Source organism: Cavia porcellus, unplaced genomic scaffold (genome assembly GCF_034190915.1).
Source record: "Cavia porcellus strain 051 isolate PalLab524CR breed Dunkin Hartley unplaced genomic scaffold, mCavPor4.1 scaffold_21, whole genome shotgun sequence".
In the NCBI taxonomy this organism is placed as follows: Eukaryota; Metazoa; Chordata; class Mammalia; order Rodentia; family Caviidae; genus Cavia; species Cavia porcellus.
The window spans coordinates 22,653,379-22,797,557 of NW_026947504.1; the positions used below are offsets into that span (position 1 = coordinate 22,653,379).

At 37.7% G+C, this 144,179-nt stretch overlaps 1 pseudogene; it reads right to left on the reverse strand.

The window, feature by feature from the left end:
- Positions 1-19,106: 19,106 nt before the first annotated feature.
- Positions 19,107-79,647, reverse strand: LOC100716015 (transcriptional regulator QRICH1-like; annotated as a pseudogene).
- Positions 79,648-144,179: the final 64,532 nt, after the last annotated feature.

Consider the following 144,179-nt stretch of genomic DNA (forward strand, 5'->3'; position numbering starts at 1 on the left):
ATGTTGATATTTATTTTATTGCCTGAGAGAATATTTTTGATCTGATTTCCTCTAAAGCCCCATGATTGGTTTCTCTACTTCTATTGCTATCATTTCATAAATTTCAGGTGTGTGTCTTCAATTTTACTCTATGTCATTGTCTCCTGGACTTGTTCTGGGTAGGCTGTAGGTCTAAGGTTGCATTTTGCTTCTGTGTCTTGTCATTTTCTATTTCAAAAGTTTTTACTTTGTTTTCTGTATTTATTCTAGTAAGTTTTCATAGTAAGTAGCTTTACCACTAGCATAAAGGCCACTCTAGGCAAGGTTCATTCTTCAGGGAAATCTTCTGTACATAGGGGGTTCTTGGTTTTGTCTATTCAAAGACCCTACCCTCCCAATTAAGAGTGAGATGTTAATATCTGTTGGGCTCAGTCACCTGTCCTTTGGTGCTGGTGTGTGGTGGGGTTATTACACCAGAACTTTGAAGTATTGTTACAGAAGTGAGAACAACTGTTTAAAATATGATATGACATTCTAAAAGGTATAATTACTATTAACAATAACATCAAGCACAGTTTAGAAGCTGATAAACTGCAGTAACTATTAAACACAGAAGCTAAATCTACAGCTATGTAACAGTATTGATCATAACTTTGGAGCTTGTATGCAAAGTGTTTCCCCTTGGTAGAGTGGTTTTATCCTGTGGTGAGGAAATTTAAGAAGGATAGTGGCTAGAATAGCAATAACTGAAAAGAAAGTGGAATCTAGAATGGAGAACAAAGGATGATCATGCAAGTTTGGGAAACTAGAGAAGAGGGCAGAAGAGAAAGAATAAAGGATTAAGCAAGGGATTATTGAAGCTGGTCAGAGATGTTAGAGACTATTCACTCATACGAAAATGTGATTGAGTCCAGAGAGGTAAATTGAAGAAAGAGAGAAAGAAGACAAATGAATTAGAACAATATATAGGTAAAAGATAAAAACAAAACAAAACAAAAAACAGGAAAAAGAATAAAAATAAACCAGAAAATAAAGAAGAAAAATGAAATAAAAAATTTTTCTCTGGGGTCCACTGAGAGTCCCAAACTATTGGATAACACTGCCAAACCTGCAGGAGAGTTTGTGCTGGATTTGAGGCTGATCTTAGCCTGCAGATATTGGGGACTGGGACCAGAGTCTTCAACCAGCACTTGGTGTATGTCCCGTAGTAGCTTCCCACTCATTATCCTGTTTCTCTTGGTGGTGTCTCTCTCCCAATTGCTGTGCTATTTTCAGACTGAGACAGGGAGTTGTTTCTAGTCCTGTGCACGGTTGTCTCCTCCCAGTCCTGGCTCAGCCTTCTGTGTTCCTCTTCCATTGGCCAGGTCCTGTCCTCTAAGGTTGCTTGTTGCAGGGTGTGGTGGGATGCTGTGATATGGTCTGGTCTTCTGCTTCTGCTGTTGCAGTCCAAGGCTGCTCATTTCCAAGGTTAGGGTTAGTGTTATGGTTAGGGTTACTCCTCTCCTGAGGTAGGGTGCTAACTGTCCATTCACTGCTTTACTGACACTCTTCTGCCTTTGCTGTTAATGTGTGACTTTCTCTGGTGACATGAATGGGGTGCTGTAAGGTGTCTCTCTGTTCCTGCTCTAGTGGGGTAGAGACAGCCTGGGGCTGCATAGTCCCCAGGTGCAAGGCTGATGAATTCCCTCTCTAACCAGAGGTCATGGGGGAGGGCTTGGTTGTTCTGTTACTGTGCTCCCTTGTGTTGTTTAGTCTTGCTTCTGGTGGTTTCAGTTAGTGCTCTGGTATACAAAAGAAAAGAGAAGAAAAGAAAAAGAGCAAGAAAAAAAATAAATAAAAGGAAAACCAGTTGATTGTCAGGGAAGAAGCAGTTTGTGTTGGCAGAATTTACTGCTGGACTGTAGCATTTTCTGTTTGGAGGAAGGCAGAAGGCCGGGGTCCTTATATCGTAGGTGTATACTGAATGGCTTGGTTTAGCCACATTATTTGAGTATATCCTTTTAAGATTCCAAAAATGATGGATAATCATCCTGATCCAGTAACTCACTGGCAGCTGGGTGGGCTGGCTGGCCATTTTTAATGTCTTGTATTTCTGTTTGGCTTTATCTATTCGTCTCTTTGTCAGACTGATTTTAGGTTCTGGGGTTATGTCCCTCCCCTTTCTTCCAGTGACCTGTGTCTTAGCTGAACTTTTCTGAGTAGCTCTGAATGAGGCGTCTCCGGTATTTGGCCATGTTGTCTCCAGTCCTTTCTCTACCGACAGAATTGAGGTCACTTAGAGTTTCCTAGTGCCAAGAAGAGAAGTCATCAGCAAAACAGGAAAAATTGTAATGGGGTGTTAGATAGGATATTTACTTTTCTTTTATAACTTTGGTCTAAACACCCAACATTGAGGGCAGTTAGCATAAAGCAGCCCTGTGTTCCACAGAGTGGTAAGGATGGGCCAGACCTCAACCTCTTCCAGTGCCTATTAAGAAAGAGCTTTAATTGATTCTCAGCTTGGCTTTGGAAGTGAAATCCAAATTCCTTTGAAAGAGTCTATTTGCATCATAACCTGACTCAGTGGAGAATGTGTGGTCTTTCTTTTCATCCCTATCCATCCAAGCTGATCATCTATGTAATGGGAGTAGAGAGAGAATGGTTGCATATTAATGGATGAGCCTTTCCATTTTTTATATTTGTTTATTTACTTATTTATTGGTCTTTTTGAGACAGGGTCTTAACTATGTAGTTCAGGCTGGCCTTGAATGACTCTGTAGCCCAAGCTGGTCTCAAAGTCGCAACCATTTTTCTGCCTCAGCCTCCTGAGTGTGGAGACTGCAGGCATGTGCCACCGTGCCTGGCATTCTCCCCATTTTTGAAAAGTCATGTCAGGCAGAATTAGAGCAGTTATTAGGGAAAGAAACCTATGGAGGTTCTTGTATCTGATCTGGCCTATTGGGGTGACCATTTGCATTCTCAACACTATACTTCTACTGCCTCTATTAAATGACATCCAAAGATAGAGCCATTGCCTTGTAATCCCCAAAGTAATCATAATATTACTTCCTTTAGATGTTCATGTAAGTAACAAAACTTGTCCTGGGGAACTAACAGCACATGTCTGAACTTATTTAATGCTTATAAAGAACTTCGTAGTTGGGTATTAATCTTTCAGTCAAATAAATAGTGACCATGAAGAATATTCAGCTGGTGGGCCACTTACTGAAGCAGGCTGGGGTCTCAGCTCCAATCCCCAGCACCATTCGACCTCTCATTCTAATAAAAACATTCTGATCACCGTGGTTACACACTTTGCTGCAGGAAGTGTAGCATCCAGCTGCTCCATAACCTAAGCTTGGAATCCAGTGACAAGGTCAAAATGGCGGCTCCCTTTGGCTTCTGAAGCCATGACTTCATCTTAGCCCTGGGCTTGGTTCCAAATGACCTCATTCCTATTCATTATTGCTATGACACTGAGGTTTGTTCAGATTCACTCATGTGGGATTCTCCTTTGGACACCGCAACAGCACCATTTGGAAGTCACCAGGAAAGCCTGATTTATTCTTCTAGGAAGAAACACCACTGACAATTTTTATTTGGGGAGTAGGTATGATGAGTTTGGAAAAACAAGCACTTTTAATGACTAAATTAGGAAAAACAGGATCATTAATTTCTTCTATGTGACTACCTTTTCATTTGTTAGTCATGGAGAATGCCAGCTTTTATACAAAAACGGCCCTGAGTCACTTAAAAAGCTATTGGTGGAAATGCTTCCAGGGTAGGACTAGAATTTAGATTACTTACTATTATTTAGACAGCTATCTGGAGACTTAATGCAAAATAGTGCCCAGTGCTGGAGGCAATGTGAGAGACTGCTGCTATCATTAAAGATCAGGTAGGCAACTGTTTCGCCCTTTAACTTCTCCATGTTCTCTTCTTAAATATTTCGAGATGAACTATGGATTTCCATTAATACAATAAAATTGTTCATACTATTGTTAACATGGGATTTGAGACAGTTTTAATTCTAGAAAGATATCCAATATGTTCTATTAATATTTAGCAACTAATTTACCCAATTTTAGATTTATTTCTAAATCCATGCTTAAAAAAATCAGCAGCAGCTATTTGCGGCTAGGCACACAGGACTGGAATATATTTTCACTGTCTTGCCTCAGGGGTGTGTAAATTTTCCTGCTCTCTGCCACGTTGTTGATAAAGGGATTTTAAATCACATGGAAGCCTGAAGGCTTTGCTTTCACCTAGTACAGAGATAATGTTTTAATTAGGAGGGAGGAGGAAGCTGTGTTCTATGCTCTCTCATTTATCGAGTTTGACTTTTAGCCAAGTGACTGAGGAAGAGAAGGACCCTGTGCACAATACAACTCTGGAGCCTCCTTAGAAATACCCATCAGGACCACCCTCCCTGACACAGGCCTCTGTTTCACAACTACACACTTCAGTATCTTTTACAAAGGGAGTTTTACTGTTAGTGAACTTGGAAAAGGGGGAACAAATGAGCTTCTCATCTCCCTTCTTAGACAGAATTGTGCTCCATCCCAAAAGTGGCAATGTAAGAGTTCAATACCATGTAGACGGTAATGCATTCCCGATTTGAAACTCTCTTGTTCCGTGTTCTCTTGATAAATCCAGAAAGCATCTGTTGTGTGCTAGGGGTGCTTTGGTAGGATGAAGGATGAGAGAGTCAGTTGCCACAGTCTTGGAAATGACCACCAGGAAGGGACAGAAGCTGAGAAGGCAGGATGGATTGGTGTATGACATAGCAGAAAAGTGGCCTTTGTACGATCTGATGTAGAGGTGGATGAGACATAACTCCTAGAAATACAGTGTCTGGAAGGGACAAGTGAGGAGGCTGTAGGTGACATGCAGTATGCACACCAGCCTTCTGACCTAACTTTAAGGGAAGAGATGACCCTGAATCGCTGGGGGAATTGAAATGAGCCAAGTGACTAAGGTAACTAAGTGGGTTTGGATTTCAAAAGGGAATTTAGACATTTCCTGAGGCAGTTTCCCATAGGTAGAAATGAAGGCCAAGAGAAATTCAAATTAGTGTTCTAAAGAGACAGGTTAGAGCCTGTAGGTAGAAATGCTCTCTCATTAACACTGGTCTAGTGTATTTCTAGGTAACACCATGTCCATATTATTTTTAATGTCTTTTAAGGTACTGTTGTTAGAAAAAAGTCACTTCTATCATTTTTATTATTGCTAATTGACTGTCTTGGACATGGAATAATTGCTCTGTGTATAACAAAAACATCACTATCACAACTGTCTGGTTGTTACACAAGAGAGCATCTAGTCTTGACTGCCTGAGGTCACCTTTCTATCCCTATCCCCAACTACTGGGAGGATATCAACTGTTTTTAGGCTGCCTGGCCCTCTGTATCCTCTTCTGAAAAATGTGTAAATTATGTAAAATAACAAAAATACAAGGCAAAATAACTTTCATGTGTTAACCAATGTCATTCCATATTATTTATTTTACTTTGGTGAGTAGTACATTAACGTGAACCAAAAGACAAAAGAAACGAATATACATAGAATGGAAAGTCTCCTCACTTTGTCTCCCAGCCTTTCAGTTTTGATTCCCACTGGAGTATTTTCTTCAGTAGCTTTATGTGCAGTTGGCCTCCCAGCTCCTTGGGTTCTGCCTCTGCTGACTTAACTAGCCATAGAGAGAAAACATGTTGTATGCAAATGTGATATTATCTTATTTAAGGCACTGGAGCATCCTCAGGTTTTGGAATCCTTTGAGGTCCTCAAACCCATCCTTTGCAGATATTGAGGGACAAGTCTCTATTTACACAAATGTGTATCCTGTCCTTTTAAATCCAAACTAAAACATACTGTATGCAATATTCTGTGCTTGCTTTTTAAAATCTGTATATTCTCAATTCACTTTAATAAACATACCACACAATATGGGTTTATCATAATTTATTTTACTTGGTTCCTGTTAAAGGACATTTAGGTTGATACCAAATTTTTGTCACTGTTTACTAGACTGTAACCAATAATCCCAGATGTAAGTTATTTGCATACATTTCTAGGATAAACTTCTAAAAGTAGAATTATGCAGTCAAAAGTATAAGTACATTCATCTCAAGGAGTCTTAAAATGTTAGAGTATAAGAAGAAAATGTATATCTTTTTCCACTTATACTTACTTTTAAGGTCTCCGTTAAAATAAAAATAGCTGAGCGTGGTGACACACACCTGCAACCCCAGCACATGGATGACTGAGGCAGGAGGATCCCTGTGAGTTCAAGGCCAGCCTCAGTTACATAGTGTGTTCAAGCATACCCTGGAAGATGAAGCAAGACCCTGTGTAAAAAAGTAACATTTTGTAACATTTATTATATTTTTTTTTTCTTGCTGTTACTTGTTTTATTTATTTATTTTTTTTTTTGCAGAAAAAAAATGAACAGTAGGAAATTACTAGTTAATGGATTACATATTGTCATCTTAGAAATAATTGTTCAAGTCACAAAATTAAAGCTTGTAAAGTGGACATTCCATCAATGATATTGCAAACAGTTCTGTTCAATGATCCAATAAAACTCTATGATATCATATTCTATCTTATACACTTAAATATACATGCAGTTATATAGTTTAGAGCACTTTCTTTTCCTCTCTTTTGTACAAAGACTATTACACATTTTGGGTTTCATTGCTCTCACGGTTCTTATTACTTTTTTGGAAGAGGGTAAAACCAAATGTGACATAACAGAACAGAATCGGTCAAGTCAAAAGGGTGGGCATAATAGATAATGTGAAAACATAATACAAGGTGATCAACAATGGTTACCATAATGCCTCCCGCTATCTCTAATAGAATTGCCTATACCATTAGTTATCATACAATTGAACAAAACAGTAAAGAACAAAACCGACAAAACCAAACCATTGGAGACATTGTAGGTCTTCAAAAGTAGATAAAAGTCAACGAGAATGGGCGTTATAATGAATCTCATTGTCTTCACAGCTGATGCCTAAATTTTCAAACCTAATACTATCCAGCAAAACAGAATAGGGGAACATCAGTTAAAAACCAGATGGTGAGAGTAATACAGGGCTTTAAATCGAGGTAATGGAAAGTCAAAGTGGGTTACTATAATATATCCTGTTATTTTTTTCCCTTTAATTAAAAGGATAAAAATTTTAAAAAAGTATTAAAAAAGTAAATAATGGAGTGGAGATTGAGATAAAAGAGGGCATAACAACGAAACATCACAGATCAAAACATAACCATTTAAGCAGAATAGTGTTTCACCACCAGATAATCCTGACCTAAAAGTAGTTACCATATTGTCTCTTTCCTTGAAATCCTTGAGTACAACTTCGTATACTGTAGCATTAAGTATATCAAAACAGTGTAAAACCATTTAAGAAAATGACAGCATTACAGAGTATTTAGAATCGACTAACAGAAAATGAATAATGGTTTCTGTATAATCTCCTTGTCTTTAAAAGGTTTTTGCTTATACTATTGTACATAATAAAATCCAGTAAGATACAACCTATTTAGACCATTGGAGACAGAAGGACAAAAGCTAGATGAGACTTCAAAACAAGATGATACTAAATCAGTATTACCTATTAAGATGTCATTTTCTCCAAAATAGCTGTTCCTATCATCCAATCTTCTCTGCCTCATTTCTGTTGAGCTCTTATTCTGTCAGTAGCTGTCAGTTTGTCTTCTTCACTTTGTTCTCTGCTCCATTAGTTGTGGCCTCCACTATTTCTGGATTCTTTGTATTTTTCTTTTTTTAGAATATCCTGCAATACTCTCTGTAGAGTTGAATTGGTGGTTGCAAATTCCCCCAGTTCCTCTTTATCCTGGAAGCACCTTGTTTTTCCATCAATTTCCACGGACAATTGTGCAGGGTATCTCAATCTTGGCTGGAGATTATTATCTTTCAAAGCTTGAATTATTTCCCCCCACGCTCTTCGTGATTTGATGATTTGTGCAGAGAAATCTGCTGTAATTCTGATGGGTGCTCCCTTGTTAAGTGGTCTGTTTCTTGTCTCTGACAGCTTTTAATATTCTGTTCTTGTATTGAATTTCTGGAATTTTTATTATTATATGCCTGGGTGTTTCTCTGTTAGGGTTGTAGGTAGCTGGGGTCCTGTATGCCTCATACATCTGAGTATCTTTACCTTTTGCTAAATTAGGAAAATTCTCCTGGATTATTTCTGTGAGTAGCTTTTTTAGTTCATTTGTTTGTGTCCCTACTTCTTCTTTTATGTTCTTAATCCTTAAGTTATGGATCCTCTTATCATCTTCTTGTCTTTGTATTATTGCTGTTTGTTTCTTTGTTATTTTTAAGAAGTTTTTCATTTCATTCTCCCATATTACAATTCTGCCCTCCAGTTCATATAGTCTGTCCTTAGTTTCTTTCAAGCTGTTATGCCAGTCTTGGATAGATTTCTTAGTTTCTTGGTAGTCCCTTTGAACCTGCTTCACGTATTCTATGCTTTCCCTGTTTTCTCCATCAAACAATTCTCCCCTCTTTTTCTGTTCTTCCATTCCACCATCTGTTTTTTCTTGGATGGGGCTTAGCATTTCTCTAACTATTTTGCATACTTCTAGCTTCAGGTTGTTGATAACTTCATTCCTGAATTGGTCTATGAGGCTCTCTATATGGTGTTTTATGTGTATTGGTGCGGTGTCCGCTATTGCCTGTTTCTCAGAATTGGGGGCCGAGGAGCCTTTCTTGTTGCTGCCTCTTCCCATATTCTCTGTTCCTTATATATGCAAGCTTATATGAGAGGCCCAGCTTCTCTCCCTGTCAGCCACAGCCTGATCGAATTGCGCCGGTTAGGTGTTCCCACTCACCGCTGCGCACCAGGCAGCCTATGCGGGGGCCCGCCCCTCCTGGCCTCCGTCAGGCTCTGGGATCTGGTTTGGGCCAGCCTACTGGGTCCGCTGGCAGCGTCACGCAGGCCAGGCACTTTTCACCAGTCCCGCCCGAGAGGGGAATGTGTGGCTGGAGTCGCCACCGCGCCCTGCTCCCGCAGGACTGCTCGGGCCCAGAAAGTCCGCTGGAGTCAAACTGTGGTGGAGTGTCAGTTTCTCTCACTCACCTCGCCACAAGTCAGAACATGCCTCCCTGCCCGTCCTGTTTTCGACTCCATTCGCAGACTCCCGTTCTCAGAGTTTCCGCGTGTCTGTCTCCTTGCCGAGCCGATGTAGAGGCAGCCAGCCACTGCGCGGCGGGAAACCCAAATCGCGGCTTCCAATGGCGCAGGGTCCAGCCTCAGCAGCGAGACTTTTCTGTTCCTGTTTTAGCAGCAGGACTGCATTCCAAGTTGGTTTCTCTCAGCCGAGTTCGTTCCTGAGTCAGCAGAGCATAACTCCACCTGCTTATGTCTCTTTAGTCCGCACCATACCTGGCTTCTGAGCCTAGTTTTTCAGAGAGCCTCCGGTAGTTGCTGTTATCTGTCCGCCATGTTCTCCCGGAAGTTTAACATTTATTATATTAATAAAGCTCATGTGTGATTAAACATGCTATTACTACTAGTGTACGCTATGTGTGTTTTGGCTACAAAAATGTAAGGAAGTGATTGCTGTAACTCACTTAAAGTTACCCTTTATTAATAAACATTCATACTTTTCCTGTAATGATTTTGGAAATATGTCTACAAGTTCTTCATTTGTTCTTTAAAGAGGTAGAGACTAATTTCCTTTGAATGTGGGCCAGATTTAGTGATTTAAAGAATACAATGTGGTAGAAATGGCGGTGTGTGACTTGTGAGGTGATACAGTGAAAGGCATGGTTATGGTGGCATGGATCTTGATTTTCTGGATTCCTTTGGATGGAAGGAGCCAGGCACCATTTTGGAGGCATGTTCAGCCAGCACTGTAGAGAGGAACAGAAGTTTTTGTTAAAAGTCATCACCAATGTGCTCACCATGAGAGGAAGCCACCCTGGATGCAGATTCTTTGAGCCTCAGTGAAGCCTGTAAAATATGCCTTCAGATCTGGATGATACCTTGCTTGCAGTCTTCTGAAACATTTTGCTTCAAATTGTTATTAAAACTTCAGATGTTGAAATCACATAATATTGATTTATCTAATATCGTTGAATGGCTAATAACCAATATGTATCAAATCTTGCAGTTTCTTATAAGGGCATCGGAAAAATAAAAAATTTAGAGATGATGTCAATGAAGGAGCGCTTTCTGGCAGGTGCCATTTTTGTTGACTGAAAACTAAAGAACATTAATCAAGTAACAAGCTTGTTAGGATTTGAAAAGATAGAACAATGGTTGCACTGAATTAAGGGAAAAATACCAATCTTTATTGATTTATAACCAACATACACTAGGATTTTGAATCAGGTCATGGTGATGTTGTACCATTTAAAAAACAAAGAATGATAGAATTTCGTTCAGCCTGTGAATACCATTTTACAAGAGCGTATTATTTTATCACAAGTGTTACGTTTCATAATGAAACTCATGATGTGCTTGCTTGGGTACCTCAGTTATTTTCAATGTTTTTTTTTTCCTTCTGTGGGTAAAATGCTAAAATAAACAGCATGGTGCATTTACATTTTTCTTTGGGAGAAATTATTTTTTCTATATTCGGTCAGTGTGATAGTCTCAAATGAGTCATATATGAATTGAAAATATGGCTTAATCTTTGTAAGTGGTTTCTGTGTTTCTTGATGTGCCCTCAGAATCATATGTGCATATACCCACAAACCAAATTTACATCTGGGTGTACGCACAAACCAACATTTTTCCCATTTTTATTTTTTTAAAATGTTGTTTCTATGGAAAAAACGAGATTATCAAGCTTTTAAAATAGTTTTAATAATACCTCGTTAGACAACTAGGAGAGATAGAATCCTATTTATTATGAAAGGCAAGAAAAAATGAAAAAACACATTTTGTACTTCATTGTATCTTGCTCATTTTTGGGTAGCTATATTAATCCTAGGAAACTTTTTGGATCTTTTTGGAACCTGTGATATGTAATAACTCAGTTGTTATCTTTCTCTTTTCCAGAATCCTAAAGCCTATACTTTGAAAGCTGAGTAGGCAATTCCTGCAACATCATAGTTTTTTTCCCCTCTGAACCAGACATATTGAAAACTGACTTTTCTGTCCTCTACTAAACTTTTTGAATTAAATTTAATACTACAAGCCCAAATATCTGTGTTTTTCTACTTTCTGCAACCATAAAAATATTACTGCTGGAACTACTTTATAATGTGCCTTAGGCTCCAAATGTCATTATATTCTTCCAAGTTGGAGAGTTTTCATTTTCAGTTAGACAGAGGAGCAGACACAATACTGAGAAGAATTTATTCACAGGTAAAAATCTAGCTACACTTTTCTCTTTCAAGGTGTGGAAAACATTTTGCTGAGTTCTTGTCCTGACATTGCTTTACATGAGACATTGAAAATCCTTTTTGTTTTTTCTGGATTTTAAAAGTTAAAATGTATTCTATATTCTACAAGTCACTGAAATCTCTGTGTAGTATTATGGTGCCCAGCATATGAGAGCCTGGAGGTTGTCTTTCTCCCCCTCTGCAATTCAGGGTATTCACCTTATTCTCCTACATTCAAATCTGTTTTATGGAATAGAAAAAAAATGTTCCAATGAAGAATTTGTCACAAAGAGTGGGAATGCTCACAGTTTGTAAGAGCTTTGAATTCTTCTGTATGACAGTGCATAGGTGGGAACAGTAATTGCAATTTTTTGCAACTTATCTTTACCTACTCTAGACTTTAAACTGAGCTCTAGTAATTAAGATGGTAAGGATGTGAGAACAGTGGTGAAGGTAGGTTAAATAATACTAGGTTTATATTTTTAGTAGGAAAATTACAATCTTGACAGAAACTTGGTGCTGCTAATTGACAAAAGTTGGACGTTTCCATCTTCATTTGATGACTGTAATTTAATATATATATATCTAATATATAAATATATCTTTTTTCTCTTTTTTATTTGGAAGAGAATGAAATCAAATGAAATAAAACAGAGTCAATCAAGAAAAAAACAATGTACATGGTACATGATTTTAAAATAAAATACAAAGAAATCAGTAATGGCTACTAAATGTCTCTTGGGATTTTCAAAAGAAGTACTCATACCATCAGACATAATAAAATCAAACAAAATAATACAGAATGAAGCCAATAAAAACAAAAAATGGAAGCAGTACAAGACTTCAAAACAAGATAATAGTAAAACAACAGTGAATACCATAAGGCCTCTTGTTATCTTCAAAGTAGTTACCTATACCATCAAACATGGTACAATCGAACAAAACAAAATAGAATAAAATCAATCAAAACAAAACAATGAAAGCAATACAAGGCTTCAAAACAAGATAAAAGGAAATCAATAATGACTCCCAAAAGATATTTTGTTATTTTTGAAATAGCTGTCCATGTCATAAAATATAAAATTAGACAAACCAAAATAGAATAAAATCAATCTAAACAGAACAAGGAAAACAATATGGGCTTCAAATCACTATAATAGATTAACAATGGCGACTGGCTTCCTTTTTTAGACACTTCTCCCCTTTCACCTTCACAGTATGCATTATGCATTTTGGATCCCCCTAACTCTTATTTTTTTAAACTGTGGAGACAACATGATATTCATCCATGTGACTCTGAACCATTCCACTCATGAGCATGACTCAAGTTGTATCCATTTACCTACAAGAGCCTCAAGGTTATCTTTCTTTATAACTGAGTAGCTTTCCATTGTATAAAAGTGCCATGACTTTCTTATCCAGTCTGCAGCTGATGGGCAAGCTACCCCCACTTCTTTTTGGTTCCTTGTCACATAGAGCATTGTTCACTCTCCTTTGACTTTCAGTCTGTGAACCCCCTTTTGGGTTAAATGTGTTTCTTGTACAAAGCGTATTAGTGGATTCTGTCTCCTAATCCACTCTGCCTGGGTTTCTTTTTATTGGTGAATTGAAGGCATCTATATTAGTGAATATGATCAACATTCTCTGCCTCATTTCTGCCATGCTATTTTCCTGCTGTTGATTGCCTATTTTTTCCTTTCATCTGATTGGCTGCCCTACCTGCTGATCCCTCTTTGCCACTGTTCCTGCAACCATGATCTTGTTTTTTAATCTCTTTCTAGAATGTCCTTCAGTAATTTTTGTAGGGCTGATTTGGTGGTCACGAATTCCTTCAGTTGTTCTTTGTCATGGAGGTATCTTGTTTTTACATCAATTTTGCAAGATAGTTTTGCAGGGTATATCAATCTGGATGGAAGTTGTTTTCTTTCAGGACTTGAAATACTTTATTCCAGCTTCTTCATGATTTGATGGTTTGTGTTGAGAAGCCTGTCATGCTTCTGATGGATTTTCTTTTATAGGTGATCTGTTTCTTTGCTCTAACAGCTTTTAATATTCTGTTCTTGTGTTGAATTTCTGGCATCTTGATTATTATATCTCTGAGTCTGGATTTATTTTGGTCATGGCTAGCTGTGGTGCTATATGCCTCACTTATCTGAATGTCACTTCCTTTCCCCATGCTTGGGAAGTTTTCTAATATTATTTCTGTAAATAGACTTATGTGTTGACCCATGCTTTTTCATTCACATGTATTATTCTTAAGTTGCTTCTTTGGACTATCTTGCAGCCATTGAAATATTACTTCCTGGTCCCTTATTATTTTTAAGAGATCTTTCCTTTTGCAATTGCAAGCAGCAAACCTATATTCAAGGTTTGAAAACCTACCTTAAGTTTCTTTCAAGTGGCTTTGCCAGCTTTCAATGGAGTTTTTAATTTTCTAGATATCTCTTTGAATCTGTTTCATGTATTTTAAATCTTTTTTATATTGTTCATTCAAAGTTTCCCTCATTTTTCTATGCTCCTTTATTCTTCTATGTCATTTAGAAGTGCTTGGAAATTCTATTATTATGTTTTTCCATTTCTTCTTTTAACTGAGATAGTAATTCTGTTCTAAATTTTTTTTTGTACTAGGAATTGAACTCATGACTGTGTTCTTTTTTAAAATTTTATTTAAGGAGAAAAAGAAAAAAAAAGCAGAGAAAGGGTACAAGTTATACAGTTTTACAGAAAAAAATAGACAGTAGGAAATCACTAGTTAATGGATTACATATTGTCATCTTAGAAATAATTGTTCAAGTTACAAAATTAAAGCTTATAAAGTGGACATTCCAACAGTGAGACTGCAAACAGTTCTGTTCAATGATCCAACAAAACTCAGTAATATCATTATCTATCTTATACACTTAAATATACATGCAGTTATATTATTTAGAGCACTTTCTTTTCCTCTCTTTTGTACAATGACAATTACACATTTTGGGTTTTGTTGCTCCCACAGTTCTTATTACTTTTTTGGAAGAGAGTAGAACCAAATGTGACATAACAGAACAGAGTCAATCAAATCAAAAGGGTGGACATAATAGATAATGTAAAAGCATAATACAAGGTGATCAACAATGGTTACCATGATGCCTCCCGCTATCTCTAATAGAATTGCCTATATCATTAGTTATAATAAAATTGAACAAAACAGTAAAGAACAAAACCAACAAAACCAAAACATTGGAGACATTATAGGTCTTCAAAAGTAGATAATAGTCAACCAGAATAGGCGTCTTAATGAATCCCACTATCTTCACAGCTGTTGCCTAAACTTTCGAACCTGGTACTATCAAGCAAAACAGAATGGAACATCAGTCAAAACAAGATGGTGAAAGCAATACAGGGCTTTAAATCAAGATAATGGAAAGTAAAAGTGGGTTACTATAATATATCCTGCTATTTTAAATTTATTTTTCCCTTAATTAAAAGGATAAAAATAAAAAAGTAAATAATAAAATGGAGATTGAGATAAAAGAGGGCATAACAGCAAAACAGCACAGATCAAAACATTACCATTTAAGCAAAATAGTGTTTCACCACAAGATAATCCCGACATAAAAGTAGTTACCATATTGTCTCTTTCCTTGAAATCTTTGAGTATAACTTCATATACTGTAGCATCAAATATATCAAAACAATGTAAAACCATTTAAGAGAATGACAGTATTACAGGGTATTTTAAATCAACTAACAGAAAATGAACAATGGGTTCTGTATAATCTCCTTGTCTATAAAGGTTTTTGCTTATACTATCATGTATAATAAAATCCAGTAAGATACAACCTGTTTAGACCAATGGAGACAGAAGAACAAAAGCTTGATGGGACTTCAAAAGAAGATGATACTAGATCAGTATTACCTCTTAAGACATCATTTTCTCCAAAATAACTGTTCCTATCATCCAATCTTCTCTGCCTCATTTCTGTTGAGCTCTTTTTCTGTCATTAGTTGTCAGTTTGTCTTCTTCATTTTGTTTTCTGCTCCATTCATTGTGGTCTCTCTGCCGCTACTTCTGGATTTTTCATATTTTTCTTTTTTAGAATATCTTGCAGTATTCTCTGTAGAGTTGAATTGGTGGTTGCATATTCCCCTAGTTCCTCTTTATCCTGGAAACACCTTGTTTTTCCATCAATTTCCAGGGATAGTTGTGCAGGATATATCAATCTTGGCTGGAGATTATTATCTTTCAAAGCTTGAATTATTTCCCCCCACGCTCTTTGTGATTTGATGGTTTGTTCCGAGAAGTCTGCTGTAATTCTGATGGGTGTTCACTTGTAAGTGATCTGTTTCTTGTCTCTGACAGCTTTTAATATTCTGTTCTTGTATTGGATTTCTGGAATTTTAATTATTATATGCCTGGGTGTTGCTCTGTTTGGGTTGTAGGTGGCTGGGGTCCTGTATGCTTCATACAACTGAGTATCTTTACCTTTTGCTAAATTAGGAAAATTCTCCTGGATTATTTCTGTGAGTAGCTTTTGTAGTTCATTTGTTTGTGTCCCTACTTCTTCTTTTATGTTCTTAATCCTTAAGTTATGGCTCCTCTTATCATCTTCTTGTCTTTGTATTATTGCTGTTTATTTCTTTGTTATTTTTAAGAAGTTTTTCATTTCATGCTCCTATATTACAAATCTGCCCTCCAGTTCAGATAATCTGTCCTTAGTTTCTTTCAAGCTGTTATGCCAGTTTTCAATAGAGTTTTTAGTTTCCAGGTAATCTCTTTGAACCTGCTTCACATATTCTATGCTTTCTCTATTTTCTCAATTAAACAATTCTCCCCTCTTTTTCTGTTCTTCCATTCCACCATCTGTTTTTTCTTGGGTGGTGCTTAGCATTTCTCTAACTATTCTGCTTATGTCTAGCTTCAGGTCATTAATAACTTCATTCCTGAACTTGTCTATGAGGCTCTGGAGATAGCGCTTTATATCTATTGGTGCTGTGTCTGCTATTGCCTCTTTCTCAGGATTGGGGGCCGAGGAGCTTTTCTTGTTGCTGCCTTTTCCCATATTCTTTGTTCCTTATATATGCAAGCATATATAGGAGGCCCAGCTTCCTTCCCTGTCCGCCACAGTCTGACTGAATTGTGCTGGCTAGGTGTTTCCACCCACCACAAGGCACCAGGAAGTTGCAGACCAGGCAGCCTATGTGGGGCCCGCCCCTCCAGGTCAATCTACCTTCAGGCACTGGGATCTGGGTTGTGCTAGCCTACTGGGTCTCAGCCAGCAGCGTCACATAGGCTAGGCACTGCTCACCAATCCCGCTTGAGAGGGGGATACGTGACTGAAGTCACTGCAGCACCCTGTTCCCGCAAGTCTGCCCCATCCCAGAATGTCCTCTGTTGGAGCCTCCTGGACCATGAAGAGTCCCAGTTTCCCTCACTCACTGCAGGTCAATGCACAGCTCCCTGCCTGTCCTGCTTTCAACTCCGTTCACTGATTCCTGTTCTCAGAGCTTTTGCGCATTTCTCTTCCTGCCGAACCGATGTAGACGCAGCAGCAGCAGCAGCGGGAAACCCAAATGGCGGCTTCCAAAGGCACGGGCTCCAACTTCCACACTGAGGCTTTTCTGTTCCTGTTATAGCACCAGGATTGCATTCCCAGTTGGTTTCTCTCAGCACAGTTCGTTCTTTGGTCAGCGGGGCATATCTCCTCTTGCTTATGATTCCTTACTCTGCACCATTCCTGAATTCTAAGCTGGGTCTTTCAGAGAGCCTCCGTAACTGCTGCTATCTGTCCGCCATGTTCTCCCGGAAGTCCACGACTGTGTTCTTGCAAGGCAGGTACTTATGCCACTGAGCTAAATCCATGGCCTATCTAATTTCTTTTATAGCCTCATGGAGTTGTTTCTTTATTTCAGTTGCCATCACTTCAGAAATTTCAGGTGTGTGACTCCCGATCTCTTCCATGTTTATGTCTCCTGAACCAGCTCTGCTTGGATTGGAGGTCAGAGTCTGCCTTTCGCTTCTTGTCATATTCCTGGGTTCTTCTGCGCAAGAGGGTAATGGGGTCCCAGGCATTTTCTTCATTGGCTACAATTTCTCTGAAGTGAGGCTGTTTTGTTTTTCTAGCCAGTGCTGGCTATAGTTATCTGATGGTGGCCACTGGGTACACTGGTGCAGGGCTGTCTGCTGCTCTCCCATCCTGCACTGGCTCACTGATAGCTGGTGGAGTATGCACTAGGTTGGGACTGGCTGCTGCCTCCTAGCTGGTTACTGGTGGGGATCTTTGATGGTGTCTGCCCCAGTGAGTGTGGGGGTTGGGGCTAGCCAATTCCTCCCTACCCAGCTGGTTACTGACAGGGAGTCCCCACCACAGCTGTTGGAATGTGTGCGGGGGTGGGGCTCAGTCTGAGCAATTTCCACTAGCAGCTGGGAGCTGCTGGGGGAAGCTGGCCACAGTTCTGGTTCTGGGCTTATCTGGCCTGACTCCAAAATGACTCCTGGCCAATTGCTCTCTCCTGTGGGAGGACTGAGTCTTCTGCCCTCACTGCCAGCCAGTGCCGTCCTCTGCATCTGCTGCTCCTGTCCTCTGCAGAGGCCTCTGGGGTCACCAGACACCACTCTCACAGTGACGGTGTGTCCCCAAGTTCCAACAGCTCCTCTTGCACAGTGGGCCTGGCTCCAGGTGAAGGCACTGCCGGCCGCCGCCTTCTTCTTTGTTGAAGTTTTTCTTTTTACTCTCTGTGGGCTTCAGTTCTCTCTTTAGCTTCTTCCTGGTCCAGGGGACCCACTTCCTTCTTTCTTGTCTTCCCCACGATGATATGTTTCTCTCTGAGAGGCTGTTTACTCTGCTGCTTTACTGTTCTGCCATCTTCCTGGAAGCCTAGCTGTATGTGTTTTAAAAGGAGCTTTACCAAAACCAGGTTTGACTCATGATACTAAACAAGAATGTGCTTTAAATTGGCAAGAGAAAGAGAAGAATTGTGCTTTTCAGGTACTTTAGAAAGAGTATTTAACTATATTGCAGCAAACAAACAAATGAAAAAGTCAAGAACATTTTGCTACCAGCTAGGGATATACCTACGGTAACCTGGTATTCTTTACTATGAATATTAATAAATTACATTTCATTAAAATTATATAAAACTTTTCCATATACTCAAAATAAAAAGTTAGTATGTAGGTTAAATATAATATTTAAACAATTTAGAACTGCCTGTGAATCACAACTATGAAGTTACTCATAAGCAAGAGCCATACAGAGTCCATGTAGAAGACCCCACATGGATTGTCCAAAATGTTTTATCTTTTGTTTTGCTAGAATTCATGTCAATTTTTTATATAAAAACACTGATCTTCTATTATTATTATTTTGAATTCTAATTAGTCCATTGTTACTGTTCCCCTTCTGCCTTAAATTCTAAAATTATTAAGTAGCTCCACTCCCTGCAGAACAAAGTGTGAAGTTTGAGATGCTGCCCAGGCCGCTGGCACTATGTGACTGTAGTGTAAATCTTAAGTTGTACTGTAGACAATATGCAACTTTCTTGCTGTTATTAATCAATACAATTGCAGTTTTCCAATATGTTTTATCAATTTCTTGGTCACTTAATTCCCACTTCTGCTTCTAAAAATTCTTCTTTTTTGTGATAATAGCACTTTCTAATGAGGATTTATAGATAGTAAATTTTTGAATTAAATGCAAAATGTGCTACTTATGTGTTCACTTAAAAACGACAATTGGGAGCTAGAGGTGCCCTGTAGGTTGGGAAGAGAACCAGGAAGTCAGCCCACCCTTCCCATGAGTCAACCAGCACATGGGCTGGGAGATAAGAAGAGGCCATCCACCCCTGTGTAGGCAACCGGCTGATTCAGAGGAACATAGGCTGTGGTGATAGCAACTGAGGTACAAAATCCACTTCCTGCTTGTATTGATTGATTGACTTTGCTGGACCAGGGCCAGTAGTCTGAGCATCTGTTTAGAGGATAACAATATGCAACATGGCAACTGTGGGGGATTTTCTTCTAGTTTTTGAAATTCAATATTGTCTCACTGTTTTGTTTCATTATATTGTTTTGTTTTATTCCTTTCAAAACAAAAAAATGACAATTAGTTCACAATTATTTTCTTGTACAATTCTGAAAATGTGTCATTAAATTATTTTTTAAAATGATATTATAAAATATCAATTGTCAACCTTTTGTCATTCTTTGATTGATAATGGCTTTTTTCTTTGGAAGATTTTAGAAATTTCAGATTATTATTATTATTTTGCTTTATTCTTTATTTGCTTATCTATGGATTTTTAAGATTTATTCTATTAGCATTTAGTAGAATTTTCCTCCTGGTATCTCATATCTTTCTTAGTTTTGTATAGTTCTCTGCAATTATCATATTGAATATTATTTTTCTATCATTTTCTTATCAGATATTTTTAGATATATTTTGGGACTTCTTTATGTCTCGTTCATTTAAAAAATCTTTTTATCTCCTTATGCAATGCCTTGAGAGACTGCCTCAATTTTATCTTTCATTTTAGCATTTTTTTTCTGGTTGTGGCCATTACATCATTATTAAATGCCTAAATTTAAGTGATTAAAATTATTGTTAATAGGATTCTGTTATTGATTTACAACTCTTGTTGTTTTATGAACCACAGTCCAGCTTTTATACTTTAAACATTATTTTAAACTTTTAGTTCTTCTCCAACTATTAAGATTTTCCATTAATAGGCAAGCATTTTCTTTTGCCAAGAGTTTTGTCCATTTGCTGAACAATATAAATGAAAAGATGGGTCATTTCAGACTGTCTTTAAATTTTGGTAGAGAGAATTTAACTCTCCTAATTCTCCTCATATATTTTTCTTGTGGGAAGGAAGTGGATGTATCCATTTGTTGTAGTTCTTTTTTATAAATACTGACCTTGCGAGGACTTATGCATACTTTATTGGTAATACCAAATTTAAATAGTACAATAGGCAAATATAGGAGATCAGTTTCTGTACTAAAATTCTCAAAAGTGGCCCCACCTTCTATTTAATTTTGATACTAAAGGGCCCATCGACACGCTCAGGAATGTGCCTCACATATAGTCATGTTTACCACCAAACTGTCACTACCCACACGTCTGCCTTGGGTGTAGTGGAAAATGAGAACGCTGCCCTGAATTAAAGCTATCTTGACCGTGGCCAATATTTCCTTTGTTCATTCACTGTAAATATGGACAGGGTATATGAGTCCTTTTCTAAAACAAAATATGTCTCACAAACAGAAGGCTAGCCTGTAGGCGATACCTGAGAACAATTCCGATACTGCCCAATGATAAAGGACAACTGAACTACTTTTGGATTAGTTTTTTTTTTGGTTGCCTTGTGTTCTGAAACTCTTGCTACATCTTTTAAAAAATTACTATTTTAATAGAATTAAAAATCTCTATGGGTCAATGAACAGAACCACCTGGATATCTGTGAGTTCCCAAGCCCCTGTATTCCAGTCACAGATGGATCTTCTTTTTGTCTCTTAATGTAGAATCTTGCTTTGTGTTCCTGTTTGTGATTGTGGGTTCTGCGCTTGATGTGGGACAGGTCTGGGGTCTAAACCTTAGTACCCCACGGCCAGAACCAAATTCCCTGGAGCCATGAAACCAAAGTCTCTAAACGCTACTTAGCTCCTTTCTATTTTGCCTCTCTGATTTTGGTTTATTTCACTTACTATGATGATCTCTGGCTGCATCCATTTCTCTGCAGATAACTTGGTTTCATTCTTCTGGATTGCTCTATGGTGTATATACATAATATTTTCTTAATCCTTTCATCTATTGATGGGCACCTAGGCTGATTTCTTGTCTTTGTTATTGTGAATCGTGCCACAATAAACATGCATATGTAGGTATCCCTGAAGTGTGCTGCTTCAGTTCCTCTGCGGGGTGGCAGAGCTGGATCATATATGTTTAATTTGTAAGGAGCTCCATATTGATTTCCACAGGGACTGTATTAACTTATCTTTACATCAACAGTGTTTATAGATTTTTTTGAAGGAAAGATTTTTTTTTGTTGAAAAGACGTACTTGTCATTCTTAATAAACAACTAGAGTAGGAATACATAAGAGAAACAGAGTGGTATCTTTATATGATACACATGTGTATGTTTCAAGAATTCCATGAGGCATGGGAGCCTAAGGTTTAAGGCCTCAATGTTAGGCCAAAAAAAGAAAAAAAGTATAGTAAGTTTTTTACTTTACCATCTAAAATGTCACTATCATAAAGGAGGTTGTAAGAGAAATAGTCTTTAATAAATCATAATTGGATTTCCCCTCACTTTTCTTCCATTAGACAGTAGGTTTATGTCTGAACATGAAGAAAAACATGGTTCCTCTGTGGTCAGTGATGTGTACCAGTCCAGAGTGGAAGCCAGCTAGGGAGACTCCCTGGAGGTTGGTCCATCATTAGTCTCATCTTGAAGAAGGGAAGGGGCCAAATTTCTTGTACCGGTCCAAGCCAGTTCCTCAGGCTCGGGATAAAAAAAGTCAGCCAGTAACTTTCTAGGTATCTGGCTTTCAGGAAACCTCAAGCCCCCACGGGCCAAGGAGTTTGTTTAAGTTCTGTGAAATGCAAAGGGGGCAAACATTTCTTTTACATTTGAAACAAAAGTAGCCTGAAAGGCTTCATAACTACATCAATATAAAAAAAAGGAGAAGAAAGAAAGAAAGAAAAAAGAAAGAAAGAAAGAAAGAAAGAAAGAAAGAAAGAAAGAAAGGAAAGAAAGAAAGAAAAAAAGAGGCCTCTTTTTAGTGTGAAACTTTTGTCTGGTTCTTCCTGGCTGCTTTCTCTTGTACCATGGCTGCGGCATCTCAATGCATGTGCTTGCGCTGGCCACTGCAATGGCCTCCTGAATTTCTCGTATCTCCAGGATTCGGGTCAGCATTTGTCCCATCTGCTCTCGGGTGATAGGCTGGACTGAGTACCAGATTGGGCTGCTGGGGGCCACTACTGGCTCAGGTGTCAGGTAAAAGGTGTCATTCTGGCCTTTCACACTCTGGGGACATTTGAAGAGGTAGAAATCATAGAGCTTGATGGGACACCTCAATGGATTCTCTGGATTTTCTGTCTGCTCCGCATACATGTCATCTGAAACTTTCTGGCCAGTCTGATGTATTCTAAGGGCCTTCAGGTACCAGATACTCGTGTTTTTATCCTTGGGATTAGAGGGGTTCTTCTTTGTCTGTCGTAAGGCCTTAGAGAAGGCCAGTTTCATGTGCTGGCCACTGTCTTCAACAGGAAGTACTTGGGATTAAAGAACATGAGGGTGGTCAGTAGGGTTGAGGGGAAGTGTGCCCCAAGTTGCTTGCACTCCCACAGCATCTCCTCAGTCACCTGGCTGGGCAAGACATAGCCAAGTGGAGTGACCTGGGGTTAAACATCCTTCAGAATTTCATGTAGCCACTCCGTGAATCAAACACAGTAAAGATCAGAGAAAATGTCATCCACCCTTCCGTTTTCAAAAAGATACTTTTGAATACACAGGAAAATATAGTACAGCACATCAGGATCATAGGGTTCACAGTCTCCATTTCAAGCTTCCCATGTCATTAGACACAGCCCATAATTCAACTCAACCACAGCAGAGGAGATAAGATCTTGGAATCGAAGCAGTTGGTGCCTCCCAATGGGAGCCAATCTGTTCTGAGCATCCTTCTCCAGTTCACCATTCTTGGTCTAGGCCCAGTTTTTCCATACTTCAAGCCCTTCTTCTGGTTTCAAAGAATTTGGAAGCAGAAGTTCTGGGGAAGGCTGTGGCTGTGACTTTGGTTCAACTTTAGCAACTTGGACAGTCTGAGCTGGACAAATAACCAGGAGCTGCTGCTGCTGCTGCTGTGGTGGTGATGGTGTCTGTTCTTGGGGGGGGTCTGTTGTTGTGGCTGCTGCTGGGTGCCCCGTATATGGACAGTCGGAGCTGTATTCTGGTATGTGCCTGCCACAGCCTGCACAGCTACTGGAATGTGGATGTTGCCATTCATAAACTGTGCTGGAAAGAGAGAGTATGCAAGGGTCTGCACTACAGACGTGGTGCCCACCATCTTCTCCTTGTCATCCTCCAGCTTTACAGCTGCCAGGGCTGTGGGTGAGCCACTGATGTGAACTGCATTGTAGGCTTCCTGGGGAATGGCAATGTGGGTAATGCTCTGCTGCTGAGGGTCCCCCCGGGGCTGGGCAGAATAAACAGGGATGGTCCAAGTTTCTCTTGTAGGGCTAGTAACGGTCCCAGTGGCACTGTACAGTTGGGCACTGTCTACTGTCAGCAAGTCTGGCCTCAAAGACACATAACTCTGTTGCTGGCCCTGTGGAATGGCCAACACGGTGGCCACCGGCTGCCCTGAGGTGGCATAGGACACAGTGATGGGCATGTCCACTGCACTTCTTCAATTGGCTAGAGGTCACTGGCTGTGCCAACCTGGCGTTCCCCTTCCCAGGGTGAGCCCTGCTGGGATGGTGGTGGGGAAAGGGCATCCACAGTTTGGATTTGGAGCTGCTAACCCCCAGCAAGAAACTGTCTAGCAACCAGCTGAGCCTGGATTTGCTGATGTGGTATGTGCTCCTCCGGAATTTCGGCTGCCTGAATCTGCTGGGCCACCTGTACATGCTGCACCTGGATTTGGGCTGCTTGCAGCTGAGGGGTTGGGGCTCTGCAGAGACAGAGTCTGGATGGAAGAGGCTGCTCACTGTGGTGTCTGGCCCTGGATCTGCACCTGGATGTGGATGGGCTGCTCAGCAGGCTGATGAACCGTGAGCTGTGGGGAGAGCTGCTGAGCCGAGACCTGCTGCAGAGACTGCCATTACCTGTACCTGTACCTGAACGTGCTGTGGCTGCTGAACCTGGATCTGTTGCTCTTGCTGGGTCTGTGGCTGAACCCTGGCAGTGACTGGACAAGCAAGTTCAAGCAAAGACCCAGCCACTTCAGTGCTGTCTGTGGAGATGCAGTTCCCACCCTGCTGGTACGCCATGGCAGTGGTGGCCGTCTGCTGGAATTCCTGAAGGGCTTCTGGATCCTTAGAGGCCAGTGAGTCCAGAAACTCCTTCCTTCCGTGTTGTGGGACAGACTGTGCCTTCACTTGGATATGTTCTTCAAAGGAAATGGTGTTCTCCAGAGAATTATTCGTATTGTAGAGTCCTTAGGGTTCCAGTCACCATGTTGAAGCACCATATTTCTGCTGCTTGTGGTGAGTTCTTAAGAGTTCTAACATTCCGGCGGTGTCACTGCCACAGCCTCCGTTCAACCCACTGGCTCCGCTGAACTGCCAGGGGACCTGGTTCCGCTGTCACAGACCCAAGACCGACAGGATTTTCTCCTCACAGCTCCCTGAGAGCCATCTTACATTCAACCCTCGAAGGAAAGACTTTTAATGTGCTTTCAATTTGTTATCTTGATCTTGATACTCTTTTAATACCGACAAAATGTGTTTTTATCAACATTAGGTTGACAAAGATTAGTAAACTCTTAGGAGATCTAGATTTAAAATTCAGGTGTTAAAATAAATCCCTTTTATTTGTGGGCTGTCCTGCACCATATGTCCTTCTACAGTTGATGTTTAACTAGGTCATAACTGCTCTTTGCATATGATTGTCAGCTGGTGATGTCCAGATTGGGTGCAAGAAACTGTAGTGGCCCTGAATCTGGCCAGCGCAGTGTTCACCACAAAATATTCGATGGAAAGTAGTGAGCGCTAGGCCAGAGTATTTATGTTTTTCATTAGAGGGAACTAATCCACTGGGAGTGAAACTGACTTACATTTTACCCATTATGTAAAGAGTTTCATGTGGAAACACGAATTAATTGGCACCACATTTCTGATGTCTTCCAGCCGTGTTAAGGGTCCTTTATAGATTGGATCTCTAGCAGCTGCCCTGTGACCCATCTTTTAAATTCGGCTCTACTTTCTTCTAGTTTTAAGTCATTTTTCTATGAACTCTACAGTTAAATGAAAGGAAAATATTATCAGTAACTTTTGCCAAAATGGGATGTGAAGGGTCTTTGAACTGCCGCGCTGTCCTTGTAGATTTTTTTTCTGGGTAGCAGTTGGTGCAATGCAGTTTTTTCCTTCTATTAATAAAATGTTATGCATGGCCACATCCCTGGCTAATTAGACTTACAGTTTTCAATTAACAGCATTTTTGATGATACATTATTATCCTTATTAGTGAGGTCATGGACTATATTATAACAAAGACTAGAGACTCTATTGTCAGCATAATCTTGAAAGAACCATTTAACTTTATGAAAGTATCTCATGAAGGAAATTCGTACTTTGTTTGATGTATAATTTGACCCTCATAAAGAAGCAAAATGATTCTCTTCTCCTTCCCTTTCTCAGACCAAAATGTCCAGCACTTCAGAATGTGTATTTCCGTGGTTAAAATGAATAACCCACTGTAACAAAATGAAATCTGGATTTTTAAAAATTGAGAAGATGAGCAGCCGGATATTCTTATTCAGCAATTTGCCCTGTCTTTAAATGAAATTTATAGTTCTATGTGAAACTGATTAACTCCATTATATTTTAATTATTGTTCCAAAAGCAATACTCTTGTGTGCTTCACAGAATTCCATTCACTCATCTGAATAAAGAGGTGGATTTAGGCTGAACATATTTTCTGGTTGACATTAAAAACACTGCTTGGTTCAGATGATTTAGTTCACTTAAAAATTTGAAATATATTAGATATCACACAAGATTTGTGACAGGTCATTGTCTAAACTTTGATGTACCCATTTTTCATCTTTCCAACTCCAGAAGCTTTGAACGATCTGATGTTCTCAGAATGGCCAGTGGTGACTGTGGCCTCTGGGACCTGTGTGTGTATGTGTGACTGTGTGTGAAAGAGAAGCCAGGTGTGGGTGCTGTTCTGTGGTTCCATTTGTTTCATCCTCACTTTAAATGCTACAGTCATTTATCGTGGCGATCAAGTGTCCCATTGTTCTTTCCCAATATTAGGTTTCTCTGAATGTAATGGCCATTCTGACTTTTGTCACTATGAAATAATTTTGAGCTTTATAAAGCATGAGTCATGAACAGGCATTTGTTTTGTGTGACTTCTTCCCCTTAGTATTATGTCTGTAGTATTCATCTTACAGTGTAGAAAGCAGCTGCAATATTGATAGTGGTAGTAGGAGCTCAGTTTTTCATTGTTGTACTACAAATCTTCTCTGCAAAGATGCAGAGGGTAAATATTTTTGCTTTATTAATATACTTGGCCTCTGTGGTAACTACTGAAATCCACCATTGCAGCATCAATGCAGGCACGGGCAATACCGTGATTGGGCATACCTGGCTTTGAGGCACAACCTTTTATTTGCTGACCCTGATAAATAGTTTGTATTGAAGGACAGTAGTAGCTTGTTCATTCTTCCTGCCAAGATGGATGTTTGGGTAACTTTTAGTTTTGGAAAATTATGCTTAAGTCTGTGGTGAACATCCCGATGGTTTTTTTTTTTTTTTGAACATTTGTATACTTTTATGTTGTTTTTAAACCTAAAGACAGAACTACTAAAGTATGGCAATGAATATGATCTGTTTTGGCAAGTATTGGCAGAATGTTTTTCAAATTGGTTGTACTAATTTATACTCCTATCAGTAGTGTTCCTGATGATTAAAATTGTTACTAACATTGGTTTGGATATTAAAAATCATTTTTCCCTCTAAACTTTGGCCATTCTAGTGATTGATGCTGGACTCTATTCATGTACTTATTAGGCAATCTGATATCATCCTTTTTCCCAAAATGCCTGTTAAGGAATTTTTGTTCAATTTTTCAAAATAAGGTTGTCTATATTTTCTTGTTTTGTAAGACTTATTTATCCTGGGAATTAATTCATGCTGGAAACATATATTGTAAGTGTTTTTCCTACTCTGCGATTGTATTTTTCACTCATAATAAGATCTTTTGATGTAAAGACTTTTTAACTGTAAAGAAGTCTGATTTATCAGTTTATTTTATGGTTAACTTTTTGTGTGTAATAGAAGAACTCTTTACTTATGCTAAGATTATGAATATATTCTCCTGAGTTAGTTTCTAGAAGTCTTATTTAACATTTATATTCAGATTTATGGTCCAACCAGCGCTTGTTTTGGAATAAAGCACAAATCAGCAGTAACTTTTTTCTATAGAGATAGCTAATGATCAAACATCTTTTTTTTTTTTAAAAAAAAAAACCATTCAAACATCATTGCATCGCAATTGTACTTTTGTGACCATATGTGTATGCATTCATCCTCGCGTCAGTAATGCAGTTATTACAATATTTTATTTATTTCTTTTTATTACTTATATTTTGGTACATGTTTGCAGTACATAATGATTACATTCCTCTTGCGGAGTTGGTGCATGTGCATAACACATTTTAATTCTGCTTTCATGCTCTTTCTTTCTCCTCTGCCCCCTGCCATCTCTTGGTCTTCTTCCCTTTTGCAAAAGGTCTTTTATTTATTTTATAATATAGGTCCTTCAACATAGTTCTTCTCTAAAGTCATCTTTGATATTTTTTGTTGTTTGCTTTTCTATACACTTTAGAACATCTTATTATATTTCTAAAATCCAGATTCCTGGAATGTTGCTTATGATTGAAATGATCAATCTGGGGAAAAACAGTATCTTTACTATAGTCTTGCATGCATGCATGTCATGTTGCTTTTAACATGTTATCTTTTGAAGTATGATCTGTAGTAGCATCTCCCACTTCATTTCTCACACTGGTAGTTTGTGCGTTCAAATATTGCTTGTGTCCCACCCTTTCCCCCATCTTTCTGATAATCTCTCTTATGTGCCTCAGTCTTTTATGAATTTTCTAAAGTTTTCTCTGATTTTTCTCATGAGTCAAACTTAACATTTTTTGCAGCCTTATTTACTTTACCAGTCTTTTCCTTTTAACCTAATATTAGTTTCTCCTATGGAATCCTTAAATTCACTAATCAGTCACTCAGTCATCACATTGAGAGACTCTGCAACTTCCCAGCTACTGCCTCCAGTGACTAAGGGAATTAGAGAACCCAGTAAGGAGAGCTCATGGGTGCAGACCTCAACACTCTCCTTGTGCTCATACATGTCTTGTTTCCTCTCTGAGATTCAGACCTTCAAGTCCTGGCTAATTTATTTCATTTCTACTGACTCTGCATAGCCCATTATGTATGCTTTAGCTTCCTTTCGTAAATATTTTCAGTTGGAAGCTTACTCTTAGGCAAATTATTTCAACATGTAATCTACAGCTTTAAACTAAAAGGTTCTGCTTCAATTTGTTTTTGAATTTGGGGAATTCCATAGGTAGAATATAAACCAAATCTCAAATATTACGTACCCCTCCCCACTCTGTAATATAGGCATATATTAAAGGAACAATTTCAGTTGGATCAGATTTTTTGTCTTCAGTTTTCAGCTATGTAATTTGTAAATGAGAAGATGTTTGTTTTGAAGGTGTTCAATTCTTTGTTTGTTGTATACAGTTTTTATGATCTGGAAGTCCATACTTGGGACTAATCATATATAAACCACATTAAAAAACATGATTTCATGTAGGCCACTACCAATATAAGTGTGCAGTTGAGAAAATTCAGGCTTAGATAGGTTCAGGCTTTACTCCAAATCATGTTACTTATCCATTTAAAGGTTAAAATCCTTGCCTTCCATTGCTTACTTTCCCCTTCTATTTTACCCTAATGATTACCTAGCAATTGGCTAGGAAACAAAGCTAAAAATATAAGTAAAACAGTTTTTACATCCAAGAACCTTAAAGTTTAATGTGTTATATCACATTACTTTCTGGACAATAATGTTATTTTTCTAAAATACCAAATGTAGGGGGCTGGGGATTTAGCTCAGCGGCATAAATGCCTGCCTTGCAAGCAGGCAGCCGTGAGTTCGATCCCTGGTACCGATAAAAACGAAAAAGACCCCCCCCCAAAAAAAAATCAAATATAAAATACCTTCACACTTTAGCAAAATCTTAAAAATAGAAGAATAGTAGAAACAATATTAGTCAAATTTGAGGAGTTTTGGGAAGACAGAACCACAGTTTGCTCTGCTTATATTTTTTAATTTATGGAATTATAATTTTATGGAATTCCAGGTTGGTTTCAGAGCAAATGGGACTAAGTATGCATGTGTTACATGGGAATTCTTTCTGCACATTTGGTAACTTAAAGAAACTTGTGTCTTGCAATGTTTTTAAGGCTTATGTATCTTTATAGTTGATGTCTGAACCTTGGGGAAATTTGTATTTAACTTATAACTAGAGTTTCACCACTTTCACTTAGACGTAATGTATGCTAGAATTATAGATTAAGTTAGAAAAAGAATTTGACTGCAAGAGACTTTGTCTTGTGCACTGCAACAGAATGGCACGGATGTAGTCTGCTCTCTGTTTCCCCAAATGTGTTTAAAAAGGTATAGGCACCCTTTCAGTTGCTGTAGTAACCAAGATGGGAGTCACCACTGACACTGAGGTCTCAAGTCCTTGAAGAGGAGGACCTCATGTGCCATATTAAAGAGTTTCTTATTTTACTCTGTCAGCAGTGATGAGTAATTATGAGCTGAATTCATTGTTGGGAAAAGATGAATCTGGTGGTGCTACAGTGCGACTTTCAGAGGCTAAAGCTAGAGGCACCGGATAAAAAACATTTACAATAACTGACACCAGCAGAAATGAAGTGTTGTTTAGGGTTTGGCAGTGAAGAAGGATGGCTGGCTGCATTTCCTTCAAAGCCATTTCACAGTGTGCTATGATTTGAAGGTCCCCTTACACAACTCATGTTGAAATTAATTGCCATTATAATGGTGCAAAGAGTTGAGATCTTAAAGAGGCAAATGGATCGAGGGGGTGCCGTGTCATAAATGGATTGAGGCTGTTGCACAGGAGTAGATTAGTTAGTGTGGGAGTGGAGGAGTCATAATAAAGGAGTTTGGCTGCTCCTTTCCTCTTTATCTCATGCTGTCCCACCAGATAAAGCCTTCCACTGTGTTATGACATAGCACAAAGGCTCTTATCAGATGGGCTGTACACTCTGAACCATGAATCAGATGTATTTCTATTCATAATACATTACCTGAATGTTATAGCAATAGAAACTAGATTAAACCACAACACTGGTAAGGAGAAAGAAAGAAAGAATATGTGTTCCGTATTCTGGGGCATGAAAGAGGGAGGCATGAGGCACTGGAACAAAGGAGAATCTTAACCGACAACAGGCCTGGTACAAAAGACAGCGTCCTCCAACTCCAGCTCGTCTAGCACTCATTAAGCTGCTGGTTGGCCAAACGCGGAAATATTCTATTCTTTAATCAGTGCTTAAAATGAATCCAAATGTTATTCAAATAACTCCTTTCTCCAGTCCAAAGGAGATCAAATGTTGGTCCCCAGTGAAAGAGGAAAATGTACTAGTGTCTTCTCCGCAGGCAGAAGCATTACAGAGCTACCCAGAGAGGATGAAAGAAAAATGCAGAACATCTTGGGAACACATTTGGAGTTCAAATATTTGAGGCTGAAATATAAACTAACACTTCTTTCTCCACATGTATAACGTGTCTTTGAATTCTCACAATTCAGTTAACAGCACATGGGATGGAATAATTTGGAAACTTTATTTCTTTTCTAAGGGATTTGATGGATCAGCAAATAATTCAGCTCAGATTGAAGAGCAAGTCCAGTAATATTTTCCAAGTGGGATTTCTTCTAGACAGTAATACCCTTCAGAAAGGGGCATCTTACTTGTTCTTTTTTATTCTCTAGTATTGATCTTTGTGCTGTGCTTATAGTAATAATAAAATAAATATTTATTGATAGAATTAATGAAGCTTAGCTATAGTTTCAAGAAGTGATAGTCTTCACTATGGAATACCTTGTATACTAATATTTATGAACTGATATTTCCAATCAGTCATCAAAATATCTTATCAACATAAAATGATCTCATTTAACCTGGCATTTGTTTTGCATAGTTTTGTTTTGTTTTGACAGATATGCTTTAGCAGGGTACAGACTTGAAAAATTTGAATTAGTATCATTTTCAATTCTGCAGCGGAGAAATGGTCATTGTTTTGACAAAGACTAGAGCTTGATAGTATTTGAGTCTTAGAGATGTATGATCTTTACAGATGCCTTGCTTGTATTCCAAGAGTATGGGTAGAACTAGGACCTTAGTCACATGTACCAGATGTCCTTTGTTGGGATGCTGATTGATCTATAATTATGGTGCTCTCCGCTAGCTTAGCGTTAATGTGCGTAGGTACAGGTCCTAACTATGTTTTCAGTGTTCATGGTAGAAATTCCTACTACAAACTGAGCTTCATTGTATTACAAAAAACATCAAGCAGGCTGTGAGTTTTCCTTTTTTGTGGTTAAAGTTGAAATCTTGAGAAGCTACTATTCGTGGCATAAACAACCAGGATGCAGTTGTTGGGTGCAGAGTACTCAGGTCTTACCCTAGGCTCAGTATCACAAAAGGTCAATGCATTTTGCTTTCATCTTTGATTTTGGTTCCAAGGATGTGGTCTTACTGTCGTAGTTCCCATTTCAACAGTGTTACTAAGGTTGCATCCTAGTCGTACATAGGTTAGACCCACACAATTGAAGATCACTGTCCATTCAGTTTCTGGGAAATATAGGACTGGGCAAGTTAAGTGACCTCATTAAGCACCAATTTCTTTTCTTATATGTGAGAGGTTAATAACAGGTTAGTAATGATGGTTCCTCATCAAGGTGCCTGGAATGTTAAAGAATAGATTAAAACACTTAGGTAGCACTTAGCTTAGGATCTGGCACTACAAATTGCTCAACAGATGCTAGCTGCTATTATTACTCTTATGTCTAGTGAGTCCAAGAGTTCTTCTGTCATTTATTCCAATAAAAAAGGGTATCAGATACTTTCACAGTATTTCCGAGACATAAAACTACAAACTGGAGCAAAGAAAGCTTGTGACAGAGGACACTTTGAGTATACGATACTACATTTCTCAATTAGAACTTGAACTCATCTAATGTGAGCAAAAAAGTAACCCATATGTTGATGAAGTGACACTGATTCAGCACAGATATGTGAACAGTTATTAAATGTAATCAGATCTCATGCAAATGAGACCCCTGAGAAGCATTTCAATGAAAACTCTACTAATAGTGATGCTCACTTCAAGTTCTAACTTACTTGCCTTAAACAAGCCCAAGATTTTTTGTACTGTTTTGTTTTATTTTGCCTGGCCTAAAGGGAAAACTGTTATAGGAACTCTCAGTCATGTTTCTTACCCCTATTTCTATGATTTGATTGTAGATGAAATAAATACACACACACTGCTAAGCAACCAGAGAGGCTTTTGGTTTCAAATAAATGAGTTAAGTGCTCCTCCTTAAAAACTGCACTGGAATCACAGTTCCAACTCATTTATAGGGAGAGCTTTCAAAGGGGTCAAGAAATTTGTGCTAAATTCTAAGCAGAATCCAGATTTCATTTGATTAAATTTATTATCTAAGGGAAAACTGTGGTGATAACATTGAGATTGAAAGCATTTTGATTTTGCTTTGGACAAGCAGTAATGTAATATTTCTCCCAGTGTTATTTCACTATGAGAAATGGCAGTACAAATATCTTATTCCATGCTCCAGGCAGGAGGTCTGGGAAGTTATCTATACCATGTCTTTTTTTATTCTACCAAAAGGAAGTGTGTTTGCACTGAGCTCTACGTTGAGTGGCATCAGGCATTAACCCTTCACAACTCTCTTGTGCAAACAATTCTCAGTGTGGAAAAATCTGTATTACCTCTAGCCATCTGAAGTAAAATTGGCTATTTTGATTTAGAATTGTGAAATCTAAGTATTGATGCTTTCGTATTTTTTGATATTCTGTTTAATAAATTTGTAAAATATCTTAGAAAATATGAAATTTTCAGTCAGCATAGATGAATATATCATTCAGAAGCTATCTAGAGCACAAGAATAATGCATGTTGGTAGGAGAAAATTGAGTGACATTTTCCATTTCTTGTGTGAGATTAACCAAGGGTTAGTATGAAAAATTGTTTCTGAAGAGTATTTTCATGGGGAGCAGAACTACTTAGTTTCTGCATATCCAAGGTGATAAATTACAAAGAAAAAAAATTCTCCACCTTCAGAACAAATGTGTGTGAGGTCACTCTCCTAACCTTGGTGAACTCTATTTGCAGCAATGTTATATTTAAAAATTCATGTCACAGCAGTTGATTAAGCTTTGATTCACAATTATAATGTCTTTCAAAAGTATCTGAGCATTTGAAAATATGATGGCTTCATTATTTGTTATATTTCCAAAGTTAGAGCTTCAAAGGAGCTACAAAAACTTTCTCAATCATGTAGAAAGTCATGAATAAAACATGCCTATCCAGAATTTTAAATTAAAAGTAATTAGACCATATTAGAATCTTATAAAAAAGGATTTAACATCCATATCAATGTGGAGAAAGATGCTCTTCATTAAATTACATCTTCTTCCTGTCCAACATTTTAAGCTGTCACTTTTAATGTAACATTAGAAAAATAATTACTATGATCAAGATAATTTAAAAAACTAAATGTTAGAAAATTAAGACCACAACATTTTCGAGTCTCTGATTCCAATAGAAATTTTTTTTCTATTGGAAATTTTATAAATTGAAGTTTTTATAAATTGCTCTAGATTAGCTAAGCAATATATTGAAATTTAACCAACATTCTCAGTCCAAGTTGCATATGCAAAGGACTGATAATCGACTGAAGAAATCAGTGGTTCTGATATAGGCTGTAGATACGTGTGATTTTCACACAGTACTTTAATTATCTGTGAGATAAAAATATTTAAGACTAAGGCATTGAAATGCAGTGCAGATGTATGAGAGGCAACTCTCTAGATAGAAGTGTTACTCAAAATACTCCCAAATGAGAGAAAATGCTAAGGAAGACCAAGGTAGGAAGTCATGTGTTTAAACATCATAAAGTTGTATTTCTATTTCAATTGAAATATATATATATGTGTGTGTGTGTGTGTGTGTGTGTGTGTGTGTATATATATATATATATATATATATATATATATATATAGAGAGAGAGAGAGAGAGAGAGAGAGGGATACCTTTTGGGTCATTTTCTCATGGATAGAGACATTTCTGTTGTTATAATGTAAGTTGAGGGACAGAGAATTTTATTGCATGTGACCAATGATGTGGGGCTCAGGAGCAGTTTTTTGGGAGCTGCTGCATCAGGGCAATGATTTTCAGCCAGGATGCACTTTCAGATGACCCGGGCCACACTCTCTGTTTTAGTCAGGGTTCTCTAGAGAGCTGTAATGAAGAGGCAATACATACAGAGATATAAGAAAGATTTTTTTTTAGAAGAATTGGCTTGCTTGTTTCAGAAGGTTGAAAAGTGTCAAAGTAGAAAATCTACAGGTTAGAGAGCCAGGAAAGCCAATAGTTTGCCCAAGTCCAAATCTGAACGCTTTAGGATCAAGGCAATTAATGGTATAATTCTCAGTTTGCAACTTAAAGGCCTAAGAGCAAAATGAGGTCATTTGGACTTTCTTTTCAGCAGAAGATGGGTGGGCTCGCCATGCCTACTGGTCTAGTAAGAATGTTTTCCCAGTTGTCTGACAGTCTATTAATTCAGTCAAGCTGACACCCCAAATTAGCCACGATACTTTGGGAATTCTGATTTCCAAATCCTCTTTGGGTAGTCAGGTCTTCAAAAGGCTTAAAATCTTTATTCTACTGAGCAGATATGGCTGAGAACCTGAATTATCATATCATAATTATAGCCTGAATTATCATATCATAATTATAGCTAGCCAAATTTAAAGAAAGGTGCTAGATGGAGGGTCTAGGAAATCTGTCTAGCTGTAGCATGAGCTGGTTGTAAGGATCCTTCTGGGGTAGTTTGACTCTTGGGAATACTGGAGATATCTTTGGATGACCAACCAATGTCCAATGACTGATTTTCACAAAGTTGGAACTTATCTGGGTATACAGAATTGTCGGCATTGGGCCTATTGATATATTTTGTGCTGTGGGACTCCCAGTCCTTTCTGTGATGTGTATGAGGGTGACTTGTACTACTAAGTGGCTAGTATAAAATGTCACGCTTCTTTAGAATATTCTTGCAACTCTGTAAAGACCTGGATTATGTTTTGCTTTATTTATTGGTTGAAAGAGTAGAAATTTGTAGCTGGTACTCACTTTATCAAAAAAAAAAAAAAGTTCTCCAAGCTCAGCTCTTTGTCTTCTGAGAGATGGCATCGTACACTGGGGAAAGATCCTCCCTGGTCAGGGGGTGGACATAGGGGAAACTTTCTCCAGCTCTCACTTCAACAGGGCTTTCTCTGTGGTTCACTGACACAGAGTTCCCCAGAACCCAAGTCAGGCTGGAACTCGGGAGTGGAGAACCTTCTGATGGCTGGACCAGAACTGCCGCCCCTTCTCACTTCTAAGTTATAGGTGTAAGGAGTGAACTGACGATGCTCATGAGGAAACATGGGTTTCAACCCGTGTCTAGAGTATTTCCAAAAGCAGCAACAGAAGTTTGCATAAGGGAGGACACCACACTATCCTGAGACGTGACCAACTGGAAGAAGCTCTAAATTTCAGGGTTCAAAAGCACTATCGAGGGATTTATAAATCCAAAACATTGTCAGGGGAACGCACAAAGAGTTGCAGATTACCTTCATGATAGAAAGCATAAGAAAATCACCCACAGAAAGGGAGTTTATATAGAAGCTTAAGGAATTTGGCTAGGGCCAGAGCCAAATTTTTGTTTTAAGAGCAGCAACCTAAAATACCTTTATTTATGTCTGGGATTGTTTGAACTTGTTGGGAAAAGACATGCATCTAGTTGAGTTAACAGAGTAGTCAAAATTTTTTTTTTTTTTTTTTTTTGTCAGGATACAGAACCTGGAACGGGGGGAATTTATAGCACTCACCCATCCTGGTTTTCCTGAGACTGTTCCTATTTTGGTACCAAAATTCCTGCATCTCAGAAACCTCTCATCCCAGACAAATCAGGTCACTCAAATCCCCATATGTGAACCTAAATCTGAGCTCCCAACCTGCACTTAATCTTCTTTGTAAAAGTGGGTCGCAGTATCGGTTGCAGTGATGGTTGAATGACAATGTAAGGAGAACTGGCAATGTTTGGGCTAATCATTTAATAAGCAATGTTTCCCCATACAACAGACTGCTGAAACCATTTAACGCATGCCTCACATTTGATATGGAAAAGTCAAGTGCAAGCCCTAGGAACCCTTGCAAAACAACAGGGAATTTTAAAAATGGAAGGCTCACATCCCTTTAGAAGATCATGAATAATTAAGTGTTTGGGAAATGTGTTCAAAGCTAAGTAGAAAAGAGGCAGGGAAACATGATTCGTGTCAGAGACTGCAGCACTCAAGTGATTTTGCTGGAACAAATAATCACAGAAGCAGAGAAAAAACTCTAAGAAGAGTAAACTAATGGGACTTAGAGGCAGGGTGAAGGGTTAGTCAATTCACCGTATAGTTGTGTAACATGGAGGAGTGATGTATTTCTGTTCTTAGCCGCAAAATAACTGAAAGGGTTGCTGGCCCAGACCGGACACTGTAGCCAGAAAAGCCTCAGCCAGAATTAGGGAGCTCCTGCCTCCCCCGCCCCTAGAGATTTACCTGTAACCCTATACCCCCCACCCTTCGAAACCTGCCCCTTGGCGCCAAATGCGTGCCAATGAAATACCTGTGCATCTCTAATGGCCTTAGGGCATTGCCCTAAGCTTAGGCTACTTATAGTCCCCCCCACACCACGTGTCCTTGAGAGAGATCCCCGGCCAGGGGTGGAGATGCCACTCCCCAGGGGGTTGGGGGTGTCTCTCCCCGCATTCCCAAAATAAAGGTTACTTATATTTTATGCTTCTTATCTTTTCAGCCGCCGCCGCCAGTCATCCTCCTCCTCTTCTCCCCTTCACAGATCTATCAATAACACAATGAAGAAAACGTAAATCTGAAAGAATTTGTTAGCATTTTTCCTTCAAGTCAAATAGTGATTCCAAGAACAGATGCCAAATATTTTCCAGGTGATTTTCAAAGTGAAAAGACATGACCTTGTGAAGTTGTCTTATTAAGTGTGTGCTTACAAATACTGGAATCAAGGACACTCTATCCTCTCTTTGGTAATCAAGGGAAGGGCTTACACTCCTAAAATAGCTGTCAACTTATGAAGTGTCAATCACTTGAAGGTATTCATTGCATTCCATCTATGTGCCCAGCAACATATTTTACATTACAGATAGAAAATGATGTACATTTCCTGCCCTCAAGTAAACCAGTCTAGTTGGGGAAGAATGATTGATGCCCGTTGTAGAAATTATCAAGTGGATTCCAACAGATCAGTAAGTGGCCAAATCAATGGCCACTTTGAGTTCTTATAAATGCAGGTATTCTAAAATCTGACATACTTGTTTACTTTATTGCTTTACCTCAGCTGTATACCTAACATTTGACTAAGCACATAAAATGGAATGCAAATTGCTCCCACAGCAAATGCATCAGGCTGTCTTTATTTTGATCACAAATGCATAAATCACAAGATGCCTCTTAGAGTTCATCTTGGGGAACAATATAACATAGTCTATGAACAATTCAGAGTGATTTACAATCATCTCATTTATAAGCAGATCTACTCTAAGGGAAGCAAAAATGCTTTTTTGGGAGATGGAATGTTATTTGCTTTCTTGTATAACGAAGTCAGGTTGTTAATCTACACAGTTAACTGGATTCTTGCCAAGAGACAAAAAATTGAAACGAAGTTTATGTAAAAGCAAAGAAAGAAAAGAAGTCTGCTTTTCAACCGAACTTGTTGAATAACTTGGAATCAGAGAAATTTCTTAGAGCTGTTAAAATGCATAAAATTTAAAGCCTTTAGAAAACATTTCTAACCCATTTCTGATACAGAATTAGGAAAATGAAAACAGGTACAAAACTCTTCTGATCAAGTGTTGACAAACTTCAAAGGTCAGAAAGAGTATAATTTAACTCTGTTCTCAAGAACTTTTCAATAAGATTACAATGATTTATATGGATAAAAATATCAGGCAGCCTTTAGAATGTAGTCAATAAATGTGAAAGAAAGTAAGTGTACTAGGAATGATTGTTCGTGTGTATTTTTAATTGAATTCAAAAGACCACTTGAAAAAAAAAAACAAACAACCACTTGAGATCAATGCATATCAGTGCCTTAAGGGGCAATGGTGTCAAACTTTAGTTCCTTTTGGGGTAGGATTAGTTTGACTGCTTAACAAGTACTAGGTATTATGAGTGTTAGGTGTTCTTAATCAAAAGGGCATGGATGAATTTCAATTAGGAAAATGATTTCACTGTAAATAGGAAGAAACTCTATTCCTGCCTCAGAAATGGGGAAGGATTTGGTTTTGCTTCTGCCTTTTATGTCATCAGTGGTCCAGAGAGAAGTGAGGTCAGTGTTGTGGCCACTCCATGATAGCTCTGATGCCATCGAGGACTCAGCATCTTTACAGCATCCTCATTTCTGTGATTGAAAGATGGTTATTGTATCTCCAACCACCATGTCTGGCACAACAAAGAGAAAGGAGAAGACGGAAAGGCCAGGAATTCAAGGGGCATGGCACACTGGCTTCGTAAGAAAGCTCTCTCTAGACATCTGCTCATCTGCTAACAGATCACCGGCGAGAACCAGCTTGCATGGCGAGCCAGGGGTGAAGCGAAAGTTAAAAAGTATTCTAGCTTCCCAACTTCAAAGTAGAGGAATTAAAGGAAGCAGGGAGCTGTACAGTCAGCACTTGACACCTGTCCTATTGACTTTTCAGTTTTACTCCTGTTTGGGAGAATATATACTTAGGTTCCTGAGTCAGAGCAGTTTTATATCTCATATCTTGGTTTTCTTTTAATTTAGCATTTACTATACTTGTCCTTTTTTCCTTTAATATTTTAGTTGCCTTAAAATAAGAGGAAACATATTGAGTAGATCTCTGTTTTGTATTCCCAGGTTCTCCCTAGAAGTCTTGCCCAATAGTACTTGAACCCTTTGGGTAGAAGGTTAACAACTAACCTGTACATGCATTTCAAGGCCATCCTGCAGGTGTCCTTGGGTACCAGTGAGTAGGAACAGCTCTTTCCAGTTTTGGGTAGTGGTGGAGGAAATATTTGATGCTGCTGCCCCATTAGGTCAGTGAGTGTGCAGCTCAGCTGCACACTGGCTGGCACTCCCTACTGGGACTCATGAAGTCACTAGCTGTCAAACAGTAGGAAATCATGGGTTAGGTGCGTGTGAAACTGAGGCTGGAAGCAGAGGGAATGCTTGTACAAAATAGAATGCTCTTGCATAGTGGTTTTCTTGTTCATCTTATATCATAAATCTCAGCCATTAATTAGATAATGGTTTAAGAACTTTGTAAGAAGTACATTAATAAGAAGCTCAAAAAAAAAAAAAAAAAAAAAAAAAACCAAACCCAAAAACCCCACCAAAAACAAAAAGACAAAAACAAAAGCAGGCATAAAAAATTACATTTTAATGTTTTCTAAAGAAATTTGATAATGGGTAGCATTTACCACCCACCATAGGGCTCATAGTGGTATCATGACCATATGAAAATCAGAAAATCTGATCTACTGTAAGATCATCAAGTACTTCAAAAACTACTAGTTTTGAAAAGCTGTGCCCAAAAGCAGCAGTTCTACATGTGCATTATAGGAGGTGCATTTACTGTAAATGTGACTTTACTTACATTGAGTGAGTCATCTTCTAAATTAATCTTGCTCATTTTCAGTTCCATATTTTCTCGTGCATATACAACATCAAAGAAAAATCTCTTACAACGCTAGGTCCTTTAGCAACAACAGAACTTTGCAGTCACGTTAATATTTTGCAAATGTCATGAAATGCTGCCAAGAGAAATCAGTTGGTTCTAATTGTGATTCTGTTTATTTCTTTTGATCCATGGAGTCAAGTGAGTTAACTTGGCGGGAATGGTTCTGTAAGACTGTTTTAAAGCTCAACATTGAAGAAAAAAGTTTGTTTATGCATTGATAATATGAATATAAATGGAAATGGTACACAGATTTGAAGTAAAATATTCTCTTTTTTTGCAGTAAAATATTGTTACCAAGTAAGGAAATCTATGTAGCTAAAATATACATGGACTTGGGTGCAGTGCACATATAATTTATAATGACATTCAAAGAGTCCATATACTTTTATGTATATAAACAGCAGAAATATAAAATAATGTGTGCCAAAGGGCATGTTCATTCTTTTTCATCATAGCAGTTTGTAATAGTTAAAGACTGGGAAATGCTCAAATATCCATCAATGGTAGAAGAGACCAATGAATTTCAGTGCATTAATCCAACGGAAAGTCATACAATAATGAGAAGGAACAAGTCCAGCCAGTGTAAACAGTCTCACAGTGTGATATTGACACACAAGAGTACAAAGCATTTGAATCTACACACGCAAAGTTTAAAAACAGGTAAAGCTATTTGAAGACTCTAAAGTTTAAGATAGTATCCTCACTGCAAAAGGTTGGGCTGGATCCTGTTCTGCTAGTAATAGTCTGTTTCTGCATTCAGTGTGGGTTATAAGTATACTTAGTTTGTGAAAATTTATCAAGCTTTACATTTACGATGTGCACTTTGATGCATGCATGCTGTATTTCCACAAAGATTTACCTAAAAAATTGTGACCAAAGGAGAGTCTGCCAACAAGTATCAGTAAAGATCCTAATCATCATGGGTACACAGAGATGATTCCCCATTCCCCCCAAAACACACAGTCCTCAAGATTAAAGTAGTTTTACTAGAGTGTTTTACACTGTTTAACAATGTCGTAAGTAATTTTTTTTAGTGACTCTGGGGTTTGAACTGAGGGCCTTGTACTGCTAGGCAAGTGCTCTATCACTAAGCCACATCCATAGCCCTAATATTATGCCTTTTTAAATGGTCAGTATCTCATCATTCTGACATCTGTGCTGTCACTGTCTCTGGCTCAGTGGATTGTATCAGGATGGTAAGTCTTATTTTCTTGTTTATACTGTAAGGCAGACTTTGGTAGGCAAGGTTTCTTTTCTAGAAAAAGCATACCTTTATCAGACCAATCATTGGTTCCATTCTGAGTCTAGTGAGTTGTGTTTGGTTTTGGTCGATGCTTTGGCTAGAGTAGAGGTTTCAAAGTAACCCAGTGGTCAGATGCTGCTGCTTCCTGTCCAGCAAGAGAAAGGAAATCCTTTATGGGATTCTTGCAGCGCTCCCTTCCTCAGGCTATCAGGACTGAGCGCTGCTGCTGTGGGTCTCAGCTGCAGAGTGCAGGCTGCTCTTCCTCCTGGTACCCTAAGCACGGGCGTGTGTGTGTGTGTGTGTGTGTGTGTGTGTGTGTGTGTGTGTCCATGTGACTCAGGCGGGCCTGATGTGTCTGAGCCTCAGAGACCTCTCTTTACACCAGGCTGCTTCATCTTCATTCTTTTTTCTGATTGCTCAGTTTAGGGCTGTGCAGAGCTCCTGGGTGGTGGTAGAATCTGTGTGCAGGGGTTTTCAGGAATCCTAAATTATGAATTATACCAAACATCACCCATCTTTGAAAATATATTGATTGTACTCGCATCTGTGGCCGTTCCCTCATCTTCCTCCTGCCTGCCAGAGGTGAAATAGTGCTCTTGTCTCTTCACTCAAGGGTTTGTCATTCTTTGGATTTTAGTTTATTAATTTACCTAGCAACTTTACTTCTCTGGCATTAAAACATTACTGGTATTTGTTCACTTTTTACTCATTATTGGTGTGAGAGTAACATTCACTCATAACTTCGTGTATTAAGCATGGACAGTTTGGTCTGTGAGCCAGATACGTACCACCTGCCCCCTATTTCTGTAAATGCAGTTTTACGGTTCTGGAGCACAGCCATAGCCCTTGTGTTTACCTGATTTCCGTGGCTGCAAACTAAGTAGTCGTGTCAGTGACCATAAGCTTGCAAAGCACACAGAATCTGCTTTTAAAGAAGTTTGCCAACCTTTGTTCCACATCTAAAGCAGAAGTAGAAGTTTCTAAGAAAGTATCACAGTTTTATTGCATCTGGAATGAGGTTCCATACATTGAATGAGACAGGGTTTCTTGGTTAGAAGTAAAATGACTATCTTCTGTGTTTATTCTACATCAGTGACGCTTTTTAGCCAGTGCTATGTTTTGTGTTTAGTTACACTCTAAAGTTTAGGTGTTTGTTAGGCAAATGTTGCCTCATATTTTAAAAAATGGCATATTTGCTTATGAAGATGATACACTGTGGATCCACTGAACTTTGAATTAGTTTTTAAATGGCATTTTTTCTATAAGCTGATTTCTCTTACCCTCCTGACGAGAGCCCTCTTTATAAAACCTCTGGTAGTAGTTATTAGATTATTGCTATACATTATGATAAAGAGAACAATACAATTTTACAAGCAGTTCATGATTTATATGCACAATTTATATGACTATATTATCCCAATGAATCCTTTGAGTATATTAATACTCAATTATTTATGTATAATTATTAGTATAAAATAATTATTTTAGATATCATTGACAGAAAGATAAGAAATATACCAGTCAACATTTTCTTGAAATTTAGGTTTTCTAATGAGAAGCTTATCTCGGAATAGGTCTATAGGAAAAATGCGGAAGTCAGCCAATCTTAATTATACTTTAATTTATTTTTTGATTTTCATCATTTTAAAAAAATACTTCATGCAATTTGTATCTTATTTTTTCAGGTAACATTTGGCATAAGTATTTTCATATGTCACTAAAATTTCTTGATTTCTTGACAATCCATTTTATGATTTATGTAATTTGATTAATCATAGCCCCAATTCTGGGCACTTTTTCCTAAGTTTTAATTTAAAATGATAATGCTATAATGAACACCCTCTTGTTCAAATATTTGTCTATATGACTATATTGATTTCATTCTTTATAAAATTCTTCAACAATTCTTTGGGAATCTGAACCAGGTAAAAGATATACGAGTTTTTCTATGTCAATATATTTTTGCTTTCATATATTGGATATACAAAAAATAAGAGTATATGGCCTAGCACGGATGTAAGTATGTAACCATACATATAAACATACATACATACATACATAGTGATAAGCACACTGATAGAAGTGTATACAAGAGATGAAAAATTATAATTTGATTGACCATAGAGATAATTTTTGATTAGCTTTCATATTTTAAAATGTTTTTAATTTTTCTGATTTTTTTATATGAGAAATTTTTACATGATACTTGAGATGGTAGCTTGTAAAACACAAAGATCTGATAACTCTGGACCCACACTTTCACATGGCAACCGTCAGCAATAGCTGAGTAGTAGCTACCTCTGAGTAGCATGTCTCCCCTGGCTTATCACAGATTCCTCAAAACCCCCTTTATCAATGTTGGTTTTCCGCTTGGACCTTGTAGGAACCTGAGTTTGTAACTTCTGCGCTTGACATTTGTATGTTCATTATGTAACACAGAAGAGGTTTTTTGATGTAAAATTTTACATTTTCAGTCTAATTGATTTTTTCCAAAAATCAAGAATAGTTTTGATTTATGTAGTTGATTGACTCTGAAAGCAACCTAATGTCAGCTAATAGCTAAGCATCTTAGTTTGAAATGAGCCCCAAATTATTAATCAACTATCTTGTGTTTAAAGACCAAGACAGGAACATTTTGCTGGACATGGCAGTGCACATCTGTAATCCTAGCACTTGAGAAGCGAAGGCAGGAGAATGGCTGTGAGTGCAACACCAGCCTTGGCCACGGAGTTCCAGGCCAGCTTAACTACACGATGAGATCTTCTCTCACAAAAATAAAAGGACATTTCTTTGTGAAGATAGGGACCATGATTCTGCTATTAGAAAAGTGGGAATTCAGTGAAGAGGAACTGTCAACTATGAAAAGAAAATGAAATCCTTGTACTTCCTGATATTTGAGTGTACAAAAGATGAAAACAAATTAACGTACCTTTCCTGAATTGGCATTCCTCTACACTTCTTGTATATTCTAAGATGAATTAGTATCATAACCTTTTAGAGCTGGCTGATAATTCCTTGTTATTACCTAAAAGTAAGCATGATGTCTATTCTTTTTAATAATTTTATTGAGATATAATTTGCATGCCATGCAATTCAAATTTGAAGGCATACAATTCAGTGGTTTCCAGTACATTCAGAATTGTTGAGGTACATTGCTATCCAGTTTTGGAGCGTTCCACCCCCACAAACCCTGATAACCCAACAGCAATAAACTCACCCTCTGAAACCTCCTAGCTCCAGGAAACTGCTAACCTATTTCTCATGCTTTGTGTCTGTTAATCAGTTTTCCATCACTTTATTAACTATCTGAGAAAACTCAAACTATAAAGAGAAAGAGTTCTTTCGGCTTATGCCTTAGGCCACAATTTGTAGACTCTGGTACTTGGGTCTGTGGCTGGCACATCATGATAGGAGCACAGGGAGGAGAAAAACCTCTCACTTCATGGCTGTGAAGCAAAAGACAAGGAGCAGAGCAGGGCCTGGGGTTTCACTATCCTCTCCAGGCATGTACTCTGTGAGTGGGAGACCTCTCAGTACCCTCTCTGCTCCATGTGCCAAGCTGCGAGGATCAGGCCCTTTAATGCTAGCCCTTTGGAGGACATTCCAGATCCAAACTGTGGCTGAGTGTCACTTAGCAGACTATTTGTGAAGTTCATCTATATTGTAGCATATGTTAATACTTCATGCCTTTTGGTTTAATAATAATCCATTTTGGATCTATATTTGTGCCTGCACAATACACTTTATTCAGTCATAAATAAGTGGATATTTGTGTTCTTTCCACTTCTTTGGCCATTACAAATAATACTATGATGAACATTTGTGGTCAAGTTTTCACGTGGACAGATGTTTTCACATCTCCTAGGAGTAAAATTGCTGGGTAAGATGATAACTCTCTTACGTTGAACTTCTTGATGAACTTCCAAAATGTTTCCCCCATTGTTTGCGTTATTTTGAAATCCTACCAGCAATTTTTGAAGGTTTCAGTTTCTCTAAAACTTGATGTATTGACTGAATGCAGTATCTGTAAAAATTCTAGCTGCCTTTTTAGAAAAATTAAAATTTTAAATTATAGTAATACTTCTTATAAGAAGTATTTCAGTGTGGTTTTCATTCATGTTTTCCTAATAATTAATTATGTTGAGAATCTTTTGATGTCCTTATTGGAGATATATATATATATATATATATATATATTGGACAGATATATATTAGACAGATATATATCTGTCCAATATATATATCAAGAATATATGTATATCAAATATATATATATATATATATTCTTTCAAGAAAGTTGTATTAGAATACTCTACTCATTTTAAATTGAGTTCTCTATTATTATGAGTTTTTATATTCTGGGTATGAATTATCAGATACGTAATTGCAAATATTTTGTCTCATTTTGTGGGTTAACTTTGTATTTAATTGTGTCCTTTGAAGCACAAGTGTTTTTTTTGTATTATTTTTAAAATTTTATTTTGAAAGTAGTAAAATGCAACAGAACAAGACAGAATAAAGCCAACTAAGATTGTACAGTGAAATTGGTACAGAACTTCACAGCAGGTTACCGGGATAACAGTAATAGGTATCATAGTATATTTTGTTATCTTTACAAAAGTTGTTCTTTCAATCACGTATATCAAAATAAAATGAAATACAGAACAATATAGAACTTATCAAAACAGAATATTGAATAGAGCAGTACCATTAATCAGAATAGAGCAAAACAGTAATAAAAATATTTGCCTTCAAAGAGATGGTAGAAGGAAGTCCCCCTTATTTGCTATGGTCAACCTCCCAGGAGACGCTCAGATTTCTGGCTCCCATTTGCTAACAGGGGGACAGGGGAAGGGGGATAGGGGAAGTGGGATGTTTGACTGTAGGCTGGAAGCACAAGTGTTTTTAATTTAATTTTAATGTCCTATTAAACGAAAACATTTTGTCACTTTTATTTCTGGTATCATATCAAAGACATCATGAATATCATGTATTTTTCTAACAATTTTAATTCAGATTTAAGATACTTTGAATTAATTTTTGTATATTGTTTAAGATGAGGGCGTTCACTTCATTCTTTCGCCTGTGGTTATTTGTCCTAGTATGACTTACTGAAAGCATTACTCTTTATCCATTGCATTGCTTTGGTTTTCTTATCAAAAATCATTTGATGGTAAAAATAAGGATTCATGTGTGAATTCTCATTCTATTACATCTTTATATCTACCTCTATGTCAGTATACAGTGTCTTGATTACTGTAGTATTTTTGTTTTTTTTTTTGTTTTTGGTACTATAATATACCTTTGAAATATGAGTCCTTTTTTCTCAACCTCGTGCTTCCCAGGCAGGCACTTACGCCACTGAGCTAAATCCCCGTCCCCATAGAGTCCTTTTTTTTCCCAAGAGTGTTTTTGCTACCCTGGGTTTCTCACATTTCCATATGAATTTTAGGATCAGCTTGCCAAATACTTTTAAAAAGGAAGCTAGGATTTTGATAGGTATTGCATTCACTGTGTATATCAATTTGGGAGAATGTTGATATTTTTGTAGTATTAACTCTTCTTTTTTTGGTACCAGGAATTGAACTCATGACCTCCTGCTTTATTACCTCTTCTGATCCATAAACATGAGATGTTTTCTGCTTTAGGTGTTCCTTAGTTTCTTTAAATGGTTCTGTAGTTTTCATGTTCTGATTTTTTTGATGCTACTGCAAATAGAGTTCTTTATTCTTTCTTTATTTTAAAGATAGCAAAATCCAACAAAACAAAACAGAACAAAGTCAATCAAAACAAAGCAGCAAAATTGGTACAGAACTTCAAAACAGGATACTAGGAAAATAATAGCTACCATAGTATATGTGGTTATCTTCACATAGTTGTCCATTCTATCAGGTATAGCAAAATCAAACCAAAAAAACAAAAAACAAAACAACCAGATCAAACCAGAATATTGAATAAAGCAAAACAATCAAACAAAACAAAAACAGTGAGAACAATATTGGATTTCAGAGACAAGACAGAAGGAAATCCCCCATTATTTGCTATATTGTATCTTCCCAAGAGATGCTCAGACTACTGGCCCCAGGCCTGCAAAATCAACCAGATAATACAAGCATTTAGTTGCTTTATGTACCTTGGTTGCTATCAACTCAGCCTGTTCTCCAAACCTGCAGGTTGCTTATGGGGTGAGGATGGGGGATTCTCAGCCTACACATGGGTATTCTCACGGGAGGTGCTGACTTTGCTCTTCCTGGAAGCTGCTAGGCTTGCGTGGCTTACCAGAAAGACTGGCTAGTTGGCTTCTGAGTTTTTTACTCTTGCATAGTTTATTCATAGTGTTTAAGAAATAAAATTAATCTTGTATGTTGCAACTTTGAGAACTTGTTAGTTTGAATGCTTTTTATTAGTGGATATCTCAGGATGTACTCAATACAATATCACGTTGTCTGTGAATACAGGTTTTTTCCTTTCCCTACAGAATGGATGTCTTAAACTCAGTGAATATTTTTGACACAAAGGCAGTGTGAAAAGAAGGATGTGCTACTGGTTTGCATGGAGGATTTCTATGGCATACAGAATTCTCAGGAGCTAAGCTGTTGCTTGGCCATCTTTACATCATAAGTTACTTCTTGTTAGTCTTGGCATTAGCTGGAGAGCATAACATTTATTGCCCATCCTCTCCCTGCCCAGTGCTTCTGTGGCTGGCTCTGTGGAAAATCAGATATTTGTTTCATAACCTGATGACAAAGGAAGTATGATCTTGTTCTGCGAAATGTCACCCTCCCCTGTCAAGTGTATGATCACATTTTCAGGCAATTGATTTTACATTCAACCTCAAAACTTGCTGCCCAATTCTCAGAAGTTCTACTGCCAGAAGCTTGGATGTGGCAGACTGCTGATTTAGCTCATAGGATGCACTGAGCCACATTGCCATGGTAACCAGCAGACAGACCTGATACAAGCAATGCTGCAGAGGAACTGTAGCTATCACTAAACAAATCAAAAGGAAATGTCTCAGGAGAGATTTCTAATTATCACACATTTGCTCTTGCATCCAAACTAGGATGCAAGGGAAATGGCATTGTTGACACAGGCATCTATAGGTCACAAAATCATGTAAACTATTTTGAGCTCCTCTGTGAATTCCAGTCTCCTGCTGCCTTAAGGTGTATTGAAATAGATTCTCAGATTGACCTTTCCCTTGAAGTTATCACCAAGTCCTTAGTAGTGATAACTAAAATACTGTATAGCTTAAGGTATTTTACGAGCAGCAAGGCAATTTAAAACGTCTCACATCTGTGAGCCTTGTAGCTAACAGCATCTGAGATAGCTCTCTGACATCCTGAAGAGACTGTCTCTATTTTTATTTTTTCCCTTTTTGCATTCCCTTTAATATAAATAAACTTATTTCAGTAATCTTTAATGCAAGTAGAGTACAAAATGATGTTTATATGCAAATATATGCAAATATCATTACAGTAAGACATCAGAGTTCCTAGAGTAACCATTGATAACATCTATGTTTGCCTATGAAAACAGTGCTCAAGGTTGCAAAGCTATCACTAAAGATTTACAAATAATTTGCAGAGGAAATAGTTGCAGAAATCCTTTACCTACTTTTAAATGTGCTGAAATCAAGGCTGTTGAGTTCTTGAGACAGGGAGAAAGGTGATAAATGAAGACACAGCATCACATGAATAAAATTTCAGTTGCCTTTGTTAAGAGAGCAGCTTTGACCTTCTCTTTGTAGTCAGACCATGCTGCAAAGGCATCTGCATTAGTAGAGGTCTTTAACGTACCTGTTCTGCATTAATTCATATTTCTGAGTGGCATATGCTGGAGGCTGGCCTGAATCACCTTTGTTTTATTAAAGGTGCATTTAAGGTCAACTACCACTAACTGCACTATTAAATATTGATTTAGCCATTTGAATTAATGTAATTTTCAGTTCTTTTCCTACTTAATGTACACCAGCACTCCTGTGACCCAGTCAGACAGAAGATCAATATGTGGGCACTCGGTTCATATTGAGGCTGGAGTTGGCTGCTTTCTGTGTATCTATTCTCCCATAGAAGTCTAAATATTTAAGATAATGGACCATTGAATTTTCTACTTACCTTTTGCAGAACCTTGGACTGCTTTCACTTCTTGCTGAATATTTCTGACCTACTTACTAGTTGGTGTTTTTCAGGTTTCTGAGTGATAGGTTTCCCTTGTTCATACGGCAAAACCCAAAGCCCAGGCTGTGCTAGCGGCAATTTCAGCAGTGTTGAGACTCTTAGTGTTGAAACAAACCTTGGAAATGTCACATGGCACTCTCTTTATTGGTGATGAAAAAGAGTTTAAAAGGCTTTTTGAAGTGCCACGGTCAGAACCAGGATCCTTTTCTTCTAAATATTTTCTTTTCATTGAACTTATGGACTTCTTATACATTAATCTTTCTGCAAATTTGAGGCAAAACAAGGAATTTTATGATCGCATTTATTAAAAGTATTATTTCAGGCCAGGGAGCTTGACTTTAAAATGAAATAGCTCGTTTTGGCAGAGACCAAATGGAGGCTGTACTCCCAAAGGGCTACCATAGGTGATATTGGAAATGTTCGGTTTAGCTTCCTAATCATTACATAATACCAATTGACTACTTACTCAGTCTAACATAAAGAAAAGTCTACAGATTGAGATTGTATTTAGTAGTTGTTGTATGCTCTTTTATTGCTTATTGTTCGGTTAAGGCCAGTGTTGGCTAGGGGCTGTCTTCGAAATCGTATACACAAAGCTTTCCTAAGAACACAGCAGACATTTGAGGAAAGAGTCAAAACACAGGAATAGAACATGTCCTGACAACATAAAGTATTTAGATCCAGCCAGGCCTCCACAAAAGCTGGTGGTACAGCCTGCAAGTTAAAGTTATATTTGATTATCCTGAGTTTTTAAAAAGCCACAATCAAGCATCTTAACTTCCTGGCTTGTATGTTATGTCCTGGCTAGCTGAGCTGCATTTATAAGAAATACCTGGATCTTGATGGTTATTGTACAAAACTTCTAACTAATATGGTTAGTTGCACAGGCAATTCTTATAGCATCTCTAAATGTGTTATAAAAGGGTAGGTGATGGGCCTGAAGTAAACATCTATATTAAGACATTTCATTTCAGCTTGTCTCTAGACATTTATAGGTCTATAGTATGAGCACTGTAAATTGACATTTCATGTTCAAAGCTCTCATGTGATGTTAATGCTTTCAGTTTTTAATAACACCTTGATAGTAGGGTATCATAGTTAACTAAGTGATTTTGTCAAAAATTTTAACTTTGGGTGAGTCAGTGCTATGCAGGGCTGACTGAGGGGAGCCAGTCCTCTTTTGTGAGTCTGTATCATCCGCAGACTGTGGAGGAAGAGGACAAGAAGTCACCAAGAAGCAAGTCTTTCCTGAAAATCAGTACCACACATGGGCTGCTGGGTGGAGGAACAGCTAGACCACAGCCCCTTCCAGATAGCAATGTAGTATCTGTAGGGGAATCTCCTTCTGATGGTGGTGGCCAGTGTTAATTTCCTATTATCTTGTTCCAAAATCCTGCATCATTCTCATTGTTTTGTTTTGATTGGGTTTTATTCTGGTTTTTTTGGTACTGGGGATTGAACTCACCACCTCATGCTTGCCAGGCAGGCACTTATGCTACTGACCTAAACCCCCAGCCCTTTTTTATCTTGTTTGATTTTGTTGTATCTGATGGCATGGATGGCTGTTTCAAAGACGACAAGATATATTATGATAGCCATTTTGAATTTACTATTATCTTGTTTTGAAGTTCTTTATGGGTTCATTGTTTTGTTTTTATTGGTTCTATTCTGTTTCTGTTTTGTTTAGTTTCACTATGTCTGAAAGTATGGGCAGCTATGTTGAAGACAGTAAGATGCATTATAGTAGTCATTGGAGATTTCCTGTTACCTCGTTTTGAAATCCTTGTGTCACTTACACTGTCTTGATTATCTTTATTCTGCGTTATTTTACTTGGTTTTAAAAAATTTTTGACTTTTGTAAAAGGTATGCTGTTCCAAAACTGAAACTAATTCTCAAGAAGATTGAAATGATGGACATTTATTAGCACGGGAGAGTAAACTTAGAGATAGTCCAAGGACTCAATTTATAGGTCACACTGGGGCCCCAAGGGTTAAGGTGACTGGCTTCAGAAGTGCAGCTCACTGAGCTGTGGCACTGACATTGATACTCCCATCTCCAACCTGTGCACATTGTTCTATGCTGGCTTTCTTAGCTCGATGTCCTTACCTGTGTTTCTTCTCTTCTTTGGTAGCGGGCTGGGTGATTCTTTCCATTAGCAGGTTGTCTGGGATCAAAACGTCTAATGTTTGGATGATATAGGGCAGAAGCACAATTTACTGACAGTTGTTGAAGTAATTTAGTTTATGTTCCCATTTTCTAAGTTCAAGCAAAGGTACAGTAGCACTCCCGTCCTGGTAGAGCTTGAGAATGTAATTAGAAAATAGAAGTTTAAACGAGGCAAGAAGAATTGAATTAACTAGAACAAACACAATAAAGAGAATCAAATCTTTTGTCTCCACACCTGACTCCACAGTGAAGCCTGGGGCTCCATGACAAACACCCCACAGCTTTTGTAGCATCTCTACAATGCTACAAAGATGGCTTTGGAACAGATTGGCTCATTCTCTTTCTTTGGATGGTTTCAATTCACGTCACATAGACCTCCTTGCAAATGCTCCCCAGTTATGTGCAATTAAATGAACTCACTTACTGACATGAAAGAGGTTTGATGTATAAAAAAAGCTATTGATGATTTTTTCCTTTTGTATGTATTTCATGTAGTGTACATGGCACAGAAGTCTATAAGAACTATAACATCAAAATTGTAAAAAATGTTCATAAAGCTGAAGCCACTTTTTTCTTAAAGAAAAGCAGATGCTTTTTATAGATGGATATCTCACTTCTGTGTTCTAGGCATTTACTTTCATTTAAAAAATCCTTTTAAGTGCTCCATGAGGAACCTGGCCCTGAAGTGAAAAAAGATTAAAAACACCTTGGGGAATCTTAATTCTCTCTAAATCACTTTTTTACCCCCTTAAAAAGAGTTGGTCTCAAGTGAAATATGGCACCTTATCTACCTTATGAATAATCTGTTTTCTTCTCTGTTCCTGGCCCAGGGTTCCAGGCCTCACTGATAGATAGGTGGTGATTAACAATTCTCATTGTGACCATGCACTTTGTGGCCTCTCCTTTGTCTTTTTGCAATTGGGTATCAAAGTGTAGCATCCATGTTCTTTGAAGACTAAGCAGGTTGGACGTGCGATTTAGATGAAAAACAATTATTCTGTGTTAGCTTGCTTTTGGCGAGTGTATTAAGGCTCATCTTACTGATGGGAAACAAAAGCTGCACTTCATCTTCATGAATTTCAAATGAGGGAGAGGAGGGGAGAAAAGAGAGGGTGAGTTTTCTGGCAGTAGCTTCTATGCATAACCTTTCTCTAAAGAGTTGGTTCCTTTCTTGATGGAAAACCCTCTGCCCTGGGTAGGATAATAATGTGTTTCTCTCTCGTACGCAGATGGTGCACATGATTGCGCGGCTCTACTGGTAGGGAGCCTTTGAAACACAGAAAGGGGACTGAGCAGCTGAAGTGCGTGATGTGGCATTTTTTGAACCTATGTAGGGAAGAGAATAGCTGCATCGCATTGACACTTTTTGTTATAAATGTGTTTCATTTTGAGAAAACAAGCATGTATGTGAATTCTGTATGTGTTAAATTATGTTGGGCCTTATGAAATGCCACATTACCTTAAAAGGCTCAGTTTAAAATCTTGCTCCAGAGTGTCACACAGATCGCTAACTTCTGAATAATGTTTTGCACATTGCTTGTGAGATCAGAATGAGCTCTTGGCCTTCACGGCTGAATGCAGAGCCGACTGAGCATGGGGGTCAGTTAGGGAGCAAAGACCAAATCTGTGTGGAGGTCTGCACTTACTAAAAATTCCATCCAGTTAAATAAACACCAGAGGCACTATTCATGTGGAATAAAGGTCAGCCTTGCCAGTAAACATTGTATGTGTCTGGGAGAGTGTGTGTTAGCTGTGTAATTAAGTAAGGCCCTGCCCTGAGAGGGCCCTGGGCTTGGTTTACTGCTATGCTGCTGCTCTTTTTAAAGCCTCACTCAATCCTAATTTTTTTAATAACAGGGAGCCCTGAATTTCCTGAATTTTCACCTTGTACTCTTCCCCTCATAAGTTATAGCTGGTTCTAAGGAGGAGAGAGATTATATCATGCAAGATGGAGTGGAGGGTGTGTTTCTGGGCAGATTCTATGGTTGCTTGCTACCAGAATATTTCAGCTACTGGACAACTGTCCGAGAATAGGTCAAGACCCCTTGTCTTAAGAGGCAAATGTCTTTAAAATTTGAAAGTTTTTGAGCACCAAAATGATACCTTAAATTGGAAAAGTCCAACTGCCTCGTGTGACTGGTTGTAGTCACAGCATAAATGCACGCAAAATATGGTCCAAAATTACCTTCAGGCTATGTGTAAAGTGTATGCAAACCATATATGAATTTTGTGTTATCCCTGGATCTTATAACCAGTATATCACATCATGTGATATGTGCAGATATGACAATCTGGAAAAAAAATCTCAAATTTCAAACACTTTGGTCTCAAGCGTTTTGATCAGGGAAATTTCTCCCATGTCACCAGCAGAGCCGATTGTTCCTGAAAGGTAGACACTGCACTCATCTTCTGGGACAGCCATGAACCAAAGGTAGCCAGTCCAGGTGAGTTACAGGTTTCTTCCCATGGTCACCTGGGCATGTCTCAATCTTACAGCCAAAACTTGAGCTATCTGTGAGGTTGATACCACTCAGCTCCCAAATAAGTCACATATGTATTGCTCATTTATAGATATTACATGCAACTTACCCCTCCACTCCAAAAATAAGAAATGTAAACAGATTTTTATTTCTATGTAGCATTTAAAGTTTTAACTTTTAATTTTTTCTTATGGCCTATGGTCAAATTCTAATCGCTAAGACTTTTAATATTGAAGGTTTTGTAAAAGTCTACTGAGTTCCTCAAATTTAAACATATTCCATAGGAAAACAGAGGTTGTAGATTTGATGAGACCCATCTTAGGACAGTGGTGGCAAAACTATAGTCCCACAGTGGACATGCAAAGCCTTCTCTGTTGGCAAGGGAGCCTAAGGTATAAGTTGTTATTTTCCAAACTAAAATCTCAGTATTCAAGTTTAATTGTAGTGTTGGCACCTTGTGATAAATAAATGGGTTTTTGGTCACAGGTTGGGCACTGGGGCTCTGAAAGGTTCACCACCAATGCCTTAGGGTATCTTGGAGAAGCAATGATGCCACAGAGCACTGCTCCTGATTCTGGGTTTGTTTATGAAGAACCGTGTGCTTTTAGGAAAGTCATTTCATTGCATTTATGAGTTCACCTTCTCAATGATAAAATGTAAATAAGAATTTTCCTTTCAGGCACTGTGTCAGTATTAAAGTAAATAATATAAATTGATTAAGATAGTTCATGGCTTGTGGTGTAGGTTTTAAAATATATATGTGCATTGGTTATTCAGAGTTGACTATTACTGCATTTCCAAATCTTAACCCTTGTATGTAGACTAAACTTGCCATTCAAAGCCTATGTTCCAATGAAGGTATATCCCAAATACATGTAGAAAACAAAGAAAAACCATCAGAAATATGTTAGACTTAATTTTTAATATATTACTTCATAAAAGTTTACAACTTCCCTACGCAGAGTAGGTAACTTTTTACCCAAGAAGCTTACAATTAGATTATAGAGGCTGTATGTATAAATTTTTTTTGACTTTTGTTTTGAGTGTTTCCATTTATCTTCCAAGGTTCTCAGATGTTTACATAGTGTCAACCCCAGTGAAAATTACAAGAATACTATTATTTTAAAGAAAATGATCAAGATCATCTAAAACTCATGACAATGTAATACAAAAATTTCCATTTATTGAGAGTGTTGTTCACCCCTAAATAATTGGCAATCAGTCGCTAAGTCCACTGTCCCGTGTCCCCTGCTGGAAAAGTTCCTATTTCAGGGTTCATGTTACCACTCTGGTTTTGAACCTGAATGAGATCCTCTACCATGTTTGGTGAGGTTTTAAAAGACAGGGTGCTTATAAATTCCCTTAGGAAACTGTAAAATTTAATAACTTGTCTGTGAAAAGAGGTAAACTGTAAACATCTCATAGATACTTAATTACTCTTTTGCTGCTGAGACAAAATACCCAACCCTCACAAGTTAAAGAGGAAAAGTTCCTTTCAGCTTGGAATTCATAGGGGTTTATACAGTGTGCTGGACCTAAGGCAGGGCAGCATGGAGGAGAAGCATGGCAGACAAGAATCAGCTCTTGGCTTAGAGTAGGAAACAGACAGAGATCAAGGGGGAAGAGAGGGAAGATACATCTTCTCAGGCACCAGCCCCTGTGATTCCACCTCCTCTGGCTGGGCTTTGCCTCCGGACACCACATTTACTACAAACTCACAGTGGATTGGTGCACTGATGAGTATCACACGATGACAGAAGTAACCCAGTCACTTCTTCAAAGCATGGTGGCCCTTGTCTTGTAGACTTTTCAACACTATGTTAATCAAATAGCTAGACTTCAGCACAACCACTATTTTTAGTGATACATTGTTCAGTTTGATTTTCCAAACCATTGAAAACAGTCTCCCTTTGGTATTGAGTGATTTCATGAACAGCCTCTGTGAACATAATTCTAAATTTACTTGAAGTATGTAGTTTTGATGAGAAGGCAGGTTTATATAGCTCCTGTTTAAAAAAAAGTGCCAGGAGTGAGTATTCAGGTTTGCTCACTGACTTTTTTTAAAGGAAAATGTCATAGATGAACTATTATGCATTTTAAATAAAATTGCCCAGGAAGTAATTTGAATGAAAAAAATAATAAAATTATCATAATTTATGGAAAAATTTCATAGCATCCCAAAATCATATCACATAAACTATGTATTTATTTTACAATAAGAGCCAATAACTCTTCTAAGAGCAGATACTGAACAAAATGAGCATTAATATTAAAACTTTTTCACTATTTAAGTTTCAAATTGTGTATAAAAATAACCTTATGTAAGCATCCACATACATACATCTTTTTAAACATGTACACACATTTCACATTTGCTGCATAGATTTACTAAATGTATTTCCTGTTTTGCAAGGCAGGTGCATTTTTTAAATGAATAAATCATTTAAATGAGTTAAGTGATTGGCATGCTGACTATATTAACAGAAGGGAGCTTCCATCTCTTTAGAAAATGTATTACTTCTATTTCATGGAATTCTCCTCTGCCTGGAAATTCATGGTTAAACCAAGAGAAAAGAATCCAAAATGAATGAAATTTTCACTAGAATGATTCTAATTTTAATATGGCAGTTGCTGGTATTGCGAGAGGAAAATGTTTTCTTTGCCACAGTTCTTTGAAGCTATTTATTTATTTTACTGAAGTTATGGTTTTATCTAGATGTCCCCCAACAGCGTCAGGCACTCATGGGTGAGCTTTTGGAAGGTGATTGAGTTATGAAGCTTATAGCTGACATGCTAGCAGGGGTGGGTTCTGATTAGAAGTGGCGGATGTTGGGGACTTGGTCTGGAAAAGTTTATCTCCTTCCCGTCCCTTCCCTTTGCTCTGTGCTTCTAGGCCACTCTTGCCCTACGAAGCTCTTTTTGGCTCTGGCTTTCCCCTATGCCTTCCTGCCTTTGAGCCAGCCAACTGGTGAGCCAAATAAACTTCTCCACTTTTAAGTTTTGGGTGACCAAGACAACCGATTTTGTTATTTTGCTGTGAATTTTTTTACATTATTAAGTATAATTTTATTCCACATTTTTGTGGACTTTAGAAATGTCAGGTGTAAGTTATATTGAATGGTCTGAACTATTTGTTCTGTTGGCCACTGTTGATTTACATTTCAGAGACATGATCTGAATAAAGAAATCAATGTCATAGTCAGGAAAATATAAGTCAACATTCTTCAGCATCATGTGAGCCGTAGCAATGTATAAATTCTTTGTTCAGCTTTTTATCTTCAGCATCATGTGAGCCGTAGCAATGTATAAATTCTTTGTTCAGCTTTTTATCTGAACAGTTATTAAGATGGAAACAATAGCCAAGGATACAGCTCAGCAGCACAGCACCTGTCTGGCAAGCATGAGTCTTGAGTTTGATTTCCAGTACAAAAAAATCAATAAAAAAAGATGGTAACAATCGTAGTTCCCAGTGCTAGCTGCAAACATGGTGTGTACCACCCAGACTTCCTCTCTTGTCCATAGTCTGCATAAAGCCAGGTCACCAAAGCTTACAAACCTCATTTAACTCCTTTCTACTGAGTGGGTTTTAAAAAATTGATAATCACTTAAATCTGTATCCCATACAGTAAAGTCATCTTCAAAAGTATCTCTTTGACCTTTCTTTGGTTTTGCTAATAACAAAGAATGAGAGTTGTTTTTAGGCTTTGGAATGCCTAAATTAGTAATTATCTTTACCACTGGATACAAATATTGAACTGTTTGATTTTGGAAGTGTATTTTCTACCTAGACTCTTTAAGTTATAATGATATACAAAATGGTCGTTTTGAATTTTTGCTTGAAACTTTGCTTAGCTAAAGTTATTGAACAGAACTTAGATTGCTGCTGTTCTCAAATGCTGTATTTTGGGGAGGGAGTAGAATTCAAAGAATTTTTTCTGGACCTAGGTATTAGAACCCAGTACAAAATTCTTCCTCTTAAAATTTAGTTCCAAGATGTGTTTTTGAGATAATCTCAAATTTCTACTTATGAATTACGAATTTCAGTAGAGTTAGACTTTATTATATGCATAAAGCTGTCAGCTATAATTAAACAAATGCCTGGAGTTTTCCAGTTGAATGGATATGACAGTGAATTGGTGATCAAAAACTGTTGTCAAATGAAACTGTACCAATAGGTGACATCTGCATTTGTTCAGAAAATCATATGGTTCTGGCTTTTATGTGCTTTTCTATAAATCTGGAGCTTCAAAGACATTGGAATTTCTTTTTGTATTGGTGTTTTTCCTAGTTGATTTTGTTGAAGAAAACTAATGTGCAGTTGTTAAGAAAGAGTATAGAAAGGGCACTTAGAAACATGTGGTGTTTGTCTAATTTCCAGGACGGTAGGCTGATACTTATGAGAAGAAAATTGATCCAGAAAATAATATGAACATATGCTAAGGTAATATTGGTAATCTTGCAATCTGAATTCATCCTAGAACCTCTCAACATATTTACTGGCAATATACAAGAGGTGTATGATTTGATTATATTTCCTCTTTTTTTTTTGTAACAGGGATCAAACTCATAACCTCACACTTAACAGGCATGTACTTGAGCCACTCAGCTAAATCCCTGACTGTACATTTCCTCTTTCAGTGAAAAATCAAAACTGAGCTGGTAGAAGGGTTGAGCTCTGGGACAGTTACGTGAAGCAGAGATCAGGTAGAATTCTATTCTACTATTTATCATAAGAGCTTAAGCAGTACTTTAAATACTCAACTTTTTAACATAGTGCAATTACTTTACTTTTTTTTTTTCCTGTACCAGGGATCAGACTCAAAAACCTCATACTTGTCAAGCAGGCCCTTGTGCTGCTGAGCTAAACCCTTGGCCTCTACTTTGCTTTTGATAGATGGTCTTTATTTGTTTGAAAAAGTTATTGCTAAAAGTACCATCCTCAGGTAAATGTACTTAGATTTGTATTTTAGAGTCGTACTTTTATTTACAAAAGGTTGGAAAATAGCTAGATGCTGATTTGTGTTTGACAGCTAGTTTTAGTGGTATTCAGAATTTCTATAAAGTACTTTGAATTGTTCCCTTGAGTTCTCACAGCTCATGAAAACTCCTCAAATCATTGAAGACAAGAAGAAAAAAATCCTTAATATAGTTTGTTCACACCTCTGTGAACTGGCTTGCTCTGCATTTTCCAAGTAGACTCAGTTTGGAACAATTTTTTTAAAAAATTGTTTTGACAATTATTGCAGTCATTTCAATGTGTCAGAGAATAATAAGAGGCTTCCTGAGTACCTAATGTAGCTATGAAAGGCCTGGGTCAGATAAACACGTGCTCGTATATCCATGTAAGAGTGTAGCTTTTGGACCCCAATTTTCACACGTGCACCACAGAGCCTTTGCATCAGTCTCTCATTTGCTTCCTCATCTGGGCAGTATAAATGTTACTAGTACCTATTGCACAGGGAGTCATGAGGATTAAATAAATTAGTGCAAAAAAGTTAGAAATGCTTGGCTTACAGGAAATCTGTGATCAGTATTCACTGTTATTTATGCATGTGTGCATATACACGTATATGTATGTGCATGCACAAACAATATGTAGTACAAACACTAATTGATAAACTTGAAATAAATTTAATGTTCTTTCTTATGTCTTATCTGTGTTCTCATCACTGATTATGTGACATTTGCTATATCCAAACATGAGCTGGATATTTTATGGAATACTGAATTAAACTATTTATCAAAGATGCAAAAAAGATGTATGTAGCTGGTTATTTGAAAAAAATCAAATGCATTTTCATTCATTTTGTCCTGATTTCCAAGGTCTAGAGAGTATTTGGAAGACTTGAGGCAGGTAATGAATTTCTCATATGATCAACTCAGAAATTCCAGATTTTATTATGTAATTGTTGGTATGAATGAAAGTCTCAACAGTGGATTTAGGGTGCCACCCTTGTTTATTCCCTTCATGGGGGAAGCACTCCCCCACCACAGGGTAACTTTTGCCTTTCCTGCATTCTCTGGAAACTTCTGTAAATGATTCTTCCCCATCACTCCTTTCCATGTCCAGTGGTTCACCATGTTGCCAAGCACTTGTTCTCTAAGTGCTCAGCATGGAGCATTATCTACTTCTACTTTTTATGTTTTTATTTCAGATATCCAATTAATTCAAGTTCTTTCCTTGTATATTGTAGATTGTATTTCCTTCAAGTGGGTTTGCTGACTGAATAATCTTTCATCCCTACTTTCTACCATTATCTCTCCCTGATCCAGAGAGCGTGTGGACAGAAGCAAAGCCTCTTTTTAGGAGGAAATGGCTCATATCATCTGAGAGTACAGCCTCAAGGGCATCACAAGTTATTTCCTCCTTTCCATTTGTATTTGTCAGGTATATTAGTTTAGATTTAGTTGTGTGCCACCAACGACAGAGCAGCACAGATGTTCTGATCTTTGGAAATGTTGAGATGGGCATAGCCTGTGGCCAGGGGAGGGCTGGGATGCCCATTACTCAGTGAATCTACAGGTTCAGCGACCCTGAGTCTTTCTCCTCTCCATTTTCCATTCACCCTCTGTGTCTGCCAAAGCTAGTCAGTAGTTTGCTATATGTTCTTTTTGACATACTACTGTCAAATTTTTGGTAAATTTACAAGTTCTTATTTTTGCGAAGAACTTTCAGTATTCAGTATGAGAAGAACTTTCAGTATTCCTGATGGTATTTAAAAGGACAATGCTGAACTCCACTTTTGGAAGGTAAAATAATTTTTTATTTGTACTGGGGATCAAACTCACACCCTTCCACGTACAGGCAGGCACTTGCACCGCTGAGCTAAATCCCCCATCCTAAAATAAATATTTCATTAAAGTAACGGCAAGCATTCTTGAGAGTTTATTCTGTGCACCTACTATTGCAAGTATTTTGTGTACTACACACTTTTCAAACTGAATGAGAGGGGAGAAGCCTTACCTGCCTGGGACTTTTTCCTCCCATGATCCCGTGGTAAAGTGGAGCTCAGAGGGTGGACGTCTCTTCTCAAGGCTGACCACTAAAGAGAGCAATGAAGCCTCCCTGGCCCTAGTCCACTCCCTCTGTGGAGAAGCTTAGCTGTGAAGGTGCTCTGGTTCACGTTGAAGATTTGGTATATCTGTTTGCCGGAGGAATTTCCTACTAGTGGAGATGTCGAGGGAGGTGCCAACACACCAAGGATTGTGTGAGACTTTCTCAGCTGCTTCCGATCACCTGTCAGTGTGCAGCTCTTCAGGGAAGAGGTAATTCTTTTCTGATCCTCTTCAAAGTCCACTCGGCATGAGACACAACATCTCACTTTCTCTCCCTCCCACTGCTATGTACAATGAACTTTTCATCAACCCTAATAAAACATTTTCATCATTTCTAATAAAAACTTTTCATCATCTCCAATAAAACTTTTCATTGTCTCCAATAAAATCTCTATTTTCATTAAATAATAACTGTCTATCTTCCATTCTCTAGGCTCTGGTAACCTGTATTCTATTTTCTGCTTCAATGAAAGTCCTATGTAGGTAGCTTATATAATGAAATCATGCAGTGTTTGCCCATTATCTTTGTATGTCAGACTTATTTCACTGTTTTTCTTGAAACAGTCTCTTATAATCTAGTCCATGGTGGCCTTGAACTCGCTGTGTAATCTAAACTGCCCTTCAACCTGTGATCATCCTTCCTCAGCTTCCTGAGTGCTGTGATTATATGTACCAGCCACCATGCCCAACTAAGAACGATGGTTTTAATTGGCAAATCATAATTGTATCCATTTATGGGATACACCCCCTCTTTGAGTCTTCTCACAGGAAGAGTTCTATCAAAAGAGAAAATATACTACTATCATTTAACTGTACCCAACCGACATTCCTTCCCATGACCCTAAAGAATCCAAGACTTCCTGAACGTGCAACCATCATAAGCAACAGTTGAATTCACATTTCAGGTGCATAATTTCAAGTTTTGCTCTTTTTGTAGCATATACAAAAATTTCATTTTTTATGATTGAAAAATATTCAGTTATAGCACATTTTGTTTGTTCCGTCATCTGATACTGGCTCCTGGGTTTGTTTTTGAGGGAATGTCATTGGATTATTTCCTTTCCCAGTTCCTCAGGGGTCATAATGCTGCCCACGGCACACATGTTTGTCTCAGGAAGCGTGTAGTGATTTCTAGAAGTTCTGCCTTCAGTATAAAATACAAAGACTAAGGACTGGCAGTTTAAAATCAGTTTCTAACCAATGTACAACCCAGAGAGATGTTTGTCAGTATATTTCACACTAGGGCTATGCCTGTAAATAAAGCTCCCTGTGCTTAGAGAAGCTCCCCTCAGGCCTGGGCACTCTTTCAAGCCCCCCAACTCTATCTCTATATACATCCATTTGACCCTTTTAGGGGCATCTCCAAAAAGTTTAGTTGTCTGGAAACATGTGTCTAAACGAGTGATATAAGAGGTAGAAAGGCTGAGGAGAATTGACTGTTATTTTGATTAGTAGTCAGGGATGACCTTGAGAAGAGAGAGAAAGTTTAAATAGATTGTAGAAGATGGGCATGATGGATGCAAGAAGAATGGGGTTGTGGAGAGGACAGCAGGAAAGTTTCAGAACTGGGACTGCAGGGTATATTGTAGGGCTTAGAGAGAGGAAAGAGGGAGGAACAGGTATTTGAAGGCTAATAATTCTAGGGTGAGGAGGTTGACATCTATCCTGCAAGCAGAGGAAAGTTTTGAGAAAAATGACAAAATTGATATGAAAAGTCTTTGAATTAATTACCCACACTTTTTGAGGGGTTCCAATATGCAAAGGATAGTACCACGTTGGGTATTGGCAAAGTGAAAGTAACACCCAAGACAGAACCTCAAGCACACTGGAGTTTGAAGGGTAGCAGGATGGAGGCCAGAGAATAAGCCCAAAAATGAAGATCTAAGGGAAGAGTAAGTCAAGAATGTAACCACCAGAGATAGCAGGAGACAGTTTCCAGAGAGCGTGTCCAAAGCTGCACTCAGTCCTAAAGAGGAAGGATGGATTTTTTGCTACTCCTTCTGACAAGTGGAAGGAGGGAGGTGGTTTGGTGGGGACTGTAGACTGTAAACTGGTGAGACTAGAAAATAACATGTCATAGGTAGAAGAACGGAAGGGAATGGAAGAAGTGAAGCTTCTAAGTGAAGACTACTGTGGCTGTTAGGGTGAAGTGTAAACTTGGTGAGCTCTGGGATCTTCCTTGAGCATTGGTCTGTCGGTTCCCTTTGGGTGTTTCCAGTTGAGTCATGGAGACCTGACTGTGAGTACTACACATAGGTGGTTCCCTGCCCATCTTCTGGTGATGCTGTTTCCCAGTTCTACTGCCTGGTCACCAGGAATTAAGCAGCTGTGCCACACCACATCCTTCTACCATGGTGTTTCTGTTTTGAAGCCAGCTGACCATGGACTGGGTCACCTTCAAATGTGAGCCCATTTAATCTCTCTTCCTTTAATTTGTAAGTGTTAGATATTGTGTCCGGCAATGGGAAAGCTGTGTAATACAACTTTGCTCTTCAAATGAAGGACGTGTAGGAAAAGAGGTAAGCAGTGTTGTAGCTGGAGTGGACAATATGCTTAGGAAAGTGGACCATTGCCATTATTACTATTGTCATTAAAATAGAAGGAAACCAAAGTATGTTTTTATATTAGTGGAAGGGAATTAGTGGAGAGGCACAGTTTGTTTAAATAGCATGAAGAAGAATCAACTGAACAAGTGTCTTATAAATGGTTTCAAAAGATGGATCTAGCAATGTGATGCAGGCTGGACTGAAGCTAGAAAGTCACTAGGGGCTTGGAGTCTTCTTGGGGATCTCCTGAAGACTGCAGTGAAGATTTCAGGGAAGGTCAGATGGACAGAAATGGAATAAAGAGGTAGAGATGGTTACCAGTGAGCCATCATGAAAAGCAAAAACAGGACTTGGTGTGAAAGACCAAAGTAAATGCATTAAAGAAGTTTGGTATTGCACATGTATAAGTTTGTGGGGGCCATTTCTGCTCTGCTCTCTCAAACTCCCCGAATACCTCATGACAGCACCTGGTCATGGCCTCTGATTGACCCTGGAGAGACCCCCAACTCTCCTTTATTCTTTGAACTGTGTCTTCTTACATTAGGATCAGAATTACACTGTCTTTCAAAACTAATTTCTTTGATTACTCTGCGTGTCCTGTCTTCTTCCTTCCCACAAGCGAGTAGCCATTAAAAATAGGTTGAGTGTCATTAGGGGGAGAAAGACTCAGAGGCCGCCTCTGTGAAGGCTAAACGCCCGACCTGTCAGGATAAGAGGCTGGAGCTGCCGTGCAGTGTCCCTGTTCACATAATCATTTTGTTGTCAAAGCTGCTTCTCCCCCCTCCTTCCTTGCCTTTGCTTTTGCTTCAGACTTAATTTTGGAGCATTGTGGTGACCTTGAACATGAAATGAAATAGTGATGCCACTTCTCAAGGGAGAAGTGTTTCAGATGTGCTGGTTCATGAAAGAGAATCATCAGGGAGTGTTCCCCAAGGGCTTAACCTTCATCTGTTTTTCAAAGCAAAAAAGCTGCTTCCTTCCACTCAGACAGAAAGCTCTCCCCAGGTTCCTTTCTCCTTCTCTTCCCACTGCTTTCCTGCACAACAGTAGATTTTTTATCTTTTGAGTCTTGTGGTGTGGACGCACCTTCTGTAGTTCAATAATGTGGGGACTCTCTATTTCGTTTTCTCTGTACTTTACTGCCACCTCACCAGTTTCCATCATTATCTGGAATGAAGAGCAAAACTTGAAATTATGCACCTGAAATGTGAATTCAACTGTTGCTTATGATGGTTGCACGTTCAGGAAGTCTTGGATTCTTTAGGGTCATGGGAAGGAATGTCGGTTGGGTACAGTTAAATGATAGTAGTATATTTTCTCTTTTGATAGAACTCTTCCTGTGAGAAGACTCAAAGAGGGGGTGTATCCCATAAATGGATACAATTATGATTTGCCAATTAAAATATTAGTTTAGCAAAGACCCTGGCAACAAGGACATTCCACAAAAACCCAGAACAAACAGGTGTAGTTGGTTTTGCAGGACAAGACTGTGCAGATCTCCTCTAATCCTGAATATCTACCCTCTCCTGCAATGTTCAGTCATGTCTGGATGGTGGAATTCTCATTATTATTATTATTATTACCAATTACTTGTAATTTGATTCTTACTCTTGATAAAACTCTTCCTAGGTCGTCATTCAGGCCACCATGAAGGGGCTATGAGTGAACAAGGCTTTTTCTGGGAATAGCTGATGAGAATGCTGATGCAAACCTGGCGGCTCTGGCACAGAAGAGAGGAGGAGCTGAATGCTTGGAGCACAGAGCTGGGCACAGTCTAAGGCCAGTCTTGGTTGACACTCAGTCTTCAGGTGAGGGGAAATTTTGTACAGCTTGCTCTGGGTAAACTCATTTTCAGTATGCCCAGAAGTAATTTTAGAGGCCTGCTAGAGCTTCTAAATTTAGGTTGCCCAGTTTTTGAGCATCCGATGAAGGTACTTCCTAGAACAACTGCTGCACCTCAGATAAGCCCCGGGTTACTTGTACAGTACTAAAAGGGCTTTAGTGTATGAGATTATCATGTTGATTATCTCAGTGTGCATGTGTGTGGTACCACTGTTACAGCCTGGAACTTCAGCACTGGTCTTTACTACTCTGGAGCTTCTGTTCTTCCCTTTTGTTTCCTAAGACAGAGGGGTAAACTTTTCTGTGAATTGCTGTTCTTTCTTCTCTGTTTCTACCACTGCTTATTCTTCCTTTAAGTTTCCTTTTGATTAATCTTAAAGAAGGGGTCACACTCAACGGAAACTACTCCTCTAAGACATTTGTGATTAACCGGCAGGTACAAATCTCTCTTTGAAGTATGTTTTTAATGCTTTATTACATAGGAAAAGCCAAGACACAGCAGGTAAGGGCAACTTCTTTGTGTTTATAGTTCAGATCTGTTAAGGCACAAATGTCATAACTTTCAATATCTGATTTCATGAAATAAATTGTTCTTGCCACCACACATTAAAATACAGAAGAATGCTTCTTCAAACTGAAAAAGATTATTTTTTTCTATTAATACGTCTAATGTAGGTCTCAATTCTTTGAGATTTGGATGTCTGAAGAACTAAGACAAATTAGTAAAAGCAGCCCTTCTCATGAGGAGGAAGTCCATTTTTAGAGATTTAAAAGTTTGAAAAATATGTGGTTCGTTTTGAGTCATGGTGACTCTTAGTGAAATGTAAATTTACTTTACTTTACTTTTTTTTTTTTTGTCTTTTTCCTTTTTATCGGTATTGGTGATCAAACTTACGACTGCCTGCTTGCAAGGCAGGCGCTTATGCCACTGAGCTAAATCCCCAGCCCCATAAATTTACTTTTCTGGTTAGCTTTTTTTTTTTTTTTGGAGTGGGAGACATTAGAAAATAATAGAAGCATTTTTTAAAAGAAGGTTCATTCTTCAGAAGATTTCTTCTTCCTTTGGAAATTCTAAAAAAAATGACTACTTTCTAAAGCATTAGGAACTAACCACGCCTAGGATAGCTTCCTTCCCAATAGCAAGCTTCAAATAATCTAGCAATGTTTTTCAAGAATATAGTCATAGGTAGATCTCTCCATGAAAGAATTTAGACAATATATACTTGCTTCACCCTATATATAGCCAAGAATAACCACGATAAAAATAACACAATTATCCAAAGGTAAACTGTATGAACACCAGCAAATGTGTTATTTTACATAGCCAGTCAGAGGGTAATGGAGTGGCTATGACTGACAGTTATTGCATGATACTGGCAAAATTCATTATCTGTGTGATGTTTCCTATATTGCAGGTAGATTTACTAGGGTTCTGTCCTGCACAGGTCGACGTGTGAAGGCAAATGCAGCAGCAATTGAGAAAGGGGAATGGTGTGGGATGATTGCCCACCTGGAAGTAAGGATATTCTTGTGTTGAGAATCAGTATAGTTAAAAGGATTTAGCAGTCAGATTATTAAGTTAATAGCTGGAGGACTTAATCACCAGCCTTAACATTTCCTCTGCCACATTGATTTAAATGGGAGGAGTGATGAAACAATCATAATTCCTTGAATAAAGTAAGTTGAAATTTCACCATTCCATATTAAGCAGACAATTTGAGACATAGCATCAGGATAAAAATGCTGTAAGGTGATAAGAAGTGGTCTGAGAAGTCGAGGGTAATAGGGCTCTATAGGCCTGCAGATGCCTAATGGCTAACCAAAAGCAAGATGAAGTGTGACCCTTCTGCTCAGTTGTGCATATAGGCATGCTAATTAGTTAAGGGGTAGCTACAAGGTTTATAAGCCTCAAATTTACCTAGTCTTGCTCATCCCCTTCAAGACTGATGACAGCAAGATAAGAGTAACTAAAGTAGTTTTCAGAATTTGCAGGAATATCTAATTGCCAGCTTTTATAATGTCTGGTTCCAGACCTCCTAGACTCTAGAGCAATGCCTGGGAGTTTCCAGCTATTGTCCTAAACTAGTGATGGTGAATCTATGGCATGAACCCTGCTGCAAACTCTGCATCACTGCAAGTTCTAAAAAGTTCGCCATCATTGTAAACCTACAGTCACCTTGGAGTCCAGGAAAAACAGAAACTCTCAGACCACCCGTGATAGAGTCACTTCCCAAGTGGGAGCAATTACCTTGGAATGGGAACTGAGGCTTCCCCTGCAAGCATCCTCATCCCCTCTCATCCCCTCGTGATGAGAACTCAATTTCCCCCTCAAAGGCTGATGGCTTTCCCAGAACATCAGAGAACAGGACCAGAGGATACCTAGCAACCGCTTGCGACTTGACTAGGATTACCTTTGTTTCCTGCCGTGCAAACTCCCAGCTATACAAACCCTGAACCCTGCTTTTGTTCTCCTTTTCTATAAAATTCCAAAGCTTCTTTCAGCTTTTCAAAGATAGATCTTGCACCTCTTTATCTGTGCTTCCCAGCATGGCCAGAATGATTAAAGCTCCTTAGCTGCCTGCCCTGCATCACCACTGGTCGCCATTATCGTGGTAATGGGACAGGTAGCCAAATCTTGTCTTTTGGGACCTTTCAGAGCTGGGACTTTTGTCCTAAATCTCTGATATCAAAGGGTCACATAGAGACCATCTGTAGAGAGCAGATTGCAATTTTATAAAAATTTCCTTTTGGTAGATACAGGCTTTGAAGTTCCAGAGTACTTCTCTAGAAAGCTAAATTTTACTTCAAATTTCTAATCAGTTGGAAGCCTAGGGTCTTGGTATTAAAAGTATTTTATTTGTAGACACTTTAGAAGTAGGTTGGTAGTTGCATCTATGTGGCAAATTAAAATTATGTGTGTAACCTGAAGGGGCCACCGGTTTTGGGCCAGATGACATAATTTCCAGGGCTGGACCTGTCACTTCAAACTCTCTGGACTAGGATATCTAATCTCTACAGGCCTCAGTTATTTTACCTGTAGAATAGCAATATGGGAATGATTTCTACATTTCCCTGGGAAGATAGTGAGAATCCAATATGTTTTACTTCAGAGAATGGTTAACTGCAACCGATAAAAGGGATATTATTTTTCTCCTCTCATCTTCTTTGAGTATTTTTATCCTTTCATCCTTATATTAATAATTTTAATGATTGAAAATTTTATCATTTGATAAAGAGATATCATTGATCTAAGCCATGTGAATTCCTCTTTATGAAATGTACACATTTTAAAATGAGCTATTTTTATTAGGAGTTGTAAAGTCTGTTACTTGAGCTTCTAGAAGTATATAGAACAAAATGTTTCTTTGTTGATTTATTAATATTGTTAAATTTGATTTATATCTTAATAGCTTAACCATAAAAGCATTTAGAGCCTAATTTATGTACACTATGTATGCTAAAATAGGAAAAAGGAGAAATGACATTGCCCCTGTGGTTTGTTCAATAATGAGGAAAACATATATTATATTAGTGTTTCCTTCTCTCCTGCACTTCGTGGCAGATGGAACATATTAAGGAAAATTATCTTTTCCAGGCTGGCTTTTCCCTTGGTGGGGGTGAAAATTTGGGCTAGATGGCCAAGTTACTTAGCAAAACACATCAATAGTTGTTATCAGTGCTGAAAGGAAGTCCCTTGACCCAGCACCTCAGCCTTACTGTTAGAAGTTTGATAGGGCTGAAGGGCTTGGTCCTATTTTCATGTTCACCTGCTGGGATGAGATGAAGATATGTGAGTTCTCTGCAATTTAGAAGAAACAGAAAAGCCATCATTGGAGGTGGAGTAGAGGAGCCCAGAAACATGGAAACTCTTTGAAAACAACAGAGAAAAACAGCCAAGGAGAAATTCACATGGGTGGAGATAGCCAGTGTTTAAGAATGTTGTCATGCAATGGTTTCTTCTGTTACTCTCAAATCTTTAGGAAGAGTCTGTGAAATTCAACAGCATTCTGTTAGTAGTGCTTCAGAGAGAGGGGAAAGGGGGAATTGTGCGTGTGTGTGTGTGTGTGTATGTGGTTTTTTTTTTTTTCCCATTTCACTTTTTAAAAAAATTTAAGAAGAAAAAAAGCAAAACAGAAAAAAGGGTAAAAGTAATACAGAATTTCAAAAAATAAACAGCAAGAAATCAGTAGTTGATAGATTACATATTGTCATCTTAGAAATAGTTGTTCAAGTTACAAAATTAAAGCATACAAAGTGGACATTCAAACAGTGAGACTGCAAACAGTTCTGTTCAATGATCCAACAAAAACCTAGTAATATGGTTATCTATCTTACACACTTTAACACACATGCATTTATATCCTTTAGAGCACTTTCTTTTACTCTCTTTTTTACAATAACAATTACACATTTTGGGTTTTATCACTCCTACAGTTGTTACTTTTTTTTAATTTTGAAGAGAATGAAACCAAATGTGACAAAACAAAACAGAGTCAGTCAAAACAAAAGGATGGACATAGTACATGATGTAAAATTAAATACAAGGTGATCAACAATGCCCTTCGCTATCTTCAAAAGAACTGCCCAATATCATCAGGTATAATAAAATTGAACAAAACAGTGTAGAACAAAAACAATAAAAATAAAACATTGGAGCCATTGCAGGACTTCAAGAGAAGATAGTAGTCAAACCAGAATGGATATCATAGTGAATCCTATTGTTTTCAAAGTAATTGCCTATACCCTCAGACTTGATACTATCAAATAAAACAGAGTAAAATCAGTCAAAACAAGACAGTGAAAGCAATACAGGGCTGCACATTAAGTTGATAGGAAATCAAAAATGGTTACCAAAATGTATCCTGCTATCTTTGGAATAGCTGTCCATGTCATCAAATCTAACAAAAGAAGACAAACTGGAGCAGAATAACAGAATGATGAAAACAATATGGGTTTCACATCATGATACAAGATTAACAATGGCTACTGTATTCCCTTTTTAGACAATTCCTCTCCTTTCCCTTTCCCAGGGTGTATTGTACATTTTGCATCCCACTAACTCCTTTAGTTTTTAGATTAGGTAGGAAGCCCACTATTCATTTAAGTGTTCTGAACCTTTTTACCCCTGAGCATGATGTCAAGTTGTATCCATTTACCTACAAGAGCCTCAAGGTTTTCTTTCTTTATAGATGAGTAGTTTTCCATTGTATAAAAGTATTATGGGTTTCTAGCCAATCTGCAGCTGATGGGCAAGCTACCCCTACTTTTGTCTGGTTCCCTGTCACACAGAGCATTGTTTTCTCATCCTTGACTTTCAGTCTATAAACCGTCTTTCAGGTTAATTGCATTTTTTATACAGAGCATATTGACTGACCCTATCTCCTGGTCCACTCGGCCTGTGTTTCATTTTATTGGTGAATCAAGGCCATCCAGATTAGTGATTACAGCCAAGCTTTTCTGCCTCATTTCTACCATGCTATTTTTCTACTGTTGGTTGTCTATTTTTCCCCTTCATTCCACTGTCTGCTCCATTCCGTGAGCCCTCTCTGCCACTGTTCCTGAAACCATGGTCTTTTCTCTCTCTCTCTAGAATGGCCTTCAGTGTTTTTTATATGGTTGGATTGGTGGTCACAAATTCACCCAGTTCCCCTTTGTCATGGAAGCATCTTGTTTCTCCATTAATTTTGAGGGATAGTTTTGCAATATACATCAATCTGGGTTGGAGGTTATTTTCTTTCAGAACTTGGACTACTTCACTCCAAGATCTTCTTAATTTGATGGTTTGTATCAAGAAGTCTGCTGTGATTCTGATGGGTTTTCCTTTATAGATGATCTGTTTCTTTTCTCTGACAGCTTTTAATATTTTGTTCTTGTGTTGAATTTTTGGGATTATGATTATTATATGTCTGAGTGTAGATCTATTTTGATTATTTTGGTTATATATCTGAATATCATTTCCTTTTCCTATGCTTGGGAAGTTCTCTTTAATTTTTTCTGTAAATAAACTTTGAATTTTATTTGTTTACTTGTTTACTTTGTTTGTTTATTTGTTTCTTTATTCTTAAGTTATAGATCCTCTTGTCATCTTCTACCCTTTTGTATTATTACTTCCTGGTTTCTTGTTATTTTTAAGAGATCTTTCCTTTTGTGATCACAAGTTACAAACTTGTCTTCAAGGTTTGATGGTCTATCTTTAGCTTTTTTCAAGCAGTTTTGACAGCTTTCAATGGAGTTTTTAATTTCCTGGTAATCACTTTGAATCTATTTCATATATTTTAATTTTTAAAAAATATTCTTCATCAAAGTTTCCCTTCTTTTTCTATGCTCCTCTTTTTCTTTCATCTTTGTCTTCTGTAGAGGTGATTAGCAATTTTTTTATTATGTTTCTCATATGAAGGTATGAGAAACCTGTGATACCTATAATAGTATTTCTCTTCTAAGTTCTTTTATAGCTTCATGGAGTTGTTTATTTCAGTTGCTGTTGCTTCAAAAACTGCAAGTGTACAACTCCTGATCTCTTCTGTTTACATCTCCTAGACCATTACTGCTTGGGTTGGAGGCCAGAGACTGCCTTTTGCTTCTTCCTCTTGTCATGTTCTTGGTTTCTTCTGGACAAGTGGGTAGCAGGGTCCCAGCACTTCCTGTATTGGTTATCATTACTCTGAAGTGTGTTGGCTGGGTATTTCTGTTGTTTGCTGCTTTCCCCAGTCTGCTGGTGGCTACCATGATGTAAGCCATGGTGAGGCAGGCTGGCCCCTCCCTTCTGAGTTGGTTAACCATAGGGAGTCTTCACCATAATGTGTGCTGGGTGGGGTTGGTTAGGGATAGCTTTAGGGAAACCTTGGCAGTGGCTATTGGATCATGCATGGGGCAAGACTCAGTCCATACAATTTCTACCAGGTGCTCCAAGCTAGGAGTGACTGAACGAAGCTGGTTCTAGTTCTGTCTCCAGGCTGATTCTCTTGACTTCTTTGCTGTCACATTTCTCGAATGACTGAGCCTCTGGCTCTCACTCATGCAGGTGGACTCACTTGTTCCCACCCCAGGCACAGACAGAGACACAGATGACCAAGTCCCTGCTCTAGAAGCGGTACACTCAGGAAAAAACAAAAAACCAAACCAAACCAAACCAAACCAAACCAAACCAAACCAAACCAAACCAAACCAAAAACAATGCAAGATTATTTTAATGAAGTCTGGAGTTATATTAAAATACCTTTGATTTCCACTTCCTTCCTCTACTTTGTAGGAAGGTACAATGATGTAGTCTGAATTATTAGAGGTAGAATGTGATTATACCTCACAATATGTATTCTGATCCAAATTCCAATCAGTGATAAAAATCAAGCAATTAAAATATAGAGGTTTCAGGAATGAGGTATGAATTTGGCAGATTTGTGGAAGTGTGGGGATTTGTTCTAAGATTCACTAACAGTTTTATTTCTAAGTGTTTGATTTAATCTATGTAATTCAGAGTCAGAGAAATTGGAATATATAATTTCCTTCCAGAGGGAAGTGAGGGGTCAGCTCATATAATTATTCTTATTTAGAAATGTTACTAATTTAGTATGGCTAGCACACTAATAAATTATTTTAAAAAGATTCTTATTAAATTGAGATATACCTCTGAAATTATTATATTTTCTATTTGATATATGCTATTAATTGAATGTCTGTCTCCAAAACTCCTATGTTGAAACCTTAGACTTCAAGGTGATGATTCTAGATGGTGGAGACTTTCAAGATGTTGCTGGGTCATGGTGGCAGGGCCCTTCTGAGGGAGATTAGTGCCCTTATAAAAAGGGCCTTGGAGAGTTGTCTGGCCTTACTGTATGAGTACATAGTAAGGGAGAAGCATATGTGAACCAGGAAATGGTTCTTCACTAGACGCTGAGCTGGCCAGTATCTTGATTTTGGACTTTCCATCTCCAGAGCTGTGAGAAATAAACTCTGCTCTTTGTGAACCATCTTATGATATTTTGTATGGCTAACTGATGGATTAAGACAATGTAATAGTATATTTCAAATGTAATAACAATTCTTAGATGTTATAATCTATTTATTTATTTATTTTTTTGAGACAGAGTCTCACCATGTAGTTCAGACCAGCTGTTATGGTTGATACGTTGTGTCAACTTGAGCAGTTTACAAGTTTAACTGAGAGACTCAGCAGGAAGCCACAGTTCTTACCCTTTAAATATGCTCATCCTGAGCAAAGGAGGGCAGGGAGATTTTGTGAGCACTACACCCACCCCAAAGGGAGAAGAGGGGTGGTCTTGGTACCATATTCGCCAGGAGAAGAGGCTTGTTTTGCTCCCTTTTGCTCTGGCTGCTGCCCTGGTGCCATGCCACCCTGCCTTTGAGCCAGCTGATTATGGACTGAAACCTCCAAAAACTGCAAGATAAACAAACCTTTCCTTTCTTAATTTTGAGCATCACATATTTTGTCTTAATGAGTGAAAAGTAACCAGTCCCAGCCTTGAATTCACTATGTAGCTCAGGCTGGCCTCAAGCTTATTGTGATTCTCCCAAGTGCTGGGATTAAAGGCATGCACCCCAACACCCAACTATAACCGTTAGTAATTCTCACTTATTTCACATTCTTTTGATTTTCACCCATACTTTCAGTTTTTCTCTTTTTTGAAGTTCTTTACTGGAACATTTACATTCTATGATTCCCATCCTTGGTAATTTTTTTTAATGTATTTGTATTACAAAAACTTCTTTATTATCAAAACAATATATCAAAAACAATAGAAATCAGTAAAAAAGAATTAATAGAAATCAGTAAAAAAGAATTAACTCTCAAAAAAAAAAAAAGAATTGACTGTCCTGTAAAACTAGTTGTAAGAGACAATATAGAAACCATTGTTCATTTTTCTGTTAGTTGGTTCTAAATACTCTACAATGCTTTCATCCACTTGAAGGGTGTTACACTGTCTTGATATGTTTGATGCTATAGCGTATGAAGTTATATTCAAATATTTCAAGGAAAAAGACACTATGGTAGCTACTATTAAGTCGGGTTATTTGGTGGTGAAGCACTAGGTTGCTGAAACTGTCATGCTTTGACCTGTATTGTTATGTTGTTAAGCCCTCTTTTATCTCAACCTTTCCCTTATTCATTAAAAAATTATTTAATTTTTTTTATTTTTCTTTTTTAAACTAAGGAGAAAAAATAAAAAAAAACTAGCAGGATATATTATAGTAAATTTTTGATTTCCTATTAACTTGATTTGAAGTCCTGTAACACTCCCACTATCTTGTTTTGACTGATTAGACTCTGTTCCGCTCTGTATGATAGTATTAAGTATCAGAGTATAGGCAACTACTTTGAAGGCAATAAGATTCACATTGATGCCCATTCTGGTTTGACTATTATCCTCTTTTGAAGTTTTGTAAGGTTTACAATGTTTAGGTTTTATTGGTCTTATTCTCTACTGTTTAGTTCAACTTTATAATACCTAATGAGATAGACAATTCTTCTTAAGGAAGCAAGAAGCATTATGGTAACCATTGTTGATAACCTTGTACTCTGTTTTTACATCATGTGCTATGTCTATCCTTGGTTTTGACTGACAGCTTTGTTTTATCATGTTTGATTTTATTCTCTTACAAAAAAAGTAATAAGATCTATGGGAGCAATAAAACCCAAAATGTGTAAATTTTGTTGTAATAAAGAGAGGGAAAAAAAAGTGCTCTAAAGGTTACAACAGCAAGTGTGTTTAGGTGTGTTAAATAGATGACCATATTAATATTTTTGTTTGGATCATTGAACACAACTGTTTGCAGTCTCATTGTTTGAATGTCCACTTTGTATGCTTTGATCCTGTGACCTGAATAACCGTTTCAAAAATGATAGTGTGTAATCCATTAACTGGTGATATCTTACTGGTTTTTTTTTGTAGTTCTGTATTACTTGTACCCTTACACTATTTTGTTTTTTTCTGTTTTTTTTTCTCTTTTTCCTTTTAAATAAAAAAAAAGAAATAAACACTGTAAATGCCTCTGACTATTCCATTCCAGAACTTTTTCAGTGTACATATAATATTTCAGAAATACAATGTTGATTTTTTTGAACTTTTTAATGTCAAAAACTTAGTGGATTCTTTCCACATTCATAATCTGTATTCCAGAGCATGTGTTCTTAATTATGGACACTTGAGTCAGACTGGTTCAAATCCTAGTCTTGACTTGTGTGACACTAAGAAGTTACCTCATTTAACTAAGCTGCAGTTACTTAATTCATGAAGTAGATTTAATATTAAGTAACCGCTTTATAGCTTTGTTGTGATTTGTAAATGAAATAGTACTTGTATTATATCCCACATATAGAAAACATGAAATAAATGTTAACGTAATTTCCCTGTCACCAAATTGACTATATTTTGGCTTGTTTTGCAGGTCATATTAGAATTTGATGATTAGGATTGAGGATAGGAGACTGAGGACAGGAGGATTGAGGATGGGAGATATTAAGAGTGAGGGAAAGAAGATAGGAGAGATTTAATCTTCTTTCATTGCCTTGAGAGACCATCTTAACAATCTGTTTGGTGATCTGTTGCTCACAGATTCTGACTCTCCCGTGCACTGGTGTAAGGCTTGCACTCTGATCCTGTTTGTGGCTGAGTGTGACCTTCGGTGTTTGCTGTTGCTTCAGACTCTACTTCTTGCATTCTGGAGACAAACAAACTTTTGCAGTTGGCAGCTGTGGAAATTAAATTTTGACTGAATGGGGCAATTAATGATTAACAAAATAACTACATGCTTGAGTTCATCTGAACAGCTAAGCTCCTACTGGGTATCTGGAGTTGCAAAAGCCACCACAAATTTAATCATGTCTGGTTCAAAGCAATGTTTATTGCAAACCTGGTCCTGCAATTGAGTCTCGGTCCCGTGGCATTTCATCACAGCAAGGAGAGGCTTGATTATAGCAGAAAGAACAATTCGAGAATTTGATCAGTTTTGGATAGTAAAACTAGTTCAGTTTTTGATTATGCCAGAATGACTAAATTATCTTTTTAAAGTAAGGATTATTTTGTATTAATATTTTGTTTCATCTTTTGGCTCACATTTTTAACCTCATGGTGATTCAAGAATGGAAATTGTTTAAGACATAGGAAATAATAATTTCTGTCTTAACTGAATCTGCCAATGCATTATGCTCTGAATAAAGACACGTAATTGTTTTTTAAAAATGTTTGACTATATTAGGACATGTAGCTCAGTGTGATGGCCCTATGTTCAATCACAGAGGATTAAGGAAATAAAACAAGGGAGTTTCTAAAGCCTAAGATTTCTAAACCCCAGAACCTTGTGCACTTTTTTAAATAGTGTGATTGATTGGGATAGAAGTTTCCTTGTTAGAACATTAATTTGCAATCCACCATGCTCCTGGATCATGTTCTTCATGATCCAGATTTTTAAGGCCTTTTGTAATGCTGCAAATACTGGTTCTAAAGAAGAATAAAGTCTGGTGTGTTTCTCTATTGATGTAGGGAAAAAACTTTTGACAATGTCATCTCAGCACCTCACCTTGTTTAAAATAATAAAGATCTGTCCATTAAAAAGTTATTTTAAAATAATGAAAAATTCTGAATGATAAAAAGTGTGAATTAGAAGAAAAATACTCACTGTAAAAAGAAACCTCAAAGCACAAAAAGATTTGTCAAGTTCACAAATCTGATCAATATCAGGCCTCATGCTAGAGTGATTCATACTTTAGGAGTAAAAACCTTTGTTTTTAAAGAAAAAAATATGATAAAAACAGTGATACAGAATTTCAGAAGAGAACAAGGAATTAACAATGGTTAATGTATTTCATATTATCGTCCTCAAAGTAGGTGCTCAGATTACAAGATATAGGCATGCCGAATTTATCAAACAATATAAGAACAGAACTAAAAGAAATCAGTAGTATAACCATCTTAGCTACCATTTGTGTGTATACATATATATATTTTTCTTTTCCCTTCCTTCTTTTCTCCTCTGACCCATCCCTCTTGTTTTTTCTCTTTTGAGCAGTTTCTTTTTCCTTTTACAATATCTATTGTACATTTTGGATCTTATTTACTTTTTCAGTTTTTTACATTAGGGATATAATACAATGTTTATACATGTGAGTGGTTTATTTCACTTGTATGTTCTCTAGTTCTATCCATTTACCTATAGAAGCCTTGAGTTTATTCATCTTTGTATAGTACTCCAATTTGAGTAGTACTCCACTATATAAAAATACCACATCTTTTTTATTCATTCCTCAGTTAATGAGCATTTGAGTTGCTTTCAAGATTTAGCTATTACTAATTGTGCTGCTATAAACATGGGTGCACAATATCACTGTGGTATGACACTTTTTATTTTTTGAAAGATACCCAGAAGGGGGATAGCTGGGTCAAATGGGGTGTCCAAGGCTAGTTTTGTGAGGAATCGCTACACTGATTTCCAGAATGGTTGTATCAGACTACACTCCCATCAACAGTTGAGAAGAGTTCCTTTTCCCCCACAGCCCTGCCAGGATTTGTTATTTGTTGATTTCTTGATAATTCTTTCTGGAGTGAGATGGAATCTCAGTTTTGTTTTAATTTGTATCTCTCAAAGGACAAGTGATGTTGAATATTTTTTCATATATTTATTTGCCATTATATTTCTTCATCAGAGAGGTGTACATTCGTCACAGATGCCCATTTTTGGATTGAATCTTTGAATTTAGGAGGTATGACTCTTCAGTTCTTTATGTTGTAGGTAGAATTTCTTTGTCTGAGTGACAGTTGACTAAAATTTTTTTCCCAGTCTGTGGGTTTTCTTTTCACTCTGTTGGTGATTTTTTTTTTTTTTGCTGTGCAAAAGTTTTAATAAGATGAGATTTCAAGTTGTTAATTTTTTGAAGTACTTCCTGTGCAGTTCAATGTTTGGTCATGAACTTTCTGCCTACCCTTATGTCTTCCAGATTTTTACCTACCTTCTTTTCTTATATACTTAGCATTTCTGTTTTAGTATTTAGATATTTGTTCCATTTTGACTTTAGTTTAATGCGTGGTGATAGACATCGGTCTCATTTTAGTCTCTGGCAAGTGGAAAGTCATTTTTCCTGCACCATTATTAAAAATGTTTTCTTCCAGTGAACATGTTCGGCCCCTTTGTCACAGGTAAGGCAACCGTTGTGTTTGCATCTCCTTACCTGTCCCATTGGTCCTCAGGTCGGCTCCCCATCCCCCTGCAGTATCATGCTGATTTTATCACAGTAGCTTTGTAGTTTAATTTCAAGTCAGGAATTTTAATACCTCTGCCTTTGTTGCCCAGAGTTGCCTTTGCTATTCTAGATCTCTTCTGTTTCCAAATGATTTTAAAAATGTTTTCTCTAGATCTGTGAGATATGCTGATGATATTTTGATCAGAATTGCATTAAGCCTGTATAATGGTTTTGGGAGTATGCTATTTTCACAGTTTTGATTCTTCTTTTCCATGGGCAAGTGAAAATTTTCATTTTCTGATATCATCTTTGATTTCTTTTTTCAGAGTTCTGTAATTTTAATTTATAGCTTTCTTATTTCCTTTATTAGATTGATTCCTGAGTATTTCATATTTTTGGATACTATTGTGAAGGGTGTGGTTTCCCTAATTTCTCTCTAAGTGCGTTTGTTGTTTGTGTACAAGAATGTTATTGATTTTTGAGTGTTGATATTGTGTGCAGCTATGCTACTAAATTTAGTTATTAATTCTAGAAGTCTTTTGGTGGAACTTTTGGGGTCTTCTATGTAGAATATCATGTCATCTTCCAATAATAATAAATTAATATCTGCCTTTTATATTCCTATTTCTTTTGTTGCTTTCTCTTGTCTAATTGCTCAGGATAATGTTTCCACAATTATACCGAATAGAAATGATGATGGTGAACATCCTTGTCTTGTTCCTGATTTTAGAGTGAGATTGGGAGATGATGGCTGGCTGGTTCTCTCCTTGGATTGCTCACCACTCACTTCAGCCATGGCTGCTTACCAGGGAGGTGAGCAGGTTCCTTTGTTGCCCAGCACCCTAAGTTCCAACATGGAATGGATCTCGGGAGATGCTGGCCAGCTAGTTCTTTCCCTGGATCGCCTGCTGCTCACTCGAGCCATGGCTGCTTACCAGGGAGGTGAGTGGGTTCCTTGAATGAATGTTCTAAAATAAATCCTGAACTTTTCATGACACAAGTATAATATAATTTAAATATATCATGTGTTTGTGTGTAGAGATTTTCAGGTATTGGTTCTTCAAATATAAATTTTAAAAACAGATCACAATCTAAAAAACTTTAAATTATAATGAACACATATTAATTGTAAAAATTAATGAGACTCTGAGTTATTTCTATGTATGCTAAATTTAACCCTAACCTTAACCCTAACCCTAACCCAGAGTACTGGGATTGAAGGTGCGGACCACCACGTCTGACCAGACCCCAGTGGTAGTTAAGCTTAATTATAAACATGCTTGGTTTGGGAACCACCTGGAAGATAAGTATAGCATACTTCTGAGTTTAATCTCGAAAGTATAATCTTGGGTATCAGATCTGATCTCCAGCATCTTCCTTTCCGGAACTGTTTCCCTGCTCTGGTCTGGTTTCTGGTCTCTGTGAGCTAAGCATCTCTGCTGCACCATACCCTACTGCCATGATGTTTCTGCCTGGAACCTACTGACTATGGACTGAATCTTCTGAAACGATGAGCAAAATTAAACTTCTCTTTTACACTGGGTTTTATGTCCCAGTACAGGAAAGCTAATTAATGTAATGAATTCCTCCCTGGGATGGGGTCGTTGCTGTAACTACACCTGGCTGCCATAAACTAAGCAGCTTCTGCTATGATATGTTTGCCTGGAGCCAGTCAGCCATAAATTGAATCCTTGAAACTGTGAATAAAAATAAATCTTTCCTCCTTTAAGTTGTGAGGTGTTTTATTCTAGCAATGAAACTGTGTCCTAGCAGTGGAAAATCTCACTAATATAGAAAATTGGCACTGAGTGTAGAGCTATTGCTGGATTGTACCTGATCATAGGTTCAGAAGCTTTTGGAGCTGATTGGTGTGAGTTTAGAAAGGTTTGAAGAAGCAGGTTAAGGAACCTTAGAATGCTGTAAATAGAACCACATGGGTAATTCTGATCAGAGTTCAGAAGCCCAGAATGCTGATAGAAATGTGGACACTGAAGGTCAGAGACTCTGGAGGTTTCAGTGAGACTCAAGGACCTCTTAAGAATTGGACTAGAAGCCAAGTATGTTACATCCTGGCCAAAAACTTGGCTACAATTCATCAATGTCCTGCAACTTTGTAGGAGACTGAGATTAAGGGAGGTGAACAAGTTGAGTTAGCTGATGAAATCTCAAGGCAACAACATTCTGGCTGTGGGAATGTGCATATGATGGTTACTTTAAGCTAGATTTTCAGGGAGAACTGGGGGCAAAAAGCAGAGCAGAAGAACTTGGAAAGCTCAAATTTTTACTCAAAAGAATCCACATGTAAAGTTGAGGCCAAAGTAGGTATATATTTGCTGAGGAGATCAATGTCATGGAAAAGGGACAAAGAAAGATGACTTAAGGGTATTTCAGAAATTAACAAGACTACACCAACCACTGGATGAAGTATGTAGAAATATAAGCTTTTCATTTGAGATGAGAATCCCGAGAACCCCTACTTGAGAATGGCTTCCCAAGGAATTATTTAATTAATTTCACTATGCTCAGTGATTTGAGAAGTTAGATGCTGCTGCATCCACGGGCCAAAGATACCTGGCTACTACTCCCACTGCCAACAGACCCTACCATCATCCACATTGAGGTTGTTTTTACTGCCATACAGAATGCAAGGGTTATGGGGTTAAGAAGGCTTCCATCCATATTTAGAAAGACATTATTGGAGGGCAAATGAGGAAACTCTGAGAAGATAATAGATGAAGTTTTGTGAATGAAGTCAAATGTGCAGTGGAGAACCCAGGAATTTAGAGCTTCCAGGAATGTAGAACATATGCCAAGGAAAGCTACAGACTTATGCCATACATACAAACATATGCCAAGGAAAGCTACAGGTAAGCAGAACCAACTCAAAAGGCCATGCGACTGCAACCAGCCATAAACAACCATAGTTGTGAGTTTACCTAAATCCTATGGAATTCGCATTTCAGCACCACATGCTGCAGCTGCTGGGCGTGGAGCTACAGGAATCAATGTTTGTTTTACTGGGTTTTAGTTGAATTGGTCCATTTCTTTTCTATTCCTGTATTCCTCCATTTTGGAATAGGTATGTTTAACTTATGCCACTGTATTTTGGGTTAAGCAGTTTTCTTTTGATTTTTACAGCAGTTCATAGCTAAGAGTTTTCCTTTAATCTTGAATACTTAAATTTTTGTTTTCACAAAATGTTGGAACTGTTGAGATTTTAAGGAAGGAATTACTGCTTTTTTGGCTGTATATTCTAGCTGTATTAGCTTAAATTATTAACTTACTATGGAATCTATTTGGATAATAAGTATGTTTTTATGGAGAAGAATTGGAGTGTCAAATTGACAAGGGTTGGGTGTGGTGGTTGTTCATCAACTTAATTGGCTTGAGAGCTACCTGGGGACCATTAATGATTACTTTGAATGATGTGAGATGTTTTAGTCAAACACATTGCACACTTTTACTTTTGTGGAACAGGTAAAACAAATTGAGGAAGAAAGACCTGGTCAGTAGTGTACTACCTGCTGTTCTGGGTTCTTTATAAAAACAAAATAAAACAAAACAAAAGAGAGAAATGATGCAGAAGTTCAAAAAATAGTTCAAAAAACTGACACCTTTATCAGTAGATTCAAGCGACTTCACTACTGCCCATTTCCATTGTGATAAAGGGATATTGCCTATGGGAACTCGAGTATCTAGCAGGCTGTTTCTTAATTAGGGAAGATCTGCCTGCTGAGGTTTTGTGTTACTTTAAAATTAATTAAAACCTCAATCTATAGCACCAAACCTTCAATTAGCACAAGTTGAACTTTCAAAAGTATTTTATTTGATGGCTTATGTTGTTTTTGAGTTAAGATAATAATAATACTGCATGTGAACTAGAAGGATTATGGCAGGTAGCAGCCAGAGCACATAGAGGGAAAAATAAAGATTTCAAGAATCATCTTATTTTATACCAGATTAATAAATACAAACCAGTAATTATTAACTCGAGGGGCAATTTTATTTTACTGAGGAGCCTGAAATATGTTTCCTGGGGACTAATTTTTAGACCTGCAATTTTTAGTAGGTATGCCTTGTTTTAGGCATCAGATGTATTTCTAGAGAATTGTGGCTAATTCACAGTTCTGTAAATTGACTTATTTTAAACACAGCAGGGAGTTTACTCTTTAAAGGAAACCTATGAAACATCTTTTTATAAAGTGAAGAAAATTTTCAAAAACAAATAGTTTTAGAAATTTTCCTTCAGCGGAAGGGAATGGGGTGCAATTCTGCTGAGAAACATATCGTATATATTTAGGATTTGATAATGAGTAAGAGTCTTTGAAAACAAAGAGCAGGTTCCCTTCAAGTTTTTTGTTCTGTAAATATGTTAGTAGGAAAACTAACCTGTACCTAGATTTCTTATTTCTTGAAGGCTCTATAATGTAAACAATCTCTGGTTCCATTTTCATTGGGTATCATGATTTAAGAATTCTAAAGAGAAAGTTTCCAAAGAATGGTGGAGGTATCTGTATTTTCAAAGATATGGACTTTTCTTTTTTTTGTGTTTAGTTGCTCAGGGTACATAATGATATCTTTGTGGGAAGAGGCAGACTCCATCTTCTTGATTACTTATTTGCAGGGAACTGATGTAATAGCACTGCTGCAATGTTATTCTGATGTTGTGTATTGTGTGGCTGGGGCTTCCAAGGTGACACTTTACAGACATTACCTTGCAGAATGACTGTGATTTTTTTTTCTCATTTTTAATATTGACTTCTAGATCTACTTGACATGGAATTTATTGAAGAAAGAGGAACTTTTTCCAATTGCTCGTCTGCCTCAGAATCATAGATCTCTAAGAGAGTTCTCGTTGTTTGGGTTTGGCAAGATAGACACTTACGTTTGATGCAGAATAAACATGAAATAAATGTAACCCTTATTCAGCCTGCATAATAAATGTGTTTTTACATGCTTTCAGCTACAGTGAATTATAATAACAACCTGTAATGATGAAAATGTCAAGAGTATTTTTTGTCTCTTGAGATGATTGTTTACTAAGAGTATAGGATTTATTTTAATGCTGTTGACCGGAAGAGAAAGAAACTCTGCCTTTTAAGGATGTTTGTTTCTTGTGCATTTTGTTTGAGATCAGTTCCCCCAAAAGTTGATATAAAGAAAATGTATAAACAGTATATAGGGTCTGAAATGGCCTTCTTTTGATTTTGCAGAGGACATACACAGTTTTGTTTTCTTTGTTCATAGAAGCACTATCACATGGATTTTCTTTTTTTTTTTTTATGGATTTTGTTTTCTATAAGCAAGTTTGTCGTTCAGAGAGAACAAATGAAATATCCCACACACACATCTGTTAGAATATAAACAAACATTAATTTTTTTCTCCATCTTGTCCACTGAAGCATGTTTCCAGGGTAGTCCCGGACACCCAATGCTTGAAGGCCAATATTTGGGAGACTAGAGTTGGTAGGAAGAAATCACATTTATTTATTGGCTGGACCAAAGAAGGTGGGGAGCTGATCATCCCCAAAGTTTCATCTTGGAGGGCTCAGGGGTGCAAAGAGCTTTCATAAAGAAGGAAAGGAAAAGAAGGGAGGAAAGGCTACATGCTAAGTAGGGCCTCTGTCATCAGAGTGTGTGTGTGTCTCTTTTTTTTTTGTCTCTGGCTGGAACATTACAACTGACATTGACCCCCTGGGGATCCTTCCTTTAGTTCTTGAAGCAGATTACTTTTCTGTAGGTTAATCTTGACATTAATTTATACCCTATGTGTTAGTTGATGATGCATAGAACTAAAGAGTACATTAAGTATTATACATAGAGCTGACATTTTAAAGTTCACTAGATGTTCTGGCTTCCGAAAGTCTGAAGAAAAATTATCTATCAGTTAATACATCAACTTCGTGGTGCTTCTCTTTAGAATTTAGGACACTAGGTAAATGAGATGGGGCATGTGTTAGCTTTCCCCTGTTGCAGCACAACACTTGAGAACAGAAATATATAGGAGGAAAGGTTTATTTTGGTTCACAATTTCAGAGCTTTTAGTCCATGGTCAGCTGGTTCTGTTGTTTCTGGTGGACAGGGTGAGACAGAACACTGTGGTGGAAAAGTATAGTGGAGGAAAGCTTCATACATCATGGCAGTAAGGAAGCAGAAAGGAGCCAGAGTAGAGAGATGAATAGAGATAGAGATATATGGGGGGGGAGAGAGAGAGAGAGAGAGAGAGAGAGAGAGAGAGAGAGAGAGAGTCAGAGACAGCCAGATAGACACAATCAGCTAGCTAGAGAGGAAAGGACTGGGAAGCATATATAATCCCTGAGGTCATTCCCCCGCAATCCCCTACCCTTCAGCAAGGACCTATCTCCTGTTTCCATCACTTCCCAATAATGACATCAAATTATGTTCTTGACTAATCAAGTTAGTGCAATGATAACTCTCATCACATTGTCACATCCCCAAACACTCCTTAGCTAGTGACTAAATCTTTAGCACATAAGTTTTGGGGGTACATTTCACATCCAAACCATAATAGGATGCAAACCTTGCAAAAGGACTCAGGAAAATAACCTTGTAGAGGAGTGAAGAGAGGAGAGGTAAAAATAAATCTGCCAGGGACAGCTTCTAAAGGAGCTTTCCTTTAATAGACATGCATCTTTCTTGGACACAACACAATAAAACACTTGGTTGGAGATTATAGGGCATCTTAGTTGACTCTTAGCTTGGACATGAATGACTTTCCTGATGGAGAAATCAAGGTGTTGGCTTTGTTGTTGTATTAAGTAACTATTAGATAATGTCTAAAATTATATTTATATTATGGATTGGACCAATTATCTTTGAATCCAATTAGAAAAAATTATGAAAGAGAAACCATGGATAGCAGCTTAAATAAAAGCAAACGAAGATAAATGAAGTGCTCTGAAAATGGTTGCTCATGAAAAGGAGGATAAAATTAAGTTATATTTCTACTTTGAAAATCAAGACTGATCAAAGTCTATGATCACATATGACAAAGGATTCCTAGGGAAGTCTCAGTTGAGTGTTTCGACAGAGGACATGAAAGATACCTGTGAATATTTTTCTTGAATTTTAGTCATTCTTGATTGTCTTGAGAGATACCTAGGAATTTACTAAAGCATATCTCTAGATATATCTAAGTTGGTTATGGCCTATATAGAGGGTTGAGGACTATATTTCTGGCTCCCTCTTCTCGGGAATTCTTCCTCTATTCTCTGCTTCCTGGATGCCATGAGTTTCTCTCATCATACCCTTCTGCTGTAATGTTATTGCCTTGTGGTCAGCTAACCATGGGCTGAAGCCTCAGAAACTGTGAACCAAATAAGCCTTTCCTTCTTTAAACTGTGAGGATCAGGCATTGTGTCCCAGCAAAGGGAAAACTGACCAATACTCATGTGGTATGCTTTGGATGTGGTTTGTCCTCCAGATTTATGTGCTAGATGCATGGAGCACAGTGTGGTGGTATTGGAAGTGTTTGGAATTCTAGTTTATAAATTAGAGTTGTTACTTGTGAGCTAAAATTCTTTATAAAGTTAGCTTGCCCCATATATTTCATGATAGTAATAAAAACCAATTAACTATATCATGATTTTCTTGTGGTTGTGTGCTTTTTACTAAATAAATATCACATTCACCACAATAGGAAAAATTCAGTAAAACTGTAACTCAAGACAGGAAAAGTTTCAGCCTCAAATGCCAGAAGTTCCAATTTGATAAAGATAGTTTATTGATTCATATAATAAAGCTATTCATGGTGTTCAACTGTGACTTGGGGGAACCCAGGTCTTTTACCATGACCCAATGTTTTATACTTTCTGGGAAGTTTAATTTATGTTATCCTATAAGGGGGTTCCTACTGGTTCCAGGCTCAGATTTAGCCTGTGTCAACTTGAGTGGAAAATGCAGTACTTCATGTTGACTGATCTTGACTGTTCGAATGCAAGCTCTAAGTTTCTGTCTTGATACCCATGGCTAGTACTGCTTACCATGAAACCTGGAGTCAGGGAGATTTGTCTCAGGGATTATTTATTTCATTGTGAGAAATGGGATGAGTGTGGCCAAGGGTGGTTTTCCAAGAAGAGTCAGTTACTTGAAGAACAAGTAGATGCAGGGGAAGAAAAAAAAGACAATAAATTTATTTTTCAGAGACATGGAAGGACAGCAGTCACATCTGTGTTGTGGATTATCTGGTAAAAGATGGATCTAACTGGAGAATAGACAGAACTGGAGAGTCCACAATGAATGAAATGAAAGGAAAGATGGGTTTCCTTTCCCCACAGCACTGCTCAGAACAAAATTTTGGATCAGGAAAAAGCTGATGGCAGAGGTTACACTAAAATTACATGTCTTAGTCGAGTAATGACTTGTGCCAGGTCCTGTGTTAGTATTTTGGATTTATTTTTTCAACAATATTATATTTTTGGAATGACTATAATACTTATTTTAGAGGTAAGAAAATCGAGGATAAGAGAAGATAAAATGTAGAACATTTAGAAATATATCTTAGGAAGATAACATGACTGGGAAATGACTCTATTTTTCTACAGAGCATGGTCACTCTCTATCTATTCTGTATTCTGTATTCTCAGTGTCACTACATCCAATCTGTTTATTTAGTTGTTCTTGAATGGACCCTGTGTTCTTGTCTCCAGGACTTAGTCTGTCTTCACTGTGTAGTATCCATAGCCTATAAAGTAGAATTAAATCACTTTCAGTAAAATACCATAGCAGATCCTTAATAAATGCTCCCTAAGTATGTGGTTTAAGAACTTTGATGGTATCCACCAACCTTTTAGAAAATAAGTAGGAAACAAATCATTAGATGTTTATAACAATTGCTCATGTCACTGGCATGAATCCAGATATGACAAGAAGGATTACTGGGTTCAAACCATTCTTGAGCTTTATGTCCTTGGTATCTACCCACATTATACCTCACAGCCTGCATTTCTGCTACCTCACAGTGGTGGCCCTCTGTTCAAACTGGCATGTTCGCTTCCCTGGTATCTGAGATGCACAACCTGTCTTCAACTGTCTACTGTCACGAGCCAGCTTGAAACTTCTTCACATTTCTCTTAAACTCACTTACCTGAATATGCTCAATAAAGAAGCACACGTTATTGAAATATCTTAGTATTGAAAAAAGATCTCTGTCCATTTGAAACACTCATTGAGGCTGTCAAAGTTGGACATACTTTGCAAAGCGCAAGTAAATTTTCTTTATGCTGGCAATTGTAAAACTTTGAAGAATTCTAAGCCTTTGTAGAGTGTTGGTGAGGCATACAATTTTTCTCAGATTTTTAATGAACTGAAATTAAGATGATTAAGTAGGTGTTTATGAGACTAAAAAATGGAGTACTAACACTGGGAATGAAAGGCATGAGGAGACAGATTCTAGTCCAGTATATGAAATAACTTCCTGCTTTGCAAATGGAGAAGGAGAGACTCTCAAACTGGCATTGGGAATTTGCAGATGTAGTTTCTGCCAGGCCGGGTGTGTTTGATCTGGTATGGGAACAGTGCATGCTCTCCTGGCAGCTGGACTGCTCTTTCAAATTTTTGAAGATCAGAAGGGCTACCGACCATCTCTCCCTTCATCCAGATGGCAGTTGTTCATTCAGGACATTAGTTCTGTGGTTGGTGATCCATAAGTCTTACAATTCTGGTCTTGAAACCTGTGTGTGTGTGTGTGTGTGTGTGTGTGTGTGTGTGCGCACGCGTGCATATATGTGTGTGTAATAGTGTGTATTATCATACTATCCTTGGTTTTTTTGTGCTTGTGTTTCCTGGCTTATGGCTTTCAAAGAAAGACTTTTTTCATTGTATCATTTTGCTAGCAACTTTCTGAATCTGAATGAGAGAAAATTATTTTTCTTGGCAAAAATATTGCCATGCATCCTGACATTTTTGGCAAGTCATTTTTTACTCTTAATGGGAAGTTTTGATAAAGTAAATTATCTTTTGTGCAGAGTTGTTTTCCTTTGTATTTCTCTGTGTCTACTGTTCTTCCAGTTTTCTATTAAATTATTATTTTCTCTGTATCACTTTACAAGTTGTAATTGCTTTGCTATCAGGAAGAGAAAGGTAAGTTCATTTTTCTCCTTTTATCAGTGAGTGTCTTGGTAAATGAATTGTAGCACTCCTCATTATCATAGCTTTGTTCTGCTCAGTTTTTAATGATAATTGTCCCTGTCATTTCTTATAAGTTACAGAAATCTTCTGTTAAAGAAGTGAGAGATTAACTAGTCAGAAGATATTTTCAAAATGAATTGATAAGGAAATTTCATGTTTCATTTAATTAAACGACAAAGAGCTCTTGAAGTGAAATAAACAAAGGATGACATTGATATAGCAAGTCCAAAAGAGAAACATGTGAGCATGCATTTTTTTAGAATACTATCTGTGGGAGCTGGTCACTCATTCTGTTCCCCTCAATCTGTGATCCTATATTCTTTTACAATATTTTAACTTTTTCTTCTTTACTTTTCACATGAAGTCTCACCCCCTCATCCCACATTTATCTTCTTGAACTATTCTGCTTTTAACTGTCCTAATTTGTATGGTTATGTCCAAAACTGTGACTGGTTGTGTCTGAACCTCATAGGGGCAGAGCCCACACAATCCAAAGCTCCACAAGTGTTCTTTTTCTGTCAAGTATTGGTGGTTATCATTATTAAACTGATCCCATCAAATAAGGTGAAACCTGCAAGAACATGTGGTGAAGCAGGAATCAACTTGTGCCTGTCTGATGATACTATTCTGTAGAATAGATGAGATTATAATGGTTGATACACTGTGTCAACTTAAGAAGTTTAATAAATTTAATAAAGTGACTCAGCAGGGGGCCAAGATCCTCACTCTGTAAATATTCTCACCCTGAGCAGGAGGAGGGAATGGAGATGATGTGAGTGCAACATACACCGGCTCTGGGAAGTGCTAACCTGCTTACAATATAAAGGAGGAAGAGAGGCTTGTCCTCCCCTACCTTCTGCTCTTGTTGCTTTTGCTGTCTTCTGCCACCTTGAACTGTTGTGTCTATGCCATGCCACCTTGCCTTGGAGCTACCTGATTATGGACTGAAACCTCCACAAACTGTGAGCTAAATAAAACTTTCCTTCCTAAATTTTGGGTGTAAGATATTTTGTCTCAGTAATGAGAGAAAAGTAGCTAATGCAGAATTCAGTACCATAGAAGTAGGGTCACGGCTGTGACTATACCTGATTATGTGTTTTAAGAGCCTTAGGGAATGACTTGCGAGAAGAGTTTGGAAAGATTCAAAGATGTCACCTGGAAGCATAGCACTAGAATACGTTAGGCTGTTCTGTAGGATAGATTCTGGTCAGTGTTTATAAGACCAAAAGACTGATAGAAATCCTGGTGGTGAAGACCAGGTTTGGAAGTTCTGCTGGAAAGAAAAGCTGCATTGGTTTTTGGACTATAGATGATGTGTATTACAGCAGAAAGTTTGTCTACATTTTGCTCATGTCCAGAGACTTTGACTGAGACTGAGATTAAGGATGGAAGACTAGTTAATGTGGCAGAAAAAATTTCAAGGCTGTTGAATGTTGAGGTTGGAGCAAGGCTGTTGCTAGGGGCTTTTAGCCAGATCCACATTGAGAATCAATGGTAAAGAGCCTAGTGGGATGATTAAAATGTGAGGTTGGTCACATTTACCTCCAGTAAAGCTGTGAACTACAAAGATAGAGCTGAGAAGACCTTGATTGCTGAGAAGGATCAGGAGAATATAAAAGATGGCCTGAGGGCATCACAAGAAGCTGTAAGTAACTATACAGCCTCAAAACTGCAAAAGTGAAAGACTTTGTTTTGAAGAGGAAGCTGCAGAGCACCATGCTCTAGAAAGGTGTCAGCCACATTCTGTTCCAGAATAGTGGGAGCATAGAAAATTTATTTCTTAAAATTGAATTCAGAGTGCTCAGCAATCCAGGCACTCAACCGTCACAACCAAGAGAGAGGAAAGCCTGGCTACTGCTCCAGCTGGCAGCAGATCTCAGCATCATTCACATGGTGCTAGTTTTAGGTGCAAAATGCAATGGTTATGGGGTTAAAAAGGCTATCATGCTGATTTCAGAAGGCCTGGGAAGCCAGTCAGTGTACCTTTGAGAGAGCAGTGTGAGAGGCTGTGAATATGAAGCCAAAAGGTACAAAGGAGATCTGAGAAGGTTGGAAGTCAGCAACCTGGGTTATCTAAGGACGCTGCAATGAGGGAGGAAAGTGAGCCTAATAGAGAAGTTGTGGGAGCTACAATTACTGGAAGTGCCATAGGGATGGGACCATCAAATCTTTTGGAGCTCACAATTTCTATAGCCATACCACCCTGAACGTGCCCAATCTTGTCTGGAGCTTACAATTTGTCACTGATTGTCTTAAATTGTGCATATGGAACTATAGGACTTTACATTTGCCCCACTAGACTTTGGACTTGCTTTGGTCCCAATCCCTTTGTATTCCCACTTGTAACTTTTGGAATGAAAATGTTTATTTTGTGCTATCAAATGTTGGAAGAGTTTAGCTTTTAATTTATACAAGGGCTTGCAGCTAAGGGTTTGCCTTGCATCTTGAGGGACACTTGGATCTTAGACTTTTCAGTAATGATGCAACTGTTATGACTTTGGTGACTCTTGAATGCATAAAAGGATGTCTTTGGGGGACAAAAGGAAGAATTTTATGGTTCTAGTGTAATACAATGTTGATGGACTTACTTCTGGTTCTTAAGGATTTTTAAACATGCGTTACAATGTTCAAGTTGTGAAATGATAATAATAAGCATGTCTTTGTATCTGAAAACCTGTTTAAAGAAATGTATTTTGTTGTCAAGTTGACAAGGGGTGGACTGTGATGGTTAATACATTGTATCAACTTGAGAAGTTTAGAAGTTTAATGAAGTGGCTCAGCAGGGGCCCAGGGGCCTCACTTTGTAACCATCCTCATCCTGTGCAAGAGAAGGGCATGAAGATGGTGCAAGTGCTATATACAGTCACTCTATGAGGTTGTAGCCTGCTTACAAAATAAAGGAGGAAAAGAGGCTTGCTCTCTCCCTCTTTTTCTCTTGCTGTTTTTGCTATCTTATGTTACCTTGAACTGTTGCCCCTGTGCCATGTCTCCCTTTGGTGGAGTCAGCAGGTTATATAGATTTAAACCTCCACAAGTTGTGAGCTAAACAAACCTTCTTGGGTGTCAGGTATTTTGTCTCAGCAATGAGAGAAAAGTAACTAACACAGAGGTCAAAGAATGAAATTTCTCATCCAGTTGAACATAGCATGTGTTTTTGAGTGCTATCAGTCAGTGCTCACTAAAGAAACTGACTTAATGCAAGATATACAAATAAATAAGAATTTACAACATTAGTTTACAGTAGCTGAAGCAGGAAGTAAACAGAATTTTGAACAAAACCACCCAAACTCAAGAGTAGGAGAAAAGGGGATCTTTATTTGCTGGTTTCTTCACAGGGTACTTGGATCCTCCTAAGAGCCCTGGGCAAACTTGTATTTTCACTTTTATGCTGTTTCTGCAGAGAGGTTTATCATTTCAGGGTAAACCCAAGGGAGATAATTATAGAAGCAGGAACAGAGCAATTGTTAGGAGTAGTGGAAAACTGTGACAGGACTTTCCAGGGCTGTTATACTGACACGACATTACAGCTATACCTGTACACAGTTGTGACCATAACCACTTGCTTTCTCAGGGAGATGTACAGCTAACCTATAGTTGCCCAGTTTCACCCAGGAGGTGGTTTCCTCTTTCACTGTCACTGGCATAATCAGGTGTGGAGAAGTGCAAACAGATGTAGTCAAGTGTCAAAGGCCTGGAACTCACTGCAGTATCTTACACAGTTCCCTAGAAGGACACCAAGTGGTCTGCTATGGAAAGTTGAAGGTTTTGTGCTGGAAGCTGAGGGGTCTGCAGTGAAAGCCAGGAGATGATGTCCACAGTGAAGGTGAAGACTGGAGCTCCTCCAAAGCAATGGACCTGGGCCTTCCTTTGTTTCCCTCTTATGCCATTCGGGTGACAAGCCTACCCAGAATGTGTCTTCTGTTTTCAGTGAATCCCCTCCGCCACAACTAGAGCTACACTGAGGAAATTTAGTTGGGAATTCGTTACACAAGTTGCCATAATCAGCTGACTGTCACACTGAGGTAATTCAGAGCCCTGTTTTGTCCCTTTGGAGTCTGGATTTTCTCTGCCTAAGCTCTGCTGCTGTTGCCAGATCACAAGTTTGTCCAGTTCTAGAATCTTACTCTGGAGAAGATTTTTAACCAAGGTTAAAATATTTCATCTTTCCAGTTTGGTGGAAAAAGATTATTGTCAACTTCTTTTAATATCATCCCCCAAAAGCTAAGAGAGGCATCCTCAGATTTACTAATATGAAGAATTGTGTATGTTGTATTTTCTGATACATTGTTTGCATAGTTTCAGATTAGATTTTTTTAAAAATTTAGAGGATAAAATAGAATAAAACCAATCAAAACAAACCAGTGTAAGAGATATAGGACTTCAAAAATATTACAAAATCAACAATAGTTACCATAATGCTTTTTGATGGCTTCATAATAGCTGCAGATACCTTAATTTTTGTGTTTTCTAACCCTCAGTACAGTGACTAAATCATGAATGACATTTAATACATTTATTGAACTTCTATGTTGTTGAATTCAGAAGTTATACCTCTAGCCTCTATTGATTACTACTTGGAATTTTTTTTCTCCTCTTTGTGAGTTCCGAACCTATTAAAATGTGATTCACATGTGATTTCATCTCCTGTGCCATTTTCTATGAAAGTGTTCCTGACTTCCCCAATAGATACAATTTTTGTTTTCTTTAAAATCTGTCCCGTTTAGTACCTCTTTTACATTTGATACTTGGTATGTGGCTTCTTCCTCTCTTTTACATACTTTGAGGAGGTTAGGATACAAATTTGAGTAAAATCTGAATGATGTTGCTCTTTATAGAGTTTAGGTATTTAAGCTTTATCTTTTCTATCCAAGTTTCCAATACAAGCTTCTTGAAGCTACAGCAAGTTAGACACAAAGACTGGAAATATTTCAAGCATTCCACAGTTTATTAAATAAACATAAACTTCACTTGAAAATAGACAGAATTTTAGTGTTAGTTGCAGGACTATAAGGTACTATTTTAGAGATTAGAATCCATACAAATTATCCAGAAGAGACGGTTTCAAGTCCAAAATCATCCATGCCTGGCAGATAAGTGGCCTAACCTAGCTACCTGGAGAAGTTACTTCAACAGCCTGAAGAGGTTTTCTTTTCTTTATTCTTTTTCTTAAGAAGTGTGTGCAGAATTCATTTCAAAATACTGCGTTGCCTACACAACTCAGCAGGGGCTGAGTAAATAACATTATAGAATGTTATTTCCATTAGTCTGTATAAGGTTCCGTTCTTTATTACCTATTGGATTACTCTTTATCTCAAAGCAATATCCCCATTCCTGCTTACCTTGTCAGTGCTTGAATATATTTAATACGTATCTTCAGATATACATATATCCTTGTAAAATATATAATCTTGTTTTGTGTGACTTCAGGTTAGTTTGTGTGACATTTTTGGCAGATAGGCAAAGGGATAAGTGATCGTGTACAAGATTTGAGTTTAGTTTTTAAGAAACATTGCGTGCTTTGTGTCTTGTGCTGTGGCAATTACCAAGAAAGTTATTCGCTAGTGCTACCCTGCTGATCCCAGGAGGATGATAATTATTATTTGCAGATTGTTGATTATAATATCAACTTATTTCTGAAGATACTTTGTTTGCTACCATTACCTTGGGCATAAATAAGTAAAATAATACCTAAAAGTAATGTAACATGGGGACTTTGTGGAGAATTATCATTAAATTTGATTCTGAATCTACTAAAAGATTCTTTTGGTTCATTCAGAGACATAAAATCAGAAAAGGAAAATACATTTACAATGCGTAGTCTGTGCCTTACAAATGGAGATAGTTCTTGGAGCACATTGAGAAATGTTAGTGTCTTTTTCTCCATAATAAGTGATAAATATATCAGCATAGGAATTTGTCTTTTTTCACAATTCTGTCAATTTCCTTCATATATCTCAAATGTGTTAATGTTAAAACATTCAACATTATGTATCAATAAATCAAACATTCAATCAATTATGTATTAATAATACATAAGTATTTGGGAACATATAGCCTCATGAAGATTTGTAATTAAATTTTGACACTTTGTAAGGGATGGCTTTCTTGAAGGTGGCAGTTTACTAGTTATGTCAAGCACCATCTCTTCAAATTGAGTTTTATGCTTTAAATTCTGTTCCAGAAATTTCTCTGGCCTCTTAGTCACCAATTTTTAAGTCATTACGAAATGTCTGTGTTGTATGACTGCTGTTCAAATGAGCGATGTTAGTCCACATGTGGATGAAATAGAAAGCAGACTAATTGGTGTGACTTTATTTCCCCTTTGGAACTACTTTCCCTACTTACTTGGTCATAGGACCCACAGGTCCACAGCACTGAAAGTTGGTGACAAAATGTATTTCTTATTTAGAAATTTTTCTTTAATGGTCTGAGATATCTTTGGTTGAAATAGCATCAGATTTTTGGTCAATTTCATAAAAAGAACTTAAAGAACCAGTAGTTTTGATGTCATGAACTATTAAGAGTATGGATTATATGGACTGGGGGATTTAGCTCAGTGGCATAAGAGCCTGCCTTGTAAGCATGCAGTCATGAGTTCAATTCCCAGTACCCCCCCAAAAAAAAGAGTATGGATTATTTTACATTTCAATTTTAGTAGTATATTTGTTGAATACACTGAAGCAAAGTGCTTTTATGGCAGATGACTGAATGACCCAATGGACATACTTCTTTGCATTATTTTCTTAGGGAAAGAACCTCTGGCAGTCTTTCTTCTTATAGTGCATGTTTCAATTCAGCTGCATATTGCTGCATCCTCTTTTTAAACATTGAGAGCTTTAAGATGAAGAAAAGGTTTTAGCTGTTAATTGTCATTTTAATGTTATTATTGAATATTGACCCAATAATGTTTCATTGGAGCATGTCTCATATGATGCATATTGATTATTGTGGAGATTGGGGAATGATTTTGCTGAACAAGTAAGCCTTGCTTATGGATTATATATTGATTTGTTTTTGCTGGTTAAAATTTGGAATTTTTTTTCAGGGGAAGGGTTTGAAGTGGCTGGAGAGAAAGCTGATCATTTATGAAGATCTCCTTGGTGAACTTCAAATGGCCTTCTTAGCTGGTTATGTGCATATTAGTATGTTTCCAGGTATGTGGATAGTGAGCAGAGGCTTGCAATTACCTTTCTCCACTAAGCTAAAAACAAAACAAATAAATAAAATATTCTCTCCAAACTTGCCTTTTAATGTTGTACAACATTGATTTTTTTTAGTTAGAATTAATTTTTGTACATGTTCAGGGGGTAGTTATTATCAATATCTTTCACATTTTAGATATGCTATGATTTGCAAGGTTTAGTTAGGTTTCATTTTTATTTTTCCCTTTGCATCAAGGCACTGAAATCATTTAATATCTGATAAAAACCATGCAGAGTAATCCTAAGGATTTCTTTGGGTGTTTGAAGGTTTTTTTTTTTGTGTGTGTTATTTTTGGTTTTTTTTTCATGTATCAAATGCTTTCCCTTGTAACTTGTGATTTGTCTTCTTTTGTGATCATATCACTTATGCATTCTTAAACTTTATTTAGGACCCTATTTTACTCACAGCTAACACAACTATAATTAGGATTTTAATGTGGAAGATGATTTGAATTTTGAATCTTACTTTTTATTTACATTGCCAATTCATTAAAAAATGTCTTTAGTATGTGTTATGTCTCAGGAAAACAAAATTCCATCATTGGTGATTTGATAGTGATTAAAGTGAAATTTTCCTACAAACACAAATGTCCTGGTCAGGTGCTAATCTATATATTTACACAGTGTCATTTATTTGAAGTACTAAACATCCTTTATGAGCCATCTTTAAAGTTAGGTATCAGTGTTAATTGTTGTTTACGATTGCTCCAAGATTATCCCTTAAAATGATTTTCAGAAAATAACAATGGAATATGTAGTTGAAACTACTTGGAGATTTTATTTTGATGGATATGTAGCAAATTATACATATCAGCTATGTAGGAGGGACCCTTACCAGAGATAGCTCAATTTATCATTGTGTTTATTTTGTTTTTAACTGTGATGGGAAAGAAAAAGCCAGGAAATGCGTATGCTTTAATTCTTTTTTAAAATTTTATTTAAAGGAAGAAAAGAAAATTATAGAAAAACTAGAAAAAAATGAGAAACAAGTAGAATACAAAATTTTAAAAAAGATCAACATCATAAAATCACTAGTTGATACATTTTTTTTGGTCTTTTTGAGACAGGGTCTCTCTATGCAGTTCAGGTTGGCCTTGAGCTCGCTTTGTAGCCAAGGCTGGTTTTGAACTCCCAATAATCCTCCTGCCTCAATCTCCCGAGTGCTCACTAGTTGATACATTACATATTGTCATCTTAGCAATAGTTGTTAAAGTTACAAAATCAAAGCATAAAAAGTGGCTAGATGCTCAAACATTGGCAGTGCAAACAAACCCTTCTGTTCAATGACCTAACAGAAATTTAGTAAAATGAACATCAATCTTATACACTATATAGACTATTATATCCTTTAGAGCACTTTCCTTCCCTTTCACAGTATCTATTATATTTTTACATCTATTATACTTTATGGGTCCCATTATTCTGCCAGTTCTTATTTTTTACACTAGAGAGACAATGTGATATTTACTAATGTGAGTCTTGTTTATTTCACTAATGAGGATATTTTCAGGTTGCCTCCATTTACTAATACAGGCCTCAAGATCATCCTTTTTATAGCCGAATAGTATTCCATTGTATAAAAACACCACATTTTTTCATCCACTCTGTGGTTGATGGGCATTTTGGTTGTTTCCAAGATTTAGCTATCACAAATTGTGTTGCTATGAACCTGCGTGAACATACATCACCGTGACATGACCTTTTCAGTTTTTCTGGGAAAATACCCAGGAGGGCAATAACTGGATTGAATGGAACTTCCAATCCTAGTTTTTTGAGGAATCTCCATACTGATTTCCACAGTGGTTGTACCAGTCTGTACTCCCACTAACAGTGGAGAAGTGTTTTTCCCCACATCCTCACCAACATTTGTTATTAGCTGTTTTCTTGATAGCAGTCATTCTTTCTGGGGTGAGATGAAATCTCAGTGCTGTTTTAATTTGCATTTCTTGAATGACCAGTGATGGTGAACATTTTTTCATATATTTACTTGCCATTTGTATATCTTCATCTGAGAACTGTGTGTTCATCTCTGATGCCCATTTTTGGAGAGGGTCTTTGAATTTGGGGGGCTTGATGTTTTTCAGATCATTATATGTTCTGGATATGTCCTATGTCTGAGGGATTGTTGGCTAAAATTCTTTTCCATTTTGTTGGTTTTCTTTTCACTTTGTGGGTGATTTCTTTTGAAGTGCAAAAAATTTTCAGTAATATGAGATCCAAGTTGTTGATTCTTTGAGGTATTTCCTGTGTAGTTTGTGTTTTATTCATGAATTCTCTCCCTAATCCTATGTCCCCAGGATTTTTACCTACCTTGTCTTCAGTAGTGTTTCTGTTTTAATATTTAGATCCTTGATCTATTTTTACTTTAGTTTAGTGTATGGTGATAGGCATGGATCTATTTTCAGTCTTCAGCATGTGAACAAACATTTTTTCCAACACCATTTATTAAAGAGGCTATCTTTTTTCCAGTGAATATGTTTAGCCCCTTTGTCAAATATCAGGTGGCTGAGTGTTTTTGTAGTAGTGTTTGCATCTTCTAATCTGTTCCAGTGATCCTCAGGCCTATTTCTTTGACAGTACCATGCTGATTTTATTACTATGGCTTTGTAGTATAGTTCCAGGTCAGGAATTGAGATGCCTCCTGTCTTGCCTTTGTTGCCTAGAATCATCTTTGCTATTATGTTTCCAGATGAATTTTGGAATGTTTTCTCTAGATCTGTGAGGTATGTTAATGGTATTTTGATTGGGATTGCATTGAATCTGTATAACAGTTTTGGGAGTGTGAGCATTTTCATAATGTTGGTTCCTCCTAGCCAAGAGCAAGGAATATCCTTCCATTTTCTAATATCCTCTTCAATTTCCTTTTTTAGAGTTGTATAATTTTCAGCATATAGGTCTTTTACATTCTTGGTTAGGTTAATTCCTAGTTATTTCTTTTTTTAGATGCTAGTGTGAAAGGCAATATTTCCATAATTTCTCTTTCATGGAGTTTTTGTTTGTGTACAAGAATGCTATTGATTTTTGAGTGTTGACTTTTATCCAGATACACTGCTGAATTTGTTTGTTACCTCTAGTAGTCTTTTAATGGAGTTTTTGGGGTCTTCTCTGTAAAGTATCATGTTATCTGCAAATAATGATAATTTAACTTCTCTCTTTTCTATCTTTATTCCTTTTATTTCTCTCTCTTGTCTGATTGCTCTGGCTAATATTTCCAGAACTATATTGAATAGGAGTGGTGATATTGGACACCCTTGTCTTGTTCCTGATTTTAGAGTGAAGGCTTTCAATTTTTGTCCATTTAGTATAATGTTGGCCATTGGTTTGTCATAAATGACCTTTATGAAATTGAGGTACATACCATCTATTGTGAGTTTCTGGGTTTTCATCATGAAGAGGTGTTGGACTTTATTGAAAGCTTTTTCTGTATTGAGATGAGCCTGTAATTTTTATTTTTGGCTCTGTTGATGTAGTGTATTACATTTATTGATTTGCGTATGTTGAACCATCCCTGCATTCCTGGAATAAATCCCACTTGGTTGTGGTGTATAATTTTCTTGATAATTTGCTGCATTCTATTTGACAATATTTTACTGAGAATCTTTGCATCAATGTTCACTAGTGAGATTGGCTTATAGTTCTCCTTTGTGATTGGGTCTTTCTCTGGTTTTGGTATCAGAGTGATACTTGCTTCCAGGAATGAGTTTGGGAAGACTGTTTCTCTTTCAATTTCATTGAAGAGTTTAAGGAGCATTGGCATTAAATTTTCTCTAAATATTTTATAGAATTCAGCTGTGAATCCATCAGGACCTGGGATTTTCTTTGATGGTAAGTTTTTAATGACGTTTTTGATTTCAGTAGCTGATATTGAGTTATTCATAATTGCAATATTTTCTTGATTGAGCTGTGGTAGTTCATATGTTCCTAGAAATCTGTCCATTCCCTCTGTGTTTCCCATCCTACGTGAGTAGAGATTTTCAAAGTAGGTGTTCATGATCTTTTGAATTTCCATGGGATCTGTGGTAATTTTTTTCTTTTCAGTCCTTATTGCATGGATTTGAGTTTTTTCTTTCCTTTTCTTGAGAAGAATGTATATTCTGATGTGGTTGGGTGGAGCACTCTGTAAACATCTACTAATTCCATTTGCTTATGGGTGTGATTCAGTTCTGTTATTTCTTTGCTGACTTTTTATCTTGTTGAACTATTTCTTTTTGACAGTGGGGTGGTAAGGTCTCTTATTACAATTGTGTTCTTGTGTATTTAGTTTTATGTATCCATTAGTATTTGTCTTACATAGTTGGGTGCTCCTGTATTTGGTGCCTATATATTAATAATTGTTAGTTCTTCCTTTTGTGATTTTCCACTTACAAGTATGTAGTGGCCTTTTAAAAAATCTCTTTTAATCCTTTTAGGCTTGAAGTTCACTTTGTCTGCAGACAGAATACCTATCCCTGCCTTTTTCTGTGTTCCTGTTGCATGGAATAGTGTTTCTATCCTTTGACTTTTAATCTATGAGTTTCTTTTTGAGTCATATGTTTCTTATATACAGCATATTGTGGGATCTGGTTTCTTGATCCATTCTGTCAACCTGTTTTTTTTTAATAGGTCAATTGAGTCCATTTACATTTATGAATATCACTGATATGTACTGACTTGACTTTGCCATGTTGTGTTCCTATTATTGGTTTCCTGTTTTTCTCCCTTGTTTAATTTTTTGTCCAGCCTGTTGTTTTCCTTCTGTTGTTGTTCTGGAGAATGTGGTCATTTTTAATCTCTATCTAGCATGTCTTTCAGTACTCTTCCTAAGATTGGTTTGGTGGACATGAATTCCTTCAGTTATTCTTTGTCATGGAAGTATCTTGCTTCTCCATTAAATTTGAAAGACAGTTTTTCTGGGTACATTAGTCTGGATTAAAAGTTGTATTCCTTTAGGGTTTGAAGTACTTCACTCCAACCTCATCTTAAGCTGAAGGTTTGTGCTGAGAAGTCTGCTGTGATTCTCATAGGCTTTCCTTGAGAGGTGAGTTGTGTCTTTTCTCTAACAGCTTTTAATATTCTGTTTTTATGCTGTGTGTCTGGGACCTTAATTATTATATGTCTGGGTGTAGATTTATATTGGTTGTGACTGTTTGGCATTCACTATACCTCACTTATTTGCATATCAGATTTTTCCCCATGTGTGGGAGATTTTCTGCTATTGCTTCTGTGAATAGTTTAGTTATGTCATTTGCATTGACTCCTGCATCTTCACTGATATCTATTAGTCTTATATTGTTTCTCTTGGCATCGTCTTGAAGCTGCTGGGTTGTTATTTCATGCTGCTTTGTTATTTTTATAGGTTCTACCTTTTCATGATCCCTATCTGCAATCTTGTCCTCAAGGTCTGAAATTGTATCCCCAGCTTCATTTAAACAGTTTGCCAGCTTGTAATACAATTTTTTGTTTCTTGGATAACTCTTTGGATTTGTTTCATGAATTGTGCTTGTTTTCTGCATTGTTCATTCAAAGTTTTAATCAATTTTCCATGTTCCTGTATTGTTTTATCTATTTTTTCTCTAGATATGTTGAGCAACTCTACTAAGGTTGTTATTTCTGTATTTACATAAGAGATTATTTCTAATTTTATTTCCTCTATAGCCTCATGGATTTGTTTCTTTACTTCATTTGCTATCTTTTCAGAGATTCTTGGTGTACGATTTTTATAGTCCCCTATTTCAATGTTGTCTGTACTTGCTCCTTATGCACTACATGTCTGAGATTTTATTTTGTTGTTTTCAACTTGTGGGTAAATATTTGGTCTTCAATCCCAGCAGTCTCACCCATCATTAGTGTGAATTTTTGGGTCCTACTGTGTGGTTGATGTTTGTCCAGTTGCTGGGTACCACATTGAAAAGGAGAGCCAGTCACCTGAATTCTCCTACAGGATCCGTTGGGGGAATCCTATATTCTTTTTAGGCTAACTAGCCTAGAAGTATTGATGTAAGTCAACTCTTAGTTCCTACTGTTGCTATCTCCTCAGGTTATTGTAGGTCACCAGATCTCCCTGTCTATAGTGTTTGTGTCACTGAGGGTCTCATAATCTGAGGGCCTAGTGTGTCACTGAGGGTCTCATAAGCTCTTTTAATTTTCTCCAAGTTGGCAGAGGCCTTATTGACACACTCTCAACCTGTCTGATGTTTTCTGTGTGGAGGAGGGGATTACCCACTCTCTTGCCAGGTTCGTCAAGGTCTTATAGTTGGAGGGAGTTTCACTTCTGCTCCTATTTACCCACTGCAGACCTCTATTTTAGGGGCAAACTCACCACACTGACTGGAGTTTGCTGAGGTCTTCTGTTTGGGTGAGGGGTTCCTGATTCTCTCATCCAGCCAGCAACAGTAATCCACTGTAATCCAAGGTTCTGGTAGAAGGAGTTGGATCCAAGGATCAACTGCAGTACTAGGTCCGGGAGGCAGGTGTGTTCCCCAAGGGGAGAGGCCCATGGTGGCAGTCCAAGAGGGCTCAATTGTGCTAGTGGTGTCCCAGGTTTTCTGGACTGAGGGGTGGATTCGTGGTGGCAGTCTGAGGCAGCTCAGTCATGCTGTTGGTGTCACAGGGCTGCTGTGACTATACCTGATTAGGTGGTTCAGAAGCCTTTGGAATGTCTTGTGAGAAGAGTTTGGAAAGGTTTGGAGATGGCACCTGAAAGGAGAACTGGGATGCCTTTGACTGTCTCATATGGGAGATTCTGGTCAGAGCTCAGAAGACCAGAAGGCTGATAGAAACCCAGTCAGTAAATGCCAGGACTGGGAGGGTTCTGCTAGGAAAAAGGTCTACATTGGTTACTGGATTCCAGATGACGTGTATGATGGCTTGGAAAAACATTTGTCTGGATTTTACTTGTGCCAGAAACTTTGCCTGAAACTAAGATTAAGGGTTGAAGGTTAATTAAACTGGCAGAAGTAATTTCAAGACAGTCAAATGTTGAGGCAGTGGCATGGCTATTGTTGGGGCCTTTTGGCCAGATCAATGCTGAGAAGCAAGAGCAGAGAGCCCACCAGGATGATTTAAAATGTGAGTTTGGCCAGAAGAGAAGCTACAGTAAAACTGTGGACTGCCAAGATAGAACAGAGAAGATCTTAATTGCTGAGAATAAACAGGAGAATAGAAAGGTAGCCTGGGGACACCATAGAAACAACAGTATTCTACCCTTTGCAGTCTCAAAGTTGCAAAAATGAAAGACTGCTTTGAGAAGAAAGCTGCAGAGCACCATGCTCTGTAATGGCAGTGGCCATCCCACATTTCAGAATGGCAGTGCTGCACAATGCTCCAAAATGGTGTTGGCAGAGAAATTCTTTTTTCTCAGAATTGGATTGAGAATGCTCAGCAATCCAGGCAATGGACCTCTGTAGCCAGCAGAAAGAAAGTCCTGGCTATTGTTTTACCTGACAGCAGACCGTGGCACCATCCATGTGGTGGTAGTTTCAGATACATGCAGAATGCAAGATTTGTGGGGTTAATATGACTTCTATGCTGCTTTCTGAAGGTCTGGGAGACCAGGCAAGGTGCCCCTGACAATGCGATCTGTGAATCTGTGAGGGTGAATTCAATGTTGTAGTGGAGAAGCCAGAAGTTTGGAGAAGCCAGGAATGTAGATTTTCTGAGGAAATCAACAAGGGTGGAGCAAAGCAGGTCTAAGAGAGAAGTCATGGGATCTACAATCACCAAAATTGCTGTAACAGCAGAGTTGCCCAAGCCTTTTGATGGTTAACAACTTACCACAGATCGCCTCAGATACCCAGATATCTCAGAGTAAGATACTCAGATTGCCTCACATGGAACTACAGGATTTAGTGTCTGCCCTGCTGGATTTTGGACTTGCTTTGATTTCATTCTTATGTACCCCCATTTGTAATTTTTGAAATGGAAATGTTTACTTTGTGCCATTAAACATTGGAAGTGTTTCACTCTCTTTTCTTTTGTAAAGAGGCTCACATACAAGAGTTTGTATTATACCTTGGAGGAAACTTGGGATTTTTCAGCAATGCTGAAACTGTTAGGACTCTTGCAGATGGACTGAATGCCTTTGGGAAGTTAGGTGTCTAATGTTATGGTTTGTGTCTGGATGTCTCTCCAACATCACATACAGTTACAGGGGCAGGCTTTTTAGAGTTGGTTGTATGTAGAGCTTGGGATTGGTTCATTGTTTACTGCTGGGATTAGAACTGTAAATGCTACTCTTACCCTAGGGTGAGTATCTTGTATACAATATAAGGGAGGGAAAGAGGTTTGGTCCTCCACTTTTGTGCTTGTTGTTTGACCGGAGCCGCGGGAGACAGGAGGCCAGACTCGAGCAGGATCAGCTCTCAAAGTTTATTGCGTACAGCGAACCGGACCTAACAAGGTCCGCCACCCTCAACATTTGTTCCTCTTCTGCCCGTTGGGGGCAGGAACAACCTCTTATAAGGGGAAGCAGTATCCAATCACAGAGAAGCGCGTCTAACAAGCTGATAGGCTAGCGTCACGGGTAACTGGGCAGACATGACAATTTGGCGGGCTTGTTCAGGCCGGGAAGAACCCGGAAGCAGGAAATGGGCGCCATCATAGACGGCTTCCCACATCTCCCCCTTTTTTATTTATTAAAATAGGATGGTCTGTGGGTCCCTCCAAGGTGTCTATGACCTTGTTGCTGTTAGACACCTAGGAGTGGGCCTACCTTGTAGGCCGAGGCATGAGAGAATGTAGAGGTCTATACCCTGCTGTGCATCACCCTGTTTTCTGCATATCCTTGCGCCAGGACCATGCTCAAGGTGAGTGGTTCATTTTTTCGCAGGGCCAGGCTTTTGTGAACCGAACCTGGATGCATATAGACATTCATTCCTGCCTTCCCCCCAACCTTTGGGGCGGATGGCACTGCAGTACCCTTGGTCTCGCATCTCAATGCCAATAATTTGACTCCGGGAGGGACCCCTGGCCTTATAGGCCATGTATATCTGAGTGGAGCCTGTCTTAGGTTGACCGGGAGGGCTTTTCCCGTCTTACCCGTCATTGGCTTGCCCACTCAGCTCTTATAGCTGATGTTCTGCAATGTGAAGGAGATATGCGGCGGCCTGCTGGCCTGATGGGCCACCTGCTGCCATTTGCATGGCTGCCATGGCTGTGATCTTAACCTGCTGCTGAGTTTGTATGAGGCGATCTAACAAGCATTTAATAACCACAAGCCCCACTAGGATGGCCACGGCAATCAGGATCCAAGTAGTCAGGTTGGGCCAGGAGAACCCCTGACTGGACCTAGTTGGATACCGTCCATATTGTCAAGTTCCTGACCGACTATGAGGGACAAATTGTGAAACTTAGGTAGGTAGGTGTCTTGCAGCCAAGCTGTCATATTTTTAACAGTGTTGGTCAAATTTGTGCGAACAGGGGTGATTAATAGGAACCCACAGAATAGAAAAAGCTCCAAACCAGACATTTTAGTTTGTAGATGGTCTCGGGCGCTGAGCGTCGGTCCCAGAAGGGTCGAGTTGACTTGTGTCCGTGGGCTTATCCTCCTGTGCTTTATCAGGAACTGGTGGGGAGTTTACTGCTCGCGTCAATCTTTCCGGGACCCACAGCGGTTCGCAGCCTGGTTCCTGTGGGAAGACACAAACCGCACCTCGGGTCCAGCTAACCACTGGATCCGGGCCCATCCATTGTCCTGTAAGGACATCTTTCCATCTCACCAGCCCTTTGTCGGCCGGGGACGGGTTATTGTGCTCCATGGCAGGGGAATGATTATTGTGATTAAGGTTTAAAAAATTTATGGTAAAGAGTGCCAATGATATTCTTCCTTTGGGCGTTAGGCCATGGCCTATTCCCTCCTTTTGTTTTTGTAAGACACCCTTGAGTGTCCGATGGGATCGTTCAATGATGCCTTGTCCTTGGGGGTTGTAAGGAATGCCATGTTTAAGAGTGACCTCCATTTGTTGACAAAATGTCATAAAAATTTTGCTGGTATAGGCAGGACCATTGTCTGTTTTTAGTATATTGGGCTTTCCCCAAGCAGCCCAGGCTGCCAGGCAATGATTAATAGCGTGGGTGGCCCTTTCTCCGGGTTCTGCCGAGGCAAACATAACCCGGGAGGCGGTATCTACCGAAACATGAACATATTTAAGTTTTCCGAATTCTGGGATGTGTGTAACATCCATTTGCCAAATATGATTTGGGTGAAGTCCTCTTGGGTTAATGCCAATAGATTGTTGGGGTGAAGAGATCACACAAGCTGGGCAATACCGTCGTGCTTGTGCTCTCGTGATGTTGAAGCGCGCCATGAGGGTGCGGGCATTAACATGGAACTGAGAATGGAATTTTTGGGCTGCTTCCAGAGGGTTGGGAAAGGTGAAGACCCATATCGGGCGCGTGGCCGAGTCTGCCAAGGCATTGCCCTCCGCCAAGGGCCCAGGTAAACTAGTATGGGCTCTGATATGTGAGATGAACACTTTTGAGGTTCTATTCCATAGCTGATGTTGAATACCTAAGAATATGGAGGCTACCGTTGAAGAGGGTTTAATGGGACCCGCCGTCTCCAGAACTTGGAGAGCATTTACCACATACGGAAGGAACGTCCTCCTCCTCCCCCAGAAGGGGGCGCAGGAGGTAATCCAGGAAGTAGCTCTCCCTCTAACCAGGGCGGTGCCATAGGTTGTGGGCACCCTCTGGCGGCCACGGGTGGAGGTGGCAGCCCAGGGAGCAACTCCTCTTCCGGCCACGGCGGTGCAGTAGGGCCTGGCGCCCTGAAGGGGGCGACCATGGGTTGTGAGCTTGCCAAGGAGCGGAAGGACCTAAGTTCCTCCCGCAAAGCGGAGTAGCTCGGGCAGGGTGGTGTTTGGTTCCCCTTTTTATCTTCCCGAGCCCTAAGTTCCTCTTTTAACGGTGTAGGAGGGTCATGCTTAGCAAAGACGACCTCCTCTTCTGAGCCTTCCGAATCCGAATCAGAATCGGAGCCCTTGTGTTTCTCTGGAGGCCCAAAGTCAGGTGTGACTTCGGGCTCCTCCGAGCACTCGGATCGAGCTTTGTCAAGAGCCTGTCGGGCTGAGCAAAGCCCGGGGGTTTGTTCGTCCGTCAGACAAGCCCTAATCAGTTCCCACAGGGGTAAAACCATGGGATCCAAACGTCCCTCTTCTCGGGCGCATCTAAGATCCCCTCCTAACTTCTCCCATGACGGGAGGGTTAGAGAGCCCGTGGGCCAAAACCAGGGGGCAATTTCATTAACACTATCCAGAAATCTCGAAAGGGTGACCCGGTTTATGTAGATGCCTCGGGTCCGCAGCAGGACTCTTAGGGAGTCAGCGAGGGGTTTGCGAGCAGCGTTGCCCACAATGGCGAAACGAAAGCGAAACAAATGCAAGGGAAAAAAAAAGACCGGCGTCCACCCGTGTGGCGCTCAAAATCTGTTAGGTGCGTCCACCCAACCCAGGCGATCCAGTACTCACCTGTCCCGGGAACCGCTGTATCTCACGTAGCTGATCAGGGTGAAGAGAAGAGGCGCTCGGGGCCTTCCGTTGTTATTGGGCCAGGTCCTCCGTGGTACCGCAGGCGACAGCAATCGCACCTCCCGGCCGAAGAGGCACGTCGCTGAGTCTTTTACCTTTTTCCCCATATGTGCCACCAGATGACCGGAGCCGCGGGAGACAGGAGGCCAGACTCGAGCAGGATCAGCTCTCAAAGTTTATTGCGTACAGCGAACCGGACCTAACAAGGTCCGCCACCCTCAACGTTGGTTCCTCTTCTGCCCGTTGGGGGCAGGAACAACCTCTTATAAGGGGAAGCAGTATCCAATCACAGAGAAGCGCGTCTAACAAGCTGATAGGCTAGCGTCACGGGTAACTGGGCAGACATGACAATTTGGCGGGCTTGTTCAGGCCGGGAAGAACCCGGAAGCAGGAAATGGGCGCCATCATAGGCGGCTTCCCACAGTTGTTTTTGGTGTCTTCTGCTACCATGAACTTTTACCCCTCAGCCATGCCATCCTGCCTTGAAGCCAGCTGATTATGGTCTGAAAACTCTACAAACTGTGAGCTATATGAACCTTTCCTCCTTTAACTTTGGGGATCAGGTATTTTGTCTCAGCAATGAGAAAACTAAGACATGGCTATACAATAAAATTTAAAATGAACCAGAAAATTATATGCAGTAAATGAGTTCTCAGCATGACTATTTTACTCTCATAAGAGAAATTTAAAAGAGCTGAGGGGGAATAATAGAGAAATAGAAGAAGAGTTTAGAAGCAAGGCTGGAGTACTAAGGCAGATCAGTCAAACTCTGGGAAACTGTTGCAGAAGACATGAGAGAAAGAGAATGAAGAAATAAAAAGAACAGAACAGGGCAACTACCACAAAAAGCCTAGAAACTATTCTTCATATTCACAAAAACAGGAATAAGCATTAAGAAAAACAAAACAAAACAAAACAAAACAAAACAAAACAAAACCAAATGTACGAAAATAAAGAGAGCAAAAAGCAAAGGTTCACTTTAAGGTGTGTCTTTGCTCTCACTGTTGGACAAGTGGGCAGAGTTAAGATCTGTGTTGATGTATCCCAACAAACCAGCAGCAGGTTTACAGTGGGGTGGTAGATAATCCCAGAAAACCTGTACCTTTATTTCCCCTCAAATTCAAGCTAGTTTTTGGCTGTGAGGCTGGAACAAGGCAGCAATCTGTGCACCTTCTAAGGATTCAAACTCAGGGGCCACTAGGTGGAGCCAGCAGTTTTTCTGGGTGTTGAGCACAGTTTACCTGTCTCCAAGACTGCTCCTGGCTAATCATCTTCTCCTATGGGGTGTCTGAACCTGCACCACTCACCAGCTACTGCAGTCTTCCACATCCACTGCTCCATCCTGCTGGTGCACCTCTCTGTGGAGGTCTCTTGGGTGTCCAGCAGTCACTGTGTGTCTGCAGGTTTGAGCTGCTCACACAGTGAGAAGGGCTCAGGATAAAGGTACCACCTGCCACTTCCTTCTTCTTTATTGAGTTTTCTCTTCTCTCTCCGAATGTGCTTCAATTCTTACTTCAGATGGGAAGTCCTATTTCAATCTTTATGTGTTTCAGTTATATATATTAACTTCCAGGAAATTTCTTGGTAAATTAAAATCTACTTTCCATGCCTGGTGGTATTTTTGGCCTCATTCAACATTTGGAAAGTGGAGAGAGTTGTTTTTACTAATTACTTAACTGTTTACTTTTCATCTTTATTATTTTTATCCAGATGCTACAGTTTGGATCTTAATATTCTCCACAGACCAAGCAGTTAAAGGCTGTTTCCTAGAGTGGTGTTATGGCAAAGCAGCAAAACTTTCAGAGGTGAGGCCCAGTGGAAAGTGGTCAAGTCACTGGGATCATGCCCTCAAAGGGGTGTTGGGCTCTAACTCTTTCCTACTCTTTTATTTTGCATCCTGGCCAAGAGATGAGTTGCTCTGCTATGCTGTGAGGTACTCTTAATGTTTTGCCTTATCATAAAGGTCCAAAAGAAATTGGCCATCTGAATACCAGTGAAAGACTCCAAAACTGTAAGCCCAAGGAAACCTTTCTTTGAACTATATCAGGCATTGCCACAGTGACAGCAAGGACACTAACACCAAGTAATGTGTGTTCAAGGTAATAGTTCAGAAAAGAGAAGAACTTATGGTAGAAGAGAACCACTCCTGCTGGGTCCCTTCCACTCTGAGGCACCTTTCCATCCGCATCTCTTTTAACCATATAAAAAGTGTTTCTGATAGTTATCTAAATAGAATGTGTCAAAGACTACTTTTTTTTTTTTTGTCTTTTTCTTTTTTTTATCGGTACCGGGGATTGAACTGACGACTGCCTGCTTGCAAGCCAGGTGCTTATGCCGCTGAGCTTAATCCCCAGCCCCAAAGACTACTTTTTTCATTTAATAAACATAAATGATCCCACTTGTGATTGGAAATGATGAATATTTGTCCATTAAATCTCATGATTTTCTTCTGCCTAACTTCTGCTCCTAAACTTATATACCTCATTACTTTTAGTTCTATAATTGGTTCTCTTCATAGTTTAGAAAATGTAAAATAATTTCATTTTCCCTTTACATTACTCACATGACTGGAGTTTTCTTTAAGATAAAAATTAGAACATCTACTTTCCTCTGATTCTGTTTTTCTCTTTCTACATTTTTTTCAATTGAATTTTGTCTTTGTTTTTTTAATTGATAAGGATTTTTAAAATTTCTTTTGAAGAGAATAAAACCAAATGACAGAAAACAAAATGGATGGACATAGTACATGACTTAAAACTAAAATACAAGGTGATCAAACAGTGGTTACCATAATGTCTCTTGTTATCTTCAATAAAATTGTCCATATCATCAGGCATAACAAAATTGACCATAAAAGTACAGAACAAAATCAATAAAAACAAAACATTGGAAACATTATAGGACTTCAAAAGAAGATAATAGTCAAACCAGAATGGGTATCATAGTGAATCTTATTGTCTTCCAAGTAGTTGCCCATACCCTCAGAGTTGTTGCCTATACCCTTGTTTGATACTATCAAACAAAACAGATTTGAATAAAATCGTTCAAAACAAGACAGTGGCCAAACAAAACAGATTCAAATAAAATCAGTCAAAACAAGACGTTAAAGCAATACAGGGCTTCAGATTAAGTTGACAGGAAATTAAAAATGGTTACCATTGTGTATCCTGCTATTTTTGGAATAGCTGTCCATGCCATCAAATCTAGTACAATAAACAAACTGGAACAGATTATAATCAAACTAAACAGAGTGATGAAAACAATATGGGTTTCAAATCATGATACAAGATTAACAATGTCCTCTGCCTTCCCTTTTAAAACAATTTCTGCCCTTTCACTTTCACAGGGTGCATTTCACAGGGTCCCACTAACTCCTTTAGTTCTTATTTTAGGCAGGCAACCAGCTATTCACCTAAGTGATTCTGAACCTTTTTACCCCTGAGCATGATCTCAAGTTGTATTCATTTACCTATAAGAACCTCAAGGTTTTCCTTCCTTATAGCTGAGTAGTTCTCCATTGCATAAAAATGTTATGTCTTCCCAATCAATCTGCAGCTAATGGGCAAGCTACTCCTACTTTTTTCTCATTCCCTGTCACATAGAGCATTATTTTCTCATCTTTGACTATCAGTCTATAAACCCTCTTTCAGGTTAATTATATTTCTTATATAGAGCACCTTGATGGACCGCTATCTCCTGATCCACTCTGCCTGTGTTTCTTTTTATTAGTGTATTGAGACCGTCTATATTAGTGATTATGGCCAGCCTTCTCTGGCTAATCTCTGCCATGCTACTTTTCTGCCATTGGTTGTCTACTTTTCCCCTTCATTCTACTGTCTGCCCATTCAGTGAGCCCCCTCTGCCACTATTCCTGAAGCCATGGTCTTTTTTGTCTCTCTCTAGAATGTCCTTCAATATTTTTTGTAGGGTTGGATTGGTGATCATGAACTCCCCTAGTTCCTCTTTGTCATAGAAGCATAATTTTTCCATTAATATTGAGATATAGTTTTGCAAGGTACATCAATCTGGGTAGGAGGTTATTTTCTTTCAGGACTTAGACTACTTTACTGCAAGCTCTTCTGGATTTGGTGGTTTGTGTCGAGCAGTCTGTCATGATTCTGAGGGGTTTTCCTTTATAGGTGATCTGTTTCTTTTTTCTGACAGCTTTTAATATTCTGTCCTTGTGTTGAATTTCTGGGATGTTGATTATTATATGTCTGAATGTAGATCTATTTTGATTATAGCTGGCTGGAAGTCTGTATGCCTCATATATCTGAGTATCATTTCTTTTTCCTATGCTTGGGAAGTTTTCTTTAATTATTTCTGCAAATAGCCTTTGTATTTCATTTGTGGTTACCCATGCTTCTTCACTCATCTTTTTTATTCTTAAGTTATAGATCCTCTTGTCATCTTCTAGTCTTTGTATTTTTATTTCCTGGTTTATTGTTATTTTTAAGAGATCTTTCCTTTTGTGATCACAAGTTGCAAACCTGTCTTCAAGGTTTGATAGTATATCATTAGTTTCTTTCAAGCAGTCTTGCCAGCTTTCAATGGAGTTTTTAATTTCCTGGTAATCTCTTTGAATCTGTTTCACGTACTGTGAATTTTAAAAATATTCTTCATTGAAAGTTTCCCTCCTTTTTCTATGCTCCTCTATTCTTCCCTCTATGTCTTCTTGAGAGATGCTTAGCATTTCTCTTACTGTTTTTGTTATATTTTCCTTTATTTGTATTAGTATTTCTGTTTTATTTTCTTTTATAGTTTCACAAAGTTGTTTCTTTACGTCAGACGCTGTTGCTTCAGAAACTGCAGGTGTGTGACTCCTGCTCTCTTCTGTGCTTACCTCTCCTGGGCCAGTACTGCTTGGGTTGGTGGCTGGAGATTGCCTTTTGTTTCTTCCTCTTGTTGCATTCCTGGTATCTTCCAGACAGGTTGGTAGTGGGGTCCCCATCACTTCCTGTATTGATTATAATTACTGTGAAGTGTGCTGTCTATAGATTGCTGCTTTCCCTAATCTGCTGGTGACTACTGGAGTATAAGCAGGGGTGGGACAGGCTGGCCCTTCCCTTCTGAGCTGGTTAACCACTAGGAGTCTTCTACACATTAGTGTGTGTCCTGCATGCAAGGTTGGTTAGGGATTGCTTTAATGAAACCTAAGCTTTAGCTATTGAATCAGGAACAGAGGTGGACTCAGTCCAAACAATTTTCACCAATCTGCTCTGCAGTAGGAGTGGCTGAATGAAGCTGGCTGCAGTTATGATCCTGGGCTTATCTTGTTTACTTTTCTAATGGATTTCCCTTTTGGCATATTTTTGAAGCTTTAAGCACAAAATCATACACATGTTACACCTTTTTATTTTTGGTAAAAATAATACAGTACTTTGTGTGCAGGTGTAGATTGTCTACTACTTTTTCTCATTAGTTTTCTTGCCAAATTTCTTATGAAATGATACCACTATGGATTGAATTGTGTCCCCCACAATTTCATATGCTGATGTTCTAAACCCACGATGTCACTATATTTGGAAGTGGGACCTTGACAAATATAAGGTTATGTGGGATCACAAGCATGGGATCCTTATATGCCTTGGCTGGAGTCCTAATAAGAAGGGCTAGGAGAGAATGCATGTTGTTTCCCTGGCATCTGAAGACACACAGAGGAAACAATCATCTGCGAATCAGGAAGAGAGCCCACACCTGGAACTGAATCAGCGGGTGTCTTGATCTTGGATTTCCATTTTCCAGAGCTGTGAGAAAGTTAGTGTTCACTGTTGAAGCCACCTGATTCGTAGTATTTTGTCAGGACAAACCCACAGAGCTCTTGAGTTGTTTTTTACATCTCCTCTATACTCACCTATTTCATGGAGTCAGTGTTTTGACTAATGTTGGACTTTCTTCCCAGTCAGACAATAGTATTAAAATGAGTGGAAGTGGAAAAGACAGAGAAATTCAAACTCAAATTTGCTTAATTTGCTTCATGTGCTCCTCTGACCAAGCTTTTTTTAGTGGAACAATCTGTCTCTGTGTTTTTTCCCCACTATCCAGGCATCATGTTTACACCATTTCCACTAGCAGGTAAGAGAGCACATACATCAAACTGGTATTCTATAGATGTTGACTGAATTATTGGCTGATTTGAAATAGTCATTTAAAAATATGCCTATATATCTGAATTGATGATGAAGTGGTATCAAGAACAATTTTGTTTTGAATGTGAATACTGAGAAGTGCAAGGTCACTTTTATTTGGGCAGAGAAGAGATGAACGGATAATCAGTTTCTGTCTACTTCTAGCTAGAACCTCCAGATACTTTAAATTTAGTGTAATTCTGAAGTCTCTTGAATAGTGCTAATCACAACAGAACTATTTATAAACTGGCAGGCAGTAAAGGTCTCCAAAGTATCTTTACTTACCAATGAAGATGCTTTTGGGGAATCACTTAACATCCTATGTATGCTATGCATAAATACTCCCAAATTATGTTCTTTTAAGTAGGCAAAATTTCAGTTGAGGGCCATGTATTCTACTGATGCAAAAATGACACAGTTGGCAGCCTCTTTTGATCATTCTGTAGGAGAACATTATTTGCCATGGTAACAGACATTTGCAGCACCAATGTGGGATTGACTTTGCAATAGGTTCAAGCAGAAGTACATGTTGACTTTGCGGGAATAAGCTGTTATCTAAATTCATCTATCTGCAGCAGGTACAAACCCAACAGCGTAAATTACATTTTATATAGGATATCCGTGTCTTCAGTTTTTTCCAATTTAGAAAGTCTCTGTGTGGAACAACCAAGTTCAAATAATCTTATGAGAAAAACAGGCATTGTTTGGCGCTTGCACCTCCTACCTACTCAGTTTCAAAAGGACAGCAGCCTCACAATCTGCTGTTTATGTAAATAAAAAAGTGTCAGTCGAGGAAAGATGGGTACTCAGCATGCTCTTAAAACATCTGTTCTTGTAAAATACTTGAAAATAATCATGCACTAACAAGAGGAAAACAGCTGTGCATGAATCAATAGCCTCCACTATATGAGCGCCTGGAATATATATACAATAAACTCTGCAGAGATGGCCCCCTGGGGTACTGGGATCAGTGGAAGGACTATTGATTATGCATAATTTTGAGCTGTTGTTGTTTAGTTATATGGAATACACTGTGCCTGGAGTCTTAGGGAAAACGTGTACTTATGGCCATGTTACTTAAATTCTTTTATACGAACTCTTTAAAAGCAATATATAAGCCAAAATTACCCTTAAGGGAAATTTTTGAAGCACCATGCTGCTATGTGCCTAAAACTAAGTAGAGTCAGTCTGGAAGTTAGTTTGGAGGTTAGTTTACAGCCCAGTGCAACCCGTCCCACCTTGTACTGAGCTGTAGCCCAGGGATGGATCCTGTTCTTCATATTTGGATCAATTTACTCCAATCTGATCAGATTTTGTAACTTGTAGGCATGGAATGTTTACCCTGGCTGCAAAGGTATACTCCATAGGATCAAAGGACAACCTTTTTCTGTTATCCTATCCTGGTGAGTCGGTTGGATTAAAGCCACTGGCAGTTGTCTGTCTCTAGGCAGTATAAAGTGGGATTTACAGCCAGAATGAACTTCATCTGTTCTCTTAAAATTTTGCATGTTAAAAGGCTCACTCTCAAAATTATTTTTTATAGATTAAATACCTATTGCTTATCCACTATAATTGTACTTAACACTTAAAAAAATGTGGGTCATTTCATATCCTCCAGATATTGATGATCACTGGGGAGAGATGGAAAAATGCATTTTAGCTTTTATTCCTCTTCATGTCCAGTGGCAAATTCCACTGATTTCTAGGGTTCTCTGGTAAGATGCACGGTGCCCTAGTACAGTATTCCACCTAGATGCTATTTTTCTTGTGTTGAAGGCGCATTCCAAAATTTATCAGCCTTTACCAGATTCAATCAGGCAACCACTCAGAGCTGCTCAAGGGAGAGTTGTGCTTTTCACCACCGACATGTGGAAAAGCAATCAGACACTGAATTATATGGCTGGCTTTCTTTGTCTTCATCTGTTTAAAGTACTCACTGAGCCCCAGTGAAATAACAGTGCTGTGTGTAAAAGCCCTTGGAAAAACCTCATTCATCATGAAGTTGGTACAGAAACCTGAACAAATAGCTGAAGGACTGCCTTCACAAAAAGCAAGAACAGACAATGTTTTGATGTTTTCAGAAATCACGCTGTGAACATGATTTTGCCTTCCCCTTCCCTCACTTTCACCTTCTCGGGTTTATATATATTTAGACCCTTACACTTCAGTCAAAAGAAGTGAGCCGCAACACTGTTAAAATCATAGCATTTCCAGTCCTTAATCGTCTACTTTGAAAGCCTTCAATGTATCACTGAAAGCAGGTTAGGTACCTCTGAACATTAAGAACTAGGACACAGTGAGGCCAGCAAAGAGTATGGAGTCAGGTGGAAGGCAGCTGACCAGCCTGACCATCCAGAGACTGCAATAAATACTGGTTTAGCGCTGACCTCTCTGTGGGGATTAACTGCTCAGTAGGTTATTGTTAGTGGTTTAAACTTTCTGTTTGGCTTTCTTCTGAGGCTCAGCACGATTCTGGCTTACATTCAAGTCTCTTCATTTTATGTTTGGGTTTAGTGGATATAAAGAAATGTTAATATTAGCTGAAGCTAAATATAATTAGTACTGTAATTTGGTTTCAGAAAGATAATACATTATAAAACTAAAGATGCATTGCTTTTATATTATTTACAGTTTGGATAACACATACAATGGAGTCTCGGTAATGTAGATAATTTGAAGTAATTTTAAGTGTGTTAGAAATGAGCTGTCAGTTCAGCTTCATTTGGGCAGTGAAAAGGATATTATCAAAATTGGATTTCTTAAGGACATATGACAATCCCTTAGTGTTTCAGGAGAGCCTGGGGATGAAGGATATAGTGATCCAGTAGGCGGCTTGCTTTGGCTATGCAAGCCACTTGTGAACTGGTGTGTGTGTGCATGTGTGTATATGCATGTGTGTGTATGTGTGTGTGTGTGCATGCATATGTGTGTGTGTCATATGATGGAATAGGGGACACTTTTACCTTTGGTCTTAACAAAAGAAATAAGCTACATGTCAAAGGATGAATACTGTGAAAGATTTCCCATTGCTGCATCATGCCAGAATATAAGAATGAATATGTAAAGAATGAATTAATTAGAGCACAAATTTTCATATTAGTGATGCTGTTCTAAGGAGAGAGGGAAGGTACTATATTAGTACAGAATGCATTGAAGAGAGAAAATCTCCTGAAGAACACTGTTGAAACCCAACATTTTACAGAATTTGAGCAATTATTGGGTAAAGGGAGGGACAGCTTATTTTACAAAAAAATTTCAAAAATTTGATAAAGGAGGGCGGCATGAAATCAATGTAGCATCGTCAACACGTGGAAAACTGAAGGAGAAATGAATTTTGAACTTATCCAAAACAGAAGGAAAACTCTAAATATTTGCAAAACATGTACTAATAAGTTGACACCTGAATAGGTTGACATAATGAAGAAAATAAAATTAAAATCAACCTCTAAGGAAACTAATATTTTGGGAGGGGATGCTGGGAATCAAACTCACAACCTCATACTTGCCCAGCAGATGCTTATGCCACTGAACTAAATCCCATCCCAGGGTGGAATCTCTCACAGAGATCTGTAGATTTCTTTTTCATTGAATTACCTTTCCTCAGTCCTAGCAGATAACATGTATTTCTCTTCATTCATCTTTAGACTTTACCAAAATAGTCTCTCTTTTCTTTTCTCCTTTCTTTAATGTTTGGTGTTATCCCCCAAGCTTGTTCTTTTTTCCTACATTGTTCTTTATAATATAGAGGTCAGAACACTATTTCTTCAACTACCAATCAATATGTAACATTTGAGCCTTTATTTTTTGCATTATTTTTAAAAATATAACTGGATTAGTTTTATATCAGTTTGCAGTTGATACATTATGAAATGCAGTTTTTCCATTTGTAAATGTTGATAAGAATGTGGTAGGCTTCATTTATTTCTCTAATAACATGTCATAGAACAGATCCCACTTAAAATGTTAAGGCAGGACAAGACCACTATATTTTAGGATAAGATTAGTTTATTTTAAAAACATGTGCAACTTGAGGCAAAGGATTTAGCTCAGTGGCAAAAGTGCTGGCTTGGCAATTGCGAAGTCGTGAGTACAATACCTGGTACCAATCAAACAAACAAACAACAACAACAAAAAAGCACAACCTAATAAAATGAATTTATGAGACTTCTTTTTTTTTGAGAGACTTTTTTTGACTCACTATAATATTTTTTCTTTTTAAAATTTTTATTTGTATTAGTATATTTGCTGCACATAATGATTATAGTCATGGGGAATTAGTAAATGTGCATAACATTTCTTAATTCTTTTTTCCTTTACTTTCTCTTCTCTCTTTTTCCCCCTCCTCTATCCTTTGACCCTTTTGGCTTTTGTAAAAGATCTATCTCTGTTTCCTATTATCTATCCTCTATTTTGCTCTTTAATTATTTATGCTTTGGGTTCTTGTGTAAGAGAAACCATGTGAAATTTAAGCTTGTGTGTCTGATTTCAATTAACATTATGATCTCAAGGAGTGAACCCAGGGCCTCATGTATGCTAAACAAGTGCCCTGCCACTGGACTACCTGTCCATCCCTGAGTTTTAAATTTTAAAATGTTATCTATGAGATATTTGCGTATGAATGAACTCAGCATCTGTGGGGGTCAGGAAAATGTAATTGCTTCTTTTATTACAAGGATGACTTAGGAAAGATTTGGAGATACATATGGAGTGCTTAGGCAGGTAATATAGGGGAAAAATTTGCCCAGAAGTACATGTGAATGATATGAAGACCAAGAAAGATATTTGGTTAGTATCTTGAAAGGAAATTATTTGAAAAATATCACTAAAATTCAATCTTATTGCATGATTCCTGATTATCCAGTAGTTGAGAAGACAGCATTTTAGTGTCATGTTTGTTGATTCAAGCCCTTACTGAGCAGGAACCATGAGAAGCTATTGTGATACTTTGTGTCAAAAATTGCAGTACATTCACTTAAAAAGAGGTCTCTAAGTCAAATTTTGGTAGCTACAATGACAACACAATGAAACAAATATAAACCACCCCGCTATAAGCCTGAAACACAGTAATACAGGAAACGATTGCTAACAGCATATTGTCAGTGATATAATGTTGCTGTCATTTGGATGTCAGAACTGGACATTTTCTGAATTTATTATAATACTCACTGAGGGAAATGTGTATTCATTACTAGTGCTCAGAGCATCTGGTAAGGTAACCTCTAAATCTGTTTAAATGGAAATAAACAAAGCAGGTACATGTTATTGTGGCTCTGTAAATTAATCCCCAGGGATAGGTCTTCTGATACAGTACTCCTAAATTCTATACCAACCTCAGAACAATGCTGAAACATCAAATGACACTCAGTGGTTCAACTGGTGTAAATAAATCTAAGCTACATGAATCTGACACACATTGCTTCATTTATTTGATGAATTATTTGTTTGCATGGGATCATCATGGTCTGAACACTAACTTGTATATCATATTAACCTCACAGATCTAAATCCCCTGCTTATACAAGGAGATAAAAGTTAGTGGTCATCACAGTCCTGATTAAATTTTTAATGCTATCTGGTTGGATTATAGATTTTCATGTGAATATAAAGGTTAAAGCAGGAAGGAATCCCTACTTTTAAGTCAATAGTTATACAAAATTGAATTAAGACATATTAATAGGAAAAAACTATTTGCTATATGACTATACATGGGATCCTCACAAACCATGAGACTCAAAACTTAAAGCTTTTGGTTAGATCTTTGTTCGGCTCTGCCAATTATATAGCGAGTGTGTGTCTAAGAACTGGCAATACAAGCTTGATTAAACTTAAATTTACAGAGCCTATCGCATCCTCCTCAAGACCAAGGACAGTAGGGTAAGGGACACTCAGTGGAAGTATTGATTATTGTTCTAGACCTATTGTCACTTTTATTCCAAAAAGGTCACTATTGTGACTTTCTCAAGCAGAAACAATCATCTCACAGATTGGATTGTCCCCTCAAGCAATAAGGATTTATCTAGCACAAATTTCAGAAATCAGAGCTAAGGTAATATGCAACCAGACAGCAGCCCATCCAAACAAATCCCTACAAGTTGATCTTGTTCCTTTAACAGGCCAGTCTGATCTCCATCAGACCAGTGATCCCTCAATTCCTTAAACTGAAGTCCCTTCCCATTTTCTCTAACTTTGCCTAATAAACTTGCCTGTGACTGTCACTGATTCAACTTGAGGTGATTTTCTGCAATGAGCTGCTAAGAATCTGCCTGCGTTGAGCTTGGGGTCTATTCTGTAGGGAGCACTTCTCAGGCCCTGTCTGATGACACTACATCTGTAAGTATTTTCTGAATGATACTGAAGAAATAAACCTGAGATGGACCCAGTTTGAAATATATTCAGATTGCTGATAGTAGCTCAACTTGGTTCCAGAGCTGATCATTAATATCAGTTAGGTATAGTCAAGTTGCAGAACAGATTTGTACAGCTTTGTTGAGCCCCCAGTAGTGGTGAAACTCTGTTGTTATACAGCCTTTGGAGGAATATTCCAGTTGCAAAAACAGAAGTTGTCAGGTAGTTTGGGAGGAGACGAAGAAGAAGAAAGGAAAGAATGAAATTTTAGTTTTATGCAAACATCATGAGGACAGAACAAAGGGGTTCATGAGGAAAGTTCAAACAGTGGTGTTTAGTGGAATTACTGAGCACTGCGATGCAATGTCCCAAGCAATTTCACATCTAAAAAACACATGAAAAGGTGATTGTTAGCATTTTTTAGGAAAAGGATGCTGAGATATAAAGTGTGGCGTTGTCCAGGGCTCAGATTCTTAGCAGCTCATTGCAGAAAATCACCTCAAGTTGAATCAGTGACAGTCACAGGCAAGTTTATTAGGCAAAGTTAGAGAAAATGGGAAGGGACTTCAGTTTAAGGAATTGAGGGATCACTGGTCTGATGGAGATCAGACTGGCCTGTTAAAGGAACAAGATCAACTTGTAGGGAGCCCTATTACTAACCTTACTTAGTGTTCCAAAGAGTTATGAAAATGTAATTTAACTGCTTCATCCAATTCAAGGGTCACAGCTTACATTCCCATAACAAAAGACAGATTAATGAAATAAAAGATAGCAGTTTTAGTTAACATAAACTTTATGTGATATGCAAGCTTTCAAAAGTAAGGAACTGAAAACCTAAGGAAACTTTTATGCTTAGGTTTAGTGGAGAAAAGCTATGTAGAAATGACTGGGGCCTGCATCCGCCTCCCTGTGTGTCTGGAGGACTGTGGATATCTCAGCAAGCAGGCGAGCATCACCAGTTCCAGAGGCCCCGTGGCCTGCGGTAAGTGCCTAGTGCACTCTGCCCAAAGCCCAGACTGTTCGGGATCCTCCAGGCTTCCGGGTGCAGTGAAGTGGCTAAGTGGGTCTGAGGCACTACATCCGCCTCCCCATTCTGGCTGTGCTTGGAGAACTGTGGAGCTTCCAGCAAGCAGGCAGGTGCACACTATCCCTGGAGCCCAGCTTATCTGGAACTATGGAGTTCTAAACAGGCAGAGGAGGGCCATTGGTTCTGGAGGCCCAGTGGCTTGGGGAAACTGGGTGCCAGAGTCCCAGGAGCTGTGAACATAGAAGTGGATTTCCAACAGACCTTGAGGAAGCTCTCAAATAACACTTGAAACACAGAAATATAGGAAAATGACAAAATGAAAGACCAAATTACAACCTCAAACCTGCAGCCCATCTCAAGAAACCCTAGGAGCAATTTATATAAAAGAAAATATATGCCATTCAGCTCAAATATCGGACACAATAGCTACTGAAATTAACAAGCAACTCCAGGAAGCTTTAAAGGAATTCAAATTCAAAATAATCTCCCAGGTAAAAGAAGAAATGATAAAAGAAATGAAAGAGATTCTGAATATATCTAAAGAAAACACAGTTAAAAAATTGGAGGAACTGAACAAAAAGATAGAATCCCTAGATGAGCAATATAAGAAACAAACAGAATACATAACGCAGATGCACAGAGATATACAGGAAATAAAAAACTCCATTGAAAGCTGTAAAAACCGCCTCAATGAAAGCGCAGATAGAATTTCAGACCTTGAAGATAAGATTGCAGCTAGTGAACAGGAAAGGAAAGATCTTTTAAAAATAACAAGGAATCAGGAAGTAACAATTCAACAACTGCAAGATGAGCAAAAAAAAAAATAACATAAGATTGATAGGGATTAATGAAAAAGAAGGAGACAACATAAAGGATATCAAGAGGATATTTAGAGAAGTAATAGCTGAAAATTTCCCAAGCATGAGATCAGAAACTGACGTCAGGTTCAGTGAAGCCTATAGAACTCCAAATAGTCATAACAAAAATAAAACTACACCCAGACATATAATAATCACCATCCCAGAAATCCAATACAAGAATAGATTATTAAAAGCTATCAGAGAGAAAAGACAGATCATTTATAAGGAAAACCTATCAGAATCACAGCAGACTTCTCAGCACAAACAATAAAATCAAGAAGAGCATGGAGTGAAGTATTTCAGATCCTAAAGCAAAATGATTTTCAACCTAGACGGATGTACCCTGCAAAACTATCATTAAAAATTGATGGTGAAATACGATACTTCCGTGACAAAGAACAGCTGAAGAACTTCATGAACACCAAGCCAACCCTGCAAAAAATATTGAAAGACAGTTTAGATACACAAAGGAAAAAACCACTAAGCAAAGCAGATAATTAAACAGAACAGAAAGATAAAGATGCAACAGCAGAGAGATAACATGTCAACAATAAACCAGCATATAACAGTTATAACCATTAATGTAAATGGTCTCAATGCACCAATCAAAAGAAACAGACTAGCAGAATGGATCAAGAAACAAAATCCAACCATATGCTGTTTACAGGAAACCCATCTAACCCAGAAGGATACTCACACACTGAAAGTCAAAGGAGGGAAAACAATACTTCATGCAGCAGGAATCCAAAAAAAAGCAGAAGTAGCCATTCTGTTTGCAGACAACGTGAACTTTAAACCAACAATGACCAAAAAGGACAAAAAAGGTCACTACATACTCGTTAGGGGAAAACTCCAAGAGGAAGAGATAAGTATCTTAAAATATATGCACCAAACTCCAGAGCACCCAGTTATATAAAACAACTATTAACAGAAATGAAAACTCAAATTATCAGTAACACAATTGTAACAGGAGACCTGAATACGCTATTGACACCAAGGGGCAGATCAAGCAGACAGAAAATGAGCAAAGAAATAACAGAACTGAATCAAACCTGTGAACAAATGGATTTGATAGACATATACAGAATGTTCCACCCAACAACATCAGAATACACATTCTTCTCAGCAGTACATGGATCATTCTCTAAAATAGACCATATATTAGCTCACAGAACATATTTAAACAAATGCAAAAGACTTGAAATCATCCCTTGCATGTTATCAGATCATAGTGCTCTGAAATTAGAAATTAATGATAAAAGATACTGCAAAAATCCCACAAACACAAGGAAACTGAATAACACACCCTTGCATAATCAGTGGGTCACAGAAGAAATTAAACAATACCTACAAGAAAATGAAAATGCAGATACAACTTACCGGAATCTGTGGGATGCAATGAAAGCCATCCTCAGAGGAAAATTTATTGCACTGGGTTCCCATATCAGGAAAACAGAACGAATACAGTAAATAACCTGATGCTACACCTCAAACAGCTAGAAAAAGAAGAGCAAGTCAAACCCAAAGCCAAAAGAAGAGAGGGAATTATAAAAATCAGAGCAGAAATCAATGCAATAGAGACTAAGAAAACAATCCAAAGAATCAATGAATCAAAGAGTTGGTTCTTTGAAAGAATAAACAAAATCGATAAGCCCCTAGCTAACCTTATTTTAAAAAGGGAAGAAAAAGCTCAAATTCATGCAATAAGAAACGAAAAAGGTGAAATCACTACAGACTCTACAGAAATAGAGAAGATCATCAACACCTATTTTGAAAACCTCTATTCTCAAAGGTTTGATAACACAGAAGAAATAGATTCTTAGAAACATATGAAGTACCAAAGCTAGATCAAGAGGATGTAAAACTGCTGAATAACCCAATCTCTATAAATGAAATTGGAAATGTAATTGAGTCCTTACCTACAATGAAGAGCCCAGGCCCAGAGGGATTCACTGCAGAATTCTACAAGAAATACAAAGAAGACCTAATGCCGACACTCTAGCTATTCAATGAAATTGAACGGGAAGCAATCCTTCCTAAGTCATTCCTGGAAGCAAATATACTCTAGTACCCAAACCTGAGAAAGACCCAACTAAAAAAGAGAACTATAGACCGATCTCCCTAATGAATACAGATGCAAAAATCCTCAATAAAATATTGGCAAATAGGATGCAGCAAATCATCAAGAAGATTATACACCATGACCAAGTGGCATTCATCCCGGGAATGTAGGGATGGTTCAACACATGTAAATCAATAAATGTAATCCACCATATCAATAAAGCCAAAAGTAAGAATCACATGATCATTTCTATAGATGCAGAAAAAGCCTTTGATAAGGTCCAACATTCATTCATGATAAGAACTTTACAGAAAATTGGAATAGATGGTCTTTACCTCAATATAATAAAGGCCATTTATGACAAAGCAAGAGCCAGCATCATACTAAATGGCCACAAATTGAAAGCCTTTACTTTAAAATCAGGCACAAGACAAGGATGTCCTTTATCACCACTCCTATTTAATATAGTACTGGAAGTACTAGCCAGAGCAATTAGGCAAGAGAGAGAAATAAAAGGGTAAAGATAGGAAAAGAAGAAGAAGTTAAATTATAATTGTTTGCAGATGACATGATACTCTACATAGAAGACCCCCTAAACTCCATTGAAAGACTCTTAGATATAATAAATAAATTCAGTAATGAGGCTGGATACAAAATCAATACTCAGAAATCAATAGCATTCCTATACTCTAACAACAAAATCATGGAGAGGGAAATAAGAGAAACCACACTCTTCACACTAGCAAGCAAAAAAATGAAATATTTAGGAATTACTCTTATGAAAGAAGTGAAAGATCTATACAGGGAAAATTATAATACACTGAAAGAAGAAATTGAAGATGATCTCAGAAAATGGAAAGACATCACTTGTCCCTGGATAGGAAGAACAAACATTGTGAAAATGGCCATTCTCCCAAAACTGTTATACAGATTCAATGCAATCCCAATCAAAATACCATCAACATACCTTATAAATCTAGAGAAATCACTCCTAAAATTCATCTGGAACCAGAAGAGACCTAGAATAGCAAAGGCAATTCTAAGCAGCAAAGGCAAGGCAGGAGGCATCACAATCCCTGACTTGAAGTTATACTACAAAGCAACAGTAGTAAAATCAACATGGTACTGGAATCAAAACAGAGCCAAAGATCAATGGAATAGATTAGAAGATACAACCACAACTACAAACACACTCAACCACCTTATCTTTGATAAAGGAGCCATGCAGGTTCACTGGAAGAACAACAGTCTCTTTAATAAATGGTGCTGGAAAAACTGGCTCTCCATTTGCCGAAAACTAAAGATAGACCCATGCCTATCACCGTGTACTAAATTAAAATCTAAATGGTCAAAGATCTGAATATTGAAACAGAAACACTAAATCTATAGGAAGACAGGTTGGGTAGAAACCTTGAAGACATAGGGGTAGGTAGAGAATTCAAGAACAGACTTAAACTGTGCGGGAAATACTTCCCAGAATCAATAACTGGGACCACTTCTTATTAAAAAGTTTCTGCATGTCAAAAGAAATCTCCAGCATAGTGAAAAGAAAACCCACAAACTGGGAAAAGATCTTAGTGAACTCCCCCTCAGACAAGGGCCTTTTGTCTAAACATATAAAGAATTAAAAAACCTTAGACCCCCAAAATTCAAAGATCCAGTCCAAAAATGTGCATCTGAGATAAATACACAGATGAAGAAATACAAATGGCAAATAAATACATGAAAAAAATGCTCATTATCATTGGTCATTAGAGAAATGCAAATTAAAACCACACTGAGATTCCATCTCACTCCTGAAAGAATGGCCAGCATCAAGAAAACCAACAAATGCTGGAGAGTCTGTGGGGAAAAAGGAACTCTCCTACACTGTTGGTGGGAGTGTAGACTGGTGCAACCTTGTGGAGGTCAGTCTGGAGATTTCTCAAAAAGCTGGGATTGGAAGTCCCATTTGTTCTACTTCTAGGCATATTCCCAGAAGAACTGAAAGCATCATACCACAGAGATATATGCGCACCTATGTTTATAGCAGCACAATTTGCAATCGCCAGATCTTGGAAACAACCTAAGTTTCCATCAACTGAGGAATGGATAAAAAAGTTGTGGTATTTCTATACAATGGAGTATTACTCAGCTATAAAGAGGGATCACATTGAGATATTTATCAATAAATGGGCGCAGTTTGAGACCATACTCATAAGTGAAATAAATCAATCTCGCATGTGTGAATACCGAATAGTTTCCTTACTGTAAATAATGATTCAAATATATAAAAGTATGTAGTAATCATGATTCCCCATTATGTGGCCTTGTAAAGTTTTCACTTATTATTTCAAATGGCTTTATTCTGGGCTTCTTGATATGGAAATATTTGAAGCTATAGTATATGAAGTTATAGTCAAGTATTTCAAGGAAAAAGACAGACACTATGGTAACTACTATTCAATTGGGTTATTTGGTGGTGGGAAGCACTAGGTTGCTGAAACAGTCATGCTTTGACCTGTATTGTTATGTTGTTATGTCCTCTTTTATCTCAATCTCTCCCTTATTCATTAAAAAATTATTTAGTTATTTTTTATGATTTTTTAATTAAGGGGAAAAATTTAAAATTAGCAGGATATATTATAGTAACTTTTTTCATTTCCTATTAACTTGATTTGAAGTCCTGTAATACTCCCACTGTCTTGTTTTGACTGATTAGACTCTGTTCAGATCTGTATGATAGTATCAAGTTTGAGGGTATAGGCAACTACTTAGAAGGCAATAAGTTTCACTAAGATGCCCATTCTGGTTTGACTATTATCTCCTTTGGAAGTCACGTAATGTTTACAATGTTTAGGTTTTATTGGTCTTATTCTCTACTGTTTAGTTCAACTTTATAATACCTAATGAGATAGACAATTATTTTTAAGGAAGCAAGAGGCATTATGGTAATCATTGTTGATAAACTTGTACTCTCTTTTTACATCATGTGCTATATCTATCCTTGGTTTTGACTAAAAGCTTTGTTTTACCATATTTGACTTTATTCTCTTCCAAAAAAAAGTAGTAAGAACTAAGGAGTAATAAAACCCAAAATGTGTAAATTTTGTTGTAAAAAAGAGAGGAAAAAAAGTGCTCTAAAGGATACAACTGCAAGTGTGTTTAGAGGGTGTTAAACAGATGACCACATTAATGTTTTTGGTTGGATCATTGAACACAATTGTTTGCAGTCTCTCTGTTTGAATGTCCACTTTGTATGCTTTGATACTGTGACTTGAGCAACTATGTCTAAGATGATAATGTATAATCTATTAACTGCTGATTTCTTACTGTTTTTTTTGTAGTCTGTATTACTTGTACCCTTATACCACTTTGTTTTGTTTTGTTTTTTCTCTTTTTCCTTTTACATAAAATTAAAAAAAAGAGAAATGACTGCGGAGAAAAGTGAATGAGCTAGTAATAAACCAAGCAGTGGAGGAGGATCCAGCAAGGCCAGTGCACTCAGATTCCTTTGACATCGCCATGTAGTACTTCTTCCTCTTGAGTGTCGGGCAAGCTTCCCCTGTAATGAAGATCTTTAAAGGTGTAAAAGGAGTAAAGTGATCTTTTAGGCTTGTAGTTTTGCTTTGAGTGCGTGTTCTAATTTGCATTTCCTGTTTTGGAGGAGGAGGAATTTTGGTTTCTATGGTCTACTTGACTGGAAGGGCAGAAAAGGCAAATGAAGAAAAAAGGGAAAAGAAACTTTGCTTTTGAGGCTGCCGCCAAGGCCTTCCAGTTCTTTTTAGTTCAGATACTTAGTGTGCTGTAGGGCCATGCTTCGAGGTACTGTTTTCTGAGTTCCAACATAGTGGCATGTTAAAAAAGTTGCATGTCTAAGGGCCAGGAGATCACTGTGTATCTCAGTGTTGTGATCACTCATCAAGCAAGGGAAACTCATACAACTTTCTAACTGTGAGATCACAATAACAAGATTTAGTTCGTGGTTGTTGTTAAGAGTAGGTAAAATAATTCCAGTATGATGGTTAGTGGCGTGTCAGACATACAGCACACTCTGATGCCAAGCTTTGTTCTTCTGCCCAATTAATCTGAAAGTATATCTCAGCTTGCAATGGGAATGCATCATGATAAACCCATTGTAAATTTAAAATATCTTATTAAAAATGTGTTCATTATGCATTCTATCATGTGTCATAGCAGCACAGTATGCCCTTGGGAGCCAGTTGTTTATCTTCCTTTTCATGTCCATTGTTTAATTTTTCAAATTATTTTTTTCTTTCATTTTTTTATTCCTCACTGCTATACCTTTTACTAGTATAACCACTAAGATTTATCAATCTGTAGGTATTTAGTTAACTCTATGTATGGTATTGCTGCTGATTTATTTGTTTTGTTTTGTTTTTTAGTACTGGCAATCAAACTCAGGATCTTGTGCTTGCCAGGCAGGTGCTTGCGTCACTGAGCTATATCCCTGACCCTTGCTGTTGATTGTTAGTGGGAGAATAGTTATTGCATTTAATAGATATTTAATGTAGGTTAATATTATGTGTGCCTTATAGAGCTCTTTTCGAGGGTAAAGAACAGTGTGCTATGGGTTCTGATGGTAGGTCAATATACAAATTTTTTTTGATATATTGCTGTTGCTGATTCAGATGCTATTCCTAGGGTGACAGAGTTTCTATTTATAGATTTTCTTTGTATGCCAAAATCTGGATTGCTCTTGTGTTACTAACAATACTGGAGAACAATCCTGGAGAGGCGGGTGCTAGGCCACATACACTGTGCCTTTTCCTCTCAAGATTGATGGAGATGATGATGAGGTGTTGGGAATGAGGTACACCTAGAGTGCAACTCTGAAGAGTAGACATAAATTAAGGGGTCTCTATTCTAGCAAAATGTGTTCCCACAGTAAGTTCCCACAGCCTCTGTGTACACACACACACACACACACACACACACACACACACATACACACATGCACACACACGCACACCAGGAGAAGACAAGGAAGCAAAATCCTCCCTGAACTCCAGACTCTCCCAAAGCTGATCTCCAGGCCACTGAGGGGAGAAAATCAAAAGCCATGGTGCTGAATTAATTGAAACAATAAAAAAGGTTGATTGATGAACTCAAAGATGATACACTTAAAGAGCAAATGGATTTAACAATATTATGAGTGAGATTATAAATGATACAAATAAAAAGCTAGATGAGCTACACAAAATGATACAAAATACGAAGATTCAGTTTAGAAAAGAATTTGAGACCATGAAAAGATATCAAAAGATGCAAGAGATTAAAAATTCTATTGAAAGAATGGGTAGCAGAAGCTATCAATGTAAATACAGTGTCAGAATCAGAAGGCAGGGCTGATATCAATGACTAATTTCTCAGAAATATCTTGCAAAAAAGAGAGCATAAAAATGAATTCAAGACCATTGAGATGCTGCAATGAAACTTTTCTAAGATAAATTAGAATTTGTGAAAAATCAGAATATCAAATTATATATATAGAAATAATAGAAGATAACTTTTTAATGGGGAAAAATTAAATACTCATAAAAATGATATACATAAAGCCCCAGTCATGGTCAAAAAATCTTCACAACCCATCATAGCAATAACCCCAAAGTCTATCAGTATGATAGAATTCTAAAAGAAAAGCAAAATAACTTGTATAAAAGTGAGTTCATTAATATTGCAATAGACTTCCCCACAAACCTCAAATGCAGGAGGAACTTAAAAGTAGTATAGGCCTTAAAAAGAAAAAAAAAATCCACTGTAAACCAATACATCCTAAAAAACTGTCTTTCAGTCCAAATCCAAAGCTGGTACAAGGAAGAAAATTATAAAGATCAAAGCAAAAAAATGAATACATTTGAGACAAAAAAGAGTACAAAGATCAATGCAATAAAGCACTGGTGCTTTGAAAGAGTAAACAAAATTGAGAAATCGTTTTTTTTTTTTTTGGCACCACGGATCAAACTCATGACCTTGCACTTACCAGACAGGTGCTTGTGCCACTGAACTACATCCTCAACCCTAAAATTGACAATCGTTGGCTAGTCTTCCCAAAAGAAAGTAAAGATCTGTATCAATGCAATTAGTAATGGATGTCATCAAATATCAGAAGATTATTAGTGGCTAGTTTGAAAATCTGTACTCTAATAAATAAAATATATATATATATATATATATATATATATATATATATATATATATCAGAACCAAGAAGATATAACAATAAATTAAGGTTGTAATAGTAATAGTAATAATAATAATAATAGAAAAATCTATCAATTATGATAAGCTTATGGGTTCACAGTGGACTTTTACAAGATCTTTAGGAAAGATCTAATGCCTGTACTCTTCAAATAATTCAAAAAGGAGTACTTCCAAAGTCATTAGTGGAAACTAACATTAGTTGATTCCAAAACCAGACAAGGATCCCATCAAAGAGATGAGCTACAGGCTAATTTCTTTAGAGAACATAGATGCAAAAATCCTTAGAAAGGCCCTGGCAAATCAATACATATACACCAGATAAACAGAAGCAAGGATGAAAATCATATGATCATCTTAATAAAAGCAGATAAATTTTTGACAAAAATCCAACATCAAATCACGATAAAAAACCTTGAATAAAATGGTATAGAGGGATCTTAATTAGACACGTAATACAATCCAATAAGATATAACATGATAGAACCAATGGAAACAGAAGAGCAAAAGCATGGTAGGATTTCAGAGTAAGATGATATTATAACGGTACTGTCTATTATAATGACTTGTTTTCTTCAAAATAGCTGTTCATACCATCACAGATAAAAAAATATCAAATATACCAGGAGAAACCCATTCCAACTAATGAATGCAGTCATTACAAGGCTTTAAAGCAATTGTAATGGGGAATCATGATAGCCATAAAATCTTATGTACTCTTACTATTTCTTACACTAGGGAGACTATATGGTATTTACACATGTGAGTTTGATTTATTAGTAAATATCTCAATGTGATAATTCTTTAATAGCTGAGTAGTACTCCATTGCATAAAAATACCATAATTTTTTTATCCATTCCTCAGTTGATGGACACTTAGGTTGTTTCCAAGATCTGGCTATTACAAATTGTGTTGCTATAAACATGGGTGCACATATATCACTGTGGTATGATATTTTCAGTTCTTCTGGGAATATTCCCAGAAGTGGAAAGCTGGGTCAAATAGGACTTCCAATCCCAGCTTTTTGAGAAATCTCCAGACTGACCTCCACAGTGGTTGCACCATTCTACACTCCCACCAACAGTACAGGAGAGTTCCTTTTTCCCCACAGCCTCTCCAGCATTTGTTGTTGTTGGTTTTCTTGATCCTGGCCATTCTTTCAGGAGTGAAATGAAATCTCAGTGTGGTTTTAATTTGCATTTCTTTAATAAGTAATGATGATGAACATTTTTTCATGTATTTATTTGTCATTTGTATTTCTTCATCTGAGAACTGTGTATTCATCTCAGAGGCCCATTTTTGGATTGAGTTCTTGAATTTCGGGGTCTGATTTTTTAAAATTCTTTATATGTTTTAGACAGAAGTCCTTTGTCTAAGGAAGAGTTCACTAAGATTTTTTCCCAGTTTGTGGGTTTTCTTTTCACTATGCTGGAGATTTCTTTTGACATGCAGAAACTTTTTAATAAGACGTGATCCCAGTTATTGATTCTGGGAAGTAGTTCCTATGTCATTTGCTTCCTGTTCATGAATTCTTTACCTACCCCTATGTCTTCAAGATTTTTACCTACTTTTTATTCCAACAGATTTAGTGTTTCTGTTTTAATATTCAGATCTTTGATCCATTTAGATTTTAGCTTAGTACATGGTGATAGGCATGGGTCTAGTTTTAGTTTTCAGCATATGGAGAGCCAGTTTTTCCAGCACCATTTATTAAAGGGACTGTCATTTTTCCAGTGAAATGTTTGTTCCTTTTATCAAAGATAAGGTGATTGAGTGTGTTTGTAGTTGTGGCTGAATCTTTTAATCTATTTCATTGATCTTCAGATCTGTTTTTATTCCAGTACTATGTTGATTTTTTTACAGGTAGCTTTGTAGTATAATTTCAAGTCAAGGATTGTGATGCCTCGTGCCTTGCCTTTGCTGCTTAGAATTGCCTTTGCTATTCTAGGTGTCTTCTGGTTCCACATGAAGTTTAGGAGTGATTTCCCTAGGTCTGTGAGGTATGTTGATGGTACTTTCTTTGGGGTTGCATTGAATCTATATAACAGTTTTGGGAGAATGGCCATTTTCACAATATTTGTTTTCGCTATCCATGAACAAGTGATCTCTTTCCATTTTCTGAGATTTTCTTTGATTTCTTTTTTTGTGGCATTATAGTTTTTCCTGTATAGATCTTTTACTTTTGTGAGATTAATTCCTAAGTATTTCATTTTTTTGGATGCTAGCGTGAAGGGTGTGGCTTCTGTTATTTCTCTCTCAGTTATTTTGTTGTTAGTGTATAGAAATGCTATTGATTTTTGAGCACTGATTTTGTATACAGCTACATTGCTGAATTTATTTATTATATCTAGGAGTCTTTTATGGAGTTTTGGGGGTCTTCTATGTAGAGTATCATGTCATCTGCAAATAATGATAATTTACTTCCTCTTTTCCTATATTTACTCCTTTTATTTCTCTCTCTTGTCTAATTGCTCTGGCTAGTATTTCCAGTACTATATTAAATAGGAGCAGTGATAAGGGATATCCTTGTCTTGTGCCTGATTTTAAGGTAAAGGCCTTCAGTTATTGACCATTTAATATGATGCTCGTTGTTGGTTTGTCATAGATGGGCTTAAGACTCTTATCTTTCAATATGTGCTAAAATAAAAATCTAAATGAATCAAAGATTTAAATGTTAAAATAGAAATAGTCTACTAAATGACAAAAAGGTAAAATTCTTATTCCAAAATCAGATAAGAATGTAACCAAAGACATAACTATGTTTAATGCACTACATTTTCTTTACCCACTCACCCATTACAAAGCACATGAGCTGACTTAATAATGTGACTAGTGGTGGCACTTGTCTGCAATCCCAGAACTTGGCCGGCTATAGCAGGTGTATTGCTGCCAGTTGGAGGACAGTTTGGGCTATATAATGAGTTCTAGGCCAGCTGCAACTACAGAGAGACCCTGTCTCAAAACAAAACAGGAAAACAAAATGTAGCTATTTTTAATTGTGCCCCAATAAACATGAATAGGTAGCTATGTTGATTGTCGATTTTAACTTTCAGGTATACACCAAGTAGTAATATACTAGATTATATTGTAAATCTATTTTTCATTTTTTGAGTAATATCCATACTGATAGTAATACCCAAACAGAGTATCCATCCATACTCTGTTTCTTTGTCTTCATCATTTTTTTTTGTAAAACTCCATCTTACTATTTCCTATTATTTGTCTTTTTATCTTGTGCATTTATACCTTGGATTCCTCAGATAAGAAACCTATGTGGTACTTAAGCTGTTGGGTCAGATTTGTTTCACTTAACATTATGGTCTCAAGGTGCACCTATTTTCCTACAAATGACTCAACTTTATCCTTCTTAGGGCAAGGTAGCGCTCCACTGTATAAAAATGCCAGTTTCTTTATCCATTCCTACGGTTATGGGCACATAGGGCGCTTGCACATTTTAGCAATATGTATTGTGTATGCATGTGTGAATGTAATTCCATGGCTCCTCAGTTCATGAATTTAACTCATTGCATGATTCTAGAACAGATCTACATGTACATAAGCATGTTTATATGCAGGTGGGAAGGACGGCTGTGGCCATGTTCATCATTTGATGTAGAGTTAGTAAGCAAAAACATTATTTACTGAATTATTCTGTTTTTGGACCAAATGGTTCACAATTAAAAGTGTTTGTTAATCGATGTACCACTGTATAATGTTCTCAAATGTTTTGAGAATACACTGGAAAGAGTAGCTGGATGAAATGTAATTTCTAGTTTCAGTTTTTTGAGGAATCTCTATAGTGATTTCTACATAGGTTGCACTAGTTTACATTCCCATCAATGATATAGAAGAGTTCCTTTTTCACTGCAGCCTTGCCAGCATTTGTTATTGTTGGATTTCTTGATAATAACTATTCTTTTAGAAATGAAGTGGATTCTCAGCATCATTTGTAATTTCATTTCTATAATGGCAGAGAGGTTGATCATTTAAAATTTTTTTCCATTTGTACTTCTTCTGAGACATATCTATTAATTTTATTTGCCTCCTTTTTGTTTGGTTCTTTTATTTTGGGCAGTATAATTTTTAAAATTCTTTATGTGTTCTATATACTATTCTTTTATCCGAGGAAACCTGGGAATGTATTTTTCCAATTCTCTAGGTTGTCTTTTCTCTTTGTTGGCTGTTTCCTCTAATATGCAGTTTTTTAAAATTTGATAAGATCCTATTTGTTGATTCTTGGAATTATATCTTGTGCCATTGAGGTCCTGTTCAGAAAGTCATTCCTTATGTTCAAGATACACACTGAAACTCAGTATTTAAAAGAATAAACTCATGTTATATGTAGGAAACTGGATGGACTGGAATTCATTGTATTAAGCAAAACAAGCCAATGTCAGAAAGAGAAGAGTCACTTATTCCTCTCATATGTGGAATTTAGAAAAAAGAGTAGCATGAAAATAGAAGGGAGACTTCTGCAGAAGTGGAAGAGGACCCAAGGGAGAGGGAAGAATGGGGCACAAAGGAGGACAAGAGTATATTATAATCGTGTATGAAAATATAATGAAATCCATTATTTGGTATAGTTAATATGCACTAATGAAAAAAGATCAAATTCGAAGTATGCTTTCTATTTAGCTTATACTGTTTTGTATAATCATAAAGTTGTAAAATCATAAGCGAACTTTTGCAAGTTGAGACACTATCTGTAACTTCTTCATCAAAATTAAATTAAAATTTCCTTTACTTGCAATATCCGATTAATCTAATCTCTAATCTAATTTTAGTCCTTATCCTGAATTCAATTATTTTGGGTTTCTTCAAACACAGACATTATATTTATTGATATATTTTATTATATTATGTAATGTTGTGCCTTAGAGATAGTGAATACTCAGAATATTTTAAAATTATGTTGAAAATATTAATTACAACTTCATTGGAATAAACCTTTTCACACTGGAAAATGTTTAATGAATCAAAATTGCGGCAACTAAAACATTATACCTGAAAAACCTGAAGTCGTAGTTTCTCAGAAATCATGAATCAAGGAAATAAATCAGCTGATAGCATTGCACTGGCTGTCCTCAAGTTTGATAAAGGTTTCTTTTCTGGAACAGAAAGAATCATTCTTTCTTCATTTTTTTTTCCCTCAGAGCATCACGAAGATCTCCAGTGAGGATCATTGCACAATAGTTCTTCTGAAAGAATTCAATTTGTCCAGAGCAAATAAACCATCAATTTGTGCCATTTCTAAGGCAGAGTAAAACAGAAAATGAAGTGAGCAAGCCCTCCTCTCATTTCTGTAGTTCATTCTGTTAGAAATAATATTTTACGTATATTACAGCAGAAATTTTCTGTTATCAGCTTTTATATCTTGAGTCAATAGGCAAGTAATGATTGTTCAAAGAATAGAATCAAATTTACTGAGTAGGCAAGGTTATATAAGAGATTCTTGCATTTCTTTTTGTAGTTTTGGGAGGAAGTCTGAACTCTTCATTAAGAGTAATGAAGTGGGTAGCATTGATGGTTGAAAGCAAAACTGAAGGTCAACAAAATTTAGAATATTCATCAAACTTGTTAGTCATAAAAATGTACCATCACCACAAAATTGAGATTATTTCAATTCTACTGAGGGAGAAATTACAGAAGAAAATTTCAGAAATAATAATAGCATGGTACACTGAAACCAGAGATCTTTAGGCTTGGATGAGTTTTTGCATTTTACTGCACATGTTTTCTGGAAAGATACTTCATCTGTTCTTGTTTTTACTTCCTAATCAATAAAATAGAGAACATGTTGGGAACCAATATATGTAAAGCATCTAGAAGACTATCGGGATGAAAGTTTTCATATTGTTCGTGGTCTTCTTCTGTGTGTTTCTGTTAAGTTTAGTCTCTGAAGTTTTAGTTTTCTAACTCTTTTCTTCATGACAGTATCTGCTGGGCACTTCAAATTATAAACTGAGTCCAGGGAATGTTCAAAATTCTCCTTGTCCTGCCCTGTGAGCCAGGTCAGACCACAGAAGTGCCCTCTTTTCTGGCCACAGCTGGCAGCCCCATGTTTGGTGACTACTGCAGCATGCCAGGCAATGAGACCTGCGAGGATGAAGGCGCCTGCAGGAACCGCAGCTTCCTCACCGTTTCCCTGTCTCATCCTCGTCCTAGTCCTCCCGAGAATACTTTGTTCTTCCCATTAGCCAACCATGGTTGCCATTACTGTGTGCATGCTTCTGTTTGTACAATGTTTTTCTTTTAGATGAATGATTTTATTTCAGTGATGTAGTTAATTTTGAAACATCTGTAAACCAATTCAATTTGGTGAAAAGCCAAACTATATAGAACTATCTTCTTCAAAACGAAAATGGGCAGTGAGTGTGTGTAGTTAGGATACAAAATGTGTAGAGGTAGATGAAAGAGCTCACCCGAGAGGGTAATAACTGGAGGGGGTTCGAGAATTTTACAGGAGACATTGTACATCTCACTTACTAGAGGGTTGTGGCCTATTTTTCCTTCTATGAATATTTTGCTATTCAAGATGTAAATATTCCAAGCATTGTTTACACAGTCACTCTGAACCCTGGACAGAATAATAGACTCCATATCATCAGTTTTGGCAATATCAGAAAAATTTGTTCCTAGTTCACTGGTAGAATTTAGGTTGCATTAAGAAATGAAAATCATGTTCAAAAAATACAGTTTTAGGAGTAGATCCTTAGAGATACTTTATATTTTAAAACTGACAATGTGTTAGAGTGTTTCAATGTATTATTCCATACGTTGTTTCATTACTTATACAAGGAGTATAAATTTACAGGAAATTATTAAATACATTTATTAAAACACACTGGAACCCTCAAACACATTTATTTTTCTTTTGCTTTGAACACATTTTTTGCACCATTCATTCTAACTTCTGAGGCAATTCTGGAAGTTGCATTTCATGCTTTTACAAGGTGTGATCAAATATGGTAAGTGTTGCTGCTGAGTGCCGTCTAACTGGAAGACAGGCTCAAAATACAGTCATTATAGAAAGCATTAGAGCGTGTTCATATCTACCTTACTCACCAGATGTGTCCCTGTGGGACTTCTGGCCCACTCAAAAGTAAACATGACCGTGACACAGAATCATTTTGAATGGGTTCTGGAAGCTGAGGGAGCCATGGCAACGTGGGTAGAAATGGCCAATAAAATTATTTCGGAATTACTTCAGAAAGTGGCAAGATCAATCAATGAGATAGGTGTGTTCAAAGTTAAGGGGTAATGTTCTCAATGAGGTTAATGTTAATGTGTCTTTTACTATAATGAATTTAAAAATTCCACCATGCATTATAGTTTTTATCTCATTTTGTAAAAGAGCATGCACTTCTCTCCCAAACAACAAGATTTGGTTCATAACTCAGTCAATTATTGACAGCAAGTTTGTGGGTAAATAACATGAGTTTCTTGGACCCCAGTTTTGGCATCTGTTAAATGGGTGGACAAAATGCAAGTTGACTGCATGGAGGAGCTGTACCAAGTTGGGTTACTGCCTGTGGAGTAGTAGGTGTTCAAATGTTGGTCCTTGTTACCTGCCAATACTCTTTCAATGCTCCTTTCTTTCCTACATGTTTTACCTCTCAAAGGCCATTAAAGGAAGTTACTCATTGGAAATGGAAGAGTTACAGCAAATAGTTCTCGATTTCTAATTATTCTACCACAGTGAGGGACCGTGAATGTAAAAAAAAGGAAAATTTAGTTCTGGAGCTCCTCACACCCCTCTTCCTGGATGTATTCTTGAGTATTTTCCAGGGTGATAATCACCTGAAAGGCAAACAAACAGCAAGAAGAAGTGAACCTGTCTTGGTCTGCAGAAGATGGTCAGCAGCAGATGCTGCTTATCCTTGTAGATGTTCATATTTTACATCAGATTCTGGATAACCTTGTGCCTTTTTAAAAAAGGAGCATTTTAATTGGCTACAGATGTTTTGTGAAAACCATTATTAGCATGAAGAGAAAATGCTTTTGGAAGTAATTGTACAAAGGCTTAATTTTTATTTGGAAGGATAAATGTGCTCATGCAGTAAAAGTAATAAGGGAAAACTGAATGTCCCTTGAGGTGTATGAATAAAATCGACTACATTATCCTTCAGCCTCTGACAAATTTTAATCGTGTAGACTCTTAATCACAAGGCAAGCAGCCTCAGTGTGAGCTTTTTATCGCTAAGGGCTGCCGTTCTTTTTCCAGCTCCTTAGACAGAATCTTTCCTTATTTCAACATTTTTGGGCAACTCCCATGCTTCTTTAGATTCTAAGCACTGATTCTCTGAATGATTAAGCTATATTGCACAGACAGAAAGCGGGGTGGTGCTGGGGTTTAGAAAATGATACTCTCTAGTACAGTTCTGTGGCATGCTGAGTGCTTTAAAGTGAAGGACATTGGGAGGACCTCAGGAAGAATCTCTCTCACCTCTTTCTGTCTGCTGACCTTGTGATTACACCTGAAAGAAGTCATAGAAATCAGAATTTCTTTCCCTAAGGCAGGCCATAGAAACTGATCTTATGCTAAATTCCCCTACCTTTCTGGGTAGGATCTCCCATAAAGAAATTCTGTGACTTACTTTGTGTGTAGTAGGTCATAGTACTACAGGCAGCTGAGTTAGATAAAAATAGTATAGGCAGTCAGACAGGGCTGGGCCCTCCAATGAGCCAATGCAGAAGACCGGATACCTAGCAACCATGGGGAGACCTCCAGTATGGGCCAGACCTCAGGACAAAAGATCAGACAAATGCGTCCACATGCTTCCTAACACTAGGCATCAGGGATTGATACTCCAGATATGTCTCTATAACCCTGAGAAAGCCAGAAGGAGCCACTAAGCAGTACAGCAGTAGGAAGAGCTACTGCCCTATATGTTTGCTACCTGACTCGCTTCCCCATTTGTCCCCAATTTAATGCATTTTACCTGAGTAATTAACCTTATTGGTTGTTCATAATTCTGTTCCACTTGATGCTCACCTTGCAAGTTCCAATTTTTTCCCCATCTTGGACCTGCCTCACCTTGGGATTTTACTCTATAAAAATGCCTAAAAATGGCCAGAGATATAGCTCAGTGGTATAAGTGCCTGCCTGGAAAGTGTAAGGTCTTGAATTTTATTTCTTGTACCAAAACAACAACAATGACAAAAACAAAAACAAAACTATTTGTGTGTGTGTGTGTGTGTGTGTGTGTGTGTGTGTGTGTTTTACGAAATCCCTAAAAATGGCAAGGTCCGCAGCAACCCATTCAGATCCCCTTGGCTCTCAGATGCTTTCTTTCTCTCAATAAATGTATTCTGCTGTTAACCTTCAGTGTTCCTAAAATTCATACTTTGATTTTAGAGAACAAGAACTTGTACTGGACATATAGTAGGTTGGGAGTTTCTTTCTCTTATTTCAATAGGACCCTTGGTCCAGAAGGGTTTCATCTACTATACAGAGAGGCCAAGAGAATATGGCTCCTCCTCCTTTAGTTGATTACCATTAGCTGAGAATCTTATTTCTAATCATATGTCTACATGGCTGTCCACTCTTCCGTGAATGTAAGCATAAGCATAGTTTCCTCTGGGATTTTTAGCCTTTATTTGTAGAGGACCTATGTTGTTTAAAACTTAGGCTAAATAATTTGTTGTACTTCTCTTTTGAGTGTAAACTCTGATCCTTAAAATATGAGAGGAAAAATTTTGTACATTCCCAACCTGTAGCTGTGCAGGAAAATTCTCAAGCCAAGATAAACTGAACCAAACCAAAAGGAAGACTCTGCACCGAGGAAATAAGAAGGCGGCATTTAACCTTTACACCAATGGACTGTCTTCATGCCGGTGGACTGTTGCAGGATAATTTCTCAAAGGCAACAGTGCTGAATTTAGGAAGAGTTTAGTTTATACAGAATCTAGAAGTGGAAAATGCAAGGCAAGTAATAAAATGTTACATAATTGATTACATACATTGAGTCATATGTTGACAGGCAGGCTAGTCTGAAGAGATTTGTTGAAACAAAGAAATTGCTTATCATAATATAGAAACACTCCAGGAACAAGGCAAGGGGTCCTTACAGAGTGAGCAGAGTGAAAGGCATTGCCATAAAGCAGGAGCATTCTGGGGAGGGACCCTTGAATTAGCCCAGCGTGCCTTCAGGTATAGACAATTAACACTGACTCGGTGCTCATCAGAGATACACAGCTGGGCAGCAGACACTGGCCAGGTCAATTGAATTCAGCAGAAGCAGCAGAACAGAAAGTTGGTCAGAGACTTCTAATGGATCATGAAATACCTATAAATTTGCTATTTCATATGTGTGTTCTTACATTATAATTGTGCTCCAATATTTTTCTTTTCCTGAAAAATGTCTCCAGATTCCTCACATCCTGACCCTTTGCCACAGGTACAAACGAGACCCAGGATCCTTGTTGATCAGTGGCTTTTGACTCAGCCAACGTAATGCTGGACAAGCCTTTCTCTTCTGCTCATTCCTTCCACTGTTTCAAGTGTTAGAATGACATATTATTTGTCTTTCTGGAAATATCCTGAAATTTAGAACAAAGTGTAGGCCTGATTTGATTTTCACACTTTCATTTTCAATCAAGGGAGCTATATAGTGTGATAACATCAGGTGATGATTTTATGAAGTTTTGACTTTGAGTTTTCAGATATCTAGTGGAGAAAATCATATTTGAGCTTCCTACAATCTTTTTTTGGAGGTTGGGATGAATTGGGAACCCAGAGGATTATGTGAACCACTGAGGCCACACTTCAATAGTTGAAGCAGGATCAGTGCAAACTGACCAGTGACTTCAGCAAAGCAGCTTTTGAGTCAATTCAGGTCAGCACAGATGCTGTTGTTCCTTAAGACACCCTTAGTCTCTTCCTGTATGTCTGCAAGGTTAATCTTGATAGTGACTTGTTGTGCTCCTAGTGTTTCTCTCAGTATTTCCTAGAGAGTGGCTAGATTTCAGTCATGATACAGCAGGATCACACCTTTTGTCTCAACTCTTCTAAAATCAAAGAGAAATAGAAAGAGTAGAGTATAGGAAATATTTTGTAGCAAGATTTGCTTATTTTTTTCAATACAGCTTTAACATAAACAGCTTTGAAATGTAATAGGAATGCAATACATTTCATATGTCAAATGAACAATTTAATATATGAAAATGTATGTGAAATCATCAGTATAATCAAGGTAATGAACACAATTTTACTTCTGTCAACTTCTACCTGTCTGGTAGTTGGATAGGAGTAACTTGTAACATTCTATATAGTACAGTAGGATAACTAAAGTTGACAACGTTTATTTATTTCAAAATAGCAAATAGGATTTTGAATGCTTTTAGCAGACAAAGATGATAAATGCTTGAGACAATGGATGTACTAGTTCTCTGATCTGAGCATTACACAATATATATTTGCATTTATGCCACAGCTAGGATAGCAGCAGAAAGAACAGCAAATCCTCTTTTAAGGAACACTACCTGTACTGAGGTCCACAGGATTGTGGACTCCTACAGTATGTAATCAAGTAATAACCTCACTGTCAAATATCAGCAAACATACTAAAACGCAAGCCACTTTGAGTGTGAGTGATTGCAAATAACAAAAAGTTTAACCTCAAGATCTGCAAATGTTGAAAGTGAGACATAAAGAATTTGAAAATAAACTGTTTAGGCCCAGAAACCAAGTTGTCTATTTATTCCTGGCTTTTCTGTTAGTTATATGTTATTTAAAAGATAAGCACTTGAGATATAAAGAAACAAGTTAAATTGAAAGTTTAAAAATATTTGTAATTAATCATAAAATTATGGCAAAAGTGAGTGATCCAAATTCCTCTCCAGTTTTCACATGAACCTAGATTGTATGTGTGTGTGTAATGATACTACGCAGATGAAAACAATTTCAGGAGGTCACATAGGCTATAATTATTGCATATTCCTAATAGCCTGAATGGAGAAATACTGCAACATGCAGAATATTGGTAAGCATATTCAGAAAAGTAATATCAAAGTAAGTCTAGAGTAAATTCTTAGCCAGTTTATCAAGGCTTAAAAGCAAGGTTGGAAGGTATCAAATTGCATTCCAGAATAAAGTTAAAATATTAAAAGAAATAAAACCCCAAGATACAAAGACATCAAATCCAGTGTCTTTTATTTAATAAAAAGCTATAGCTAGATGCAGTGGTACACACCTATAATCCCAGCACTCTGGGAGGTCAAAGCAAAATGATCACAATTTTGAGACCAGTTTGATCAATTTAGTAAGACCTTACACACACACACACACACACACACACACACACACACACACACACACATGCACGGAGCCAGGGCTATAGCTCAGCACTGGAAAATATTTCCCATGAAAGAGAAAAGTCAATAAAAAAGAAATGAGCTTGGAGTAGATTTTAGGAAGAGTAGGAAAGACATCAAAGTGGCTATTATAAATACACTTTGCAGGTACAGAATGAGGGGAAAATATAAATATAAAGATAGAAATATAAACAAGATATAGATGAAGATATTTAAAAAGACCTAAAACTTATCTATGGTGAGAAGCACACTGGATCAAATCAAGAGGAAGTTAAACACCTGGAAATAAAACACTTGTAAACTTGAAGACTTGATAATAGAAACAAAACAAATTGAATCAGAATGAATTGTGGAACAACTTCAAATAGCCTCGTAAGTGTATAATTGGAGTCTCAAGGTGAGGATAAAAAGGATATGTATAAAAATTTTGAAGAAATAAGGAGTCCAATTTTCCTATATGTGATGAAAACGATTAATATATAAACTCTAGATCAGCTGATCTTACTCAAAAGAAACGTGGGGAAAGTGGTAACTCATCACAATCAAATTGCTTGTGAATAAGGCAAATGAATAGAGAGCAATGTTCAGCACTGCTACAGTGGAAGGAAAGACACTGTAAAAGTGGGTGAACAAGAATGATAGCAGGTTTCCTGTTAGGAAAAATATTAGAAGAAAGTAGTGCATGGTCTTTAAAACACTTAAAGAAAAAAAAATATATTTCTATTGAAGGGAAAGGAAGGGCTTGGAGAAGAAGAAAGATCAAGATATATTATATACCGGCACAAATTCCTTATGGTGAAGGTGATCACTGCATATATCTGAGGTGTGCCAATAAAATTAATTTTTTTTAAAAAAACTCAATTTGTACAATCTGAAGTAATTCATAACAATAATAAAATTCCTAAATATAATTCATAATAAATTCAGCATTATAAGAGATGTTCAAGAAAGTCCTTCATGAAGAAAGAAAATGATACCAGATAGAAATCTGAATGTAAACAAAGGATGAAAGGGCACAGAAAATGATAAAAAATTATAATGTTATTTGTTTAATGTAAAAATTGATTCAGAGTTTATAAAAACAAGCAGAAATACAACCTCAAAACAGGTAATAAGTGGAGAAAATTAAAGTGTACTATATATCTTACTTTATATACCTTATAAAGTGCTATATTATTTAAAAATAGATGGTGATGAAGAAGACATGTTGTATGCCACGCAGTAACTTTCAGACAAAGAATGAAGGAAAATGTGATTGGAGTTCAAAAGAAACTATTCAACATAGTGTTTACACTATGTTTACAGACTAAATTTATTGTTTTACTAAAGAAACCATAGTCATTGTTTTCCTAGAGAATTATCAGATGGAAAAATACATAATGAATGCGGATTATATGGACTACTGAGTTTTCCCATTAATGAGGAGAATATACTTACACTGTATTTATATTTAAGGCCCTTAAGAAGGAAACAGGTTCTTAAAAGTGTATGTATTTTCTGTGATTAGTTTGCAGGAGTAGACTGAAAAGGTTAA